Source organism: Pagrus major, chromosome 2, assembly GCF_040436345.1.
Source record: "Pagrus major chromosome 2, Pma_NU_1.0".
Classification (NCBI taxonomy): Eukaryota; Metazoa; Chordata; class Actinopteri; order Spariformes; family Sparidae; genus Pagrus; species Pagrus major.
In genome coordinates, this window is record NC_133216.1 from 22043486 (window position 1) to 22159654 (window position 116169).

Sequence of the window (116169 nt, forward strand, 5' to 3'; positions counted from 1 at the left end):
TGCCTACACAAACTAAATAAACTCTTCGTTTTCATGACTGAATAAACAAACTGACCTTAAAGGATGACACCATTTCATTCTGTTTTAGTTTGTTTATTTGTGGTGGACCCTGCCACCTTTCTAGCTTCAAACAGTGTTGTGGGGACCTTATTATTAAGCTATGGAAAAATTATAATAAAATAATAAATATTTCTGAGTTTGTATTATTACCTCATTGATATTGTAAATATAAAAATTCTGAGTTTTAATTTCTTCTCCAAAACTACATAGCGCCTCTTTAAAAGCATCATCGATTATCGAGCACAATTTGAATTAATATCTAAGCCTTTTTCATCTGCATGTTTGTATTTCTGGCTATAATAACAACAAAAAGCATTAGAAAATAATTATTGTCAAAAATGCAGCAGAGGATACTGGTAGTTTGCATGTTTAGGGGGGATTATTTCTTTTTAGTTGAAAGAAAGTTTAGTCTCATGTCACGACAGACCAGAGCCATTAAAAAAAAAATGTCTGATTTAAAGAAATGTGTCACTGTTTCTAGGCCTTCTTATCAAAGCAACATAGACAAAGATCACTCCTGATGATATACCATAAATTGCAGTTTATTCAAGTTTTATACAATATACATACTGTTATTATCATACATATAGTGGTTTTCCATACAAGTAATATCAGAAGACAATATAACTGGCCGTGTAAGGTTAAATACTCTGACGAACATTTTGTAAAAAAAAAAAGAAATATAAATAGCAATAGTTTCATCATTAAAGAAAAAACTACAGTCCTATAAATACAACATATTCGACAATATACTGTAGCAATATGTACAAAAAATAAGCACTTTTTGGGGCTATGTTGAAAAAGACTCAATAAGAAAGAGAAAAAGGATCAAAGTATGACTCGTGCAATACAAAAATAATTTATTGGTGAAAATTATTTACTCTAATTGCATATATTTGCAAATAAATTTCCCCTTCAGTCACTAAAGTTGGAACAAATCCCCCCTTATTTACATATTTCCACATTATTGCATCACCTGACAGGCTGAGAATAGGAAAAGGAACCACTTATGCTCTACTTGTGATTCTGATATTGACCAACATATACATGCGTTTCTTTCTGAACCAGGTGCTACAACATAACATTTCACATTTGTAAAAACAACATGTGCTCGATTAGTTTTCCCTTCATGACAGACCATTTCCACACATGAAGCACTGTGCTCCAGTTGGGAGTCAGCTCTTCTTTCACACCAAGAGAAATAGATCATATCCACACGATATTGAGGTAGAGAAATCTGCACTTTAGTTATGACCGGGTTAAACAGTGAGCATGACATGCATACTGCGCAACAACATTTGGCACAACACTGATGTGCGGTTAGCTTTGCTAATTATCTAAATTAACTCTAAGTGCTCATTTGGCTCATCAATAAGACAACTATTTGTTCTGTTTTGTTCTTGCTCTCCTTTGTTATCATCCATTTGTTTTGTGTTACTCTGTGAATTAACATATTGAAGCTAATAAGGTGTAAATAAACCTGACAAGAGCATCTTCTCTGCTTTTAACCCGATAACAGAATAAAAACATCTTAAATGTGCAAACTAATTTTGAATCTCATCACTTTAACAAGTCTACAATAATATCACATTAATATTCCTACTTTCAGATAAATCTGAAAAATAATGATCACCCCCTCCTGTTTTCTCTAATGAATGTCTCAAAATGTCATGGACACTTAAAAGAGTCAGGGTAAATAAAGAGAACAGGTTCCAAAGCATTTTCTAAGAAAGACAGTGGCTTAAATAAATCAGTCAATAGTTGCTTAAAGTAACTTAATTTAAAAATTAATTTTGTTCTAAAATGGATATACAGTGCATTTATTTTTTTAGTTTAAAAAGGCACAGACAACGTGTTTCTCCAGGAGAGAAGAGGGCTTGGACCAAGAAAGCAGAGAAATGCAACATCAGTTCTCAGGAAGAACTTAGACGTCCACATCCTGTCTTTTTAATGTAATACTAACTAACGAGTCTTGTGTTATAATGTTTGTCAATTTCCTGTTTGCCAAATTCACATATTCGTGTTGGTTCCTCTATTACTGTGCTCACACACTCTTTATTTCATGGCACTCAAATACCAATCTTAAACCCCATACCATGCATCCTAGTTTATTACTGCAATCCTCTACGGCAGTATTACCCTGTCAAAAGTGTGTAAATATAACAGGCACTTCATTCTTCCATAACGCTTTCATTTGTGAGAAGACATCTGGGATTAAACCTCCGCCTCTGGGTTGTGTGTGGTTCCCAGTGGCAAATAAAAATAGTTATTCCACCCAAAATAAAATAAAGTAAGCCAAGAGGAAGAAGTTATCAAAAATGACAGCACTCATAACCAGAAAAACATTGCAGTGATGCTAACTCACCTGCTAGGAAAGAAATGGACAGAAAACTTCCTAAAGTGGTCCCTTTGCTTAATCTTAGAGAGGTCACATTATTTTATTTTTCAGGTTCATACTTCTATTTGGGGGTCCTAGTAGAATAGGTTTACATACTTTAATTTTCTCATATGGTGCATTGCTGCAGCATTCCTTTTCATACTGTGTCTTGAACGCTCCGTTTTAGCTACAGAGTGGGACATCTCGCCTGTGTTCAATCTTTGGTGAGAGTTGCACATAGGTATTACTTAACGGGCAGGATGTAGCCAATCAGAGGCAGAGTAGGGCGGGTCATGCCAAGCAATGTAGTGTGATCTAAAATAACGCTGCTACATTAGTAGCAACTGTATGTCTGCTGACTGACTGGAGTGTATTTATTTTATAATAAATATATAAAAATATAACACCTGTTACATAGTGACGCACATAAGTCAGGGAAGGCTCGACTCCAAACCAGGCATTTCAGGCAGTGCAGGAGCAGTGTTTTCTGTGAGAGAGTAACCCCCCTTTGGCGTGGACTTTTGGCTTTTTCACTTTGCAGACCTTTCAAATGCACAAAAATGCTCCAAAACACAATCAAGGAAAGGCAAAAACCCCAAAAGCATAACCTTTTTAACAAAAAATTATGGACCAGACCTTTTCTGTAGCCTTTCCCATCCTTTTACCACATTAGACGTCTCTGTTCTCTGAAGTTGTTCTGAGTAAACTAATGATCACCAACAACACAACAGAATGGTCAAAAACAACCTGTCGACTGACCAGTCCATTTTCAATCAAGTGGTCCATGTTGGAGTCCAGTCTGTGTCCTATAATACTGACAGCTCCTCGTCCTCACACAGGAGAGGTTCCACTTCTGGGACGCTGAGCAGTGTGCTGGTTTTAGGAGAGTAGTTCTTCCTGTATATGACGAATTGGGCAGTCACCTGACCAGGTTAAGGCTCATACAGAATTATACAGATTATATCAATGTTATCTTTTCTTCAGGCAACTACTGATTTCTTTCAGAAACACTCTGACCTAAAGGCATGAGTAAAACTCTTTATATCAAGATTAATTATACAACAGAAGATTGTATAAGGAAATTCCAGCCTAAATTATCAGCAGCCACGGTAAACAATCTCAGAGAGCACAGATTATATCTTTTGTTAAAGCAATTGTTTGTGGCATTTTGGGACCTTTGGGCTACAGCCAGTTTAGCATCATATCTAATTTGTTCGATTCGAACAAAAATCAACGTGTAAAAATTACAATTTGAGGTTTAATGGTAGTTTTGTGCTACTCTTATTTGTTGGTTTGGCACAGTCACTTCCTGAAGTTTTTAGTATGAAGTACATACTTGAACGGGCAGACATCAGAGTGGTAATAATCTCTCAAACTATTACTGTAAGTACAGGTTGGTGGCATGCAAACTCAAATTTGTGTCAAACATGTCCACCAGTATTTTAATTAAAGCACTTATTTGACATCAACACAGCAGGTACACATTGCAGAAGGATACGAAGAAGTCCAGTATGAGGACTCCCAGGCTGCCAATGAGCCAGGCCAGATGTTTGATGATGAAGGTCCGTTTAGAGCCCTTCAGTGCAGGCAGGATCACGATGACGCTCAACCCATATGTCCCATTGCCCATCATGGCCAGGGCAAACAACAGATAGGAGGTGCCCTCTGTAGACTGTCGCTGGAACTTAAATGGATAGAGTTTATTTCATTAATAGACAAACAGCAGCACAGGACCTGCACTGGAAGTATTGTAGAGCTGCAACAACTTGTATCGTATTCCCAACTATGATAAATGATTCATCATTTCAGCCAAAAAAGTCACATGTGCTGGGTCCCACTTCTTAAATGGGAGGATTATTATCATTGACATTTTGACAGACTAAATGATTAATGGATTAATCATTGAAATAATCTCAATCTTGTCAATGGGCATCACTTCTTTCTCTTGGCATACATATGTGAAAACCCGCAGTCAGAGAAAAAAGAAAAAGGTGAGGTACTATATCAACCACAAGCCAGGTTTCTGTTTCACTCACAACAATTAATTTGCTTTCTGTGTATTTGCGCTCTATCAAAAAAAAACCTAAAGGGATGATAACCAACAATGAATTCATTCTGCTAACAAGCATTCTATTGTCTGTGGCATGGCAGTGGACAATGGAAAAAAAAACTGTTAGTTAATTCTGAATGTGTCATTCAGCACAAACAGCAGGAAGGATGTGTGTTCTGTCAGTGGAGCTGAAATACACAGGCTAACTGAGTTCATCACCTGCATTATACCCACATCCTCCCAATACTGTGAAACCAAAGAAACATTTTAACCTTGACTGAATAGTGGAGGTTTATAATGTGTTTTGGCTACTTGCCCGGCAATGGACTGGACCCAAAGAACACTGGGTAACCAGAAAATGTGTTTACCATCGTAAAACTGAAGGTAATCAGTGCTATTTTAATTTTTCCACCAAACTGGATGGGTAACCTGTCACTAGAAATGATGTAAAGGTGAAAATGCTTTGGGGTTTCTGCTGAAAAACAAACATGTTTGAACATGCAGGAAATTCCCACGGGGCAAGGCCGACTAAAATGATTTACAATAAGCATGGAGAGTGTGTGTGTGTGTGTGTGTGTGTGTGTGTGTGTGTTTGTGCCCAGAAATACTGGCACTGGCAGGACACTGAGACGATCCCCCATCTGGTGATTAATGGCTGCATTCGATCCAGGATGTTTCCCCAGCACAACAGCACCATTGTCTTCAATGTCTGGTTCTCATTTTGACACAAATAACTGTATATACAAGCAAACAAATCCCACCACCCTCTTCAAACACACAGTCCTTGTTTATGACAGACTTAATAAGTTCAGTTTTCAATGGACCCCTGAGATCACCAATGAGAGCGCCGTCCAGGATCTCCCGTCAGGATTATGGCACTATTCACATGCAAACCATGTGATGAAAAAAGGAAACCAACTCCAACATCGCTAATGAATCAAACCAACAAATTGTCACTTACATTTTTATAAAGCTGGGGGAAACGTGAGCAGAGGTAGAAGACAGATGCCAGGTATCCACATATATAGCCAGTGATTTCCACTGATTTAGAGGTAGTTGGACTCTGGCAAAGATGAGGACACAGAGAGGTGAAAGTGTATAAATATAATACATTACAATCACCATCTCCAGTCAAACGTGAATTAACGTGTATCTAACAAACTTGAAAATATCAGAGGTAAAAACAACGCAAATTTGATTCATGAACTCTTAAATCTAACGCCTGCACGTGTACCCACATACATATGCAAATATGCACAGCACACTGCACACAATCCACCTACCTGGGTGTCTAAAGTTGAACTATTGTCTATGATGAGTTTGGGTAAAGCCAGGAGAACTAAGGTAGCAGCGCCACACCACATGAAGCACAGCCACTTCAACACAGGGCTTTCTAGAGCACACACACACAGAGATACAAAACAGAGAGCTGACAGTGAGGACACACAAATAAATTATCACCCAAAACAAATCCAACTCTTTGCATGAGCTGATAGCCATCTGAGGCTCCCATAAATAGCGTCTATACGTATCTTTTCACACTACACAAGTGCAACGGACATGAATTTATTTTTATCATGATTCATTACAACAGGGCTACCTGCTTTAAGGTATTTGTTTTACTGACGTGCTTGCCTTGAGTAGTGGTCAAAGGAGCGGCTGTAAATACTCCTTCTCCCCACAGTACTGTCGAAGAATAGCTGCGAACAAAGCTCCGCTAATTCGGTTATAAACATGTTTCATTTCATTTCCTACACAGTATCTTAACGTTTCTCAATTCTGTTCCTGGGGGCCCATGCCCTGCATGTTTTAGATATTTCTCTGCTTCAACACACCTGATTTGAATAATTGGCTTGTTGTCAAGCTGTGCTGACGCCTGATAACGATCCATTCATTTGAATCAGGTGTGTTGGAGCAGGGAAACATCTAAAACATGCAGGGCAGGAGGCCCCCAGGAACAGGACTGAAACACTGCTATAACTTCATCAAAATAGAAGTGCCCCATTATTAAGCCATTTAAAAGCTTTAATTATGCAGCAGCAAAATCTGGGCATGTTGGGTTTTCACCAGCAGTAACTTTACACGACTCCAAGAACAACAGAAAGCAAACAAGAGGAAAGAGTCAAATACAGCAGATATCTGAAAGTACAAACAGGGACGCAGGAGAGGAACATAAAAACCGCCCTTCTATCAGGTTCTCTGCATAGACATGAATTTAGTACTGTAACGCAGGCTTGTTTGAGGGAGAGAACGGGGATCATCACGGGTTGACCAAGGTTGCAGGACATCACCACAGCACACTTGGAGGCAGGGCAAGCACCCAAAGTCCATCTCGGGGCGTAACGCGGTGCAACTTGGTAAAACTGGTAATGGAAACCAAATCAGTGTAGCATGGTTTGACTTGGCAAGTGCAAGTGGAAAAGCTCCATTTAACAGCTCTGTGAAGGGGTTTTCACACTGCGTAATCTTATGTGTGTCGTCTTGGATAAGTCTCGGTATGATTATGTATCATTTAGCAGTTATGCACTTTTGGCTTTGGTGATAACCGCTAATAAGTGGAACAGCTGGAACTGTCCCAGTCATCTCTGAAGTCAGCAGGTGGCTGGTCTTTTGACTCCATAATACAGATTTTTCATGTCTGTTTTATTTATCTCATCTATGGGACTAATATTTACATCTTAATGTAAAACTACTACTACACCAGCCTTTGGTGGTGGTGTCCATTCGTAAGCTTTCTCCATTAATGTGAGGATTGGGATCTACCTAATCTCTGGGATATATCTCTGTCGTGTGGTAATGCTTACACAATATTTTTGATAACTTAGCAAGATGATCCAAATAAGAAAATGTGAACATATTCCAGATGTGCAGGTTTTCATTTTTATATATCTCCTGTACAGTTTGTATGGCTGTGTACACATACAGATAGTGATTGAAATTAGATTTCATGATTAACAAAGTTGTAAAGCCAACAGTGTGCTGCATCCAACAAGGCCTAACTTTCACTTCATGCAGTTCAAAAGGAAACAGTAACTGAGTCAACTGCAGGAAATACTTCCTTCCTCATAGTTATGCTTTTCATTTATCTACAGAGTCATGATATGGTTGACTCACACAGCACAGTCATCACTCCCCAGCTCAAGAACAGAAATAATGTCGGGGCTTACTTCTGCTGGAGCTGTTCTTGATTTTATAGTAGAGAAACTGGGAGATGAGGATCAGGTCTGTGAAGATGTAGAACACCACAGTAACTATCTGAGAGAGAGAGAGACATGGAAAAAGGAGTCACAGTTTTGTTACAATATTAGATTTTACAACTTAACTCATCACATTTGTCGGTTATGAGTAAATAAGTTCACACTGTTGAGTGGTTCCCTGTATAGAGACAGGGCTATTAAGGAAAAGCTAGATGAAATGAGAACAATCTTTAAATGATTGTGTCTGGTAACAGTGCTGCAGTGAGGGTAATATTCAATTTGACCAATTCAGGTAAATACTCTTTCAAATTCAAAACCCCTAGAGTCTTGTGCCATTGAAATATTCTCCTCTCTAAACAAAGTGATTACAGCAAACTTAACAGTTTCAAACATGGTGTGAGCGATACAAACACAGATGTGAAAAAAGCCTGCAGCAAAAAGATGGCCTGAATGCAGCCTGTCTGAATTTTATGTATTAAGTCACTAATTTCTGGGATTAGAAAGGAAATGGCTGAGTTCTGAGTTCACAGCACAGACAGACACACTCCAACAGATCAACTGCAAAGAGTGAGTCAGACTAGGCGGTTACACACCAGTCAGCCATGACATTAAAATGTACTAACCAGTGGAGAACACTGATCATCTTGTGACAATGCAATGTTCTGTTCAGAAGCCTTGGGTCCTGGCATTCATGTGGATGCCACTTGACATGAAACACCCCACCCAACATTGCTGCAGAAGTAGTACACCCCCCTTTAGGGCAACGTTGACCTGGCTTACTAATTCCTCAGATCCAAACCTGATCGAGCATCCATGGAATGTCACTTCGAGTCGTTCCATGGATGCCCCAGCGTGTATCAAACTTTACTCTGACCCATTGAGGCACAGGAACGGGACCTTGGGGGTGTCAGGACTATCTTCGTAACGTTCCTCGGGCCATTCTTGAGCAGTTTTTGCAGTGTGTCAGGGTGCATTTTCCTGCCTATTGCCATGACGGGGTGTGCTTGGTCTGCAGCAGTGTTTGGGGTGGGTGTTTCATGTCCAGTGTCATCCACATGATGCCAGGACCCAAGGTTTCCCAGCTGAACATTGCATCACAACCAAGTGATCAATGTCATTCACTTCCCATGCAAGTCCTTTTAATGTTGTGTCTGATCAGTGTACATCTGGGTGAGTATGTGTGTGACTGTTTACCTGAATGGGCAGCTGGCTGGTGAGGTAGCAGCCTGCGAAGCTGGTCAGGTCTCCACTGAAGAGGAAGAAAAGAAAGCCGAAAGACATGGCCTCCTCCACTTTACCGTTCCGATAGGCTTCAATGACCTGCCTAGATAGATAGATAGATAGATAGATAGATAGATAGACAGATAGACAGATAGATAGACAGATAGATAGATAGATAGATAGATAGATAGATAGATAGATAGATAGATAGATAGATAGATGAGTTTGACCTCAAGATGTAGCACTGGTTTAAGAATATTAAAACATCACAATTTTATAGGACTTACGGTAATGTGGAAAGCAGAAAACAGAACATGGATATGAGTCCTATCACCACGCTGCAGTACTCCCACACATTGTCCACACACTCCTCCAGCAGGTACAGGATCCACGGCGTCCCGTTGACACACAGCGGCCTGCTCAGCGCCGGAGCTGTCCAGTTGGCGGCGGACACGTCCACATTCTTACCGGGGAAACGCGCGGAGGCCATGGCGAGATACCGGCTCTGTCAGCCGGCTGCAGGGTCTGGCCTCCTTCCTGCTTCCTGCTTCTAGCGGTGCCTCCAAATTGTAAGTAGACGCGTGTGTTTATTTTGGCAACAAACCCCAAACCTGAAGAAAGCAGGTTTGACACACCTACCTACCTCATTAAACAGATGTGTGATGACTGATCCTGTCATTGGACGAGCCTGCAAGAAAAAGCAATGCATACGTGGGTACTGTGGAGTAGAAATGAACAGCAAAAACTGTTAGAAGTGTTGCAAATTGTTTAGAGTTAACCCCAAAACAATATTTACGTCCATATCTCGGAAAACCTTTCTATTTTAGTGATGTATGCTTAACGTGGATACTCTATTTACTCTAAAATGAACACCAGGCAGGCTAATTTTAGCTTAATTTGCATTAGCTTTACGCACTGTGATTTGTTAAGGCAAATTTGCATAGGACTTGAGGATGACATGCTAACAGACAAAGATGCTAAAGTTAGCTTCAAGCAGCCGCTCACCTGACAGAACAGACTCGGTACAGACTGCAGAGTGTTAGTGGGTCGGCGCAAACTTTCCCCACATCCTCACACGTTTCTCTAAACTGCGTGTTTGGTCTCTGAGGAAGATTACAGATTAGCTCCCGGTGTCATCATCAGCATCCACCGCTGACTGATGACCCCCGGGTGTCAAGGTAACCGGAATGACATCATAACATCCTGTGAGAATTTTCAAAATAATGTAATTACAGGCAAACAGTTCAATACTTGAAACATAGTGATTAACAAATTGATAATAAGGAACTTCACTCTTGATTAGTTTGTCGTAAACAATGTTTTATTATATGTCTCATTTACACGTCGGTCTATATACAGGTATGGGGGACTGAAACTGTCAAAATCAGGAATAAATAAAGAAATGTATACATGGATCATTAGATAAATTAATATGCCATTAAATGCACCAAAAATGAAACAAGACTACTTTTCACAATTGAAAAATGAATGTAGGCATTCATTAGTTTATAAAATGTGACATATTGATATTTCAGCTTCAATTTGCCTCTGTTTTTATTAACTTTATATAAATTCAGCTATTAATTCCCTTTTGCATTTCTCTTTATTCATTTATGATTTGGGCAGTTTCATGACTGTACAAATAGATGCCATGCAGTAGCAGCACAAACAGTTTGGCCACATATAAAATGTAAAATAGAGATTTAAAAGATATTCTTTCAAGTTGTCTGTATGATATTTAGATGTTGCAAATGTTGAAATGACAGAAGTATAATTCTATTTTTCATCAGGAAATACTTGAAGCTACTAGCCAATAGAATATAATTTATGATTACTATTTTACAAGTGTAACTTGATTGAACTTGAACTTAATTGATGTGTACCAGACAGTCCACTAGGAGCAAGGCGTTAAATCATGCGCTTTTATTTTGAAGGCAAAAGTGTCTCTACGACTTCTATGAATTTGACGCGCCGGAAACTGCCCGCATATTATCCAGCTTCACTGCCGATGGATGATGCCTGAGGAAATACTGCCACCTACTGGTCACATGGGGCGATCATCAGTGCAATCTTGGAGCAAAATAAACAAACAAATACAATGAAGTCAGGTCAAAAACACACTTATTGCTTATCTGGAACATCATAAGTCTTTTTGGTGGAGCCCTCATATTGTTTTCTTCATTATTTTTGTTTTACTATAATTATTTATTTTAACAATACTACAACTGCTACAGCAGGTAGTCCTGGTGATAATCATATATTTAAGGCTCAGAGTGAACTTTTTGCAGAGAAATGTAACAAGGCCTTTTATCTTTTCCTCTAAATGGTTGCAGCCAGTAGTCTCATTATGGCACTCATGCAAACATTGAACGGTATGTCTGAGCTGGGAAAAGGGATTAGGGATAACTTTGGTTTGGAATGCAGCCACGAAGTCCCTGAGCCTCAACTCCTCTCTCTCAATCCCCTTTGTGGTACCATGCTTCCTTTTAGAGCTCATTGTACATTCCCAGGATCATTACATCATAATTTCAAGTATTGGTTGGTGGAAACAAGATCGAGGTTGTTCCTCTAACAAAAGGTTTAATTTATCTTAAAGTCAACAGCCCATAGCTTGGTTGACTGCTTTAAAAGGAGAGTGGCAGAAATTTAAAAACAATGAATTGGTCAGGGACAGGATTTTGTGTCAGGTAAATGTTTAACAAAGATGAATAGGCCTACTAATACTACTACTAACCAAATGCAAGATCAAAACATGAAATATCACTGATGTATGATATGGTCCATCCAGAACATTCAGCACTGACTAGAATTAGTTATTTAGAGTAACCTATATCTAAAGCCCTAAAAGCCTCATTCCTAAAAGTACATGACCTAATTTGTAGTGACACCTGATGAATAAGTACTTGGTGTGTAACTAGCTGGGAAAAGGCCAGTAAGATACTTTATGTCACAAATATCATCGTATTTCCTAATTCCGATTGTACTTGAAGGCAGCACCCTAACTTGCCCCTCCCTGCTGCCGCGTGCCAAGTATACAACACACAGCACTACTGTGGTGTTTAATGTATGGTGTCATTTTCAATTAACGCCAAACAAAAAGCATTTATACCTACAAAAATGAACACTTTACAGTGATCATATGCCAAAACATTTAGACACTTAAAATGACATGCCAGTTTGCGCTTCGTTCACAAAAGTCACAGCTTTAATTAGGCTTGTGGCGCCACTACGTGACATGACTGCTCCCTCTATCTCTGTTTAAAATCTGATTTAAAATGCCTGCAAAATCTACAAACAAGCGATTTTTGAAAAACTTCAGTGGGAAATAAAAGACAATTATAGATAACATAAATATAACCTAAAATCTATTTGAAAGTAACAAAGCAGGCTATTTTACTGAATATGGAGACTTAATGCATGATTTCAAAAGACAGTGCGCCCAACCTGTAGCCTCCCAACCACTCCTTAAGTCTGCCTGTACACGCCTTGGAAGAAAATGATGAAGGTGTTACCCAAGATCTTATTTCACTTTCTTTCGGCTGGACCTGTGGCAAGCGACGGGACATCGGACGGGTTACCACTTAACTAAAGGTAGATACCAACAAATGAATAAAGTAGAATAATCTATCAGTGTTGTCACTCACTTGATACTGACTGATGACAGACTGTCAAGATACACGATGTCAGGTAAAAGTCACAGGTATGTTCAAATGTTTTAATGGAAACATAGCAATGAACAATAGGCCTACGCAGGGAAAATGATTAATATATATTTTGATTTTGTTCTCAAGTCCTGATGCTTTTGTTGGAGTTTGATTAGAGGAATCAGGCCATCTGAATTTATGAAATAAGTTGTATCTGTGCATACGACTCAGAAATGTTTATTTCACTTTAATATCAATCTTAGGCGTTGCCATTTTGTAGGCCTAGTTGAACTGGAAAAACAAGGAAGAGACGTTACATAATCATAAGCACTGAACTAAATGTTTGATTCACATTTAGTTTGTCTTATATAGCCTACTGTATATGTAATTGAAGTAGCTCAGCTATATTAGTCAATCATTTATTCTGATAGTATTGAGATCTATAGATCTCCTTTGTCAGACTCAGCAAATGCCATCACAGATTATATAGGTTACAATATACTATACAGACCTACACATTATGAAATGTGATCAGCGCATAGGTTGCAAATTTGAATCCCCAGCGAGGTTGTGAAGGAGACCTAGAAACTGCAGTTTGCTCTGTAAAAGCATTTTGGTGTTTAAATAAGTAAAATAATTTACATTCTAATTATTCAATCCCCAGGTTCTTCATGCAGCAGTTGGTCTTCAGTTGAATTAGGCTCTGATGTCTCTAGAGAGACATCATGGCGACTGCAACATCAGGTGAGTCCCGTCAGTCTTTATTTGTCTTCTCTCTCTGTCCATGTTATATTGTAAATATTAGAAAAGTCCTTTGTCTTTAGATGTTTCTGTATAATCCAGTCTGTAAATCTTGGTTGTCACTCAGCTGACTGCTCATTTCAATCCAACACAACACTAAGTATGAAATCACTATAAACTGTAGCTCAGTGACAGACCATCACAGGGAGGGGATCCAGCTAACGTCAGGCCCACAGTCACAGTTCAGTCAACTGTACATCACATATTATTACTGGTTATTATTATAAGTAATGATTATTACTAGTGTTAGTGAATGACTAATGTGTTCTAATTTATAAATATTCCTGCATTTAAAATAATACTGAGATTTGTGCCAATCCTAAACTAAACCATTGATTGATATCCTGTGTTATTTCAACTTTTTTTTTCTAGTTTAAAAGTCTCTCATGCGTTTATAAAAATTGGATTTTATTGTTGTTACAATTGTGTTCTTTGTCAAAGGGTTCAAAGCCAACATAGTCCAAGTTGGTGTTAACAAAACGTGAAAGTTTGTTGGAATCGCATCACAAGCCTATGTGTTGTTTGAATCTGCAGTCATGAAATTTCTCACTACTACCACCAACAGTCCTTGTGTTAGACACGTCATGTTGTTCAAAGCAGGTGTATTCCGTACAATATTAAATAAAACTAAATAATTATAAAGGAATTTTAAATACGTAGGTGCCAAGTTATGATTATGTCTGTGATAATTACTGTAATGCAAGTTTATCATCACAATAAAAAGTGTAAAAAGGGGGAAAGATACCAATTGCTAATAGCTAATTGATTATTTGGCCTACCAGTCTGAATCAACTACAGTTTTCGCAGCAGCCACGTCTCAGGTCTGTGTGTCAATATGTCAAATTGATCCAAGTGGACTCTATTAGCTTCCATTACCTATTGTGTCATCATCATCATGATATAAAACATGTATTTTTTGAGGCAGACAGAGAATGTGAACTATGAACTGTGCTGTGAAGGAAAAATGATGTGCTGTTGCTCTTTTCCATCACAGCTACTTGTTAATTGGTGGAGCATCATGCTGCAGCTAGAGGTGGTGTTGTCTCTCTGTTTGAGTCTGTTCAGGTCCACCACATTCTGGATCTGGTCTAATTAGCCTTGGGTCTACTTAGGACTGGGTTGGACTCACCTATAGGGTCTTTTTCAGTAGGGTTTTTTTTTTAAAAATTTTGTTTACAGTACGTTGGGTTCTAACAGGTTTTATATGTTTGTTTTAGATCTGTTCCAAAGTTTTCGAAAATTACATTGGTCATTTAAATGACAATATTGTAATGAGAAGGTCTACTATAATGTACATGTAATCACATCAATAAATAAATGAATGCTGTTTCCTTACATTTACAGGTGATCTGCAACCTCTGAAACGCAGCAGCAGCTATGAGTTACTGCCACCTTCCAGTGAGTCAAACTTAACTGTGTTATCCTATTAAAGAATATCCGAGTTTACAATATTTCAAAGGAAAAATTTTAATGTAAGAAACTAAATAGCAGTGAAACTATAAATTAGTAAATGCATGTCTGTGCTTAGTTGCCTTTTCTTAACCTTTGTTCTTCACAGTGTCTGAGCTGAGGGTTGTTCTGCTGGGGAACAGCTGGTCTGAGAGGAGTTCAGTGGGGAACTTCATACTGGGAGTAACTACATTCACCCAAGCACCTAAATGCAGTCTGAAAATCGGTGGACCGCTGGAGCAGAAAAAAATAACTGTGATCAACACAGGAGAACTGCTTCATTTTAACTTCTCTCAGCACGATCTTACACAGTTTACAGATGAATGCATGAAACTCTCCGATCCTGGACCTCATGTGTTCTTGCTGGTTATACAGCCTGAAGACTTCAATGAAGTACAAAAACGAAGGCTTCAATCAATCCTTGAGAACTTCGGTGATCAATCATTTGATCATTCGATGGTTCTGATATCAACACCCAGAGTGAAGAGTTCAGCTTTCATGGAAAAATACATGGAACATCCTCAACTAAAAGATTTGATCAGAATGTGTAAATACAGATATTTGTGGCTGAAGAACCTTGGACATTCAGAGCTGTTAACACGCTTGTCTCAAATCGTAAAGGAGAACGATGGAGATCATGTCAGCTGTGATGTGTTTGTGGACTCAGCATCTTCTTTACCAGGTGATCATCAAAGCCCGCGACAAAAGGAAACAGGGACATCTATCATAGATGCTGTTAAAAGTGCTGGTAAGTGCTGAAACTATTCTAACAATTAAAACTTTGTCGTACAAATCCCCTTTGATTAAATTTAAACATTTATTAACAAGTTAATGATATAATTTTTTTTCCCGGGCTGGATGTGTTTGAAGGAATCACTGCTCAAGTCTCATGGGAAAACCCTTCAACTCGCAGTAAGTAAATTCATTACAATGCTAATTATGTATTTGCATGTAGATTTTTGGTGGCATATTTTCTCCAGAATGAACCCAAATACATCCCAAAAAGTATAAAAAAATAAAATAAAATGCTATGTGTTATGTTATTATCTCCCATCTGTTGAATTCAGTTTTAGCTACTTTGTACTCGGTACAAGACATACTGTACATATATTTTATGAGAAATGTGACACTGTTTTTACATTTCACATTCCTCTACTGAAGGAGGGAATGTCTGTGCACTTCCCTAAAAACTGAAATTTAAACATACACTGAGCAAGCCAAATTTGATACATCACACATTCGAAACCAGACGGTGTCTAATATGAAATACTACTACTGCCAATAAGCCAATTCCTATGCAAACCTAGTTTGCTCTCAGGATAAACAGATATTACATATACTATGAAAAGCTCAGCCAGATGGAATATATTTTTTGTTAACTTAGGTAAGACCTCATGTATATACAGTATTTTCTGTGTCAATGTGAATACACTGTAGCATTGTATCAGATTATTGTACATTTCACAACCACTAAGCTGTTGTTGACTTAATTTTTCACTGGTGAGAAGAAGTACTTACTCATTTTTGGGGATATTTGGGGATCGTTCTTTAGATAAAATCCATTAGCCATGCAAAAATCAAGATGGTTGCCATTTTTCCAAGATGACTGAAATAAATGAAGTCATAATTTTTTTTACCACAGAAAATTTTGATTTCTAACTGTAGAAAGGCTAAGAGGTATGATTGGACCAATTTTAAATGTACAACCGGTTTGATATAAGGCCGGACCTGTAATACCAAATTTTACAATGAGAGAGTCAGCAGCTCCCAGGAGGAACATAATGAGAGCCCATGAATGAGAGTGTAGCAGCACTACAGTCCATCAGGGCAACTGCAACATGTTGTGTTTTCATTTCTCATAACAACAATTCAACTTGACACCCTCCAAATCTCCAAAATGGCAGCCATCTTGCCATTTTGGTTGAACAATTTTTTTGCTTATCTGCTGCCCTAACAAGCCATCAAACAATATAAACAAAACTAACTACTATCACCATTTTAATAAGTCTGCTTGTTGTCAATTTCAATTCACAACAGAGTCCTTACTAAGACTAAGTGTTACTAAGGCTTAAACACGTTTGGTTGAATCCGTCTGCTGTTTCCATAACCGCTAACTATTTTTCTGTGAATTGCTGCTACACTGGTCAGCCTAGCACAAGCAGCAGTGGTGGGTAGGGCATGAGGTTATTGATTAATAGATCCAGAGCTTATTAATGAGGGATTTTCTTCTTTTTTTTTTTTTTTTTTTACTTTTAATGTTGGAAAACCATGTTAAACAAAATATTAATCAATATTAATCATAGCAGAAAATGTGTCTTGAGGGTAACATTAATGTTTCTGACCACCACTACATCTTTTCTAAAATGTAATTTCTTATGTACAGTAAAACAGTTGTATAAGAAAGTAATTTGGTTAACTGTGAATAATATAATGACACATCACAAATTTTAATCAGAAGAGAAAGATCTTTTTATATCTAAACAAACAAAATAAACAAACTCTTGTCATTTTCATGACTGAGTAAACTGAAACAACAACAAACTGACCTTAAAGGACAACTAAATTTCATACTGTTTTAATTTGTTTATATGTGGCGGACCCTGCCACCCTTCTAGCTTCAAACAGTGTTCTGGGACCTTATTTTCCTCTGAGAACAGCTTGTTTATTCAGTTATGGAAAATACATATTTCTGAGTTTCTATTATTACCTCATTAATGTAAATATAAAAATTCTGAGTTTGAATTTCTTCTCCAAACTGCATAGTGCCCCTTTAACAACATATTGGCACTTTGAATTGAACCAAAACATTGGCAAATTCTGTAAGTGACTGAAGAGATCTCCTCACATAGCAGATTTCCACTAAGTCACTGCAGTGCTGCATGTCAGCAAACCCAATTGACACATGCCATAGACATCACCTGTGCATTACTTCACCAAGTTACCTGCCACTCTGTATACAAAAAGGCTATCATACCAAAAATAAATGCAAGGCTAAACAAATGGATAAAAGGCTCACATCAGCCAAGTGTGTTGAGTTCAGCCTCAGAGGGAGGATATTTCATTTTTATCTTTCTCTCTGTTGTATTTCAGCAGCTGGATTCAGGATTGTGCTGCTGGGAAAAAGTGAGGACAAACAGACAAAAGTTGGCAACTTCATTATCGGGGACCAAGCTTTTCATTACCAAATAACTTCCCGAACCAGACAGTGTGTGGCCACGTGTCGAGAATGGAACGGGAAACCACTGACAGTAGTGAAAACTCCACATAACATGTTTAGTCTACCTTCTGACATTATGAAAAGAGAGGTGAAGAGCTGTATGACTCTTTGTCCTCCTGGACCAAATGTTCTCCTGCTTTTAGTGAAGCCATCTAATTTCACTGAGGAGGACAGACAAAAGCTAATGCTCATCCTGAGTTTGTTTGGTCGTGATGCTCTAAAACGCTCGATGGTCATTGTGACACATGAGGGGAATGAAATGAATGTCCATGTGAATGATCTCCTTCAAAAGTGTGGAGGAAGACACTGCAGTATTTCTCAAGATGACCACAGATTGTTAATGAAAAGGATTGAAGAAACAGCAAATGCAATCAGTGAAACTCCCCCCTCTGCTTTAAACCTGGTTCTGTGTGGGAGGAGAGGAGCAGGGAAGACTTCAGCCGCCAAGGCCATTTTAGGTCAGACTTATTCAGTCTCCACCTCATCAGAGTGTGGTCACAGTCAGGGAGAGGTGTGTGGACGTTGGGTTTCCCTGGTTGAGCTGCCTGCCTTGTGTGGAAAACCGCAGGAGGAAGTGATGAAGGAATCGATCAGGTGTATCTCCCGCTTTGATCCTGAGGGTGTCCATGCCTTAATCCTGGTCCTACCTGTGGGTCCCCTCACTGATGATGACAAGGGAGAGTTAGAGACCATTCAGAAAACTTTCAGCTCTCGAGTCAATGACTTCACTATGATTCTCTTCACTGTGGAGTCAGATCCTACAGCTCCAGCTTTTCGTAGCTTTGTGAGTAAGACCAAAGCCATCCAGGACCTCTGTCAAAGTTGTGAAGAAAGATATGTTTTTCTCAACATCAAGGACAAGCAGCAGATCCCAAAGCTGTTGGACATGGTGGAAAATATGAGATCCTCTGAAGACAAACCATCATCCTACACAACAGAAACATTTGCATTTGCCCAAGTAGAAAAGATCAGCACACTACAGACTGAACTGACGGACCTGAAAACAAACTGCAGGGGCATCTGTAAGTAATATAAATAATAATTTAGATGATAATAAATCAAAATATTTTTTCTGTGTTCTTTAAGTAACTCATGATCTTTATATTTCATAGATGATGACGAGGAACAGAGCCCAGAGGGTCTCAGGATTGTGCTGGTAGGGAAGACTGGCAGTGGGAAGAGCTCCTCAGGAAACACCATTCTAAGAAAAGAAGAGTTTGAGGCCGATGTATGCCAAACATCAGTCACTAAACGTTGTCAGAAAGCACATTGTGAGGTGGATGGTCGTCCAGTTGTTCTGGTCGACACTCCTGGTCTGTTCGACACAACATTGTCCAATGATGAGGTTAATGAGGAGATGGTGAAATGCATCAGTCTTTTGGCTCCAGGACCACATGTCTTCCTCTTGGTGATACAAATTGGTAGGTTTACAAAAGAGGAGAAAGATACATTAAATCTCATCAAGGAAGTATTTGGGGAAAATTCAGGAAAGTTCACCATCATTCTTTTAACTGGGGGTGATAACCTAAAGAAGCTATCCATCGATGACTACATCAAAAACAAATGTGATGAATCATTCAAAATTCTGATTGAAAATTGTGGAGGAAGATACCACGTTTTTAACAACAATGATGAAGGAAACCGCACACAAGTCAGTGAGTTGATAACCAAGATTGACGAAATGGTGAAGAGAAATGGCAATAGCTGCTACACTAATGAGATGTTCCAGGAGGCTGAGGCAGCAATAAAGAAACAAATGGAGATAATCCTGAAGGAGAGGGAAGAGGAGATGAGGAGGGAGAGGGAGGAACTTCAAAGAAAGCATGAGGAAGAAATAGAAGCAATGAAAAAAAGAATGGAAGAACAGAGGGCAGAAATTGAAGAGGAGAGAAAACTGAGAGAAAAACAACTTGAAGAAATGAAGGCAAACATCAAGAAAGAACAGGAAGAGAGAAAAAATGAACAGGAAATGAGAAAAGAAGAAGAAAAGAAGAAAAAACAAGAGGATGAAATTCAGAAACAGGATTGGAAGCAAAAAGTTGAAGCTTTGGAGCAAAAAATAAGATCTGAGTCAGAATTAAAGGAAAGCATTTACAGAAAGCTGGGAGAGAGCAGAGAAGAGATGAGAAGAGAACGGGAGAATGAGGTGAACAAACAACAAGAATGGTGGGGAAAACGACGTCAAGAAGATGAACAGAGACGACAAGAAGAACAAGCAAAACTAAGAAAGCTTCAAGAAGAATACGAACAAGAAAGACAAAATTATGAGAAGAAAAGAAAAGAAGAGGACCGAATCAGAAAAGAACAAGAGGAAAGAGAGAAAAAAGACATTGAGGAAGAACAGAGAGCAAGAACTGAAAATGAGAGAAAAGTGAGAGAAAAACAACTTCAAGAAATGGAAGAAAACATTAAGAAGGAGCGAGAAGAGAGAAAGAAAGAACATGAAAGGAGAAATGTAGAAGACATGAAGAGACAACAACAGGAAGAAAGTAAACGACAGAAATGGGAACAAGAAGTTAAAGCTTTGGAGCAAAAAATAAGTTTAGAGTCAGAATCAAAGGAAAGCGTTTACAGAAAACTGGAGGAGAGTAGAGAAGAGATGAGAAAAGAACGAGATGACCTTGAAAAAAAACAAAAAGAATGGTGGGTCAAACGACATCAAGAAGATGAAGAGAGACGACAGGAGGAACAAATGAGACTTCGAAAGCTGCAAGAAGAATATGAGCAAAAAAGAGAAAACTATGAAAAGAAACAAAAGGAAGAGGACCAAATCAGAACAGAAAAAGAGGAAAAAGAGAAAAAAGACATCAAGGAGAACCATAAGAAAGAAGTGGAGCGCATAAAGAAAAAATATGAAGAAGAGGCCAGAAATACAGCTGAAGAGTTCAATGAATTCAGAGAGAAGAAGGAGAAGGATTTTGCAGCTCTGATAGACGAACACATTAAGGAAGTGACGGATCTGAAGCAACAGCAAGACAAAGAAATGCAGAAAAAGCAGGACGAATATGACGGATTGAAAGACCTTTCATCCCATAAAGAAAACAATCTGAAGCAAGAAATGGACAAAGTACAGAACAAACATAAACAAGAATTGACTGACTTGATACTGCAAATTCTGACCCAAAGGAAAGACAACAGGAAAAAAATAAGGACAAAGCAAGACACACACAAAAAAGAGCTGGCTAACCTTGAAAAAGAACTTTCGGACAAAAACCAAAGAAAAGAGAAGAAACAAATGGATGAATTAAAGAAAGAACATGATCAAGAAATGAAAGCATTGGACAAAAAACTTTTGACCCAAAACAAAGCACATCAGAGCTTAGAAAGGGCCAAGTTGTCTGCAAAACACATAGAAGAAAAGTTGGAAATGAAACAAAAGATTGTGACCCAGCAAAAACAAAAACGGAAGGAACGCATTGGTAATTTAAAAGAACGGCATGAACAAATCATGAATGAATTCAAACAGAGCGTTTTAGATGAAAATGACAAAAAAGAGAAAGAAAAAGTGGGTGAACTACAGAAGACACACGACGAAGAGATGATTGTGTTAAAGCAGCTACTGACTGAAGATGTAGACGAAGAAATAGATGAACTGCAAAAAAAACACAAAGAAGAAATGAATGACCTTAAAGGTAAACTCTTGACCACCACAGACAACTCATGGTGTTCAGCTTCATGAGAGATTGTATTTTTGATGTATATGTATTCCTTGGATCTCATTGCTCCAGTAGCAGCCCCATTTCAACAGCAGCCCTGTGATTACCATTTGTAGCTTTATTTACATGGTGTATGTTCACTGTAACAGTGCTGTTTTTAACAATGTCTTGACTCATGTTGAGACAGTCATTTACAAAATGAGCTGTACAATACAACTGAATCTAATGTATTTGTTTTGTACAATTCCAAACTATTTCTTTTTTATCTCAATGCTTTTTAAGGTATTTTTTTATTGTTTGCCTACAAAATATATACATATGACAGGGTAGTCAGTTGAAATATTATCACATCTAGCTGTGTGTGTGTGTGTGTGTGTGTGTGTGTGTGTGTGTAAATAGATACTGGGGCTCTTAGAGGTAAAAAAAAAAAAAAAGCCAAGATTAGACTAAAGTTCCGGGGAAAAAAATTATCTTGTAAATCTTTGGAGAGGCACGACCACTAGGTTGAGAACCACTGGCTACAACAGAATTGATGCAATATTAATAATCTTATGATAAATTATCTAATATATCAGTCACAGGGCCAGTTTACTACGGTTTTATTTTTGATACTTTTAGCTGATAATACTGTACTTTTACTTAAGTTGGATTTTGAATGCAGGACTTTTACCTGTTGTGGAATAATTTTACATTGTTGTATTTCTGTTTTGACTTGACTAAAAGATTTTAATACTTCTTCCACCACTGGGTATGTGTGAGGGAAGCTGAAGCTCATCAAAGTTTAAGATATTTCATTTTTGGTTTTGTCAATTGTTTTGTTTATTGGTCAAATACTGGTTTCTAATGGTTTCTCATTGTACAAGTATATGAATATTTCCTAGCTGACATGTTTGTATATATTTAGTCTTGATGATCAGGACATATATTTTATTTGTAAGTGTAAAGATTTAAATGTGTGCATAGTCTTTAATTAGTATCTGCCATCTTAATTCCTTTTTTAGTACATTGTCTTATATACTTGAAAAGTATTATCTAAATAAACCAAACTAAAACAGTAATGACATGGTCTGTCTCTGCTCAGGAGAGATTATTAACACAGATAAACTGGAAAAACACAGAGCACACAGGATGCTCTTTACAGTTTGTATCAGCAAATACCTGACTTATGATTGATAGATCAAACATCCTTATTAGTGACACTGCAGATGTTATCATCACCAAGTTAAAGCTTAATTATAGAGTTTTCTATGTAACAGAAAATGGACAATGAATGTCGTTTCTATCTACATCTATTTGTTGGCCTTAATGAATTAAGATGAGGACCAGAGTGTGTTGCCTAACCACACAGTGAACGACACTATGGGAACATGTGGAGGGATGGCATGAAGCTAGTTGAGTTCATCTGTGACAGCAAAGTCCTGAATTGTTTTTACACAAAACCACTATCGATGGCAACGGAGCAAACTCCAACTGTTGATGAAGGTCATGAGATGTGGCTGAAAGATTCAAAAACATCCTGGTGGGTAGGCCTGGAGTTGAGAACTGTTGTTAATTGTTATTTAGTGATTGAAGTCATTGAAATTCATATGATAAACAACCATCTAACATTCAGACAATAGTCTCTCTATCTATCTTTTTTGGTGCTGATGTGTCATTTGTTGTTAAGAACTGATGTTAACTAGACCTCTACAGGCTGGCTGTGGGCAACTGTGACAACTATTTTGGTGTGGGCGCCATCTGTGGGCCAACTTGGACTACTTCAGTTCTTCAGTTCCTTAAGTCTATGAGAAGGGACTGCCTGACAGTTGTGGAAAAACAGTCTTGATAAAATATAATTTTCTCCTGTGAGATTCTTACCTTCTCTTCAGTGGGTCTTTTTACAAAGTGTGATATAATTATTTGCCTTCTGTAGACCTCTACTGTACATCTATACAGCACAATCCCATCATTTCAGGACAAACTCAGCACTGATGCCAGAAAGGCTCAACATTGGAACTGGTTAGTAACTTTGAGGTTTACATCTGTAGATCAAAAGACTTTGGTGGTGGTCGGATGTGTGAGATACTGATTAAATTGAACATAGGCTAAATGAATATCCTCCTTCATGGTTATGGTCACTACCCTACTGAAAACTGATACAACAGCCAGAAAATAGCAGTTGATAATAGGATATAAAGACGCAAGTTAGCTGTGCAACAATGCAAATTTCTAACATCGACACAATAGAACTACCTCGTACTTTACATATTTCCCGACTGTACCTGAAGGCAGCACCCTACCCTTGTCCCTCCCTCCATCGACCTGTTGCTGCCGCGCGTCGCGCTCTCGTCTGCCGCACGGTGGCGCGCTTTCCAATGGTGGCCGACGAGGATGACTGTACGGCTTGCTGTGTGGGAGAACTTGAAGCTGTGCAGGGGCAATTTGTGTTGCCATGTACCGCTTTCTGACCGAGGCTTGGAGGCGCTGAACGAAGCACCGCGTACAGCGTCCGGGCGCCCTCGTCCTGCACGGAGCAGGTAAGCTGTCCGTCGCGGTACTGGGTTGAATCCGGGTTTTGTTTTGTCTTGTTGCATATGGCTCTCTTGTCAATACAGGCAGAAAACGCGGTGCTGAATGAGCGAATGCCACCCGCATTCCTTGATGTCGGGAAAGTTGACTGGGTGAGGTGAAATCGGCGGTCAAAGCGCCGACGTGATACCTTCAAATACCTCTCGCTTCAGAAATGTACAGAGGAATTCACAGGAGAGCGCGCAGGTGGATTGGAGAGGCTGTTCCCATTAACACTGGCTGTAATATAACGTGAAATACTTGTTAATTATTGCATATGCTGACAGTGTGTTTGCAGGCAGGGAAAGAAATGTGAAAAAATATAGAAAGGATGTGGAATTAAAGTAGGTTACAGACACACAATGCACTTTAAAATGGATATTTTTAGGATTTGATGGAAACATTGTGGCATCCTAGACTACTTATTTTACACCTGCTGTACTTCCATGTCTCCCTCTCTGTCTGGTCTGTCTCTCCCACTCCCTCCCTCCCTCCCTCTTTCTCTCTCTCACGGTGTTTCGGTGTAAATACAGTGGAATGTGCACCGAGAGCTTGAAAGGCGAGTTCAGTCGCATTACTCGCATGTAGTCCGTGCATTTCTTCTCTTTATGCTCGGCACAAGTCTAAATCCACTGTTGCTCCATCTGTGTGTGGAGACAGAGACAGGGAGAGAGGGGGAGGAGGGGAGGGGAGGGGGGATTCCTCAAGGTCACAGACTTCTGAGATTGGACAGATGTTGATGTCCCAAGATGGAGGGACATAATAAGGAGTATTTTGCGTGAAAGGACTGACTGGATATTTATTCATGCTCCAGCCATCCCAGGGCAGGACAGATAGATGGACACACAGCTCATATTCACTCACTCGCTTCTCTCCAGAATGCAATTACTAAAAATCCAGTATTATTGGATTTTTATGATGTCGTGTAGAGTATAAATTCATGTGCCTTACACTGGATTGCAAGTCCTTCATTTGATTCATCATGTGACTTGGTGGGCAGCACAGTGGGTTTGAACAGTGGTGGAATCAGGGTATTTGAGGGACAGGGGCAAAAAAGATTACAAAAAAAAACATTGAATAAAAAAGGGCACCAGCTCTATGGGACACAAGACACTGTACCATCAACATGATGTTGAAGCTGTTATTTTAAGTTCAAAAAGTTACATAATGTTGCTAAACTGAGTTAATGGGAGGTTATCTAATGGCGTCTTTGCATTTCCACAATGTTTTCCACGATGCACACCTTGCAAGTGGAAGCAGTAATGCATCATAGGTTAAATCAACTATCCGACCCACATAGTCACTCAGGAAGCAGGAAACCTCGATAGTGTGGCGGATGCAAGATGCGAAAACATTTCTAAACTTAGAAACATATTAAACATGTATTGAGGAGGATATTTGAGGGCAGCTCACTATTAAGAATGAGGTCCTCACACTTAATGTGCTGAATTTATTGCTTCAAGCCTGCACTCCAGGTTTATTGGATCCGTATGCTGAAACCAGAACATGCTTCCGTTCAGCTCTCAGGGCAAGACTCTAAGAGTTCGGGCTGCGGAAAGCAGTGGGGAATGATGAATAATGAATGGTTTAGAGAATGCCTGTGAATGTTGGTTGGCGAAGTGTGGCAGTAATGCACTCTTCCAGCCGGCCCTCTCCTCTCTGCTGTGGAAATCCTCTCAGCAGTTGTGAGTCTCACAGCGCCGCAGAGCCAGAGGAACCCCCCTCCCCTTCCACACTTCAGGTTGGATTCACTGGCGTTTGTCACAGTCATACCTCCAGAGACTCAGACACACAGTTACACACGGTGAAGTCAGTTTTAAATCAGCCTATAGAGACCTTTATTTTTTTTCACTGTCTGGGATTCAAATTAGTTCACCTTGGTATCCAGCACGGTGGGTCCCAAAAGATATCTTTGTGTCGCCAATCTGGGTTAAAGCTGAGCGTTTATAAACACAAACTTTTGCCCATATGTTGATCATTTTCTGGTTCATACTTTTATACTGTAACTGTAACTTTCCACAATATGGGACCTTTAATGTGTTACAGACAGAGACAGGGAAGCTTTATCCACTAGATTATTCATATAGCATTTCAGTAATAGCACTACTTAGCATAAAAACTGAATGGGATACGCAAACAGCTGATACCAATAACCGATAATTACCTGCGTCTCATGGCCAATACTGATAAGATAATAATATTAATAAGATAGATAATAATTTTCCTGTTTAAAAAAATATTCCGAGCCATTAGTTTATACGCACCTGACGCAGGAGTTTTTCCTTCCTCTCAGAACCTTTGCAGCACATGTAGTGAAAATTACAATCATGTTCTTCTATATGTTTAATATTAGCGAGCAGTGACACAGTGAGAATAAATCATGTATAGAAATCGGAAATTTTGAAGTATGAAGATGCATCAATAATCAATTCATAATCACATTGTAGCCCTCTGAATCTGAATAAAAACAGCGGCCATCAGTCTGTGTGTGTCTGCACGGTTTGAACTTATCTCTCTGCTGCTCATAACATATCTGCTCCGGCTGCATTAGCCAGTCTGACTTAAGTGTCACGTTAAAGTGCTGCCGTGGTCTGCTTCTAGTTTCTCTTATCAGGTCCACAGTGACCGCTCTCCGGAGAGAAAGTGAGATCCTCACCTCCCCTCCTCCTCGTGCTCAGTCTCTCTCTCTGTCTCCACATTTCCCGTTCTGTCTGTCTTTATCTCTCAGTGTGTTTTACAGTAGCTATTTTCTCGGGCTCCTGTCATACTGTAATTCCCAATTGGTGCTCCGCAGCTGCATAACTGCAGGGCATAAATAATGGAGAACTTTCCCTTTCGCCCCCCTCTCACACACGTGCACACACACACACACATCTATAATACAGTAGACTCCTACAGTATGTTTCATAAGCTGAACCTCGGGGGTCTATCTTTCAAGAAGTCTTAACTGAGTCCTCTGCAGCAGTGTGGATCATTTCCCAAAGAAGTCTTCAGGGAGTCTCTTCTTTGTGACTTATTCATCTTACTTATTCATGATATTCATGGCATGTGTTACATAACTGATTGGCCTAGATATAGGGAATAAATACCAATGTAAACGTACCATTTATATGGACAATAGATTTCTGCTCAGGATGATATCGGAGGACCAATACATTAGATGTCACAGCGTGATATATTTTGACTGTTGGATGTATGGAGGCCTTTTGGCAGATCTGAACTGAAGGGTGTCGAGTAGTTGATTGACAGGAAGTTAATCAAACAACAATTTTTTAAGCAATTAATCGTTTGGGTCGTTAATGTGTCGTTTTGGCAAGCTTCGGTCGCTCAGGAGGCAGAGCAGGTCATCTACTACTCGTAGGGTTGGTGGTTCGGTCACCGGCTCCGGCCTGAAATGGAAGTGTCCTTGGGCAAGACACTGAACCCCAATTGCTTTTCCATTGGTGCGTGAGCAGAAGTGTGAATGGCTTAGCGCAGAGGGTAAGGAAGCGCTGTACCACTCTTGATGAGCAGCCTCTGCTACTGGTACCATTTTACCAATTTTCCAAGCAAAAACAACAAATATTCTCTGGTTTGAGCTTTTCTAGTGCTAAGATTAGCTGTTTTTCTCTGTTTTTATGTCGCTGTAAGCCGAGTATCTTTAGTGTTTGGACAACACAAGACATTAGAAAATGTTACTTTCTGTGGTTATTTAAGAAGTAAGTTATTCTTGTTGTTTTAGACGTCTCCCTGCTCCAACACACCTGATCCAAATGAACGAGTCGTTATCAGGCTTCAGCAGAGCTTCATAACGAGCTGATCATTTGACGCAGGCGTGCTGGAGCAGGGAAACGTCTCAAACAGAGTATAGAGGCCACAGAGTAAGAAGACTTTTTGGAGTTTAACTGCACAGACTAACTCGCACTTTTTAATTAACTATATTTAGATTAAATAGGCCAAATTTCTCAGGATACCCTCCATCTTTCCAGATACCCAGCAACATGTGCCAAAATGTTGCGCTAACACACTCCAGCATATAGTTCTGCATTATTAATTCATTATCCTGCTCTTTTCTCAAAAAGAAAATGTATTTTAGTGGCAGAAAAGTGGGGATTGAGATAAAGGATTAGGTTATTATCACATTCTGTTTTACTTGTTTCACAGATCGTCCCAACTTTTTAGGACACCCTGTCTTGTGATACCACTGCGTAGGTTACCTCAAGACACTCCCCCCTTGTGCTCTGAGCTCCCAGAGTCAGCTAATATCACCGCTAGCTGCACAGCTAACTAAGCTAACTAGCTAATGGCAGCGACAGACAGCAGCAGCGAGAGGTTACTCAGGTGATATGCTGCTCCCTGTCCCAATTCTTACATACTGCACCTTTAATATACAATTGTTAGTGTATAGTGAGCAAAAATAAACAGTGAAAGTCCAGGATGAGGTTGACTTTTCAAAGTGTTCCTGTCTGCTGACTGACAGCCAGTTGGGCATATTTATCTTTATCTTAATGGTGCGAGATGAGAGGAACTTCAAACAGTATTTTGAAAAGCAGCTTTCCAATAGTGTCAGGCTGCCTCTGCCCCATTTTGAAATCCTTGTAATAATTACGTCAAAAGAAAGAAAGAAAGTAATTACTTCTTCCACATTCTGCTTCTGTATATTCAGATATGAAGCAGTAATGGAGAGAAAACAGTGGAATGCGGGACTCTTTTCTCCTCCTGTAGTCCCCTTCTGTCTTTTCCTTTCACCCGGCTACTTTCTGAACTATTTGTGTGTGAGTGTGTGTGTGTGTGTGTGTGTGTGAGAGATGTGTTGCAGGCCGAGCAGGTGCACATTACACAGAAGGACAGGGCCGACTGAGCAGAGAGCGCAAGAGAGAGAGAGACGAGGCAGGGAGGGAGGGGTGGTCTGTCTTATAGGTCATACAAAAGAGCCAGTGTTTTCTCTCTCCGAGCGCCGAGTGAAGACAGTCGTGGCGGTGCAGGAGGAAAGAGAGAGAGGCCCTTGGCTCACATTGTCCTCACATAGCCCCTAACCCTCTCAAGCCCCCACCGCCCACCACCATACACGACGCACCCCCCGTCACCCCTCACCCAGTGGCCCACTCGCAGCTCTCCTGCAACATGTGGGTGCCTGCTAGAGCTTCACATCCAACAGGAGTTCATCAGAAGAAGTGATGTTGTTTGACGGACAACAATAAGAAGATAATGAAACGTGCAGCTCAGATATGCTGTAGTACTTTTACCTAGTACAGGTGAAAACAAAGTACTGCAGCTGTCTGTTACTGTGTGTGTTTGTGTGCGTGTGTGTGCGTGTGTGTGTGTGTGTGTGTGTTTAAAGGCTGCATTCCTGAGCTTGCTGAGCCGTAGCTGGGTGATTAATAGTAACTAGCTGATTGTTTAAGAACCGAAATTCCTCAGGCCCATTTTTTCCTCTGCTTTTACACACACACACACACACACACACACACACACACTGGCGCTCAGTCACTCAGGTGCGCTGTGACATAGGGAGAGCAGGAAGGGATACAGTAAATAAACGCAACAGTCCACCGGTGAGGAGAGAGAGGACGGCGTGTGTGTATGTATCGCGCTGTATGTGCAGAGTGTGTGTGTTTGTGTGCGAGAGTGTTGTGAGGCATTCAGGTAGAATAATGGAAGCTCAGTATGTGAGTTGTCTGCAGGTTACACTGGGAATTCAGGACAGCGAAACATTATCCACCTCTGGCTTTTTCCTCTCTGGTTCTCTGTCAGCTCTCTGCCTTTCACTCTGAGTGTGTGAGTGTGTGTCTAACTCTTTTGCTGGTGTGTCTTTTCTTGATCCTCTCCACCTCTATCCCCTACTTCTTTCTTTCTTTCTTTCTTTCTTTCTTTCTTTCTTTCTTTCTTTCTTTCTTTCTTTCTTTCTTTCGGCCTCTGAAATAATCATAAAGTTCAAAACTTGAAACTAAATATTAAAAATCTTCATAAGGGTAGGATTTGTTGTATGACTGTTGTAATAGACTGCATTAGTTTTAGCTAGGTGTACTTGAAGGGGCACTATCTAGTTTTAATAATAAACCTCTTAATAAACTGTAAATTGGGATTTTATGTCTTTTTGTGTTCAATGGTTCGAGAATATAAAAAGTAGGGATGTTCCTAATGACTAATTTCCCTGATGTTTAAACGGACGCTTAAACATGACTCTAATCCTGCTACCAACCGGAAATCAAATCAAATGTACCGTTACCTTGAATGAAATTTTGAATTTCTCTGCGTTTGAAAGTTGTTGGGAACATCTGGGATAAGTACACAACTTGACAAGATATATAACAAAGGTCTGGTTGTTTTAGACATTTCAATGCAGAAATGTTACATATCATATTGTTAAAATTGAAAATAATCAGCAGATTAATCAGTAATGAAAAATGTTCGTTAGTTGCCACCCTATCATGCACATCAATCATACAGTATAGAGATAGAGATTAGATGTAGATTACACGTTGCAGGGTATTGGTACCTGATACCCCTCCAACACACACATATTGTCCCTTCAACATACACAGACATACAGGAGCTCTGATTGTTGCTCTACACAACCAGGATAATAGGTGTGTGTGTGTGAGAGACTCAGTCTGTGTGTGACAGATAAATCCCTCTGCTCTGTATTTATGCTTGTTTTGTTGTTGTGCTCCCAGCAGCCTGGCTTTGACCAATACAAATTCCTGATGTGGTATCCTGGCAATGGGCGGCTTTCCATGGCCATCAGCGGCTTGGCAGGAGAGATAACGGTCTCCCAAGCGCTGCGCTTTGTGCCGTCCTCTGGTCTGGCTTGGGCTCGCTCCAATGTGACTTTGAGAGAAATGGTGTGAGGACGAGATAGATGGCGTCTGATTGCAGAGGGGAGCGGGTGCGGGGGAGCAGACAATGACACAGATACATACGCTTAGCTGCTCATTCTCTGAAGCAGACGCGCTGGGTGGCTGCTTTGCTCTAAGGAGTGTGTGTGTTTCCGACTTGCAAGATATTTCTGTGAAAGCAGAGGAACATGAAGAGTGGGTGTGTTTAGGTTTCTTGTCATTGTGTGAGACCAGGGACGTAACACACTTTTAGAACAAGCATACAGAAATCGTGCATGAATGTGTTTGTACGTGCGTGTGTGTGTGTGTTCCCCCCGCCCCTCAGGTGCCCCTCGTAGAGTTAATGTTTTAATGTTTAATTGAGCTTCACAGAAACAGGGATAATGGTTAACGTGGTGCCTTTGAATCCCCACAACTCTGACTCCATTCATAACACTTCATGGTGGAGGACTGTTCATTCTCAATGAACCATTAGATTCATTTCTGTCATTATGAACCATTGTATTGTAATAATGACCTTTTCAGCGACATGTCTCCTAGGTTTAATTTGAACCCACCACAGCACAGTGTAACTTCACGCAAACTGAGGCTGCACAGTTAAAGTCAGCTACTCTGTGAACTGGAAACTCCAGGCACACATTCCCAGGGTACATGCATGCGTGTGTGTGTTTGTGCGCGTGTGTTTTTGTATCCTCACATAATAACTTACCGTAACCCGTAGAAAGAGGAAAACAGAAGGAGACAAAAAAAAATTATTAGGATGGATGTAGGAGGAGTGTTTCAACAGATATTTTTTAGATACTACTTCTGATATTTTTGAATGTTATTGACACATGAAGGCTGTTTGAAAGCAAAGCACCACCAGCAGTAGTTGCTGAGAGTTAGGTGAGAAGATAACTCTTGGGAAGCAGGTACAGTATATTAGCACATTTCCCAAAATGTCAAACTACTGCTTTAATATTGAGTTTCTTGGTTGTCCAAATTGTCCAAGTCTGGTTTTTGAGAACGAAAATCCCTAGAAAATCCCTAATTAAACCTCCACAGCTTCTCTTACTGGCTCAAAATTGACTTTCTCAGTCTCAGCTGCTAAATCTATTTCCTGCCAGAATATTCTTTTGTGTACAAAATGAAAATCCCAGCATTTAGTTTTTATTTAGTTAATTTAATCTTCCTCTCTCCCTCTTTCAGGACTCTGCTGTGAAAAGACCTCCTTCTCCAGAATATGCCCTGTCTCCATGGTAACAGGCCTCAGGCAGACCCAGGAAAACATTTGGCCAAAATCGTCCACTGTTGTCCCGCCCACCCGATCCTGGACTGGACTGAAGAGGATTTTGACAAAAGTTCACACAATTAAAGATTCTTAATATATAATTAATCTTCTCTATTATTAACTGCAGTTATTTTACCATTTAGAGTGCATTCACAGGACCCAGGATGCCTAAAATAGTGCCTGAAATTTTATGTTGATGTAATTTTAGAAGGTATTGCTTTCTGCTTTTGGGATCCCAATGACGGCGACTCTGTATACGCTCGGCATGGACGTCTGAAATCAAGAGGAAAACATTATGTCAGGAATATATCCATTCTCAATTAAGGGATCTTAAAGTGGACGGCACCAGTCCCAAACTGGTCTGAAAGGAGTCCTAAACAAGGACCAGGATGCACCAGCTGTTCAGCCAGGTGCTGGGGCAGAGAGATCTGTCCAGAGCGGGGGACTTATTTTCTCTGGAGGACGCAGAGATCGAAGACTGTCTGTCTCAGGCTCTGGACCAGATCAAGGTCATCTCCTGCTCACCGGTCAGTAGGCAGAACCAACACACAGGTTATATTTATCCAAAATATCACAGGGCGAAAGCCACTTTAATTAATTATTCATGTTCTTATCCATAATTCATCTTTTTGTCCTTCAATTTATCATTGCATCCTTAATCTTGCATCCTCTTACTGTCTGCCGTCTGACAGGACTACTTGACCAATGACAACGACCAGGCCGTGGTGGAGATTTGCATAACGCGCATCACCACGGCCATTAGGGAGACGGGCTCCATCGAGCAACACAGCACGGCGTTGGTGGGGCTGTGGGAGTCGTGTCTGGAGCATAATCTCACCCCGCAAGGTGAAAACACAGAGGACACGCCGCATGCTAAGATAGCCTCCGACATCACCAGCTGTATCCTGCAGGTACGCGTGCACACACTCACACACATACAAGACTTTGCTTTGTAATGTTATACTCCAGAGAAAAGTATTTCTCTACTGGATTACCTGAAACACAAACTGCACATACAGAACATACCTGTACACACACCTGTCAATAATACTACACCAGTGCGCTCAGATGGTGTAACAAGTGTGGCACAAGTTTTAAAACAACAGCCAATGTGATATGTAGAGTATTTAACATTATTTATGATGTGATACTTCAGTGCTTCATTTGCAGTGCAGGGTTTTTGTCTTTGTCTTTGTCTTTGTCTTTGTCCTTGACTTGATCCACAAACGTTAACTGAGAAATACAGTCTGAGTTCCCAACCTCGTCGTCCTTTTACAGAAGGACTATTTGCATAAAATTTTTTAAAAACGACTAAACCTTTGTTATATATTGTGTTGACTTGTGTACTTAGGTCATCCTACATTTTCCCAACAATGTTCAGACCCAAAATAACAGTGCGTTTCATTCGGTCGCCTGTCGCTATAACTTCCAGGATAGAGTGAGGGTGGGAGTAAGCATGACCTCGTCCTTGAACATTAGTGCCACCAGAGACTCCGGTCCTCTCTCTTCTGTTCCCCTCTCCTCTCTTTGTAGAAAAAATACAGTTCCCCTCCAGCTCTTAGTCAACATAACAGTAAATTAACAACCGAATATGGAGGTCACCTCCGTGGATTGCTGCTGCAGTCAGGTTGATGAACGGCAACAAAGATTAAATCCACTTTTTAATCACAAAAGTTATAAAGTGATACTGTTGGTCGATTTGGAGCTTATTTAAACTATTTTATAGACTTTTGGGTACTTTAATCCATAACAGTGTATAATATATTTGATAAACGTATCATGTTTTGATAGAACCTTCCAAGACACCACTATACCACTGCTTGTACACTTATCACAAGTTGAATATGTCTATTGCCCCGTTTCCACTGCATAGCACAGCTTGGCTCGGCTCGACTCTACTCACTCTTTAATGGTTTTCCATTGGAAAAGGTTGTGGATATTACCGGGTACCTGTCATTTTTTTGGTAACACCTCAGTCGAGGTTCCAAGTGATCCTAAATGGAGTGAAAGCACTGATTGGTCCAAGAGAATAATTACTAGAATCGTCAGCCGGACACTGACTACACATTGTGACCGAAATGTTTTTATTTATTAACTCGACCCAGATTTTCAAAAGTGGCAGCCTGCAAAACCATGCTGTGTTTTTGCAGACAAATGTAAACATTCCTCTGTTTGGTCGCTGATGTAAGGAAGGAAAATAAATCCTTTATAGTTCATGTGTGTTTGTGTAGCATTGAAGATGACGTCATGGCAGATTTCCTGCTATTTTGTTAAGATGATCAGCTAAGTATCCCTATTGCGTTGACAGGGCATTAGCTGAGTCGAGCTGAGTTGTAAAGTGTAAACATGCTGTATGAGTTTTGAACACTTAAACCAATGACTAATTTTCTCCTGTGATACCTCTTAGTAGCAAAACATATTTTTTTCTTATTTTCTGTCGCATCAATCATCTTGGGAACGGTCACATTTATCTTGTGACCGCTCAGAGTGGTCCTGACCCTCAGGTTATGAACCACTGGTCACAAAAAATAGTGGCAATGCAGTTTGTTTTTCTGTGTCCACATTATTTTTTTGGTAGTATTTTTTTAATCACAGTATTGCTGCAGATAACAGGCAAATCATAAGCTACAAATATCTAATACAGTAAACATCAGCTTGAAAGGCATTCTGGGAAGTAAAAGTAGATGAGAAAGTTTGATACACAAGTATAAATCATAACATCCATCATGCAGCACATCCAAAGTAGAATTTTGCCGTAAGAGCAAATATTATTGCTGAGCGTCTTTAAAATGTCAATCTGAAACTTTTCCCATCAGACCTACACAACAAGAGGGTTTAAAAGCAAAGGGACTCTCTCTCTCTCTCTCTCTCTCTCTCTCTCTCTTACCTTCTCCCTCTCTTCATCTCCTTTGGGAATGGGAATGTGCCTAATACCATCATAATGAGACTGATTCTTGTTGAAAGGCATGCACACACACACTTGTAGAGGTGAGACTAAAAGTCCTGACAGCCCTGACAGCAGCAGCTCCGGGCTCTGATGTCCTAACTCCAGCAGTTATCAGTCGAGCGCTTCTCTCTCTTCACCCCGTCGCTGCTCCTTTCTCTGCCTCTCCCAATCTGTCTCTCTCTTTGATTTCATTCCACGACTTCCCCTGCTTCACTTGTTCCTTCTTACCTTCCCTTACCCTCAAACTATCTTTATCTCCTCTCTGATCTCTTTCTCTGTCTTCCTGTCATTTTGAATCTATGGATGCACAAACACTTTTCTTCCCCTTCCACTGAAACTCCCACAGAGAGGAGGTGAGAAGTGAGCAACAGACTGAGGGAACAAGGGGGTTTTATTTGCATACACACAGATTTCTAGCTTCTGACAGCATCTTCAGTGTTTTTTTTCATAAAATATGGGCTGCTTGATGTTTGACTCTCAATAGTAAGATGGAAAAGAGAGACAGGGTAGAGAAATAAATCTGTACATCCATACATAAGGTAAAAATGTGCTGTATGTATAGATAAAACGTTTGCCTGCCAAATAAGTATAATGTGATGTAGATAGGTAGTTTGATAGATCTCTTGATTGGTGGAATAATAAAGTTTTTGTGGACACTGCCATCATGTGGCAGAATAGAGGTTTGACAGACAGATAGTGAGAGTGAGAACCCTTTTATGCACACATTTTTTTCAATGTTTGTTTTTACTCTTGACATATCAATACATTTTTGTTTTTTTGTCATTATGTGTTGTTTTGGAAAAGTTATGTAAATGTCCACTGCAGTTCACACCATGAATCAACGATGTGAAAAATGAGCCAGACGGGTAAAAACAATATTTATCAACCAAATAAGATGTTAGAAATACTTTGAGCCACATTTTAGGATTTTTCTTATACATCTTTTTTTCTGTTGCTGAAAATACATCCTCCAGTGGACTTTTTGCACCAAAGGGTATATTCTGCCTATTGGAACTATTTTATGATACAATTTACCTTTATTTAGATAATATCTGAGGAATATTGAAATTTAATTAAACTATTTAAGTGTAAATGATGATCATTCTAATAAAACATATAAAATAAGGCAAAATCTATTTTTTACAGTTATTCCAGAGGTCAGGTCATTGAAGTCATGTACATGTTTTGAGTCGATAAGATGAGACATGTATGATAGGTTGATAACATAATTATCGCGACAGGCCTTACTGTAGAATTTTTCAACTGTAAAAAAAATCACCAGTAAATCAAATGTTTGCAAGGCATTCTGGGTATTCTGAAGTAGATGTAGACGGAGGAAGCTTGAGTTTGAAAAGTGGGAACTCAAATAAATGATATCGTCCAAGGAGTGCAGATCAATGATACATCACAGAAGAAATCCAATGGTGGATTTTTGCTTTAGGAGTAAATATAAATTATGTAATCGCTGCCGAGGGTCTGAAACTGTGAGTCTAAACATGGCTCAGTAGCAGTCTCCATTGGCTGTCTTTTTCCTCCAGCTTTCCCTGTCTTTGTCTCACATAAACACATGTGCCTGTTCAAACAGACTCAGTCTGTCCTGTTGAGGGAGCTAGTGTGTTTGAAATCCCCTTCCTCCTTCTAAATTCTCTAAATGTTCACAGGGACAAACTTCTCAGACACTTGCCATTCAGAGCTGCTGCTTTTTGTCTGAGATGAGCAAAAATCTATTTGATGCAGAGCTCACAGTAGTGAGGATATTTTTAGGCCACACTGTCTGGTGCATGGAGTGTAAACATGCAAAGCTCAGACTTCTCTGTTCTGAGACATTGTAGATAGTAAAAAATATTGTACGGCAGGATGTTCTTTATTCCCCCATGGTCACTGCGTATCTGTGCTCTTCACATGTCTTGCATGAATTGACTGACCATGCTATTTTCTGCATGTTTTAACCCTTTAATCACTGTTAAAAGGCAGCAAAATAGCTACTGTTGATATAAAAACGTGTTGCTGTCTCCTTAAACCTCCTCTCGCCTCTTGTCTCCTCAGAACTACAGCTGTCCGTCGGTCATGGTGCTGGCTGTCCCGGTAGCGGTGCGGTTCCTGCAGAGAGGGAACAGGGAGCTGAGCAGGAACATGTCCAGTTATCTCTCCCTGGCTGCTATCGCCAAGGCTGATCTGCTGGCCGAACACACGGAGGCTATAACGCTCAGTGTGCTTGGAGGTAGGACACGCTTACACATGTTCGTACACAACAAGGAGGAATATTTCTGTGTTCACATATTAACACGTCAGCGGACTTGAAAGTTTTACCCTTTCAAATCTGATGCTGTGCAGTACAGTTCCTCTCCTCTCCTTCGTTTGCGCTGCCCCACATTGATACAGATCTTCTCACACACTTCTAAAGTGTGGGTGTGTGTCTTTTGTAGAGACTAAAGAGATCTCTTTGAAATCTTTGCAGGAAAGCTCTGCTTGAGAATAAACATGGAACAGATTCTCTATTAAGATGTTATTTATTTAGCTGTTAATGGTTAACGTTTGGGTTTGGCTTGTAGAAAAAGCACTCGGATGCTCCTCCTGTGAGGGTCGCCAGTAGATCTGGGACCAGCTGGTTCACTGGAGTGGAAAAATGGATTACTGTTGTAATCAGCAGTTGTAGTAGCAAACCACAGTCTTATCCTATCCCAGCGCAGAGTGAATAATGCCATAATGTCTGCCAGTCCATTGAGGATAATAATGATGGTAAATAACAGCTGTTGAGAATCATCATTTCCCTGATGGCCCTCTGATGCAGCATGGAAATTCATACGTAAGAAGGAGTTATTGTGGAAAGAAAAGGATAATAGCTGTCTCATCTTTGTGTGTGTGTGTGTGTGTGCGTGTGTGTGCGTGCGTGTGTGCGTGTGTGTGCGTGCGTGTGTGCGTGCGTGCGTGCGTGCGTGCGTGCGTGCGTGCGTGCGTGTGTGCTACATAAACTTGTTTTGAACCTCTCCACTTCTTGAGCAATACATCTAAAATAGTTTCATTGTTTATTATGATTGTCTTGTCCGGACATGTTTTTCTACGCTGATGCAACTTTTCTTATCTCACAAACATAAATTTTGCAATTCACACAGCAAACAGACCAATTGTGTATTCAGTCCATACACTTTACGTATATATAGATGGATGACATGACAGCTCCCCAAAAATGATCCAAAACATCTGGATTACCCCCTGGTGTCTAGCTACAGTACCAGTCATAAACCCTGACTTGCTCCAAGTTTCTGCACCACACCTATGTATAATCCAGTAGATAGGAAAAAACGTCAGTGTTCACATCACGTGTTTATTACCTGACTTTTATATCATTAGGCGGGCGGGATTTTGAAGGAGTTACAGGCAACAAGGCCAGTGTTTCCACATTTGTGCGCGTGACACCACTGGATGTTTTTAATGAGACCTCGGAGCACGTCCAACCATGTCTGAGGCAACAAAACCAGGAATTTTAGGCCAAAGCATGATGTTTTTCTACCAAGTGTATTTTGTGTGGGCAGGAGGAATTAAATTCCATACTTTAAGAAAAACAAGTGTTTTCCCCCAGTGACCAAATAATATGAAGTTTGATATAAAGGGTGTGAGGAAGTGCATATATCCTCTAAAAGCAGAACTAATGCGCTCTGAAAATCCTTCTCCGGCATTCATCTGATCAGTATTTTCAACAACTTCCTAAACAGGTCGGGTCAGAGAGGGGAACTGAGCTGACCTCTGGTCAGTGCTTAAAGACAGATATTCCCTCAAACCTTTTTTCTGCCCTTTTAACCCTTTTTTCCAACACAGATGCTTTTCAAGCTCATTAGTGTTATGTGGCTGTCTGAGGTGCTGCAGTTAGCAGTGCCTGATGGAGATCTGTTTACCCCTCAGGCTTTCACACACAGCCACACACCCACACACACACATTCACACACAACCACTCCATTAATACGAGCGGTTGCTGTGCAGGGGTTCAGTTAATAGAGAACAGTTTACTTTCTTTATAAGTCAGTTTGCACATTGTGTGAACATGATTTTGCGAGGCTCTGTGTTTATTTGCATGCTGCAGGTGTGTTTTTTCCTCTGTGACACTTTTGGCAACATGCTGAACTAACACCTCACACACACACACACACACACACAGCCCTACAGAACAGCACGTGATGCTAATCGCCTCACGCAGCACCCGAGTGAGGTGCCCACCATGGTGATGCTCCCACCGAGCACATTTTCTGCCAGCAGCTCGGCACATGAAACAGCTTAGCTCTCTGCTGTCTGCTTCATTTTACAACTGTAGTTTAGCCAGCCAGGGTTTGGGCTCGGAGCGTTAAATCGTCGGAAGAGGCTTTGCACCTGTGGTCCATAAAAGTGGGCAAAAATAGAGATGGCAAGTGGAACCTACTGATGGGAAAACAGAAATCAGGTGTTTTTTTCTGATTAGGGTAGCTAGTTTATGATTTGGGGTTAAAACAAGTGCCATTTTTTTCTTTTTCTTGGAGAGTTTGGACTGCTGAAGTACAAAATATCAACATTAGCTTTGCATATTTGCACCGCTGGCCCTCTGTGATACATCTTAATTCGCTCTGCGCTTTGTCAAAGTCGAACTCATTTCATTTGATGGCCTGAAGAAGCAAATGAATATCCAATTCGTGTTTGTCAGCTGCTCAGGGGAGATACGGTCATAATGTTTGTTTCAAAACTTTGACACTCTTTCCAAAAGTTTTATGACACCCCCACAGTCATCACATAATATGACTCTGTGGGACATTAATACACAGTGAAACCTGGCTTTGTTTTTGAGCTGGACGAGGCAGAAACAAAAAGAGTAAAAGAGGGAGAAAGATGAGGAAAAGATGGGAGAGATAAAGAGTTGTATGCAAATACACAGTAAAGCTTCCAGTGGCTGTGATCCAGCTTGACAGGGGGTGATGAACTGATGGTGAGCCTTATTAAAGCTGGAATATAACACACACACACACATATACTGGGAGCGTAGAGAGGATGAAAGTGAACAAGTCTTGCTGGAGGGCTTTATTATAGCGAGTTCAGATTCAGGTTTCCTTGGGCAGTTTTTAATGCAGCTGAGGCAGTTTCAAAACTTTCCCCCCTGCTGAGGCTCATCTACTGTGCGCTCTGAACATTTCAACCTCAGGTTGGGGTTTTAACAAGCCTCCACTTCTCTCCTCCCCGCCGAAAAACCTCAACATAAACACAACACAATGTAAACACAAGACTACAGACAGGCATAAGCATGTCAAGTTTGAACTGTGCGTTCACACACGCACGTAGCTCGTAGAAGCAATAACAGATGACCTCTTTCTTCTGCAGGGCTCTGTTCAGGAAGTGAGCTGATGTAATGGGGTTTGGGTGATATTGATGATGGGGGGTGTGATGGTTTGGTTACACGTGTTTGCATGTGTGCATTTCTCTGTGTTGTCTGTTTGCGTCGGCACATAAATTGGCTGTATTTTCTTGTACTTTGTTGTATTTCTGTCTTATCTGTCAGCTCAGTGTATAGCCAGCTTTATGTGGTTGTGTATATGTGTTTAGTATAGACAGGAAGTGAACAGCAGGACACAGAAAGGAGGTTTTATAGCCTGCTACAGTAACTACTACCTGCACGCAGAAACATGTGGCATTGCTTTGGCCCCAAGAGTTCCTTCCGTCTTTAAGTAAAACCTGATCTTAAGTTAACACTGCAGCTTGGAGTGAGTAATCTGTCAAAGTTTTATGTCTTTTTTGGCTCCCCCGGTGCAAAACGTGTGTAGTTACTGTACTCTGGCTTGTAAGGTGAAGAGACGGCAGCGGGCTCGATGGGAGTCCTGAATGTTAAAGGCGACGTTACCATTTCGTAACAGGTCACAGTTGCAAAAACAGTTGGAGACTGTGCAGAGGTCGTAGCTGCAGGAGAAACCTGTTATATTTCACTAATGGGCCCGTAGCAAGATGTGCCACAGTAAACTGTAAGCATATGTGAGCAGCAAAAAAACGTGTTTGTCTACAGTTGCAGATGTATTATCAGATTTTTACCTCTGACAAGGAGGTTCTGTTTTCACTCATCTTCGTTTTTTGGTTGGTTGGTTTGTCAGCAGGATTACACAAAAACTGCTGAACGGACTTCCATGAAACTTGGATGGAGGATGAGTCTCGGCCCTGAATAAGCACCTTTAGTTTTTGGTGCTAATCCGGATAAAGGGCCAGATCCAGGAATTTTTCTCACTCTTTAACATGGTGAGATAGGACATTTTTCAACAGTTTTGTTGATTTTAGAGGGAATAATGCATGGATCTTGATGGAAAAGATCAGATGTATTTAGGTGGATGGTATATATGAATGACTAGTTATGAGTGGGGACTGTTGGGCCTTGGTAGAGGTATAAACTCCACTAAGTGCCACTCTAGTTTTAATCAAAATATTATATACAGTTTTATGAAAGTATCTTTATGACATAGACCTTAAATTCGGGCTATATATCATATTCTGTGTAAGTCAAACTTATTGCTTATTTAAAGCACTTTGAATCACCTTTATGCCTGGAGGATAAAGGCAATACAAATAAACTTTATATAAACTAGACTCAGCTTGTTACTACTTTGAGATTTATGAGTAGCATTTAAATGGTAGCCTTCATATATTTGAGATACAGTTGCAGATGTATTTTCAGTGCCAAATGTGCATTGTTATTAATATTTTAATAGCTTAGGTACAATATTATTTTTTCAATGTTGTTTTATTATTATAGTTTTCTCAGCTCGAAAGGCACCATAGAATGCATTTTATCATATTTTATCTGCCATCCAAGAGGGAATTTTGCTGTGTTTTTTCAAACATGGGGGCGACAGGAGAGGGCAATTGATTGTGTGGAGTGTGGACGAATGCAAGTCAAAAAGTACTGTATAAGTGCAGCAGACTTTAGCAGACTTTATAGTCAAGGGTCCTCTTTAGGGATTTAAAAATGACACAGGAATATACTATAACTTGTAATGTTTATTCATACCTCACTCTCCATTCATCCATTCATGTTATGCAAAATATATTTATGTACAAAATACATTCAGTTTCACCTTTTCACAAGAACAACAAAAGCCATTTACAGTATAATACAAGACAACTTATTTCATAAAAGATTAGATCGTGTAAACATTGTCCTCAGTTTCTTTTATCAAATTCATAAAAACAATGTCAATCTCACATTACAAATATAACAGTTTCACTCTTATTACTTTATGCAGTATCAAAAAAAAAGAAGACGCACATTTAATACCCTAAAATTAAATGAGAACTACTGACAGAAAAAAATGAACAAAGCAGAACAGGAATTATATAAATCATATTAATGTAAACACAAGTTTTGCAATGTAATATCTTAAAAATGCTTCAGAAGCTTTCACAAATTCAAGAAAGTTATTATAATGAAATTATAAGTCACAAAAAAACATGAAGTTTGAAGCTATTTCTCTAGTTGCAAGTTGGCCATGAAAGCAAGTACAGCAGTTTTCAGTCACACAGGTATTTCATACATCACATGTTAACACATTAGTAAAGTACCTCTGCTTTCAGTTGTAATGGGGATCTGTAAATTCTAATAACTGTACCTACAAGACTGCGAAGATAGAAAAGTGTTAATGTTAAACAGGTTTTTTGCATTGATAATTGATTAACTGCACTTGCCATTGCTTAGAATTTAGTTAGAAAGAGAGAAATGCATTCTTACTGTAAAACATACATCACTCTACAGCTACAAGGCAATCTCTTTTAATTGTCTGTGTCCTCTCGTTTCCCTCTCCTGCATGGCTGTTTACTGGCTCAGAACCAGTTCACACTTATACAATGGACGCTTTGTCTTTCTGGCAGTCTAATTAAGTCTTTGGTAAATGCTTTTTCTACTATAAAATGAGTTTTCTAAGCCGAATGTACATCTGTGTGTGTGTGTGTTTATGGCCGCAGTTCAAAAGGTTATGTTACAAATATAAACTTCGGTCTCTCACAGCATTGACTTTCTCTCAGTTGAACATGTCCTGTAAAGTTCATTGCAGCATTAGTGTTCATAGCGATGGAGATGATGAAGTCTTGATAATAACATCATAATGAAAACATTTCAACTCTAGGGACAAAGATGATGATCAAATCAGCTCTCTCTTCAGTTTAAGCATGAAAGCTTATTACGATGTTGCTGATATTCATTGGTGCTAATGAAGCGTATGAATCTATTAGTTGATGAACTGAGCGCCTCCATGTGGCACCATCTCCGTTACTCCCCACGCCACTATGTTTCCCCTCTGCCCGCAGCCCTGGCCCTCCCGCAAAGCCAGCTGGGAAATCTCCTCTTCTGAAAGCACCCTGTCCCACATATTCACCCCTGACATCTTCCCCGCGAACGCCAGCTTGGTATCGAACCCTCCCTCAAACCCTGGCACCCCGCTCTCGCCTGGAGACAGAGGGCAGCAGCCGTTCCTCTCCTGCCCCAGCTGGAGTGAGCCTCCGTCGGGTAAGACGTGTCCCTCAGCCACTCCGGTTGTGGCAGCCACCTTTTTCCCGCCTGCCCACAGGGACGCCAGGCCTCTCTCAGATGACCAAGCCCCACACAAGTGGATCCACTCTGATGTGCCTCCTGGGTTCACCACACCCCGTGCCTCCACCAGGTGAGCCTCTCCTCCGATGGTGAGGAGCGCTGAGGTTTGACCGAGCAGCAGCTGGATCTCGTATGGGTTGCGACGATTTCCGTAGGAGACCAGCACAGTTTTGTTGGAGACGATGGTCGGCTTCACCCACATGCAGACAGTGAAGGAGGAGAGGGAGAGAGGGACGTCCGGTATGACAGAGGTGTAGATACGACGGGAACGCATGGGGAAGAGGAGCGCCATCTCACAACCTAAACAAGAAGAAGATAGAGTTCATTTATACTGAATAAGAATCGCCATTTCATATTTTCATAGTTGTGAGCAATGTAGGATGTCCATGACATAGACTGAAGACATGTCCTGTCCTTGATATACACTGATCAGCCACAATATTAAAACCAGACAGCTAATAACATTGATAATCTCGTTATAATGCAATGCTCTGCAGGGAAACACTGGGTCCTGGAACTCATGTGGATGTCACTTGACACGCACCACTCACACAAACACTGTTGTCGATCATGTACACCTCATGTCTAAGGCACTCCCCAATGGCAGTGGTCCCCCCGGCTGGTCTGCAATGTTGTTTGGGTGGTTTATGTGTGTCAAGTGGCATCCACATGAGTAAAAGTTTGTTTTCTCAACAGAAAGGCGGGTAACAGACAGCAAAAAGAGGCAAGAACCTGGGTGAGCCAGATGAAATAAAGATGTAGCAAAAGAAACCTGGGCCCGAAATAGAACCTTGGGGGACTCCACATGTAATACATTTTGAGAATGAGGACTACCAGTCTACAGCTACAGCTTGCTAAAGCTATGTAGACTCTGTCTTATATTATCTTTTTGTAGTTTGACTGTGAATGGATACATTTGACCTATGTCACTGATGTGCATGCATACATTTTCTGGACTACGCTGCTGCATAATGTGGGTTAATATCTCTATCCAAAAAGGATAGGAAATGCTTGTTCAGCCATATTGTGCATTCTCCTCAGTACGATCACACAGAGTGCTGTTTTGAAAAGGTATAGTCAGGTGGCAGTATTAGAAATGAAAGTCTGGTTTTAAAACAGAGTTCAGTTCACGGTCAGGTGATGAGATCATGAATCATGGGAGGTGTTTTTTTCTGCACCACCAACACACATACACACCTCCCTCTGTGGGTCATTGGGTTCATTTGGTTTCTTCTGCTTCATTTCATTCTTCTCCCTCTTCTTCTCTCTTTTTAATCACTCAGACACTCTCTTCTGATCTCACCCTCTTATGTGAAACCTACATTTGTTACCTACAGACAGAAACTATGTGTGGTATTTGTGTGTATCCCGTTGAGCGAGGGCTTTCCTGGCAATTTATTCCCTATTACATAATGCAATGTAAATGCATTTTGTGCTTATGAGCTCTGTTGGAGGTATTGTGTACTGTGATATGTATGTGTGTGTGTGTGTGTGTGTGTGTGTGTGTGTGTGTGTGTGTTTGTCATGCGTGTCATGCATGTGTGTACGTGAAAAGCTCTCACTTATTGTCCCAACCTGTATCCATTATCTTTTGTTTTTCTTCACTCTCTTTTGAGTTTTCACGTCACTACATTTAATTTCCATTAGTCTTTTTTCTTCTCAGTCTGCCCCCCCACCCCTCTGGTCGCTCCAGTTAGCAGACACACTCCATCCCTACTAAAACCAGAGCTCCCAAATATTGATGTTACATTTGTCTCAGGTTTCTGCCACTCACAAAATAATGGTGAAAAAAGACATTTTGAACATGCTGAGTGTCTGTCTTCATGATGCTTTCCATCTGGCTCTGCTTTCCCAGGGTGCTTTGGTGCGGCAACTGGCCAATGATTACACCTCCCTCGGCTCTGTATGTAGGGCAGCTTTACATTAAAGGTGTGTGTGCAGCACAGTGTATGTGTGTGTGTGTGTGCGCGTGCATTAAGTGAGTAATATAATGTATCATGTTTGTTTTGCAGGTTTTATTTGATTAATTCTAGGAAATGAAGTTGTCTCACTTACATGAGTGCTTGCTTTGTGGGACTACAGTTGATCCAAATTTACTTACTCACACTTAATCACTAAATCTCTAAAGTTACATTGTTGTTAGTCAGTGTTTAAATTAAGGACGGAGAGAAACCCAGAGTAGTAGCTCTGCTAACTGAAACCACATGCTCTGGTGGCTTGAATCTGAGAAGAATTTATGTTCGCGGCCAATCCAGCAAGAGTTTTATATTATCTTTTTTTTTTCTTTTCGTGCATTTCTGGTATTATCTTTAAACACCAAAAATTCATTAAATATCTTTCAGTGAACATAGCTGAAGGCAAAGGTTTAGATTGATGGATGAAGTCCCACTCTAGCTGAGCTGAGAGTTTGACCCAGGGTTTTGTTTTACTTGTTGGACGATTCACCAAAATGTGTTTTTAATAAATGATAAACAAACAGAAATAATAGGCAATAAGGGAGCATTATACGACTGACCCTGTAGCTGACCACTAGTTCCTCTTTTTACATGTTTGGCTGAACTGTATCAACTGAGACTAATGTTAGTAAGTGACGGGTAAAAGGATATGTTTCTACTTGAGGACAACTTGCCTGGAGACAGACAGAGGAAGTGGAAAAGGTATTTAGGACAAGGTGCATGATTAGTTGTTGGTAGTTGAGAAGCAAAGCCCGACAGAGAGGGGAGTCTCATTATTTTTACTTGAAGCGTGACCTGAATGTGTCAACACAGAAGAAAATTTGAAGGTGGAAGGTTGTTTGGGTGGCGCTGTTGTGAAAGAAGAAGACAAATACAAAGAAACAGAAACAGGTAAAGACAGACACAGAGATTGCTGGTGGTGAGATGGATTTCTTACCTGCGGGTAGGTATCTTTGCCTCGATGACCTCAGCACCTCCTCCAGGCCGACCCTCGTCTGTTGCAGGGCAGCCAGCACCCCGTCTAAAGCCAACTCTCGTGATGTGACCTCTTGCTCCTGGTTCACAGCCCTTCTGCTTTCTGATCCTGTCTTTGGACTCGTCCCCGCTCCTGGGCTGCTGAAGCACCCGGTCTCCAGCTTGGCGAGTCGGGAAGCTTGTATTCGTGCTATTGAGAGGAGCTGCTGTAGCATCGCCTCTAGGTGGTTTGAATTCCCTACAGAATTCCCAGCAGCAGCAGCAGCAGCAGCAGAAGTCTGATCTTTAGGTCTGAGGCGCTCCAGGGTTTCTCTGAGGCGGCCCTCCAGCTGCAAGGCCATCCTTCTTCCTGCTGTCTCCACTGCAACCCCACAGGAGCCACCATACTGGGCCACAAACCTAATCAAAAGAACCAATGTAAAAGATTTTAACCATTCCAGCTGAAGAGTTTCAATCCACCAAGGCCCATTTAGAAATCAGTCTTGGCTCCCAATTCATTCATGAAATCTGGAGGGAAATTGCACCATATTTCAAGGTAAAACAACATATTTGATAACCCATTAGCTCAAGTTAGCAGTCAGCCACTTCCTAGCTAACGTTACCCTTTGACTACATCCAGTGTGTTTCATTTCCAGGCTGAAATAAATGTGTCCAACATGTGCACTGATATTTTAGAATTAATTTACACCTTACATTGTAGCATGTAACAATATCAAAGGGTAATGGTAGCTAGGAAGTGGTTTGATGCTAAAGATAGCTGTTGTCTAATGTAAGCTACTGGGTCATCAAATATGTTTTACCTTGAAATACGGCCTGATGTCCGTCCAGATTTTACTAGCCATTGCCTTATTTGGTGAGCTGGGAGTGAGAACCTGTTGAAAACAAGACATAAAGGCATCACCATGGGCTCTGGGAACATGTCATGGGCCTTTTTCATTATTTACCATCATTTAATAGACCAAATGATTGATCAATTGATTGAGGAAATGATTGGTTAATTATTTATTCTGAAAATAATCAGCCCTCGCCCTGAGAACATCGTTGGATCGAGGATAGGAATACTTGTATTTGCACTTAAAAGTTGTAAATTTTGATCCCCAGTGTAGTAAACCTCCAAATTACCTTTAAAAAGCATGAACTCGGGGTAATATAAAAACCTTTTGAGGGCATATAAAACACTGAAATTCTATTGGGACCTCTTACTATTGTGACCGAGTTGCTTAATTCACATTTTCAGCCGAACGAAAACCCATTTTATTCGCTCAGTCCTCTGATCCCTTTGTCCAACCAACCTGAGCATTTCCCCACGCAGTGACCCCATCTCCACCTTGATGATGTCATCAGCGTACTGAAGCAGCATGTTCTCCCTCATCTGACTGTTCTCCAGCATCGAGAAGATCTTGTCCCATTTGGTCAGATCCGGAGAACTGCAGGGGGCCGAGCTCGGCGTGGCTGGAGAGAGGGATTGTAAAAAGAGAGAGAAAAAAGAGAGAAAGGTTAAGATGATTAAGAGATAAAATGATGGGTTTGTTACATTATGTATGTATGACATTGACAATTCAACATGAAAAGTGTTATTATTAATTAATTATTATTAATGGATTTTGTCACTCCCAGATCTGTTCTTTGTCTTAATGCTCTACATTTTGGAACTGCATTTCCCATAATGCTTTGTGAGATTTAAACAACATGCACAGTATAATGTATTCAGTTAGTTACCTGTCCTCTACAACCACCTAACAAACTTTTTTGTTAGGTGGTTGCCGAATTAGCTATCAGTAGTTCCTCTTTGCACTTCACCCATGGATATACAGACATCTATTACTCGATTACTTTAATACCAACGGAAATTTGAAAATGTGATGATTCTAAGGCAAGTTCTGGAATTATAAGAATGTTTTTTTCCGATGACTTCTTAGTGGATTTATGGATGCTTATTCCTGATAAACATCGGAGAGAATGATAAAGCACTGACGTGTAAATCACACTGAATCCAAACATATATGAATCATATCTGTGTGTTCAGATTAGACTGAGTTATGACACTGACAGAGGGAGAACAAATTTTGACTCAAACCGCGGCTGTCAGGCACGAAGGGGTTTAAAGTGATTTTTCTCTGCCTTACAAAGGTCCGGGATTTAAACAGCTCAAGCTCTCCTCTGCCATCATGCTATATGTCATCATATTTAACTCTTCTCGAATGAGAGTGACGGGAACGGGAATTCGTTTAACCGCCTCACTGTAGTTATTCACCAGATGCTATGGCACGTGTGAGAGCAAACAGGACATATCCATAACTTCTATTACATGTGCTGCGTTGAGCATACTATGGTCTCTGCAGCTTTGACAGGAACTTCCAGGCCATATGGAGAAAGACAGAAAAGGGAACATTTGTTTTGGTCATCTGGAAGAGCAGATGGAGGTGGAGGTAAAAGAAGAAGTGAGGATGTGGAGGAGAGAGACAAGAACGTGAGAAAGAAACAGGACAATTGACCCATAAACCGACGGATCATCTGCTTCCCTTTTAAAAGGACGACCTGCTGAGAGCGGTGAGGGGAGATAACAACAGCAGAGAGAAAGGGGGAGAGTGATAATATGTGTCAGACACACTGTTCAAATTAACGTGAGCCTCTCAAAGTCTGTTTATACCCGCAAACGTCTTCTAGAGGGGCATTATCACAAGACTGCGGGATTTGTTTTGGCTGCCTGTCCTCACGGTTCAAACTAAATTAGGCAGAGGGTTCATGCACTCTGCTCCCTCTGATTTACCAAAGTAAAAGCACAGGTCTGTCAGGGCTTTATGAAGTATTTTGATGGATCTGAAAGTAAGTAGAGGGTAAAAAGACCTTGGATTCTTGAGCCTTTGGGGTACTTTTGACCCACAGAGTTTGAGGTCTTTGAAAGTTGAATGAGCTACTGCACTTGGTTACTTCTTATCGTTATTGTTTTTATACAGTTCTTTAATGAATGAATTACATTTATTTCTGTTTTTTTCAAAAGGACGACCCTGTACACTCATTTTAAAGTACGTTAGAACAATAGAAAACGGACAGATGGAAAAGTACTTTAAAGGGTAGAAGAAGTACAACCCGTACCCTCCTTTGGCCAACAGTCTGAGTTTACTTCTCTGCTACATGTAATTTTTTAGCCTGTCATTCATTTAAGAATGAACGATGTCATGACCTCTCTCTTGTCCTCATTAATTCAAATTCCTCTCAGACATTCAGAGATTACAGCAGGTCAGAAGTAATCATCTGTGTCTTCCTCCAGGCTTTGACCCCTCAAACTGTACTGAACTCACGTGATTCTTCCTCGTCCGGCGAGCCAATTCTGCATTTTTGTGTGTTTCTTTGTCCTTCTCGCTCCCACCTTTTCATGCTTTGGCAGGCAGAAACAATCTGTTCTCCCCTTTTGTAATTTATGTGCTTGTATTTGACTCTTTGCAGTCATCTGTGCAAGCCACTCTCATGTTTAATCACATCCCAGGCTGTACCCAGAGCTAAGTTTGCTGCCTGCGGGGCAATTAAACCTCTCTCAAGCTTTAAAACAACAAGCAAATGTAAAATGCACGCTTGCGAGGGCCCCACTGCACTCACACTTTCTCTTTCATGTACACATCTTACCTGAACATGTTCTTTTCTCTCACAAACAGCTGAGGGAAGAGTTTCATACTGATATGCCTAAATGTTTCTGACTGGTAATCAGTCATTCATGCAGTAATATGTGTTGGACCCTGTTGGCAGCTTGCAAAAGCCCTCTGCTTCTCTGGCTCAGCATGTTCTTTGATGCGGCTCGTTTCACATACAAACTGCCTCTGCCAACAGTCTATATGCTGTATATACAGTGCTGCTTGTTCTCTCTTCTCTGTCTTTCTCTCTGCATGTGTTGTCTTTGATTTCCCTTGTAGAGTTTCTGTGTTTGCTTCTGATCTTATTCTAGTTTAATACACCACTTATTTATGTTGCACTTTCTGCTGCAACAACTGAATATTCCCTCCTGGGCCAATAAAGGATTTTCTTATCTAACCCGAACCCCATGTTATCGTCATGAAACACTACAATAAGAGTCTCTTAAAAAGTAAAATAATAGTGTAAGAACAGTTTTACAGTCATGACTCTGTCATAAGAACTGTCATCAATATCACAAAACATAATCACTAGAAGGAAAAATGTTTGGTTTGGGCCAGTGTTAGATATTATCAAATATTGCGATATTTGCCGTCATGTGTGTCGTTTTTTTCACAATATCGAATATCAGACAGCTTTTCTAGCATCTTTGGGCTTTTATTTTGAAAAGAAAATGCACATGGAGCTGTCTTGGCAGCTTTGGGAGGTTACTACAGGTTAATTTGCGTGATGTAGCGGCATGCACGCAGCACTTTATGATATGTTAAAGTTTTATTATTGTTGTAGTTCTTAAATCATAGAGATAACTACTATTCTGCACTTTTTGTCAGTTTTAAAGGCAAAGCAAGGCAAGTTTTTTTTATATCGCACCATTCAGACACCAGGCATTTCAGAGGGCTTTACAGGAGCATAGGAATGCATTCAAAATAAGACATTATGGGAGCACTATCATTACATCATAGCTGCTCACACAGTACACTTGTATACGTGACCGATGCCTAGTGCATCATGATCAGTCTAAGGAGCATGCCGAATGTTGATTTCCACTCGAGTCAGTGATGACAGAGACTGAACATACAGTACGAGGATGATGCTATAATGTCCTGAGCTCACCCCTCAAACAACCGCACACATAGATCCTACGAGAAATCAAAATATCACGCTCCACAATTAAATTAAATGTGAGTAGCTTCATCAGAGAAATCTTTGACTCCAGCACGCGCACACACACACACACACACACACACACACACACACACAGTTCAACACTTACGTTCTGGTGTGTCTCCCTCTGTGATTTCATTGTAGTAGGGTTCAGCGTAGTTGACCTCATATTCATCCTCCCCGTATGCCAGAACGAGACACACGCACGCCGACAGCATGCACACTGCCTGGGGGAGCCTCCACCGAAACATGCTGCTGCTGCTGAGTGTGTGAGAGAGTGTACGAGGACTAATGAGTGTGTCTGGTAAGTTTCAGGTCCGCTCCTCTGCCTACCTGCTTGTCTGTGTGTCTGTGTGTTTGTGTGTGATGTGAGAGAGAGTCAGGTTGGCTGTGTGTGCGTTTGTCTCTGCTGCTTCTCTCTGTCCGTCTGTCTCACTTTCTACAGCGCTGCAGGTCCACCACTCTGTTTTTCTACCCCTCACTCTCTCATACAGTATTTGTCCCTCCTCCCTAATGACTCCCCACCTCTCTCTCCTTCTCTCCCTCTCTCTCTCTCCCTCTCTCTCCCTCTCTTTCTCCCTCTCTCTCTCTCTCCCCGTCTCTCACTCTTTCTCTCCCCATCTCTCTCATTCTTTCTCGTTAAATGCTGAGCAATCCTTTGGCAGGAAGCCCGGCAGTGTAGAGTACTCCAACCAGAGTGAGGGACTGCTTGGTCTCACACACACACACACACACACACACACACACACACACACACACACACACACACACACACACACACACACACATTTGATAATTTTCAGCACTGTATACTTTTAATATTATTAGAAGATGAATCCTGTCAGTTCTGATAACTCACAACAGTAGGTGCAATATGATGACATATATTGTATAACGATATAAAATAGGTCTTTTGTTTCATATTGTGCTCTATAGCTCATAACAACCGTTTTCGCCATAATTGGCTTTGTGTTCTTCAGCACAGCACAAATGTAGGTGGGAAATTTGCATGAAGGCAACTCAAAGAAACATAGATGAGAGAGAATATGACAGGACAAGAAACAAAAGAATATCAGACTGGTTGTAAACAAGCCAACAGTTTAGTTTAGTTTTTAGATTATCCTGAAAGTGAGTATGTCAAATTTTACAAATACAGTAAACAGTAACTAATATAGTCAATGTACAGGGAAAAAGTCCCCAGACTCCCTTAAAAAATCTGGTCATTTGTGAGTTTTGGAGTTAGGAGAAACTTTATGAACTTTGTGAAACACTACTGATGACAGATTCTTAATTGTTTGGGCCTTCTTAATTCGGCAAAAGTTATTCATCAAGATATTTCAGTCTTCATGCCCGTTCTCCCTGTGAATTACATGTTTATTTGTGGGTAGAGCGGGGAAGTCAGATCCAGTCCAGTCACTCACTTATGTCTTCCTGATCAGTTGAGTTGATATGAGTTTGTGATCTGGCTGATCTTGAGACTGTGATTCTTGCCCCATCTGACAACATGTAAGGTGGGTTTTGCAAGGTGAGATAAATTTCCTCTGGGGTTAAATTTTTACATATTTCACGCATCAAGATATGCAGAATTATCTTTAATCCAGTCTCTGACCTGAACCTCATTATGAACCCAGTTATTAAGCAAAATTATACATTCAAACTCGTGAGGAATGTTCCTCGAGGAAGTGAGGAAATGTTCGAAAATTTCTCAAAATTCCACCCTTGTGAAAACGTTTGGCTCTCTCAAGTAAAGAAATGTAAAAGCAGCGCTCCAGCTTGTGAGCGAGCCGGTGAGTCATGCGTCGTTGGAGGTAGCCTGTGTGTCGTAATCAGATATAACTGCAGCTCCTGCGACTCAGAGAGAAAGAGAGAAAGCGAGAGGGGGAGAGGGGGGAGGAAGCAGGGAACATAAACTTTCCTGATTTTTGCCCCATGCAGAGACGGTGTGTGTGTGTGTGTGTGTGTGTGTGTGTGTGTGTGTGTGTGTGTGTGTGTGTGTGTGTGTGTGTGTGTGTGTGTGTGAGCGTGTTTGGACGTGTGTGTGTGAGCGTGTGTGCGTACGTTGAGGGAAGTTTGAATAGATCCCAGACATCGGGGGTTTCTAAAAGGGTTTATTGTTCTCCTGCTTCGCTCTGTTTATTTATTTATTTGTCAGCCTCACTGTGTGTATGTGCATAGCTGTGTGTATAGACTGTATGCGGTGAGTGTTTTGTGTGTATGTGTTTGTTTGTGTGTATTTTCAGGGGGATGGAAATAATGACTTCCTCATGAGATTTAAGGATTCTCCCGTTCTCCCACTCTCACCCGTCTCCCCCTCCCTCCGTCTCTCCGTCTGTGTCTCTTTCATTGTGTTTTCTGTTTTCTCTCTCTCAAATACCTACTGATACACACACTTGTTCTCTTGTTATCTGGGCGGAACAGCCTTTTCATTCAGACAGCTGCACATAGAGAGACAGAGAGGGAGTTGTTTGAGAAAAAAGAGGACAAAATATTGCTTTAACCTGCTCCCAGTTTATTAAAGCTTTATGCATTTTCTTTTCTAAAAGACGGTGCTGAAGTCAACACCGTCTTCTGCAACACTTGGGATGTACAGCACAGCAAAGTCGGACATATTAACAGTAAACACATAAAAACAGACAAATAAGGAAACGATTTAACTACATAGCCTACTCAACCACAGTAGAAGCACAAAAGTCAAAATAATCCAAAATGATGAAATAAACACCATCGGAGCAAATCAACTATATGAGGCAGGCATGATGCTCCTCCACTGAAACACTCCCAGTGGGATCTGAGGCTGCGTGGAGGACGGAACAAAGTGGAATCAAGGGGCTCGGCTTAGTAATGACACTGAATATGGGTAACGAGCTCCTGCCAAAAAAATCTGTCCCACATTACAAAAAGTTGATTACAGAAAGTTTTATGTCCAAATCTTCTGTAATAAAGGAATTAACAGGATAAATATAATGCAATATCTAACATTTGTACTTGTACATCATTTTACCTTTTTGGAACCATTTTTTTTTTTTGGTTGTGAAGAATTGTGATATAGACTTGTACAACAAGGATGTGTCCGTACGCTACAGCATCACTGTTGGGTGTCCCTACCAGTACAACAGACATAACAGTTTCAACTGTTTTCCGTCCTTGTATTAATCTTCTGTTAAAGTTCTGTCACAGTGATCAACTTTGTTTTTGCCCTCAGGTCCCCGCTGACAACAATAAGAATCATTTCCTGGAAAGAGTGTACCCACACTGTTGGGACATTATCTTCCATTGCCACAATTGGAAAAATAAAAGTTGAGAAATCATTAAATAGAGTGCAAGAGAGGACGGACCTGTCTCTTAACTTTATAAGACAGAAACAAGCAGTGACAATCTGATGAAAGCCTGGACTGTAATCCTTCAATTGATACCACATTGAAGTCTGTAGATCATCATTAGATCAGCGACTGATTCCTGGAATTTTGGCAAAAAAGTCAGTGAAAAATCTTGAGCTGCGTAAGGAAAAACTACTTTTTCTCATTTTGGCCATGTTGTGACAAAGTATGACCTCATGAAATCGGAGACAAAAAGTTGAGAAACATGCTGACTCTGAAGTTTTAACACAACTATGTGTTGTTAAGAGCTAACCTAGACTTGGACCCATACCTGCAATGAAGGTATAAAATTAAGAATGGTATAATGCCTTATCCTAAGAAGAGGCAGACAGATATTATACACCTAAAGATGATAATTGAAAATGACACAACACATGTGGGTATATACACAGTATGTGTGTAGTGTAAATGCTTCCATGTTTTGCCTTACGATCACAACCTGAGGTAGGAATTAAGCCACCTGGAAACACATCATACAAGTTCCTCTGACAGACCAGTAAAGAAATTACTTCAGTGTGTGTGTATGGACACTATGCAGGTTATACATTGTGTGTGCATTCTTGGATAAATGTGACTTACCAGTGTTCTTGAGAAATCAGAGGAATGTATTTTAAATAGACTTTAGTCTTATTAAAATTACACATCAAATGTATAATTTTACCTTGCGGGATGTCAATAAAGAGGTCAATAAAGCTTCTGAAAGGAAAAAACACAGATAAAACTCCATGACTGATGGCATCAAATTAATTAAGAGATTGGCCTGTACTGTGTAGCTTTACAGTGTAACCTTTACATTCAGAGTTTTAACACAGGACAAAAAAACATAAAAAGCAGCCATACATCTACAGAAAAGTAAAAAAAAGTCAATAGTAAGATGGATATTTTTACATTCAATCATCCTCTCACACAAAGAGCAGAAATAGACAACTTTTTCCAACTTTACCCCCTCTTGGTGTTTTCCTGTGGTTTCACTGTTGACCAAGAAACCCTGATCTCAGTGCTATGAAAAGGCAGAGTAAAACACCCATTTGTATTAATAAGAAGGGAAGTTTTGTTAATTGCAACTGTTTTAGGAAGACAGCCGCTTTTGAACCGCCTCAAGTCCCAGTGGTAAGGGAAAACACATATCAACGAAGGATCAGCCTTTGACACAACACCAGAGCGCTCTCCATCGAGTGAATGGCCGTCCGTTCCCTCTTGTTTTACCCCAGTTTCTATCACTCTCCCTCTTCTCCGTCTTTGCCTCCTCCATCAGCAGGGTTCATTTCTCTTTCAGTGTAGAGTTTCCACAGTTATTCCAGTTGTCCCACTGTTACCTGGGGATAGCCACTGGGGAAAACAATGCCTCTTCCTGTTTTGGTTGTGTAATGGCAGACGGCTTCCTTTGTGCCTTAATTTGACCTTCATTTCAAAAGCATAGGGGACCGTTCTATTCGTGGATGGTGTCATTTCTCTACAGCCATTACACTGAGCAATCAGTATTTACTTAAGAATGATCAGTAGAAGCAAAAAAGTTGTCTACTGCCTTTTTAACTGTAGGTGGAGAGGCTTTAATGTTGCAAGATAGAGTACGTTGAGTACGTACCTATTATGCTTTTTCATTTCTTTCCTTTCCCTCAGTGTGTTATATAGGTTCTTGTGCATGTAAAGGATCTTGAAAGTCCTGACAACAGAAGCTCCTCTCTCCTTCAGAAAACACTGCTCCTGAAACACCGCATCAGTAGTCCATTAATTCTACGTCAAGAACTAGTTTGGCACGTAAGAACTGATTTAGCACAGCTGCTCTGTAGTTAGTTAGCGGTGCTAGCTCAGGCATGTGCAAGCCGACCAGTTAGAGCCGACTGGGTATTCAGGAGGGGGGCTCTTAAAGAGACAGGAGCTAAAACAGAGCATTTCAGACAGAGGGGGAATACCGTGCTGCAACACTGGACAGTATGAGAAAAATTATGTTTTTTGAGCACTCAAGCATGTAAACACAAAGTAAGGTAGTAGTAACCCGAAATAAAATGATGAAGCTGAAAATGAGCATAATATGTCTCCTTTCAGTCTGCAGTGCCTCCTTTCTTATAACAGTAAAAGCTACTTATCCTGAGCGTAACTCAGTCCTTCTTGATGTTAAAACATACATTCAGTTAAAAAAAATGTCAAATGAGTCACTTTTGGACTCATTTGGTTTAATGTCCTGCTTTGTTATTTAAGTATGACTTATTGAATTGACTTTACACCAGGGGACTTCATATCATATGACATCAAGCATGCCAATGTGAAGACTACACCTCCAGCTGCGCTTAATTTCTGCTGACTCGGCAGTCAGTGAAAGATATGCTGAGTAATGCGGCTGTCTTCGACTCATCATAGTCTGTAAAACGTCACTCTGAGTTCTTTAGTAATTACATGGGATGAAGAGGAAGTTCATGTCAGAGTGGAGAGGACATTTTGTCTTTCACAGACAGAGAGTCTGGGGGTGAAGTTATGTAGGTGAAAGGGGAGGACGGTCACTGAGTTTAAACTTTGCACAAGAGACTTTCTATGATGTTTATAGATATAGATCTCTATGAAGTGAACATCTGGCTTGCTGTTATGGTTTTCACTTTATGATTTAGAAGTAAAACACTTTTATGCATTTAAGATTTTGAGTCATGTGTACACGTGATGAAAATCCTTACGTCTTTCTTTGAGCTCTGGTGACTGGATCCCCTCAAGCTTGGCAGTAATGTTTCATATGGTCCTGAATACTTTAAATCATTTGCACTGTGTTCCAGAGGGGTGGTGGAGGGTTCAGTCATGAAAAAATGTACAGTATCCCAAAGATATGGGCTCCCTGGGAGAGGCTTGACTCCTGTCTCTCACATTTTGATTTGACAGGTTCTCCCTGCCCTCGCCCACCTGAGTTTGTTTTTGCTGCGTGATATATGACTTTTGGGAGATGTGCACACGAAATGAACGTTGGAAGCTACAGAAAACACGTTTAAGTCGTAAAAATATACAGAAACATCCCTCTGGATATCATTTGTGCTGATCTCTGCATTCTTGTCTTGTATAACTTCAGTTGCTCAAGAGTTTAGAATTCAGGAGTGTGTTTTGGCTGCACATTGTTGGATATGAATAGATGTGGATATGTGAAATGTCCACAATAGATATATTGGATGGATGGCCATGGAAGTTGGCGCAGACATTCATGTCTCCCATACGATGAATCCAAATAACTTGTGGGTTCTCACACTACCAAAGCCAGCCCTCAATCAAAAATAATTTATCAAATCATTTTATTTATGTCCAAATGCCTGCAAAACTGATGACATCCCCGTCAGCTTAGCAAATGTTGGCATGCTAACACTAAACAAAGATGGTGAACATGGGGTCCACCTTATTCCTATTCAGTTTGTGTAGGCATAAAAAAAGCAGTCATCAAAGATATTAAAATGACTTTCCCAAAACCACATAGTGCACCTTTAACATCAGCATAAGGACAGAGTGTGTCGTGTGCTGTGCACATTGAAGCAAGTTATGATTTATGATTTAAGGCTATATAAATGAAATTTGACCGGAAAAGTCAAAGGCTCTTGAACAGGCAGCTGTAGGCCCTTGGTACTTGTGATGGACATTTTTCACGAATTGCTGATTTTTTAAGGACTGAACGATGAGCAGATAAAATACTCGGTAGATTGTTTGATGATGAAAGTAATCATTAGTTGCAGCCCTGGTCTAAGAATGACTTAATTGCTCCATAGCTACCACAACAAACATCTTGATCACTCCCAGCCTGGCAGAAAAGACAACTAACTACATGAGTTTGGATGCTGTTCTTATTGTTCACCTTTGTAAATATTCACTTGACTTTTAAATAACCCTTTTCTAAACCAGCAACCTGAGTTTTATGGAAGTGCGGAACACTTTTTTTTGCTCTTCACTTCTTCTGTATGCACTCAGGGCTTCCTCTTGACAACTTTAAGGGCTAAAATGTCTTTACTTAAAGGTCCAGTGTGTAGGATTTAGGTTGGGTTTATTGGCAGAAATAGAATATGATATTAATTTTTATGTTTTCATTAGTGTAAAATCACCTGAAACTAAGAATCATTGTGGGGTTTTTTCGTGGCCATACCACCAGATGCTATTAAAGACTTGGCCTTTAAGATGTTAAAAAATGAAATGTGCATGTGCAGTTATTAACTTTGATTTAGATGCACTGGTCCCAGCGCTGTTAGTGATACCTTCACTTTATGGTTTTGTCATTGCTGTGGGTTGTAATTGCTTCTTACCACAGCCATGTCCACAGTACAGCAAAGAAAATTATTTTTCTCATGACTCAGACTGTTTAAGTGTCCTCTAAGGGGCTTTATGGAAGTATTTTGCGCGGACATTTTAATATATTCGGGACAAAGACAGAATAGCCAAAAGCTGTATTGAAGTCATTTTTTATTCAAAGTTATGTAAGTGTCTCTCCAGAATTGGTCATTATTTTTTTGTAACTCACCTTGGGATTCTAATGTGACATTTGGGAAACAGCACAGCAAAGAAAGAAAGCCATCACGTCCTCTCCTGCCTCTTCACATAAACTTAACAATAGTTTAACAGATCAGTTAGGTCTCTGTTTTCTTGGAAAAATATCCGAGGAGAAAAACGTCGCCTTTGTGCGCTACAGAACCAAAGGTCATTACAGGAGGTTTTATCGAGATTTGTAAGTCATGATGAGGAGTAGGCTGTATGCTGGAATGAAGATATGAAGGTCAGATAATGCAGCTGTAGGACGATACAGTGGAAGACAAATAAAGTGCCTTCACAAAATAAAATGTGGGTCATTTAGTAGATATTTAATCATCAAAAAGAGTACATCCAGTCCAGCCAGGCTGTATGTCACATGTGCTCCGTGTGTGTTTAGATCAGCTCTATAAATCCTCCTCAGTGTGTTTCGGTACAGACTCTCATCTCCTCATACCTTTTAACATTCCTCTGAACAGGCCTGTAAATGCAGCAACCTTAACTTTATGGTTATTACAAGCTCTCTCCCTTTCTGTACATGTACCGCAACTGTCTCTTTTTATGGTGATTTGTGTTGTGTTTGATGTTGTACAGTACGATCTATGATTAAAGTAAGGCAAGAGGGACATAAAAATAACCACTGGTCATCTTCCAGATATTTATGTGCACTCTTCTCTCTCGTCTCCTCCTACACAGAACAGAACAGTACAGAACAGTCAGTCCTCTCTGTTGATCAGTACCAGTCGTCTGTTCTAACAGTAGGCCTGTGGTTAAAGTGATTTATAGCTGTGGACCATCTGATGTGTAAAAGGCTCCTGCTATTATATTTTATCAAATATGACAAAAGTTCCACATATTATAGACCAGATGTTCATGCATACACTATATACTGTTAATGTGATAAAAACTGATACATATTGTAATTTTGTTTTAAGAAGTCGATGCAAAGGCAGGTATGTTGTTACCCAAATTAAACTTTTGGATGAATTGCCATGAAATTTCATACATACATGAACACGAGTGATTTTTGTTGATTCCCTGACTTTTCTTGTAGGTTCACATTTGTGGTTTTGAGTGAAATGCTTGAACAACCACTGGATGGATTGTCAAGACATTTGGTTCAGACATCCATGTTCCCCTCAGGATTCATCTTTGATGATTGCTTAAAGGGTAACTCCACCAATTTTTACACATCAAAGTGTGTTTACAGGTCTTTGGGAGTACTACTCCATACAGTATGTGAAGAAAGTAGTATAAATCCTTTTGTGGCACGTTTGTGTAGCTCTTTGTGATCTGATAAATTGCCACCAGTGATGTCACTCAGTGGCTAAGTTGCATTGTGGGTAATGTAGGCACCAGTTTTTGAAAAGCAGTCCATTATAGCATTGCACTCCTAAAACACTGTTGGACTCATTATGGATAGTTTAAAAACAAGTGATCAAAATTGATGAATCAGAACCAGAGATATCACCTTTTGTATTTTTCCGTTGGTGCCTACATTACCCACAATGCAACTCAGCCACTGAGTGACATCACTGGAGGCAGTTTATCAGATTACGTGCAGCTTCCTCTGGAAGTAGTAGTACTCCCCAAGACCTGTAAACACTCTGTAATGAGTTACCCTTTAACTTGCTTACCTTGCACCACCAACTAGTCCAAACATCCCTTTTGGATGCCTACAAAACTAATGACATTGACATTGTTAAGTGAATTAGCAAATGTTTTTATGCTATGTTAAACTAAGATGATGAACGCAGTTGACATACCTGCTATACGTCGGCATGTTGGCATTTCTTGTTGATACACTATATGGCAAGAATAAACGTGTGATCAAATGGAAATTGAAAAAAACAATAAATTCAACTAAATGGTTCTAATATAATAGAATAACCTTCATTAACATACCGACTTTTTCTCCTCTAATCTGCTTCTGTTACCTCTTGCAGCACATGTCAGCAGTCCACCATGAATAAATAAAGTTTATCCAGTATAATCTAATTTAATCATCACATGGGACTCAATCTGAAACCTTCTAGGTTGGAGCTGAAATGGCTTGATCTCACAGTGAAGCTGTTTGTTGTATTACAAATGAGGTGTTGATTACTTCATCTATTAAGCATCAGTTTATTTGTTTTTTTTATCTGACCTCATCAGACCATGTTCACTCAGTGTTCCAGCCTTTTCTGCAGATACTGTAAACTTAATAAAAGACTATCAGATTAAATCCACAACAATCAACACCACACAAAAATTGTCCTTTGTTCGTGTGGTTAAACACTGAGTTTACAATATTTTCTTAAATGGACAATATCTTCTTGTCGTCGGTTCACTGTAGGACACAATAGCCATTGTTTGAAATCTTGAAATGTCAACAATAATGAAGCTACCATTTGGAAACAAGAGTCTTTGTTCTGAATTGTGAATGATTTAAAGATGTTGCATACGTGAGTCAGCGGCTGTTGGGTAATGCCGTGGGTTTTGTTGGACTGAGTGTTGATTCTACTCATGCGTCAGCACTGACTTTATTTTTTCCTGCATCAGCATCATTGAAGGAATATTGACAACAAATGGGGAAATTGATCTGAACACAGATGTTGTATCATGACTGGGGGTCATGTCTGCTTTCAATAACAATTACAGGAAATATGCATGATGTTCAACAACAGCTGCGCCACAAACAGCTAAAAGGAAAATTCTGAGTGTTCTTCTCATAACTTCAATCAATTATTTTAGTGGTAATAAAATGGGTCGACCCTTGTGGATGCAGTCTAATACAAGTCCTGCAATAAATTCTCCATCTGGCGAGTCTGAGATGCTGTTGAACTGTATTGCATTATATATAGTGTAGTTTACCCTGCTGACTGTATAAAATATGAATGGAGTTTCTGGTGTCAAGAAGAATCTGATTGTATAGTATAAGCTTATGACAAAATGGCCCCACTTCTCACTTGATTTATTACCTCAGTAAACAGTTTCCTATGACTTTATGGTCTCAATTGCTAGTTTAAGTCTTCTTTAATACAGCATGATGTTCATTTAGTAGATTATGATCCCATTTTGAGTAAAACAGATGATAAAGGAGGGAGCACCTTTTGGGTGTGGCTACCTTGTGATTGACAACTTGGCAACCAAGATGGCGCTGGCCGTATTGCCAAACTCAAGGCTTCAAAACGGTAGCCCACAGACTACTGGGTGATGTAGGGTAAAGTTTATAATACATAGAGTAGAACGAATACATCAAAAGAATGGTCTTCCTTTGACAAGGGAGAACGATTGGAAATTTGGGGGTTCATTTTGGGAAAATGTAATCTCTAATTTCACATATTTTTGCCATTGGTCACCACTGTTCACACTAAATACTGTTTTCTGACCCTTTTCAATACTAAAATGGTGGTTGCCAAGTTTGTATTTTACATTTGTCGATTTTTACTGCGTGGCTGACTACATATTGAAACCATCTCTGTCTCTCTCTGTCTGACAGGTAACCACATGCTGTTACGGGTGTTGCCCTCGGTCTACCCCAGACAACCAGACACCATCCACTGTCACCTGGGCAACCTCACTGCCATGATGTCACAGCTGGAGTCCCCGGAGCAACAGCACCTGATCAGACTCATTCAGATGGTGGCGGAGCAGCATCCACTTGTGAGTGTTCGAGTTGTTTTTATGTGAGAAATAAACACAGTGTACTGTGGGAAAATAAAGCTATTCACTGTCCCATCCACAGACTGTTATTTTGTATAACCACATGAGCCTGAGTGAATTATCCCACTGCCACTTTCCCACAAATCTGAATGCAATTTATATTTCGTCACATATTTCAAAAACTTTTTGTTGGCATCTTAGTCAGTCTTGGATTAACTGTTTCAAGAAGCCTAGAAACACCTAATTAAACAAAAAATATTCAAAATGATGAGGAGGGAGTAATAGTAGACAGTGTGGTAATCTGAAAATAAAGGCACCATCCAACTAAATCAGAACTGTGTCTCTGTGGCACAAGTTTATATTTAACTTGGCATAGGCTGACAAAGCTTTGCTTTAACATCTCTGCCAATGAGTCGAGCTTAATCAGACATTTACCGTTCAAATTTGCTTCATCCTGTAACGATCTCATGACGAAATGTAGAAAAATTACCCTGGAATGTAGCTAGAAGTGAGGAACTGGAGCACATCTCTCAGTAGGAATTCCCTTAATCCTGCATATTTTGGTGCGGAGCGGCTGATGTTCAACATGAGGGGAAAGTACCACATACCAACAAACAGAGCACATGCTGGTAAAACATGGATAGTTTCACTCACATGTGACTCACTGGAGCCACAAAACCAGCCATCTGGAGTTATTCTGATCTCCACCCCCCGCACAGACACACAAAATGTTTCTGTTGTGATTGTGGCTACATTCATCACAATAGTTAGATTCACTTACTGGAAGAGATGTGGTACTATTGAAAAGATTTAATGGAACTTTGAAATTGCATAACATCAACATCTTCTCCCTGAGGACCAGATATTTTTTTAAATGAACATGATTGTTCAGAACAAGTGACTCATAAAATAGCAGCAGGAGGGCCAGCGATGTTGGGCTTTGTTGGACTGATCCAGTCCAGTCTAGTCCGGTCCAGTGTGACCAGTCCAGGTAATGAGGCGGAAGAGGGTCAAGCTTTTTTTTCTCATTAGTTACCAGTCGGTTTAGCTCACTCCAGGGTCACTCCTCTAACCTGCAGCCTTTGTTAAATAATCTATTTTAATGACTGGTTGGTTCGTTCTCAAAACTAAGTAACTTTCTTTCCTCTCTACCTGTGTTTCTTCTCACCTGTACAGATGTTGAGCCCTCAGGTGCCCACACTAGTCAGTTACCTAGGAGACCAGTCCCTAACTGAGGCCCTGCTGGTCGCGCTGGTGGACGTGTCACAGGCCAGCCCTTCCTCACTGGTCAGCTTCCTGCCAGCGCTGAGGATTGTGGGACAACAGTGTCCTGCTCTCCTGGGTCACGTGGCCGAAATCCATGGTGCTGTGGGGATCATCAGTGAGGTACAGACACACAAATTAATAAGTTTGTATTCATCTGCAGCAGTGATTTGTAGTTGTTGCAGAAAGTGGAAGCGTGTATTTCAGTAATACTTCAAAAAAACTTAAATAAAATCACAATCAGTGTTAAAGGGTTTTCTACAAAAAAACAATTTTGTAACTTTTTTCACTGATTTGGGTGAAACTGGAGAAAATAAATATAGATTTGTTGAGTTTCTGATGGCAGCTTTGCCACTAAAGTAACTGCTAACTGCTGCTAAATGCATCTACCCTGAGCTCGGTTAGCTCAAACCCAAACCCAGCAAGTAAATAACCTCTGTACTGTATTCCTTGTTGGCCTTCACCGTCTCGCAGGCTGTAGTGTTCCTTCCTGGTCCCGGCCATCTTCACTTTCTTGAGACGGTCTTCGGACCGCAAGCTCCATGGCAGGTTGTGTAATGCACATTCAGCAATACTGGCTACTGTAAACGCCAATTAAACAAACAAGATATAACATTTAAATAAGTGAGCTTTAGAGGTGCTGGTGAAGGCTAGCCATTTCCCCCTGGTTCCAGTCTTCGTGCGAAGCTAAGCTAACTGTTGGTGGCAGCTCTGTATTGACTTAATACACATTAGAGTGGTATCAGTCTTCTCATCCAACTGCAAGAATGCAAATTACCTCATTCCCAAAATGTCAAGCTATGTCCTTCAAGAAAAATGTTCAAGTAATCGGTTATATAAAGTTTGAAGGAATTAACAAAGAAATGGAATTCCTTGAAATCTGACTGAGTCTTTAAGCATTTTGGCAAAAAAACAAACAAACAAACAAAACAGAAAATCATATGCAGTTGCTCTCTGTAGCAAACGTCAGTGTTGTGGTGTATTGGCTGTTCATAGTAAACACAGTCAGATAAACACATTCATGTAAAAATGGCATCGACTTGACATTATGATACTCCTTATGTCTGCTTGGCAGTAGGTATTCACACACGCACACACACACACACACACACTGAAACATGCAGGAGTGATTATTTTAATGAGTATGGAGAATTTGGCTGCACTCTCACATGACTTGTTCTCTGTTGTCCTGCCAAGTGTAAAACACACACTCTCACACCGGACAGGCCGGGCAGATCCGGAGGTTGTGACTGCTGTCTGACACCAACATCAGTGTTCGTCTGTCCTAAACAAACACATGGCAGCTCTTCAGAGAGCTCTGTCTCTCTACAGCTGAATAGGGATGAAGAAACACAACAAACTGCTGTCTCAGTAGGGGGAGAAAAAAATGGAATATGAAGGAACAGTTAAGGAGCTGAAATGGAAAATCAGCTTCATTACAGAGGAGACAATCTCAACTGAACTGCAACCGAGATTGTCCAAACTTCCTGTCTAGTGTGTCTAAGTATTTGATTCAGCAGATTTCTATAAATACATCTGCTCAAACTATAACTAATGCTTCTAATTATACAGAGTTTTGGAAGACTTACAATATCAGAATTTGTTTTGGCTAAATTGGTCCCATTAGCCTCACTTTGGCCAACCTGTGGGTTAAACACTTGGCTGCCCTGCAGACTTGGCTGCTTGTTTGCCCCTAATAGCACTTCTTCGTTGGAAAAATTGGTGTTTGAGCCATTAACTGACTGTGGACCCCCTCCCTGGAGACCCTCTTACAAAAACACTTGAGCTGCTGATTGCAAGTTAATTAGCCTAGCAACTGGAGCAAACTGCAAGGTGGCATCGCTGCTGACTGATGGGTTGGAAAGGAAAGGAATAATGTCACAAACACACACGTGCACAAAGTGGAGGGTCAGTCATTAAGACTTGTTTGATCAGCTGCCTGACTTCTTTGGTCACGAATGCTAGTGTGCTAACATGCTTAACTGTGGTGAAAATTGTAAAAACATACCTGCTAAACATCAGCATGTTAGCATTGTTATTGTGTGGATGCTAGCATGCTAATGTTAGCTTTTATCTCTCTTTTATTTCAGTGCAGCCTCACAGAGCTGCTGGCGTGGCTGTAGACTGTTAGGCCTTGTTCAGACTGCCGGCTTTTCCAGATTGTATCCAGATTTATTTTTCAGTCCAGAGCACAACAAAACCACATGAAATGCAGTTTTTGCAGATTGGATCTAAGCCACTTTTGGAGGTGGTTTGTAATACGATTCCAATCAGATTTAGACGTGTCTCTTAAATCTTAAATTGGATTTGAAAGTGTCTTTTGTTGTTCTAAGTGCTGTATCGTAGGCAACTGGACTTTTGGGTCACTCCCCTCCAAACTTAATAGGGCCATGTTTGTGTACTTCTTTACTGATCTGGGCACAAATTGTGTAAATACCAGATTTAAATGTTGGTTTTACCCATGTGATCTCAGCAGGTTGAATAAAGGTTTGTGAGTCCCACACATACGGTTTGCTCTGAGAAGCTTGTGTGATTGAGTCACAGAGTGTGCAAAGTGCAGAGGTCCGTTTGGGACCTGCCTGACATATGGGTATGTAGTGCATGAGATAATTGTATGAACTTGTGTTGTGAAGACAAAGTGAGTAATACATGATTGTCCCTGCAACAGTGTGTAATGATAGGTAGGATGAAGTCACACGCTAGTCCGTGTGTAATGTGTGTGTGCATAGTGAAGACAGTGACAGCAGGACAGGGTGAGGGTTCCCACTGTTTTCCTCTGGGTCCATTTAAGGCAGTTTAACATCAATTTGGGGAAATTAACGAAAGGGGGAAATATGGCACGACTGTCTTCAGAAGATACACACACACACACACACAGATAGAGACACACACATAGAGATCACGGAGCTGGAAACCATAATCAAGTTTTCTATTACACCAGGGCAACCTTTCCTCCAAAAGCTCCCTTCCTCCTCAGTCTTTTTGTGGAAGAACCTGCCAACCCAGCTTCAGGACAAACACAAATACACTCACACACATACACACACACACACACACACACACACACACACACACACACACACAGTTCGTCGGACCTCAGTGTCCTGTCTTTCTTCACATTGGAACCATTTGGAAAATAACCCATGTTTTTCTGGGAAATGCCTCCACCGAGGCCTCCTGGTGATGGCAGTGGAGAGTACCTCCTGTGGGTTTGTGTTCATGCCCTACACACACACACACACACACACACACACACACACACACACACACACACACACACAGACACACTAGGATGCATTTGTACTTGATTGTGACAGGATTGCACAATAGGCTCTCTGGCTCTCTTTACCTCCTAAAGGGAGTTAGTCTATATTGTGTTTTCTGGACTCGCTGCTTGTTAGATCAGCATATATCACCATGTTTATTAAAATACTGAGAGAAAGAAGCCCCAATAATGCTGTCCAATCCAGCAGTCCTGTAGTAAATCCTAGCTTTGAGAACTAAAATAGTTTTTATTCGGTGTTGATGCTGCTCAGAAATGTGTTAATGTTATGGTTATTTTAAGGCTTTAGTTTGTGGTGACCTTGTGTTATACCTCATTTGTCTTTCTTTTCCTGTGTTGATTCCAGTATCATAACAGGTCACTCAGTTGTTCTTTAAAACACTAATGTTATCAGCCAAAATGAAGGTTAGATGGTTGCACTGTTACCGTGCACCCTCTTTTTATTGAGTGATTTAATTTAATTTAATGTAATTGAATTGAATTTAATAATTATTTTAGAAATGGAGCAGTGGTTCTCAACCCATGGTCATGGTCTGATTATTAACCAGTATTTTGTGAAACACTGAGTCGCTTTTAACCTCTTCTGGGCTTTAAAACTTATTCAGAGAAGAAATTTAAGAAGGTAAGAATAACTCATAAAAATGTTTGAGCTTCGACAAGGGGTCGCAAGTTCGCTTTGTTTTTTGAGTGTCGCGAGCCAAAAAGGTTGGAAAGTACTTGCACAGACACAGAACATGTTACGCAGTGTTTTTTTTCCAACCCAAAAATGGAGTATTACGAAAGTCCTTTTAGGCCGGTGTTGCCACTCGTCTGCCATCTTGGCAACAAGTTATTTGGGCCTAGTAAGACCAGGCCATCTAAATGAATGGGGAGAGAGAGACAGAACTTATGATAAAATGTGCATGAACAGAATCACCAGTCAAATCTGATTAAATTATCTCCAAAATCAGCTTTAAAACACTTTTTATCATCTCAGGTTATACTACTTCTACACATGCGCACGACACCAGCTTCTGTCACAGCTCGATCCAGAGTGCAGTGACGTAAATGTTAACCTCATGAACTCACCTTTCTCAGTAACCCTGTGCATTCTTGTGATATCCTTATTTTCTATGATTTTCCTGCTTCAGGTGTGATAAAACAAATGATTGGCTTTTGGGGGAAGGGGCGGGATATGTGTCCTGCAACCGCCATCTCTGGCGTTAAGGACTTTTCTATTGAAAATCTTTTAGGTGGTTTGTCTCCTCTCCTACATCATCTTTAGTATTACTTCGGTAAAACCTCATACTGTACGGATGCTTTTGTACGGAGGGAATACTTTCAGTGACTCTGCTGAAAGTCCTCACACTTCCTCTGTTCAGATTTCAAAGCTGAAATCATCTCTCCAGTGATATATAGCCTACTCATTTTCACAAATAATTAATGCGCTCTGGGAAGGAAAGCACACATTCATGCACACAGCAGTATCTCCATGGGGCTTGTTAGAGACCGGGGTTAGTGGTTATGTGCCAGACTGCAGCTCTGAAGGAAGCAGAGCGACCAGCGTGCTGCTGGACAATCAGGGGAAACTAAGAGAGCGAGCAGGTTGGTGAGCAGAGAGAGGATCTGGCCTTTCACTGGGCCGATACACTGTTTTCTTCTCTCGGAGGTTTTGACAGCACACAAACACATGTGGTACTTGGCTATCAGTGTTGTTGGAGATATGTTACCGGATCGATGGAGTTAATAGGCCAAAGATCTGTATGTGTCCTGTTACTTTGGAGGAATATCTGTTACTCTGTTTGGAGAACATTAACAGTCATAATTAAATACAAGAGTTCTTAGTCTTTCTTTAAACTTCCTGTTGTTGTCCTCTTTTTGCAGGGTTTTACAAAAGAATTTGGTCATGAGTTGAACCAGTGATGTGTTCATGGCATCAAATCGAGGCCAAGTGCCTTTTCCAGACAATTAAACATAATCTGTCATGTTTGATGATTAAGGAGGGCGTCATACGACCTGGCAGGCTTTTAATAGTTTTACTGTAAAATGTCTTATTAACAAACTGTATATGATGCAAGTTCTACTCATGCTGTTGTTTTGTAGCGAGTCCTTTAAAAAGTGAAAAACATCTCGACAATAAAAAGCCCCGACAGCCTTTGTACCTGCAGCCTGGACTCCAGGCACGCTCCTGTTTCTCAACCTCACAAACTCCTAAATACCTACTTGGCGTGTTGTAACAGTATAAAGTCGAGTTCTACCTTTTCTGGTAGTTTTAGCGTCCACGTATAAATTTGGCATCCTACAGAGAGTGCTTGTGAAACATGCCCAAACTGTGCAGTAAGCGCATTCTTCTCTCCTCGTTACAAGGTGTGCTCGAGCTCTGTAAACACAGGTTGGCTCTGTCCATCCGTCTTTCTGTCCCTCCATCAATCAATCATTTTGTCTCTCTCAGAAGAGGAGAGGGATGTTTTTAGTTGGGGTTTTTTTCAGTCCAAGCAGTGGAAGGTTTTATAAGCATAGAGACTTCAGTTTTTGTTTTTTTTAAATCCTGGTTTTGTTTCGGACCCACAGATGGGGGTTTTGTTTGCTTTGGTTCAGCTTTAAAACACAGCAAGAGAGCTGTTACTAAATCATGTCACCTTAGTTCATCTGTTATCACAATGACTTAAGTGTTGACTGGTTTACGCCACTTTAAAATGTCTGTTTTTTGTTAAAGGTTAAATTTGAGATTTTGAACAGCTATCCAAGAGAGCTGTGTCTGCATGTTGCAAATGGGCATGCGTGATAGGGTTTGCTTTATATTACCCTAATAACAACTGGTATTCTGGTATTTTGAAATCTTGGCCCTGTATTTACATGTTGTGTACATGAGTCATACATAGCCAAAGTTATGGATTTGGTCCAGTAGATGTTAAATAATAACGTCCTGATGCACAAGTCTGATTCAAGGAGAAGTCTCGCTCCGAGATCTCGTGAGGTGTGTTGTTACAGTTGTTGCCCCAAATGAATTGTCAAAATTAGTTTAATATTCAGCCACGACTTTGGAGATACATTTCTGCTGCTTTTCTAGATAAACTCCTCTTTCCAACTCTGACTGATGTTTCCACCGTCGTCTTCATGCAACAACTTACACCTCGCAGGATTTCAGAGTGAGACTTGTTTTTCTGGTGACAAAAGGGATCCTATTATTTAACAAAAAGGTCTCTCTCTGTAGATAAACTTGCAATGACAACCTCAGCCTGTGAGTAGCAAAAACAAGCACTTTTAGTGGATGTAACTTTGACTGTTGCAGTTGCCCCAAAGGCCACTGCAGCTGTGTTGACTGGCCCCATTTATTACAAGAACCTTAATATGAAGCATGACGGAAAAGTTATCATATTGCAGCTAAACAGTACACTAAAGTAGGTTTCATCTGAGGTGAGAAATAGTCTTTGCATTAACAGATTGGTGATTCAATTGTACAGTAATTTTGTGAGTTTTATGAGCAGTGTGTGTCCAGATGCTGCTCTCTTTCTTCTTTTTCTTTTTTCTTTTTTTTACTTTATTGAGTTAACAAGGCCAACTTTTGTTTTGGTTTTAGATGCTAGTGATTTTTTCTTGTGGTATTAAATGTTGTGTATAGAACATTAAACAATGAGTTAGGGTCCAAAGTGGGTAAGGATAAAACCTTGCAGTTTTAAATTGTGACTATATGATATTGCATATCTCAGGAAAGGGTACTAATGAACCTTCCTTTGAGAATACAACAAATATGCATTACAGAGGGTTTAAGTATTATTTTGTCAAAGGTGAGCAGGTTGTATATGCTCTGGATACAGTTTACATAGAGAGCAGGCAGAGAATGATGAAATATGTTATTACAAAGGCCCAATGGGGGAAAGTAAAGCCATTTTAGAGAAGAAGAAGTTTATAATTTCTCAGTTGCTGAGAGCCAACTGAAAAACTGATGTGTCAGAATAAATAAAATACACTCCTGATTCACCAAAACACATGCAGCGAATGAATCTTACAACACAACACTGGCCTCATTTTCAGTGAGTTTAAGAAACAAATTCCAACATTAGAAATAAACATTAAACTGGATGTTTTGTGTGCAGTAAAACAGCCACGTCTTGTCTTTCTTTCTTATTTCTCTGTTTAGTTCAGCGTGGATTACAACACCAGATATCATTTTAACATCTCGCCTCTCTGTCGTCTCCAGGCTCATGCTCACAGCTCGTTGGTCTACCTGGTGTCCCTTCTGGGCAGCATGGAGCACAGCTTTCACCATACGCTGCTGCTGGAGATCAGAGCTCTGACCGATCGTTACCCGTCTATACTGGGAGGCTGCGGGAAAGACATCTACAGGATAAGCAACTCGTTCACTGCTATAGCCAGACTGCTGGGGAGGAGACTGGAGGAGAGCACGGCCATGCACTGCAGGTAAGAGACACTTTTTGACATGTCGGGTGATATGCTTATTTGCTTACTTTCCAAATTAAAAATTCTAGCATGCAACTCCCCATAAAATTACCCCTTGTCGTTTTTACATTTAAAACGTTTGGTGCTGATCTGATGGCAATGGGAATCCAGACTAGTATCTAATTTAGAGCTACAGTAGTAACTTGATTTGTGATATTTAATTGATACTTAATGTTTTATCATTTCAAAGATCTATAGTCCTGCAACAAGTAGTGACAGACAACTAGAGACTTTTGACTCAAAACAGTACCTTAAAGAAACCTTAAAACCCTAACCTGACTGACTTGATCCAGCATGATCGTCTGTAATCGACTGTTTTGCTTGTGGTTTTGTCGCTGGTTTGAAGTTGGAAATGGGTGATGTCACATTACTTGACCAATCAGGGTAATAGTTGTGTGGTTGTTTGCATGTGCTGCAAGGCTGCTTTCAATAAAATGTAATCAATCGACACACAGTTTCCTGACTGTTCAGCTTTTAATAAATAATGAGATGAGAATAACTGAGATTTTTCCCCCAAAACTTAGATTATTGCATATTTACTCTTTACTTTTTAATGCTTTGCAGAAATACAGAATGCCAGAATATTTTAGTGGCTTTCAAGGGTGTTCATAAATGACAAAGGACTAAGTACTAAGTAGCTAACTACAGTTGTAAACAAAATGATTGAGGTTTAATGAAATCAATATTGAGGATTTTTGCAATTTGCCCACATATCCAACTGATTTGTGGTACTAAAACCTAAAAAATGTGGATTTGTAACAACATACTGTTGTTATTAACCCCCACTCTCTCAATTTCTCTGTCAATCTTTATGTCCAAGTCTGTCCATCAATGACTTCTTTCATATAATTGCTATATTTACAATAAATATAAGTCATGCAGTTCTTCAGAACGCAGTATGCAACGTGAGGACAGCATGTGCTTGTGTGTGTGCGTGTGTGCATATGTTTGCGTGTTGATGTGCATAATTTGACTGGGATTCAATCTGGCTGCAGTGTGGGAATGACACGCACAGTTTTCTCCGAAATCAGAACATCGTGTGCAGGATTGGAGGCTTCCAGAGGCTTTGCTTGGGGTCTTCTGGAAGAAAGATAGAGGGAAGGAGAGATCGAGAGAGGCAGGGTGGTTTTAGCAGGGGGTGAGGACAGAAGAAAATCAACAATGGGGTAGTTTGAAGTCCTCTTTCAGCTAAACAAGTAGACTGTTAATGAAGTTATGAAGGCCACTTGTGGAAAAAGAAGTATGGACAAATAAAGGGAGAGGGAGCGAGGGAGAGAGGGAATAATTAGTTTGAGTTAGAGAGAAAAAGAGAGGAGACAGGCACCATAGTGAGGGACAAAGAAAAACAAAGCCAAAGTGAGAAGGAGGGGGACACACAGGGCGAGAGACACAGAGATAGAGCCAGTAATTGTGAGAAAGTGAGAATTACAGGAAAGCTCGCCAGAAAGGGAGGGAGGGAGGGGGAGGCTACTGAAATCCATCCAAATATGTCTGTCCAGCTTCATCTCACGTGCCCAACACCTGCAATTCAACCCTCTGGCCTGTGTGTGTGTGTGTGTGTGTGTGTGTGTGTGTGTGTGTGTGTGTGTGTGTGTGTGTGTGTGTGTGTGTGTGTGTGTGTGTGTGTGTGTGTGTGTGTGTTTTACAGGGTGGCCGAGGCGTGCCCGCCGTCTCCCTGTGCATCTCATCCAGGAGGGGGAGGAGGAGTAGGGGGAGATGAAAGGTCAGAGCAGCGGCTGCAGGTGAAGATCCAGGCCTTTGAGGAGAAAATGGGAGAGGAGGGGGGAGAGGTGGAGGTGGAGGAAGACTCTCCTGCCCCCCAGCGACGCTACAGCCTGAGCCAAGCTGTCAGGGAGGAGAGGCGAGAGATGAGATTCAACAGGTGGCTTTTTATATGACTCTTCACTTTATGAAGGATCGACTGTTATCACTGTCACTGTGGAGCCGGCTGGATTTGATTGATTTCCAGTAAAGTTAGGAAGAGATGCTTCATTAGGAAGGTCTCACACACACAGCTGCTTCGTACAGTGAAATAGTTTGGAGTAAAGCAGCTGTCCTAATGATAAATCCTGAGCTCCATCAGAGCTGTCTGAAAAATATTTATTTCAGAAAATAAAAGTTTAATTCTGTTTCCTCTGGAGAGTTTCCTCTGTCCTGTCAAGTGTATAACTTCAGCTTTTAGTTTTGCTGCTTAAATGTGCCATCATATGTGCATGGAATCGTTGCGATGTACTGAAAGCAGCCTCTTAAATCATAAAAGCAGAGTGTATATGCGTTGTGAACATGCCCATGTAGGCACATCTGAATATTGCGTCCTTTGAATAGCAGGAAAAATACTGCGGCATTGACTTTAGACCAGCTTCTTGCTGGTCTATGGCACAGTCACTTTCTGCTGTCTCAAGATAGCAATGTGCCGTTAATGTGCCGGACCACACCTCTTTTTAAACCTACACGCCCATGTGTATACAGATGGATACAAAATAACAACTGTGTTGGTCAGAAACTAGCCATGACTCTTGCGCTGTGCTGTGCACTTCTTTAAAATAGACCCCTAAGAGTTAAAGGACTGACTTTGAGCTGGCTAAGAGCATTGATTCCTGTTGCACATGTTTGTGATGCAGAGCTGCTCAGCTGTTTTTGAGTATAAAGAGCCTATATGAGTCATTGTTAGTGTTGACTCACATTGTCAGTTCTGACTGAATGTTATAAAGTGAATAGGACTGTAGACCACTTAAAATAATGGATAGAGTGACTAGTTTTAGGTCTGTTAGCATGTTAGACTCAGTATTACTTTACAAGGTACATCGGACATTTGTGAAACAAATTTAGCTGGCGTGCAGAATCCTTTCACTGTAATTCATAGCTGACTTAAAGTGGGCTATAGGCGGCAGTTTTCTTACAATGAAAAAGATATTGAAGATGGAGACTGCTTACGAAAGATTAGTATCTTTAACAAACTCATGCTTATTCCCACACTACTCCTGTCATGAACTGAAATTCATTTTACCCTTGTGTTTTTCTCTAAGTTGTTACAAAATCACTGTGAACAATGTCCCGTTGAAGCTTTTTGCTTCAGCGGTTTCGCCCACAGAATCCTGGAATTAAACCAAACCCTGGACAATTTGCTGCATGGTGTCAAAAACAGGAAGGAGCCAAAGTTTTAATCTATGATTTTGCAGCACTTTGACTGTTTTTATTTCCTGGTCTCTCTTAGGTCAAAGAGCCTGGCTCTCCACGCTGTGCGCTCGCGCTCCATCAACTCGGACACCGGGGAGGACGGTGAGGGGTTGGAGCCAAGCCCAGACAACATCTTCTCCAACACCTTGGCGAATTCACACTCAGAAAACCAGGAAGCACCTCCTGCTGAGAGGAAACTGACGGCTGACAGCTCCATGCCCGTTGCTGCTGCCCTGAACAGAGGGGTCAAAGAGGCTGAGAGAGGTCACAGCAGGGAGACGGATGGAGAGAAGGAGGAGCAGGAGGAAGCCGATAGACTCTTCATTCATTTAAGAGACAACATGGAGACGATCAGAGACTTCTGTAAAGACATGATGCAGCAGATCCCCACACCAGAGCACTGTGTGATAGAAGGTAAATGTCAATATGAGAAACAGAAGTGAGTGTAATGGATTATAAAAGAGTACACAAGGAGTTTGTGTAACCTGATGAACCTGAACGAGATCACAGTCAGATGTGCTAATCTCTTTGAACACATATCCGTGTATGAATGCAGATAAATACATTTTAAAAAGCCAATAACAAGCTAAATCATAATCAGACAATTGCCGTTGGGTTTTTTTTAAGTATTCACAGACCTGTCCATATTTTCAGCTGCAGACTCCACTGAGGTCTTAATCTGGACTGAAAGATTGAGAGTTTGGTTACTTGAGCCAAACTCTGTGGGGGAAATGTCATGGAGCTAATTTGTTAATGGAAAAATTAATCAAGGTATAGAGACAGAGAATTGTTTTGAGGTGGGCCGGGCCATCGTATTCAGTTACATCTATACAACACGGTCACGTTAAAGTAGAAACAGATGAATGTTATGCATACATATGTAGTATGCATAAAGTACATGTTTACATATGGGTACAGTGTTGTGTGTGTGCAGAGTTGTAGCCGTGCGCGCTGACGAGAAACAGGGGGTCAGGCGGTTCATGAAATGAGAAACCTCTTACATCTCCAAACTAATCTAATCCACTTTCTGTAACGTTGTAATCCACTTTCACATTACCCCTCTCATTCTTCTCATGTTCAGGGGTTTGATTTTTTTTTTCATTCAGGTCTTATGAGCCCTGCTTATATTCCATGTTTCAATTTGATTTGCTTTACTTGAATCAAGAGCTCATTGCCATCTTTCAGCAGGGCCCATCATCACCTTCTCCATATTGAATCAGATTTGTTTGACTTTATCTTGCCCCGTCCCGAAATGATAATTGTTAACTTAATGTGATATAAATCATATAGCTAAGTTCAACCAATATAAACATACAGTAAAAAATGCCAAAATGCATTTGAAAAGCACGTAGACAAACATATTTCACAAAACACATTCCCACAAGAACTGTGGGAGCTCACACACCTGAAGTGTATGTGCAGACATCCACATGCACAAATTCAACACATCACTTCACGCTTACGTACATAAATATGCAACTAGACAGTACAATCCTGTCTGTATTCATTTGTTTGAGCCATCTGCAGCAGTGAACCCCACCTATGAGGACAGGGCTTCATTCATTTGAACATATTAAGAGCAGACAAAGCTAACACACACACACAAGAGGTGATGATATTTTGATTGACATGAGGGGATGTTATTGCTCCGCCTTTGGCCTTAATGTCATTTGAACTAAGAGGCAGCCAAAAGTCACACACACAGAGATGCACACACACCCGTATGCACACATTTTAAACAGGAAACGAGACAAAAAATAACAAACTCCTCCTTTGGCCTCTGGTTAATTCATTAAATCTGAAAATAAATGTAAATATACATTTATTAAACACACACACACATACTGTAGATGCATGTTCATTCCTCATCTCATAATTAGTGCTGCCTTTGCATTAAATCTCTTAATGAGAATCAACCCCAAGGCACTTAGGATATGATGTCACAGGTGGTCTCAGATGGATGATGTCATCATGCTGCTGGCCTTACTTCTCAGGGGATTAGGATTACGCAGAAGAGTGCACATGCACATGTATACTTAATCCAAACACACACACACACACACGCTGACACAAAAAATATACAGCGTCATCGACTGTCTGATACGAACAAACTCTTTGAAAGAAGTGTGTGCTAACGAGTGAAGCCGTACATACAGACATATGTTGTAGTTTAAACATTTCACTCTCTTAGCTTCTCAATTTTAAACGCACATGAATTGAGTTAACTTTTGTGTTGTGTATTTTGAAGATGTTTGAGTCTATCTCAAAGATTTGACAGTGCTGACCAAGAAATCTGATATACATGTAATACTGTTTGTTACAGCTTCCATATATCTCTGTTATTGCTTATCTATTGTTATTGAGGACAGATGAGGAAGATACAGATCCATTATATATTACATAATGTACTGTATAGAGAATGAGTCTCTGACGTGCCAGATTGTTTTTGCAGAATAACAAATTAAAGTTTAGTTTGGTTGTAACTCTCTTTGGACCACTTCCGCCACCTAAAGCGTAGATAGTTTCACTTTTTTATGTGAAACTCGTAACAGATATCCAGCATAGCCTACAAGTTTTTACAAATTTTTAAGGAGAAGATGAGTGTTAACATGATAGTTTGAATTGTTTGAACATTGGAGAAAATGCACATATTCACTGGCATAAAGTTAGAATATAACAATATCACTCACATATCTGGAAATATAAGACTACATCAACTGTTTGCTGCTTTCAGGTGATTTTGTGCCACATTGTTTCTTGGCTATAAGCAGTTGCCAGGCATCAAGTGAAAATTGTAGGTGGAGCTGTTTTTTGTTTGTATATACTGTATAGCCTGCTGTCAAAGACCTTTTTGATAAAATATAATAATATATAATATAAGTATGCAGTTTTTTTGTGCTGCACCTGTACGCAACTGTGGTTTGGACGTGCACATTAACCACCTTCTTAGCTCTGAGTGTTTTCAATGCTCCCATATAAATTTACCAAAATGTCATCCAATTATTGCTTTAAAAGACCTTCCTTCCAGCAAAATCAGACCCAGCTGTGCTGTATAAAATTCATTGTACGTGCTAATCATACAGTTGAAAAAACATACTTTTTATTTTTCTTTGTCTGTAAATCAAAAAAATTAAATAAAAAATGAAGCATTCAAAAATATGACATTCATTATTTTATTTTGATCATCACTCTGATCTATTGGATGATTTCCACATCAAACTCAGTAACTGTTGGCCCTTCACTGCTTTCTTCTCCTTGGCGGAGAGGTGGACGTTCGTGGGAGGTGACGGTAGAAAGAGAAGACGTCTTCTGATGATTACAAGACGCAGTGTCCTTGCATGCTATGAATCACTGTGTAAAAGGTTACACAAGTCCATATGTGCAAGAGAGATGCACAGAGAAAGTGAACTGACTTTGTTTAAGCTTGGGAATTTAAATTTAAGATGAAAAAAATTTGAACATTTGCTAAATATTAATGATTTTGCCATTTTTATGCGTTTTTTGTGTTTGTGACAGATTCAAATCGAGGATGTGTGGCCAAGCTGTCGTTCTCCTGTCCTCTTAAGGGCCATTACTGTCTGTACGCCAAGTCCAGTTTCAACCTGACCAGTCGACAGCCTCATCTGTGGATACACATCATGCTGCTACATCTACAGGTGCACAGAAAACTGGAATGCACATAACATGTAATTGTATCAAAAAACATTTACACAGCCAGCACTGCCCTTGTGAAAAAAAATGGACATATATAAGTATCTTACATTTTTGCACTTACAATGCATAAAAAGTATACTTGTTAGAAGAACTCAGAAGTGCAAGTTGTAAATCTACTAAAATATACCTATAATGAAGTGAAATGAGTGTACACTTTAAGAAAGCATACTGACAGTGTATTGCAAAGGACATGAAAATAGTATACTTTCTAGCATAAGTACATTAAATTACAACTATAAGAATCTGCAATTTAGTATATTTTTCATAATAAATACCACCTGAAATGTGCAGTTGCAACCAAGAGTAGCTTTGTTTTACCAACTCTTTTTTCATACTTCCTGTCTCTGTCTGAACCCTGTCTCTGTTTTGTGTAAATGTATTTGTGTTTTTTTCTCTTTCTCTCTTTTGACCAGAGTAAGTCCAGTGTCCCCCTGTGCTCCAGGGACGAATGTGTTCAGAGACTTGCTTCTCTTTGGGAGAAGACACAGCTGAAAGGAGCTCACAGCTTTCCCATGGCCATGACGCAGCACACCACCCCACACAGAAAGGTACTGGACCACAGTGTGTGTGTGTGTGTGTGTGTGCACGTGTTGCTTCCTCCTAAAAGCTATCTGTCTCCAGCAGAGGGAATGAAGTCATCGGTAGTGAAAAACACTCCCAAGAAAGTGTTAAAGTTCAAAATCCACTTTGTGTAAATATGGAATTTATTAAATGGACATTTTGTATACAAGGCCTCTACTCGCTGCGACTCCTCATCGTATGTGTGTGTGTGTGTGTGTGTGTGTGTGTGCGTGTGTGTGTGTGTGCGTGTGTGTGTGTGTGTGTGTGTGTGTGTGTGTGTAGGTGTGGATGTGGATGTGGATGTGGATGTGGATGTGGGCAGTGTCCTCACTCTCCCACTTCATAGCGTGAAGAGCTAAGTGGTCGCTAGGAAACAATTAGGCCCGCAAAGAAAATACAGCTGTCGTTTGTCTTTCTCTAAACATGCGTTGAGGCGGCTATGAGACGTACCAGCTATGGTTACCATATGGAGCCTGAACAAACTCTGTTATTCATAAACACACACTCACTCTCACACATACACACACACATACACACACACACACACACACACACACACACACAAACTGTACACTGGGCAGGAAGACTCATGCTGTGTTACTCTCAGCGGTTCAAACATACTCGTAAACTTCTGCTTTTACCGTCTTCACTGGATCAGTCACTGATTTACCTGCTCAGTCACCAGTAAAATAACTTTACTGTTGATCTCAAGTTGCCCCAACTGGGCCACTCAGACCTTAAAGGAATAGTTCAGCATTTTAAAACCTACTGAATTGTTTGCCAATGTAATGTCTGTAGGAAACAAAAGAAGCAACCCAGTGGCAGTTAGCCTGGTTCAACCAATAGCCCAAACTAAGTATATCAGGTGATACAGAGTACTGAACCAATACCAGTATTGTAGAAATATTGATAGGTTGGAGGAGTCAACATATGAAATATCTTGCCTGTTTCGTCAAACTTAGGAATGGATGGATGATGATGAATAAATGTTGCTAAACTGAACTTTGAAATCCAAGTAGACACATGAAAAGCTAATTTTGAGGTGAAAATGTAGTTTTTGATACACAATGTCAAAATTATTGACGCTGTTAGCCAACCACAAAAGTCAATATCAAAACCTCAGATATTAAAGGCATACTGCTGCCTTCACATTAATATGTATTTATTGTGAAGCAAAGTAGAGAAGTGGAGAATATTTAGCGTTATCTTTACAGCTGTAAAGTATGGGAGCAGCAGAACTTAAGAAATGTATTTAATGTGGATCAGTGACGTTTGGCAGATACCCAATAGGTTCAGTTTTGACACCGATCCAGCCGACTTGCCAAGAGCACAGTATCATCTAACAGAGTGACAGACTCTTTAACATCTTTTTTTCTGTAGAATGGTTTCAGTCTCATTCTCCAGGGAGCACCGAGAAAACCACAGAAAAACGAAGATGCGATTTAACAGGAAAGAGGATGCAGAAGGTCACGACCTCTCCCTCTATGCATGTGCTCCGCATTTCCTATTTTCTCTCCGTTCCTTTTTAGTCTAACAGCTTCACTCCTGTCACTGTCAGCCAATCAGAAACACATGTAGCGGAGGACGAGGAGAGAAGAGATGCAAAAGGGAGGAAAGCTTAGACATATATGAGACAGAAAAGGTTATCGATTGTGTCTGCACTGACAGGGAGATTTACAGGGAGCCTATTGAGCTTTATGGGGCTTCAGAGATGTAAGAGGGATTTATGTACGGCCTCTGACAATTTAGCTTAATAGTTTTATGACACGGAGATAATAGAAAGCTGGTGTGAGCAGAGATGAGATGGATGGAGGGAAGTAAGAGATTCAAGAGTGAGCAGGGGGTAAGGAGGAAAGGGTTGAGAAAGATATGGTAACAATAAAAAGATAATGGGTTTAAAACACGCAAATAGTAAAAAAGAGTTGCAGAGTCTGTCAGGGGCTGAGATAAAATGAAGATTAATCTTAAATCAGCCCCACTGGAGAGCCACATCTTTACTGTGTTTATCACAGCAGACATAAATCAGTACAGGAATGACAGATAAAAGAAAAGGGCATTACGGGTGGAAAATAGGCAGGATTTCCACAGTGGATGTGGCAAGAGAGAGGAGGAAGAGAAAGAGGAAAAGAGAGAAGACATGGTATGAGATATAATGGCAGACAGAGCAAAGTGGAAGCCTGAGAGTGTAGATACTTGACAAGTATTGCTTCACCTTTTGCCCAGAGTGAGAGCGTTTGTTGATACAACTGTGGTGGAGATAAATTTTGGTGGAGGAAGAGGATGAAGGAGAAAGGCTGAGACTGAGATTAGATAAACACATTTGGGGAAGGAAAATACAAAAAGAGAGCAGGATGGGAAGAGAGGGCTAACAGACGTTATATGAGGATTGTTGCCTCTGTCTGTGCCTGTTTCAAATGGCTTCTAATGTCAGGACCCCTGTTTTTCTCATACACTTATATCCAGACAGAGGATAAATGTCAGGGGAGACAGAAATAAAGTCACTGCCATGTTTATTGCCTTCATCCGTCTCTCCTCTACTCCCCTTTGCAACACTCCCACTTCTCATCCACTCACCTTTCTCCTCACTTACCCTCCCCTCTATACTCCTCTTCCTGCCTCCACCTCCCACTCACTGTCCTTTCTCTCTGTCTCTGGTTAGCATCTCCAAAAAGCCTCTGTGTCCTTTGTCTCCTTTCCTATTACTTCTGGGCGGCTGGCAGCCTGTATCAGCAGCTCTCTCATTACTATGACTTGTTAGTGGATTTTTGTCCACTTTCTTTGTGGTAATTCCTGCAAAATGTCTATTTTATTACATTACATTACAGGAGTTTCTTTATTTATCTGTGTTATTTGCTGTAAGACCCGAATTTCTCTGGGCTGAAATACTGCCAAGATGGCGACGGTTGGAGCTGCCCACTTTGAACCTATGGGTGACGTCACAGAGAATACGTCCATGTTTTATACAGCCAATGCTTCGGGAATCAATCAAGAATTATCTTACCTCTTCTTTGTCTGCTCTCGTTTCCTATCCTTTCCTTTTAACCGTGGGTGATGAGAACTTTCTGTCATTTCAGTGTATTATGGTCCTTTTCTTTATAACAAGCATAAAACAATAAAACAAGTGCTACTAGTTTGCTGATGTCTTGGTAGCTAACTAGCTAGCTTGCCAACATTACATTGTTATTGTTGACTAACAATGTAATGCCCCTTTGAGGGCATATGACACCCGAAATTTAACTAAAGCCAGCAGTGAAGTTGCTGCACTTGGTAGCTCCTCTAATATCAGTGGTAGGAGCACAGGTTGCTAATGTTAGCCTATAAAGCGCCGCAAGTGACCAGGTAACGAAGCAGTGTTTTTATTTGATGACTTGATTGATAGCAGGATATTGTGAAGGAATTGCGAGCTTGCTTTTCCATGCTTTTCTTTCTCCATCATAAAAATGGCAGATGGCATTGTGATAATATCAGGGTTGAAATAGTAACACAAGAGAATTCAACACGGTTGAAGACGCCATATTGGATATGTCCGATTGTGTCTGTTTACATACGTCATTGACGACTACTGATCACTTATGACGGTCTTGAAGGGTTGTCCCATTTCCTATATTTCAACAACTACAGCTTGTAACTCAACCTTTTTACATATTTTGCAGATACATCACAGCTCCCTCTCCACCTTCTGCCCGCAGTCTTCATCAGTTGTGCAGCTACAATCTTGCATCTTGATCAAATTAAAGTGATGGCCTACAAACAGTGATGGAAGGAGAGGGGGCTGTACTCAAAGGGTAAAGGGGGGTTACATGAGGATAGACGGATTATATTCAGAATCACATAATCCAGCCTTTGTCTCTTCATCTCTTTATTGAATCCACCTCTCTGCTCCAGATGAATGTAATATGGGCTTGTGTTTGTCCACATGAGCCTGTTGCCTAGCTGCAAATTTGTCACTCTTAACATCCTTAAAGCTCATTTAAACCACATACAAATCATTTACTCTGTGAATTATAGCCTGTCAGAGGTGTGTTGCATCGTGGTGAGCCTGGCACACACAGACTGTAGTTTGAAGTTTTCTGTTAATGGGCTCAGGAAGCAAATACGTGCCATCTTACTCATTTTATTTAATGATTCATATCTCATTGAGTTAGCCATCAGATTTGGGCTCTTTGTTCACTGATTTGTTCTCGCTCACTAATTGTTGCTCAGCTTCTGACTCACAGTCTCTCTTTCATCGTTTTTTTCGCTTCTGTCTCGCCATGTCTCGGTTGCAGCTTCTTAGAGAAAAGATGATTCCGGTCAGCTTTGCTTTGTAATCAGTTAACAATGTTAAAAATATTTTAATGACCTTGGCATTTGTTTAGTCATGAGTTAGATTGTCTAATCCAGGAAACACACACGTATTGTCTCTGACAGCCAGAACTCAGTGGAATGAAGATGACTGTAAAGTCCAAAATGATTCAATGAGTTCATGTCAGGAGCAGTTCCTCTTTGTCTGCCTTAGGTAGCAACACGGACAGTCTGTCCAGGCACAATTTGACTTTAATGACTTTTATCTGTTTAGCATTGTTTACATAACAATGTATCAAATCACATGAAAACGTGGAAACAATGTGAAAGGGAATAATCAACTGAATCTGCAGCTCCCCGTTGTTTAGCTGTCCGACTGCAACTTTACTGTTTTGATTTACTTGCCTTGGTTTTGCCTACTCATCAGGCAGCTGTTTTAAGCCAATCAGCTCTAAAAATCCACTGTCCACTACCTGCTTAAAGAGTTGGTTGAGGTGGAGCTACTTTTAAAAGTACTCCAGCAATGTATTATCTCACACTTGACAGAGGCCCCTAATATGAGTCACACTGGAAAACCCTGAATCCTTCACTTCCTACAATGCAACATGATAATGTCTTTTAATAGACCCTGTCCACACCTTCATTAAAGTGGGCCTTCTGTTATCCTAAAACTAAAAACTAAGATTATCCTGATAACATGATTAAAGTTGTTTTCTCACACTAAAAGGGACTCAATTTGTAGCAATTCACGTTGGACTGTTGATTTCTTTGTGAAGGACTCAGGTTGGATTTTCCGCGACAGTCTTAAGGATGTGGCTTAATGCACGTTCTCGAGAGCCTCGTCTCAGTGCCTCTTTCCGCTCCGCTAACAGAGAGCAACAGTAGCTAATGTTAGCTTAGAAACGGAGTCCACTAACATAAGATAATGACCGGCTTCCAGCACAACACAAAAGTACCTCAGAGCCCCTTTGAAGGAAGATCTCTCCAGAGCCACATGAAGACTTTATGACATAGTTTTCACAGCAGTGCTCCTGATAACAAATAAACTGAACTTGATATGTACAATTGGTGGAGTGCCCCTTTAACTACATTACTGTTTGGTAGTTAAATCCATACAGATGTATTTTATAAGCTCTGTGAAATTATAACATGCAAAGGAAAACAATATAATTTCCTCTGAAATGTAATGGAGTAAAAATATAAAATGATATGCACGGAAAAAGTCAAGTGTAAGTACAGGCACCTCAGAAGTACTCAAAAGTACTTGAGTGTGGTTATGAAGTAAATGTAGTTACGCAGCTAGTTTTTCTCCTCTGTCACTGTAATCCCTCTCTTGTTTTCTCTATCCAGCCTTTTTTATCCAGTAATCTTAATCAGGATTTCTCACCTACCTCTCACCACCCTCCCACCTAAAGACCACTCTATCCCATGGATCGGCTCCAAATATTAATGTTCATGTAAACCCACAGATGGTCCGTCTCTCTCTCGGCTGCACATGGTCCTGGTTTGTCTGTATCCGCAGGCAAAGCCCTTTGACCTCAATTATTTAAGTTGTAACAACACAGAGAAAGCTCTGATGTATGAATAAATCAAAATGATCTGACACTCCTTTAATAAAACGTGTGCTTGTTCAAAGTCAGTAATGTGTGTGTGTGTGTGTTTAAATTTGTTTTTTAAGTTTCATGGGAATACACACATAAAAACCAGCTTTCACATTTACATCCTCGCTCATTAACATCAAGGACTGAAGGATCACAGGTCTCAAGGTCAAACACAGTTGTGGCTCAGCCATCACGGCTACCTGTTTTTCTTACATTCCTTCAAATCCAGCTCCCTCTGGGCGATTAATGGGAGTCTGACTTTTGCTGTAGTGAGAAATAGTCCTCTCGCTCGCCAATGGATCAACTGAAAATGGGAACGAACTGCAGCAGGGTCAGAGTTCAAGAGAAATGATGAAGCAGAGTCTTCTGCTGGGTTGGTGGTCAGGATATTTAAACTATGATTTCATCAGGGAGAGATTTGAGTAAACTCTGCAAACACACACACATTCACACAAACACACACACACACACACACACAAACACAAACATACACACACACACACACACACACACACAGGAGAATGAGTGCTCATATTGTCATGAAGACTGATGACAGTAATCCATCATCTCTTTAAATGTTCCAGTTTTTCTCCAGACCAGCCGAAGATAAATATGTATTATCTCGTGGGTTTAAGTGTCACTGAAGTGTGTTTGCGTGTTTTTAGAGTGAAGTATAACTCTTACCATGTGCAGGAGGTCTTCAGGGATTTGGAATGGGGCTCTTGGTTTCCAGTGCTTTTTATTCTGACACATACACACCGATGCACGGCTGCGCGGTTCGTAACTGGAATGTCAAGCTCTTAAGTACCTCTTAATGTACAGGATCACTCATCCTGTGTGCTTGTGATTGTATGTGTGTGTTCTGTGTCCTGGTGAAACCTCTCCTGTAAATTACCATTTGTTCTTTGTCTTTAAAGTATTTTGTGTAATAGAAACTAGAAGAACAGCCTGATTCTGTGAATACAATTGGATCAATTTTCTATTCACTGCTGTAAATGTCTGTAAATGTGTTTTGAACTACAGAGGTATACAGTATGAATAAACAGAAGCCAGTCAGCAGACATTTTGACTCGACGGCTCTTCTTTTCATTTGTCCAAGTAAATCATGTATGAGCGACACCGAACTGAAACAGCTAAATGGAATTCTGCCTTCATTCATTTTAACATTTACACTTGTGCTTTTCCTGCTGTGACATGTCAAGCTGTCTTCTGTGAAAAGGGCCTGTTATTAAAACATACCAACTAGAAAGTTAAAATATCGTCACAAAATAAATTTTCGGTTTTCTTTCCTTTTGTCTTCAGGACCTGGACAGTCTCCAGATTCAGCTGGAGGAGGTGCGTTTTTTTGATCTGTTTGGCTACAGTGAGGAAGAGGGAGGCTGGCTCTGCTTCATGTGTAACAACCCTGAGAAGGCCACAGGTACACACACACACACACACACACATACAAACAGAAAAATATGTGACAATGTGTGTTTTGTTGGTAGACCTGAACAAGAAAATAACATTCTTAGTCCAATCAGCTTCATATTAATGTGACGTGATAAACTTAAACTCTGACACCTTCTGAAGATGAGTAAGTTTTTGCTGTAGGTGTTTTTTGTTTTTTTTGCTATACCTTAAATTTAATGGGCAACGATTAAGTCATGAATTCATGATGATGAACACACTGATAGATGAAGTACCCCCCGAAAAAACAGCACAATGAACAAGTAAAGTTGCATTTTAAAAGATTTTTTTATTTATTTATGTTCTACTTTCACCAGCTCTCTCGGGCACAGTTGCGTTTCCCTTGGGTCTGATGGTAAAAGCTCCATGGGATGTTTTCACTCAAAATGCCTTCGAGGGGAATAATCTTTTCCCAGAACAGTCAGGGTAAACGGAGCAAAGAGCGGCTCTTATTTAATAGCTGCCAGTCTGATTTTAGTGTCGTTATGACGGGTCACTGCAATCGGTCACTCACTTCCATCATGGCTCGGTTCTGATTAGTTTACTTTTGTCCTGCTACTCCCTCTTTGATGAGCGCTTCGTCCTGATGAAGTCAGACTTGGAATAATGACTTAATCCTTAAATCACATGTAGATTACTGTGTGTGTGTTTACTGTCTGTCTACTCGACGACTCTACACACAGGAAACTTAAAGGGACAGTTCACTCCAAAATCAAAAATACATATTTTTCCTCTTATTTAGATTGTTTTCGTGTGAGCGGCACAGTTTTTGGAGATGTTGGCCTTCTCTTGAAAATAATGGAACTAGATGGCACTCGGCTTGTGGTGCTCAAAGTGCCAAAAAAAATACATTTAATAAACTCAACACCAAATCATGACCTGGTCACTGAAGATAATCCATAGAATTTATTGTGAGCAGTTTCATCAAGGAACTATTTTCTTCCTACCAAACTACACCCGTCAACTGTATTACTGCACAGAAGGAGGTGTGTATTTGCTCATGGACGAGAGGCTTGTGCTCTCGAAAGCGCGGGATGTAAATATTAATGGCATCCTCCTCCTCGGCTGAGCTGTAACATTTGTTGGCTTAGTTAGCTAGCCTCTGGACAGACTTTTCTACGGCTGATACCTCCAAAACTCAGCAACTCACGCCAAAACAATCTTAGATGACTGAATGGCTCTACAGGTAAGGGGAGAAATGTGTATTTTTGACTATGGAGTGAACTGTCCCTTTAAACCTGTCTAAACAAATGACTCAAATATAATAAAGTGATGTATAAAGCATATTGAAAAGCATAAAAAGATGACCTTCAACTCTTGTATACACCTGTTTTTCACATAGTGGCTCCTCACTCAGGCTTGATTTACTCTGTGAAGCATCTCTCCCCTGCTGCTCACTCGTTTCCTATCTGACAAACAAAGAAAACGTGAGGAAAGTGCGTGTAGATGAGTGATGCTGCAGTAAATTCACCAGAGTTTATAAATCGATGAGTGACAGTTTAGCCTCAGGAGAGCAAATGTGACAGAGTTAGGGATAAAAAGGCTTTAAATCTGCGTGTATCTCTCTGTCAGTCTCACATGGAAGCGGTTATTAGTTATATAAGAGCAGTCAGAGGGGGGCAGTTTATGGCAGATGTCCGGATGAAGAAATATGGAGGTAGAAGAGAGAGCGGGGGCCGGGAGGTGAAAATGAGAGGGACTGGCTTCTGAGAAAGTGAACTTAAAATCAGTGAGGGGTGTTGTCACTGATAAGTAGCTGTAAACCTCCGTCCCAACAAGCAGCACTGTGTTTTCGGGCTCTGCTTTTTTGATGGCCACTAATAAGAAGCCAGCAGGTATTTCTCAGAGAGTTTAAGCCAGAGTCAGGAAGTTGTTTGCCGGTGGAAGGAAACGGGCAGATGGGATTCAGTTAAAGTTTAGTGAGTGCATGTGTGCGTGTGTGTGTGTGTGTGTGTGTGTGTGTGTGTGTGTGTGTGTGTGTGTGTGTGTGTGTGTGTGTGTATTTATGTTGCTTCAGAGGGAGAAAAGTTCAGATTTTAGAGGATTTCCACATCAGTGTGTCGCAGGTTTTATCTGAAAATAATGAGAAAACAACTTTGTTTTATGTGAGTTAAACATAACTACTGTGTATTGTAGAGATAACTTCTCCCAACTGAAACACATTGTTTTCTTTTCTTTTCTTTTATTTTGGAGTTAGCATTGATTGCATCCATCTACTGGTCTTCTCTCTAAATTTTGTTGTTGCATTTCATACGGCGTTCTTGCTAAAAACTGCCACTTAAAGCTGTTGTTAGAGGTAAACCACACCTGTAGCTGCCAGTAGATCCTCATGAGATTGAGCCGTTTGGTTTGCCTGGCAAGATGATTTAGCGAGCTCTCATGATCATGTGATCTCATATATCTCACCTGACAAGGTAACGCTCCTGCCACCAACTTGAATATAATGTTGATAGAAATAGGGAATATGTGCGTACGTGAATGTATTTATGCTGTATTTGGTTTAACTAACAGCTCAGAGTGTGAGTTTTTGTACTGGTTGGAGAAGCTCACTCTTACTCTGAATGTCAGAGTTAGTAATAAACTGTTGGCAGCATTAGAGGAAATGTTCAAGTATGATTAGGGATAATTCCAATAAGATTATTGCCTTATTGTCTGCGTTTATTTTTGATCCTGCCATCAGTTCTGATTTAAGTTTTGTCTTACGTCAGTGTTCATTTCCACTGAGCCAGACTTAGTACAATCCTCTGGGGCTAATAGAGACACAAAACCAACCAAAACACGTCCTTTTCCCAACTGTTGGCATGGAAAACAACAGTATGACCCTATATTAGATTATATTATATTATATATTTTTTTTTTAACTAGCTTCAGGTGGGTAGAAAACAGTTAGAAAGTTGAAGTAATCTGAAAGCCAGGTAAAGACCAACATCCACATGTTTACAAGGACTCAAACAGTGAAATAACTGACAAAAGCTCAAACATGTAACCTGGTTGGTTGTGGACTGGTAGGTTACTGAATCCCTCTCTACAGTTTTGAGCACAATGTGAGCACATGGACTAACACTGCACACTGTCTATATATTTCTCCAGTCATCAGCATTCAAGATCTTTGATGATTTAGTGAGTGATGAATGATCTTCATCTACTCAAGTGGAATTAATGTCAATTCAGTTCATTTATATTGAAGCTGTCAGTAAGCTGCATTCACAGCCTTTCATTTTCTCTGTCTTCCAAGTCGTTGTCTTGTCATCACCCACTTCTTCAAACACACACGTGCGGAGAAGTAAACACACACACACATACACACACGTCAGACGGTACAAAAGCCAAATGAAAGCCATTCTTCCAGCTCTGCTGCTCAGAACAAACCAGTGTAATCACTGAGCCAGCTGAAGGACTGCGAGGAACGGATGATTACCGTTTAGATTCATGCCAGTCTCTTGACATTACAGGAGGATTTAGAGAAGGAGTAGTAGTACTTTCCCACTGGGATAGTATGATAGGAAGCGTGTGTGGTTACCTGTGTTTACTAAAGTAGTTGTGGCCTTGAATGGCCCCTACTGCTCAGCATGTCTGCGTCTGGAAAATACTAAGCGGGTGAGGCTACTTAAATATCAAAAAAACATAATATTTTTCTTACATAACCTGTGTATAAATGTCTAATAGGATAAAATGATGAAATTATGACATTTTCTATCCAAAAGGTCAGACATTTAAAGCACTGTGACATCATAATCATGACAATGTTGTGGCCATTATTCAACACCACAGCTCATGAACAGCAACAGGCATACAATGATGATGCTATACTTCTAGTTTTCTTGATTAATCGATTCATTGTTTGGTCTTTAAAAGGTCAGAAAATGTTTTTAAAAATGTTAATGGGGGTTTCCTGTCCTGTCCTCAAATGTCTGGTTTTGTTTGCACTACCAACGATACTCAGTTTACTGTCATGGAGGAGTAAAGAAACCAGAAAATATTCACGTTGATGAAGCTGGAATCAGAGAATTTTCACTTTTTTTCTTTAGAAAATTACTAATAACCAATTAATTGGTTATCGAAATAGTTGGTGATTACTTTGATAATTGATTAATTAGTTAATCATTGCAGCTCCTTTTATTGGAGCTACTTTGTAACAAACGAAAAGTCTTGATGCCACCAAATTGTAAGGAAAACATGTTTTTTTAATCATTAGTACACTTTTAAACAAAAGTAATTGCATCTAGGCACATGAAACCTGCAGTCACTGTATTTATGTCAGACATTTATATTCACCTTAATTACCCTGTTGTTAAACCATTAATATATTTTCACTGCGAAACCTGGACTCATAGAAACAGGTCACCAATTTAAATGGTGATAAACCCACCACCCATGATGTAAAACTCAAAGCGCAGACCCCCTCTACGCCAAACTCAGGCTCAGAAGCACCTCCTGTAACTGCAGAGCTGAAATCACCATCATTAAAACACATATTAACTGTTCAGGCTGTAGCGAACAAACATGCATGGCCAAGAAGGATGGAAAGTTTTTATTGAGACAGGAAATGAGCCCATTTGCAACGCTACTGAGCATCAAAGACTGTGTATGTGTGTGAATACATGCAGCCAGCACTATACCTGTGCTCTCGAGTGCGTGTGATTTTTTCAGCTGTAAGAAAGAGAGTCAGAGAAATGAACAAAGAGTGAAGGAGTTTCCTATAACACTCATTTTTAACTGAAGCCCTGATGTGTGCGTGTATTACCTGGAACGGCCATATATCCATCCTGTGTTGTATTCAAACAGCCCACTGTGTTAAATAAAGGACCCCTCTGTGACCTTCACCACCTGAGGCCTGACATTTTTGTGTCAGTCACATGAACTCATTGGCCTGAGCCAACACTAACTGCAGCGGCTCATCAGTCAGCTGTCAACACTCAGCTACATAACTTTGAGGAAAAGTGGCTTCGTAACATGTTGTGCAAAATAAATAACGACAGTCCATTATGTACATTTTTAATTACTTTTGATCGGTGCTCCAAACTCTTGAACATATTGTTTTAAACATACGTACAAAAAACAATGGCCTACAAAAAAAAAAAAAAGACCCACGCAGTGTTTATTTAATATTTCCTAATTTACCAAAATGAAGACCCACTCTGATCCAAGCCTCATGGGATGGAGGAGAGGATGACTTCCATGAATTAATATTAGTTGTCTAGGGTCAACAAGGCCTCAGAGTCTGCCTTCATTTTTGGCAGGTCCGCTGTATCTGGTAATATCCTCTAGAGTGTTGTTAAATAATTTGACTCGATCAAATGACATCCAAAGTATCCCTGATAATGTTAAAAAAATCTTGGATAGTTATGAAGATATGGGTAAGAGTGAAAAATGTTTCAATCAGTGAGGCAGGAGCTCAGAGGGAAATTGGAGGCTTGTGCCCTGGACAAAGCTACAAAGCTGTAGATATCTAAAAAAAAATATGAAAAAGACTTTTAGGATACTAAATTTGGCTGAAATCTGTTGGAAGGATGCAAAGACGTTCTCAATCTACAAGTGATTAAATGGCTTTTCCAACCATTAATAATAATATAATAAGACATTTATAAAGATGTTTTTTAGTCATGTATGCCTTTATTTAATGATACGCAGTTGAGAGTCAGACTGGAAATGTAAGGAGATCAAAAAGGAGACATAATAGAAGCGTAAATTTGCAATAGCTGCAGCCAGGTACCTGCAGGCATCCATGTGTTCACGCAAAGCAACCTCTCAAACACTCAGCCTCTGAGGCAAATTTCAGCCTCAAGGTTGGAAAGCTGTGGTTACTGCGGTAGATGCAGATTTGATGGACCAATAGATGGAGATAGAACAAGGATAAAGAAACTCTGCTGAGTTCATTGACGCCTTCCTCAAGAGTTTACAACAACCTGGTTGCAGCTGAACAAAAAACTCTTTCAGAACAACACTGAGTCACTTAATTTACTGTGATGTGATCATAGCCTGTGTTTTATTTGTGACCCATCATGTGGCAGAAAATTTACTAAAAAAGACATTTGGAAGTGACTTCCATGCAGCCAGAAGAGATTTACAGGAAAGTTGTTTTCAGTTTAGATCTTACCACAGTGTCTGTATCCATGGCATCAAATATTGGACACAAGCTCGTAGTAATTTCAAATGGCTCATGTACATGAAATTGTCCACAAATTCAGATGGTTTATGAGATTATGAAGATGTGAACATGTCTTTCACCAAAATGAAAATGTCCATAAAACAAGGCCACGGTGTGAAGTCGAGCCAGAAAACAAACCAGAACTGTCCAACTGAAAGCTGTCCAGCTACATCCAGTATGTTAGGTCAGGTTACAGTAAACGACAGCGATGACTCATCTCATCTCACTGAAACAAATGTAACTTGACATCAGAACCAGCGCAAATTTGGATTTGGAGCCTTTCTCTTTTAGGTGACCTACTTTTTTAAAAAAATTTTCATTATAAATGCAGCACATTCTGTAGCACTACACATATTTACCATGTATGCATGCTGTTCACATTACCAGCTGCCACCAGCCAACATTTCACTTTACAGTGCTTTATATGGTTGTACCATAATAAAAACTTGCTGACTTGGCCTGAGTGGCTCGCTGTGATTACTACAGAGGACACACACACGAGCAGGGAGCTGCTCTCGTGTTTTAATGGTATAGGGAAAAAGGAGAGAAAGGTGAAGTGTTTTCCATTGTGAAGGCCAAAGTGGAGCCAGTGGTTTATGCAACTCCATGATGCTTTATGATCTACTGTTGAGTTTAACTACTGGAATGCCTTTGAAGTGGGCGGTAATGAGCGTGTGTGTGTGTGTTTGGGCATTTACTGTATGTGTGGACATGCCAGAGTAAGGTACGCAGGTTCAACATGTACGCTCTGTCATTCTCTTTTGGTTAATCTGGTGTTGTTGTGCACTTTTACTTTACCTAATCACCAAAGTTACCGCACAGGTAATCAGAAACAAGAGAAAAATTGAATTGTCATTGCATAGTGTGGACTCATACACTCAAACATACACACATTTAAAAACATGCACATATAACCTCGCTCCCTCATGCCTCAACATGTGGATTTGCACACACATTCACTTGTGTCTAAAAGACGGATCCCCTGTTCAGAGAAAGATGGAAAACCCCTAGCAAGGCTCTCCATCACTCCACCATCCATCAGCGAAGACACGCTGGACAGAAATTCTCACCTCCAGGAATTATTGTTGCAAATTCAGGAGATTCCCTGGCTAAAGAGACGTTCATCATGCTGTGCCAAAGTTTAAGTGCCATTACCACAGATGGAGTTTTGAGAGTTGGAGATGTTTGCTGAAATGATTTAAGGCAGCATTTCTCGAGGGTGCTGTTAGATATTCTGGCAACGTCATCAGGCCAGATTGTGGTCATATGGAAATGTTAGCTAATATCTTGTAACTGACACTATAATTTTATGATATTCCTCTGTAAAGCTCTAGATCTCATCTAATAACCACTAAATCTTACGGTACCATGGTCGCACTAAAGCTGGCAGGACTGGATTCAGGTCTGAGGTTTTCTGCCTTTATTATTTTTTTTTTTATGACTCTTGTAATTATTTTTTCTTTAATTCTTCTTCTTTTCTTTCTTTTTTACTTAACTGTAAAGTTATATAGTATTGTGGTAATGTAAGTTTTGAGTGGCCAAGCAGGACCAGGACTAGCAAGCAGCAAATTAACACACACTACCAATAAAGCTTTAAAGACAGCAGTTAGCCTTTAAGGTTTTTACTTGTAGCAACTGTGAATCTGTGAAAACAGTATTGGAGAACAGTGACAGTGACTACAAATCAGAAAAAGATACCATAAACGAAAGTTAGACCGAGGTATTGTAAAAAATGAGTTAGTACAGAAACAAGGAAAACTGAACTAAAGCACAGACTAGCTCGCTAGCTGTCAACTTAGCTGGGCTACATTGTAGCCTACCTCATGTCAGGAAGAAACAAAAGAGCCTATCACCTGTGAAAGATCAATTGTGCTGTAAATAATCTAGTAAACATATAGGCCGACACAAAATCCAAGAGAGAGTAAATTAACAGTTTACTTAAGCTACTTGATGCATTAGCCACACATTAGCTAGTAACCTAGGTCTAGAATAACTAGCTTGGTTAGCATAAAACTCATCCCGGAAAAGCTAAACCACAAATGAACAGTTGTAACAGTGTCAACATGGATATTTAAGGCACAGATAAAACATGGCTGTCGATATTTGCTTGACCTCTGTGGATGTAGCTAACAATACCTTACCATACCATTTTTCTACCAGAGTTAGCGCACATGGGCATTTTTTTAAAAATAGGCTACAAATAAATCACCCAGGTGTCACGTTTCTGTCACTACCGATTGGAGCTGGGGCCGATAACCACACGTGACTACTGCAGAGTCATTTGACCTGGTAATGAGTGGTGATTGTAACCTTGATCACTAAAGAAAAAAATCAGATGTTAGTTATTTTTGTCCAGTGTGTATCAGTTAAACTGTAACTGCTATGTAACTGTGTCTCTGACACTTTTGTGTGTCTGTCTCTGCTTTCCCTCAACTGTTTTTTTTCTGTTCTAAAACATGTTTTTGCAAAGCTAAACATGTTACAAGAAGCACTTTTTCTTTCCGTAATGACTTGGCATTTTTTTACACTTACGAAATTCTGTCACTCAGAAAGGAAACTTGACATTCATTGAAGGGGGGGGCGGCTAACTTGTTTACAACCACATTTTTTCCTATCGTTGGTGGTTAACAAGGCTGAGTGGTACTGTCAACTGTGGTTTAAACCCATAGCTTTCTTTCTGGATACGTCTCACTTTTCTCCTCACACCTCTTCCTGATGTCGATGCCTCAAGCCAAAAACTACAAACACCAAACCACACACATTAATCCACAAATGCACTCATACATTATAAAAGTCAAACAAATAGACAAATACAAACACAAAGGTCTTTTCATTTGTGGACCTGAGGGTGTAATAAGGCTTGTTTGGGGGGACAGCTGTTTCTGGTAATGATTTGGGTTGGACACTTGACTCCTGTCATAGTTTTTTAAGAGCCTGTCACTCCCATGAAGCTCAAAATGTAACACGAGAGCCACTGGTATTTAGAGTCAGATTAAGAAATAAAATGTGTTTTGAGTAATCTCACTGCGCTTGGACAAATCTAAAAAGAATCGTGAAAGCAGCATCGAATGCATTTCTTAGACTGATTATCTGAGCATCCTCAAAATTAATTTGTGATTTAATTAATTGAATTTATTACTTTATATACTTCAGGGTTGCATGTGAAATTACCCTCAGGTATCAATGAAGTCTAACTTAAGTTATTAAATAAATGAAGAGGATCAAGAAATACAATATTTCCCTTTGAAATGTAGTTGAGCAGAAGTGTAAGGAAACAGACAGTGGAAATACTTAAGTAAATGTACTTACTCTCCACCACTGTTTGCGTCTTCGCCTCAATGTTTGACGTCAGCGTGTGTCAGACGAGGGGTTGTGAACTGCAGCAGTTGCCTGAGGCCGACGACAAATCCATGCATCACTTTCCAGGTGTCTGCATCAAAGCAAAGAGACGGCACGAGGCGTGGTGATTTATGCAACAGACAAGTTTATCTCTGCACCCAAAAAAACCTGAAATATTTGTCAGATGATGCAGACAAGCTGGCACCCCACAACTGACAGGAAGTCGATGTGGCCACAGACTGATCATTTACAAATGTTTGACTCAGATGATTGGCGTCCCCGTGACTCATCAGTACAATACAGAAAACATACAGATACCAAACTTTAACACACTTTACCTTCATCCAGTCATGTTCACATACATACGTTTAAACATCTCCCCAACAAAAGCATAACTGTTGTCTCTGAAGTTAAAGGGCCACTTCACTCAAATCCTAAAGAAAAGGAAAAGGTTTCTGCTGCCACATCAGAACAGTGGAGGTGAATTGAATCGTGTTTGTTGAGCTTATATCACTTTGAGATGGGATTTGTATTAATGACAGTGGTGTTGCATTCAGAAACAGGCGGTGTGGGGGGGCACCAAATTGCACAAAATGCCAATTTCTACACAATGTTGCTTTAAAGGAAGGAAAACAGAGGTTTTTTTGTTAATTAGTTTGTTTGTTTTTGTTGAATAAATGCTTTATTACAACTTCACGAAGTAATATGTCTTGACAGACATGAAACTTGATTATAAACTTAAAATATAAATATTTTTAATAACGCTAATTCACACCGTAGTTAAGCAAATCTACAGGGTACCTTCAACTTTCACACCACGTATACCTTGAAACTGGTATGCTGCTGGAACCCAACATACAACTTTTGATGGTTGCCTGTGAGTTGTTTCAGAACGACGCATTAGGGCGCTTTCAGACACAACGCAACACTTCTGGCAACTCTGTACTCTGAAGCCCGTTATTTCCTTTGACTCGCACCACGCCACGATGGAAGTGTTCCCTCTCAATTGCGCAACTTCATTTTCAAACGGAATATTTGTTAACGTTTTATAGTAATTGTACAAGGTTTTGAAAGTTCTGCCTGTTTTTTTTCTCTCATCAAGCCGGCTGTGTTGTGTCTGAAAGAGCCTTTACTCTGTAATTGTTTTAATATTTCAGTGCTGTGAGAAATGAAAATAGAAATCCTTTCACCTCTGTTGTACTAAATTTGGATGAAATGATCCTTTAAAAGAAAGTCGGAGGAGGGAATCATTGTTTCTGTTGCAGCCCTGCATAGCAAGGTGTTCTCTATTATGTTGTATTGTTTTTGGCTGTAAATTAGGATTATTATCATTATCAATCAGTGTACTTTTTTTAAGATAATTACTTCATCATTTCATCCTTAAACTGATAAACACATGATTAAATGCCCATAAAAAGTTCTCACGCCCTGAACTAATGTCTTTATAATGAGACAAAATGTAGTCTGTTTTCTGTCAAAGACTGAAAGGTATTTAATGAAACGATGTGAAACAGAAAAACAGGAAAGCAGCGCCTCCGTCTTCTCTCTTCTTATTGGAGGCTCTGATGACCTTTAAAGGTTTGTCCTGTTTGGCGTCGGGCACCTCCGTGAATCACCTCTCCAACATGCCCACACATTCACACACACTCCAATCAGATTGAGGTAATCTCATTACTGCTTTACTCATCATCTGGATACAAAGAGCATCTCTGTTTGGTGGTCAACATCTGACGTCCTGCTTCACTGGCGCCAAACATGAACCAATGAAAACATCTCTGTGTTCACACATATCAAGCAATTAGTCACGGAAAATTAATCTGAGATCTCTTTGAGTGATCAGGTTTATTAATAAAGCTGGCCGCTTGTATTCAAACAGAACACCCATATACATAAACACACGCACGCACGCACGCACACACACACACACTCCGATTGGTGCTTGATCCAGCTCAGTCCAGGAGGCTGATGGTGGGTGGGTGTTTCTAATCAGACCGGTGCAGACTCGGCTTTGTGGGTGTTCTCCTGTATCTGAGACAAAATGCTTTTGTTGATTCAAACTGAACGACCCATTAATGTTGACTGGAAGTTGTTCGTTTGTATCGCATGATGTCATTAAAATGTAGTTGCACAAGGCCTTTATGGTTATAAAATGACACAACTAAGAATTCAAGAGACGAGTAAAATTAAAGGAAATTCAGAACAGAACAGAACTTTACTACGGGAATGGTTTTACAGTAAATTCATGATGTTACCTCACTTTATTTGGAGAGAGATGTCTAGGGACATAAAGAGGGCAGATCTGCACTGTTCAAACAACAGCTTAAAGGCTCCATACCTGTGCTTTTGTCCTGTATTTATAATATGCAATACCAATTGCATATACTTAAAGATATATGTAACATTAAAATGTATAAAAATAACTTGTCCTTTGCTCTATTTTGTTTTGTTGTTTGTTGGTTCCAACAATGTTCAAACCCAGAGAAATCCGTACGTTTATTTAAGCTAACAGTGCGTTTAATTTGATTGCCTGTCGCTATAACTTCCAGGTAAACATCAGACGTTACGTCAGAGTGAGGAAGGAAGTTGGGGAACATGACAAAACACAACATAGAACTTTAATGCATTACGTTATCTCAGCAGCAATGATGTTATATTAATAGTGAAGACAACAAGGCCAATTATCCTACGCTACTTGATGACATCATCAGACTTTCATTGTCTCGATTGAGAGACGCCTAGTGGCAGAAAGTACACACTGTGCTATGCCACTGAAATCGTTTTCTTTGAGAACGTCAGGAAGTAGTCACATTACAAAAAATCTGTCCACCTCTACTGAAGCTGTTCGTCCTCCAGATCCACCTTTCTTTTGGGTTAAAAAGGAGACATGTTTGTGTCTGATGTGGTGAATCAGAGTGCTGTTGGTCTTTAAGTTCTTTTGTGAAAAGCTATTAGGTCCAGAAAAATTGTAAAAAAAACAAAAAAACAATAGAAATGTTTTTGCCAATAAATTCTAAGAATGAAGGGGGTCTTACGAAATCGTGTTGTGGGCTGGATTTGGCCTCAACTTGAGTCTTAAAACTCACTGGGGATGGATCATTTATCACAGTGACAAATATAACTGATTGGTTGCCAGACATGCTGCATTATTTATTTCACCATCCTTTAAACCATTTTTACCTTTTGGGATAGATTTTCATGGCAACATATAGCTCATGAGCACAGCACCTGATTCTGATATCAGATGTCACACCCTCCCATCAGGTCATGAATTGATGGCAGAACTGTCTTTCTTTTCTTTTTTTTCTTCTTTGTATCCATTTCTTTTCTTTCTTTCTTTCTTTCTTTCTTTCTTTCTTTCTTTTCTTATGTCTTTCACCCTTCCTTCCTTCCTTTCTGTGTTTGTGTGGCCGTTTAGTTGTGAACCAGGAGGGGCAGCCTCTGATCGAGGGGAAGCTGAAGGAGAAGCAGGTCCGCTGGAAGTTCATCAAGCGCTGGAAAACCCGCTACTTCACCCTGGCCGGAAACCAGCTCCTCTTCCGGAGGGGCAAATCAGTACGTAGCCAATGAAAGCGAAGCCTCCTCACACACAAACACACACATGCACATTGTTCCCGGCCTCTCATTTAGAGAACCCTGATTAATATTTCCCCGTTCCGTGTCGTTTGCATCATGATGAAACTCTGTATGAAACAGTGGAAACCTCATCCTGTGATAAGCTCAACCGTCCCCCAGGAGCATCCGGTGAATCCGGCCGTAAGAAACCTTGGCCCCCGGCGAGGTCTGGTGGGGGGCTCCCAAGGCCAAAGCATGATGCTGCAACAACATGAGTCACTCTCACCCACTATAACTCAAAGCAGATATAATTACGCACAAGTAGCGGCGAGGGTGCTTGCTCGTGCAGTACATGTGAGTGAAAGAAAGACAGAGCGCTACGGTGAGGAGGTTTCCCTCTGGGTTGCAGGAACACAATTTTTCCGCCCAACTTCTCCGTGCTTGCTGGTGACTTACTGTAAGCTGAGGTCACTGGACAGAGAATTGTTGTGCAAAGGAAAACTCTGCTTAATCAAAAACATGAAGCGGAAGCAGCGTAATCAAAGATGTGCTGAGGTCAGGGGTATGAAAAAGTTTGCTAAGAAATCAGGTCAAGTTTGATTTTATCCAGCTGACAATAAAAATGATTTTCTGTTCATGAGAAAATCTGGTTTATTTGGGAGTTTTTCTCTGCTTGTGTGTATCCATGCTCCTATCCCGGTTTATAGCAGTCATCTACTAGTAATTAATCGTAACTGAAGTAATTTTCACAGCCAACAGGAGATCGGGTGTCCTCTGGATCTTGGATCTTGGATCTGGATCTGGACAGAGCCATATTTATACTGGGCTCGGGCCGTGGGGGGGTTATTCTCCAGTGGTTGAAATGCAGAAGTAGTTTAGCTCTCTCCTTTTTTTTTGTACTCTGAACAATAGTCTTTGTGCTCCTATCCAGATGGTAATGGATTCCTCTCAGCAGCCACAACTTGGAAAGGTTTTTTTGCCTTTGTTCACGGAGCTCAGTGCGTCTTTGCCAGCGTGTTCTGGAGGTGGTTGGTATGTTGTGAAAGACCTTTTCCCAACTGGGGAGTGAGATTAAGAACCAAAAAATGTGTTGTTTCCTCCACGTTGAGTGATCGAGCCGCTTTGACACACCGAGAGGTTTGAAACATTCTTCAAAACCACACAAAGCTAAGTCTGTATCCCACTCTGGTACTCAGCTTGTCACATTTATTTCAATTAGAATATACCAAATGCTCTAAAGAGAATACCTATTTCTCTATTTCTATTGTAGGTTATTGCTGAGCCCCAGTGTGTCCTCCTTTGAATGCTGTATTTTCTCCTTAATTGAGACCAGACAGAATGATAATAAACTGCAGGCAGGCATGAGCTGATTTGGCAGGACCTCATGCAGGAGAATGAGAATGAATAATGTATTGTGTCTATAAGTTACCAATGCTGTCCTGATACAGTAGCTGGGATGTGTGGATATAAGCTAGAGAACAAGCATGTATACACCTTATCCTGTTTACTTTTGACTGTCTTTCTCTGTGGCATAATTTGGCACAATGTGTTTCATATTAAGTCCATTTAAATGAAGTATTATTTGTCTATTGTTTTTGCTGCTCAAATCCTCTGAATGTTATTTTCCTAGCCTCCAGGCAGACATTAGTTTCCATTTATTTCACCGTTAAAGGGGCCATTTTTAAGATACGGCTGGAATTTTAGTTTAAAACATTCAGAAGATGAACTAGCATAATGAACAGAGACAACAGTGTTGGCATTATGTCAAAGACGTCTGTGTATTGTGGTGCAGAGATGTTTACTGAAGTTAGCATGCTAACCAGCTAGCCCCGGCCCGTAAGAACACTTTGCACAGCAAGAGGCGAGTTTTAGCATAATACATTAACAAAATAAACACTCTGAATTGGCGACACTAATCTTGCAGCCGGGTTGAACGTGTGTGTGAAGCATCCACGTTTCAGATTTTGTTGCTTCTTTGCAGAAACATCCATATTTGAAGCACTGTAATCAATCACAAGCTCAATGCTTTTGCTGATATTGATCATCAGTCTTCTGTAAAAAATAACCTCTGAGTTAAGACAGCATGTTTCTCACCTGAAACTGTTTACTGGAATCATACAGGTCTTTATAGTGATAACTTACATTTCGTCCCAAAAAATACACCTATTACCTTTTTATTATATTCTTTCAAAGACTTCAAAACATATATTATATGAGTCTGGACAGATATGGATGTCAACTGCAGCTTGATTAGTTGGCGGAGGCATGCAACCATGATAATTCTAGTTCTTAGTGAAACTTATTATTGAGTTATTTAAATGCTTGCCACTTAGTAATGGTGCAATCACTGAGGAAGCTCTGAGAAGCTCCAAAATGCAGCATTTATTTTATTTACAAGATGATTTGATTTGTTAGGAAATAAGAGCAGAAGAGACTCGAAAAGCAAACATGCACATCTTGAAAAGGATAATGGGACTTTAACAGCATACAGAATGGTTCGGTTCAGCAGCCAAGTGTAGTTGTACTTGTGATTATCACTGCCAATGATAATAATTTTTTAAAAAATTCTAGCACCCCAAACCTTTTAGTAAAGATATGTATAATTCAGATATGATATGTATATTCAGCGTTTAGCTGAAGTATTATGAGACAATAGCTTTTGGCCTTTCTGGTTAAGATAATATTTTCCATTATATTAAAATCAATGAAATGTCCATTTGGATCAGTACATGACTCCACTGACATGACTCAGACCCTCAGCACAGCCAGCTGGGAGGTAAAACTGTGAACATGTCTACTTCAATTGAATGCTTTTCGACAAACGCACACACACACACACACACACACACAGATAAAGGATGTGGGCTGTTGCCATGAGTCCTGCAGCTAGCTCTGGTTATGTGGTTCTAACCACATAACTAACTCTGGCATAAGAAGACATGGCTGCGGTGCCGTCCACACACCCACACTTACAAACACACACATTCAACATGACACTTGAGGTAAAACATGGACGTGATGAGCAGCAGAGTTCATTTCCTGCCCTGGAGAAGCAGCAGAACAATGAAGTGTAATTGTTCGTCCTGTAAATGGTTTCTTCTGAGGTTGTCCGTACTGGAAACAACACTGATGCAGCATTGTGATGCTGAAATTAGGAGGTTACGACTGACATTGTTGCATTGATATAACGGAGGTATTTAAACGTGGCTGAAGATACATTTCTAGATGCACTTATTTGACTGGATATAAAAAAAATCACATCACACCGCAAAAATCAACTGTACTTGACCATTTCCTTTGTATGCTACTTCATACTTTGACTTGGCTTCACTTTTATAGGGAGTGGTGTAGTTTTTACTGCACTATATATATATGTTTGTTTGTATATATGTTTTTATTTGCTATCGTTTCTTTACTTATCTCAATTTCTGTCCTTCCCACAGAAAGACGAGCTGGATGACATCCCCATTGAGTTGAGCAAGGTGCAGAGTGTCAAGGTGAGTCGTATAATAATATAATATATTATAATAATAGGAGAAATATTGTCATTGAGCCTCACAAACCTGCCCCCAAAACCCTTTGAGCTACACTGCTATACATGTTTTAGCATTATTAGTGTTGTACCTGGTCTCATGACAGCAACACTTTACATTATTGTCATTTTAAAGTCACTTATAATTATGTAATCATGTTACAGTGTGGATGGTCTCAATCCTCGCCAATCAGCTTACATATTGAAAGAAAGCAGATCACAGACACAAATACGATGAGCAGGCTTAACTAGCAACTGTATATTAAGAAGAAAAGCCAGATTGCATCCCAAAAATGCATCAGCATCTCTCACCAGACGACAAATCTTCATGTCTGACTTTTTCATCTGCTTCTCCACCTCTTTCTTATCGTTTCTCTTTTCCATAGGTGGTCGCCAAGAAGCGGCGTGATCGCGGCCTGCCTCGGGCCTTTGAGATCTTCACAGACAGCAAGACATACGTGCTGAAAGCTCAGGATGAGAAACACACCGAGGAGTGGCTGCAGTGCATCAACGTGGCCGTGGCTCAGGCCAGAGAGAGGGAGAACAGAGAGGCTACCACCTACCTGTGAGACTAACACATTCAACTAATGAGGACACTTATCGTATTAAGCTGTGTTTCCACTGCAGGAACTTTCCCCAGGAACTAGGAACATTTGGGTCTTAATTAAGTTCTGGGAACGTTATTTTACCACCCAAAAGTCCCTGCAGGGGGGGTAGTACCTGCTGCATTTTACTTCAGCTATCATTTTTCAAAATCTGCAGCCACAAACCAGTTCATTTGTTGTTCAGCCGGTGTCGACACACCAACATGGCGCTACAGATGAAAGGATACGTTGTTAGATCGTATAGTCATGTACAGAAATGTCGTTGCTGTTTCATCATTAGCAGACTAATTAACCTAGTCTTTGCGGGCCTTTAGACTGTGGTGGAAACGCAGACAATGACGGGCTGAAGGAACCTTTTAGTTCCTTGAAAAGCCGTTCCTGGGACTAAAGGTTCCAGATACTTTGGGTGGAAACATGGCTCTATTGGCAATAAATTCCATGCACATGTGCAAACTCATACATGTGCACAAAAACATGTTTAGCTATACAGAAAAAAACACAAAACATCTACTTCCAGTAGCATAATCCCATCAAGTAAGCAGCGCCTAGCAAAATCGATCAAAAAATGTATTATGCAGTATTTTTAGAAAGAAAAAATACTTAAAATAAACCAGCGATAGCAGACTCACCGCGTGGTGTTTATCCACCGAGGATAACAGATGGTGACATTTTTAAAATACTGCCTTTACCTACTGTTACATCACTGATGTATCTGCGACTGTAGACCCTCATAAATGAATGTTACAGGACAGAAGTGTCACAGACTTCAGAAGATCTTTACCTGACTTTCAACTTGAGCGCAGACTCTGCTGTGAACTTCAACAACCAAACAAAACCAGCATCTGTGGAAACTTGGGATGTCTGAGTCGGACACATGATGATTGAGACGTACTCGAGTCCAGAGTAGTATTTAGCAATAAAGACTTCATCGAAGAACAGACCTCATGAAGACTTGTAGCAATAATGAGACTGAACAGATCTCCCTGAAAGCAGGAAGGACGAAGAAGAGGAGCCTAATGGACAACAGCTGGGGAAGGCATTCAATACTGGAATAGTGTGTGTGTGTGTGTGTGTGTGTGTGTGTGTGTGTGTGTGTGTGTGTGTGTGTGTGTGTGTGTGTGTGTGTGTGTGTGTGTGTGAGAGAGAGAGAGAGAGAGAGAGAGAGAGAGAGAGGTAGAGAGAGATACAGTATGATGTTGTCTTAAAGGAATAGTTCAACCTTTGGAGAAACACTCATTTGGTTTCTTGCCAAGAGTCAAATGAAAAGACTGATACCACTCTCATGCCTGTACGCTAAATTTGAAGCTACAGCCAGACGTCAGTAAGCTTAGCTTAGAATCAAGACTGTAACAGAGAAAAACGGCTAACCTGGCTCTAAAGTTTACTAATCAGCAACTCACTTTTTTTTGTTTGCTTTTAATCTGTGCAAAAGCCAAAGTAAATAAAATGACAAGTTGTGTTTTGATGGGGGTTGTGTGCGGGACTATTTCTTGGCCAATTGCAGTGACTTCCTGTAATCTATACTGGTTGCCTGGCAACCTCATGGTAACTTCAAGACTTCGGGAAGTCCCTGCTTCTGACCAGGAAATAGTCCCACAAATAACTCTCTGTAAATCCCAACTTCTCAACCTTAGGACAGAGCCAGGCTAGCTGTTTCCTCTGTTTCCAACCTTAATGCTAAGCTAAGCTAAACAGCTGGTGGCTCATATTTATGTGACAGAAATGTATTGATCTTCTCACCTAACCTTTGGCACGAACTATTGAAATGATTGCTTTAATATACATATTGTTCTCATGTGGAACATGGATGTACATATTCAATCTAGTGTTTTTTAAATCATTTTGTATCATGTCTTTTCTGTATTTTTGATTTAAACTGTGTTTTTCATAACTAACAAAACGTTTTCTCCTCCGGAGGTCAGTAGGCAACAGCTTGAGTTAATTAGGAATCCAAAATGTTTCATCCAACATATAAGGGAACCTTGTTTGAAGGAAAAAATTGACCCTATTTTCCGTTTCTGCTCTTATACTGAAGTGACTAATGAAGCAACCCCCTAAAGACTGGTCAGTGGTCAGATTTCTGCTCTTTTGCAATCTTGATACTGTATGGATTGGCCTATTTCTGGCCGTCTGCAACAACAATCCAGTATTACACTCCAGTGTCAGCTCAACTGTTGCTTAATAATGGAGTTAGACCACAGATTTCTAAGAAAACACTGCCGTAAATGAGTGGTTTCCTTGCAGATTCAGAAACAGTGCCAGTTCAGTCAGATTGATTTATGATGATTCACAGAAAGGCTGCATCAATCTCCATCTCTGTCATCTTAAAACTTACCAAAGGTTAGAGTTTAAAAGCTTTGTTTTATGGTCTTTTATTCTGACTGTGAGCTTGGAGAAATGGAAGTGAGCATCCGACTGTTAAAACCTGAGCTCCAGCTTGTCTTTACAGCGTTCCACCTGAAGACTCACAGCCTGTGGCACAACATATGTGGAGCCCTATAACTCCCTTATGTTACTCACTAACCAGGATTCAGATGACAAACATGTCTTGATCCAGTTAAGCTCTGAACTGCTTGAACCAGACAAACATTCGTGGTCAGCTGTGGCAAATCAATTATTCTGTACGATGTCTGATTTTGATCTTTATCTGGATCCACATCTGAGCTGTGTGTCTGCCCACAGGTGGACGCATTGCTCTCCTCCTTCGTATCAAACGCTTTTGGTTTTTGTTAAATGCATAAAGCTCAGAATATTTTATAAATGCCTAAGGTGCTGTTAATCTTAACTTGTGTGACTGACAAGCACATTATCTTTGGTCTAAGTTTGTCCCACAGCTAAAACCCTGTTTGCTGTGTACAAGCAGTCATAACGCTGCCTTTCCCACCGGGTCAGGTTACCACAGCTTTTTTCTGTCCCTCTACACACCAGATTTGACCTGCGTCTGCTTCCACATTATATTATTTACGTCATGCCTCTCCGTCACACTTTGATTCCCTTTTCTTTTTTTTTTCTTTTTACATTTATGACCTACTTACAGCTGGCTCTGCACCCCAACGTCAGGGGGATTTCCCGCAGTAACAATGCTTGTCAAAAAACTACAAATGTTTTTTGGCCTTGCTAGTGGTGTTGCTTTAGAGACGGCAATGTCAATCTGTGTGTTAGTTTAGCCCTGATTGAAATAGTTCAGTGACAAGTTCAGTTTCTAGCCTCAGCTGTACTTTGTCTTTAATTGGCAAATGTTAGCATGCTAACACGCTACACTAAGGTGCTAGCAATGGTAAACGTTCTACGTGCTTAACAACCAAATGTTAGCATTGTAATTGTGAAGATGTCTGCCTGCAGAGGTTAGCATGTAGCTCAAAGCACCACTGTTCTGACATACAGTTTCACAGAGCTAGCATGAGCGCTAACATGACTGTGGGCTTCAGAATTAAGCTAACCGTGGCTATCACATTGAACACATATCCGCTGTAATTTGCACCTAAACAAACAGAACCAATTAAAACAGGTTTTTTCCGAAGCATTTTTAATTCAAGACTAAACTTCCTGTCAGATATATTAATTCACATGAACTTTCAAACACTCTTTCTGGCATTTGTCTTGTAGCAAAACCCCACCTACTGTATCTGCGTAGTTAATCTAGCTGGAACAAACAAAATTATTGAACGGTACTACACATACACACACACATACTACGTTAACTCCGCTACCACTCTTAAGTTCAGAAAGTCTTCTCCCCTTCGCTCTAAATGTGCCATAGCTGACTTTACCCTTTTAGTTGTAGTGTTGATTTCATGGTGTTTGAAGTGAATGTCTGATCATATGAATGTCAAAGTTGTCTAATGTAAACACTCTGCTGTAACGCTGCCATGTTGGCCTAGTTTCCAGGCCTGTGGGGCCAGTATTTGAACCAATATGATCAATTCTATCTATCTATCTATCTATCTATCTATCTATCTATCTATCTATCTATCTATCTATCTATCTATCTATCTATCTATCTATCTATCTATCTATCTATCTATCTATCTATCTATCTATCTATCTATCTATGTCTCACACTGGAGAATAGTGAGCTGTTATGTTGACTACTCTAAAGCACAATGAGACTACATTAACAGTATAGAGAGCAGATAAATGGATGGAAACACTAGTGTAGATTTCAACAATCACACACTGTATATGTGAAGATGATCCACACGAGTATTAAAGTTTCTGAATGTATAAAAACATTTTTGAGCATAAATATCCGCCTTGTGTAAAGAATCATAGGATTTTTTTTTTTTTACTTTAGTGTGCTGTTAAATTACATTTGATTTAATGTCTGATTTTTTTTTTAATAAAAGGTCAATATTTATTATTTACAAGCACTATTGTGACACATCATGTCAAGACTGATGTCGCCTCTGTGTCTTCCCTTTCTTCTTCTATTGTTTTTATATTAATACCGCAATAAACAAACGCTGTATTTTATTGACTACTTTAACTGGTATTGTAATGGACTATATAGTTGCCTGTTGCACCTTTTGCATGTCTGACACTGCCTTCTCGTCTTTTTTCTTGACAGAATTGTACAATAAATCTTTACCAGTGAAATCAATTAACCTCTGAGTCTCTTTCCATGCCTGGTTTTGGTCACAAATGAGAGAATTAAAGAAAGAGAATAACAGCTTCCTGGGTCCTCACAGGAAGAAAAGGTGAAATTGATTTGAACAAAGTAGGGATTGCTTCCGGGCATGTCCAGCTTTAGCTCATTTGTCCAGTTGACTTCACTCACTGGGCTGACTCACTGAGCGTTGCCCACAGTGATAGGGATCCTCCATCTAAAAAGCTCGTATCTGTTGCTTCAGTGCTCTCTGCAGAACTCCTCAGAGGTTGAACACAATGATTATAATCACCGGGAGATCACTACATCACATCCAAATGTAATGTGAGAATTTAAATTGGAACAGGAAGATGCTGTGCGAGCACTTTACACACCCGCAGAGACAAAGAGAGAATCACGGAAATTCTTCCATATGCCCGGAGAGTAAACCAAGCATTCCTTCCTCCGTGCGTGTATCTCAGCACTATTCTTGCAATCCAAAGAGCTTTCTGTGATGGGATCTCTTTCTCTCTCTCTCTCTCTCTCTCTCTCTCTCTCTCTCTGCCTGTCGTGGTCGGTCTCATCCAGAAATCAGTTCCACACATCAGCTGAACTGAGGCTGGCAGAGCTGATTACTTGACATTCCCAAAACATTATGCCCCATTTCAAGCACCCAAAAGCACTTAAAGGAACAGATTTGTCATAAAGGGATTGGGGAAAATTAGGTAGACCAGCTAAACCACGGGGTGATTCAGTGTGAAGACCCTTTGGCAGTAATGCATGACTCTTATCATTTCTGTGGTGTTAACATCAGAAAGCACAAGACCTTGAAGAGCTGTTGACCAAGTCATGGCAGAGAGCAGGGTGTGTCGAGACTGAGACAAGACCAAGTCTTTGAGGGGTTGAGACCAATTCAAGACCAAGGCAGAACTGAGTCAAGACCAGTCCGAGTCCCACAATGCATGATACACTTATAATGCCTTCCATAGTGTTTCAACTCTATTGTTTGGGTTGAGTTACTACAAAGATCTCATTACAGTGATCCCCAACATGAAGACATCTGGCATTACAAACATCTTTGTCCTTTGCCCTGTTTGCATTCCCTCACAGTATGTGTGTATAATATGTAAAATCTAATATTTATAATGTATTTGTTAATTCATGTTTTTATATCAACAATATATCCTTTTAAAAGGACGTTGCCTTTTCTGACGATGCTTGTATTTGACAGTCAGATTAGCTTTACAAAATGACTGGTTGGTTATTAATGTGAATTTACAGCATGTCACTGGTTGAGCTGCACACAGCCATTTGGCCAATAGTCTGGCAGCTGCTTATGTCCAAGTAAAAAGCAGGGTTTTTCACAATCATGGATTGTGAATGAAGTCTACTGGCAGCAGAGTAGAATATGTCATAAACAAAGAGCAATTGATTACATACCATTAACATTATTATTATAGTTTATATTATATACCCGAATGATGACATTTCTGAGATAGGTATACTTTTCCAATCAATTCAAATTTATTTACAGTCACAACAGATGAAAAAATGTACAGAGGCGTTGATCGGCTGGGTTCTTCTACTGTTTCTCGTAGAACAGGACATATGCTGTTTTCTGCCGCAGCTGACGGATGGATTTTGCGGTTGACTCTTTTACGATATTGTCATTGTACGTGAGCCAACGGTCTGTCATGTCACCTGATTCCTGCTGTCTGTAAGCACCGTCGCAGATGTAATGGCCTGAAAGAATAGGACATTATTTGTTGTCGGTACGTCTGATTCCTTGACCTCAGGTCTTATTTACGACATGTGTGGCTGCCAAACGCAACTGAACACTTACCAGGACCAGCTGAGGAGCCCAAATGGCTGATGATGCTGACGAGAGAGTAGCGGGTCTGGAAAAAACAGTTACCAACAGTTACAGCACATTTAGTTTGACTGCTGGTTCTGTATATTTGACAGGCTGATTTCTGTATGCCGAATCGTTCCTCTAGGATCAGTGTATATCCAGAAAACAAAGCTGACAGACAGTAAAAGCTGCCTTTTATTTACTGAACGTCATCTTTACCTGTTCGGTGGTGTTGGAGTCAGAGTTAAGCACTAACTCCCTTGTTAAATCCACACGAACGTCCAGCTTCCTCAGATTGTTGGACTGGGTCAGTCTAAATCTCTGCAGCTGGATGATCAACACACTGTTGACAGAAAAGAGGTGGAGAAAGAGGGTCAGCTCCCGAGTTCACAGAGGAAGACAGAAACTGTTTAGCTTAACATTTGACTGCACTGTAATGACGGATAATGTTACTCACTTTGGCAGACTCACAAACGACCACTGCTGCGATGACTCCTGAGTACGACAGGAGTCGCAGCAATACTCCAACTGGTTCTTCTGCAGGAGGGAACGGGAGCAAGAGGCAGGTGTTATTTTAAATTTTCTTATGACAAACAAAATTCAAAGTAAATGAGCAAATGTGCAAACTTACTTTCAGGTAACTCTGCAGAAACTGGCTCACTGAGCCTCGATGTGCCAGGTCCAGGGACAGGTTCACGTAATCCCCGATGCTCTTGGATTGAATGCCACATCTGCACAATAAAGGTACAATTCAAACTAAAAGCATTAAAAACATATCCTGATTGAACAAGTTGGAACAAAATAATGCACGTAGTCAACATCAGGAATTTCCAAACTGTTGGTAATGAAACAGTTTGTGGCTTTGAGTTCATACCCCATGCAGGTCCTGGTACTCAGCATCCGGAAGGCCATATGAGCATTAACAGGGCAGGTGTAGGTCATGTCCATGTCGACAGCTGCTTGATGCAGATTCACGGACAGAGATTTCATCTTAGTCAGCACACAGCTGAGGAACTCATACGCATCCTGCAGAGAAACGCACCGAACAAAGAGCTTCAGAAGGTGCACATTTGACCAAGGGTTGTACTATGCTGTGTGTTGTAAATAAAAAGCACACAAACCTTCTGACTGTCGTCGTCAAACTGTGAGTTCAACTCAGCAATCCTTTTTTTAAAAGCAAACAGGACGCATTTCTTCTCCATCCGGTCGGTGGAGGAATGGCAGAGTTCGACGTTCTCAAACAATCTAGAAAACAACGAAAGTAGGTATGTATGCTGTTAGTTTTTACTGCTTCATGTTGACCTGAAAAGTTAACAGATACCAAAGAGTGATCTGTGTGAGTGTGTGGAGGTGCTTCACCTGATTAGCTCAGACTGAGGGTGAAAATTCCACACCGTGTGCTGGTTGTGGACCTCCTGCATGAAATGAGTCAACGTCAGGAGGCCCTGCAGGGTGGAATTCATGTAGCAAGTCTGCGCCAGGTTGGGGAGCCTTAAACACAACAAGACAGATGAGCAAAGTTAGACTGGAGCTTGTTTGCAAGTATAATAACAATAAAGTGTGTGTATATTAGTCTCTTTAACAGGTCCTTACCCGAGGCAAACAAGCTTCTCTGTGGAGAGGGTTTCTCTGCTGGCTGCCAGATTTCCATAGATTGATTGTGATTTGGCCTGTTGAATCCAGCGGTGACACATTTGGGCGTATGGCCTGTATTTAAGTGCATAAGGGGGGAGGACGTCTTTGATGTACACAACCTTCTGGGACTTCAGGTACCGCTTGGCATAGTCGGTCATGAAGCTAAAGTCTGGGTTGCTTGACTCGACGTTTGAGTAGGCCTGAGTGGACTTAACATTCGTGGACTCCACGTTAGAGTCGATCTCCATGGACTCAACGTTTGTGTCGATCTTTGAAGACTCAATGTTTGAGTCGATCTCTGTGGACTCGACGTTTGAGTCGATCTCCATGGACTCAACGTTTGTGTCGATCTTTGAAGACTCAACGTTTGAGTCAATCTCTGTGGACTCAATGTTCGTGTTGATCCCCGTGGGCTCGACGTTTGAGTCGGTCTTTGTGCTCTCGCCATTGGAGATCTTGTCTGGTTCGCTGTAAGAGTTTGTTGTCACAGATGGATGACTTATCTCTGATTCTTTGCGCATCTCAGCTGGAGACTCTGACTTCTCTTTCTGTTTGGCATAAGTTCAGAAAAACAGTTAAATACAGCAAAATAAACTACATGCCTGATGCGAGAGTTCACACAACATGCAGAATCCACATGTTACTGTAACAGTTTAGTCAGCTGGTACCACTAGTGACATTCAGCTCAGTGGTACATACCTTGTGGCAAAACCGGAAAGGGCGACACCACCAGTGTTTCTCTTTTTTCTTTTCAGTCTGAGTTGCAGAGGAGACTGTAAGATCAGGGCTGGGTGAATCCTCTTGGACACCAGCTTCTCCACCCTCAAACTCTTTGATGGCGTCAACACTGATGATAAAGGAAAACACAGATGTTACACGACTGTCTGATCCAGTCACAGTAATGAAACCAAGAAGGTGAACAATGCATAGTAAAATGAATAATGATATAATATTCAAGATTCAACTTGAATTCAAGGCAAGGCTTCAGTCAGTGGTGGAAAAAGTATTCAGATCATTTAATACATTTAAATCACTAAGATACTATGGTTAAATGTCCCTTCTGTGCAATAAAATAACAAAATAGCCTAAAATGAAAATACTTCAGTAAAAGTACCTCGAAATTATAAACACTTTGACTAGATGCACTTAGTTACTTTCTAAGTGTGACAAAAAAGTGAGTGTGTATCTGTATTTCCTGACAATTTAAATAAAGCAACATACAGAATACCATTAAGAATAGTATGAGTTTACCTCTTCTGTGGGTTGAAGCTTGACTCATCTCCAACTTCCACATCTTGAGATTCTTTCTGTTAAATATACACAAAAACATACATGAATAAATATGACACATAATCAACTGCTTCACAGAGAAATATTATTAAAAACACAAAGATTGTCAAAATTCAGAGCCAATCGATCGTCTCAATGCCCACATAAACAGTTTAAAGACATAAACACATACCTGCTGTTGTTTGCGACATCCGCAAAACATCTCGACCAGTAATTCTCTCAACACTAAGGGGACTTTGTCAAAGTTTGGAAACGCTCTTGTCAATCTGGCTGTGGTCAAGGTGAGTTTGCAAATGACTGAATATCTGCAGTAAGTTCTGGTCTATAGTAATGAAAGCCGGTGAGGAATGTTGCCCAGTCTCCAAAACAACACATGGAATCAAAGCCATGGTTGCTCTTTCAAAGCGATGGAATTGGAATAAATTAGAATCAGTGACGGTGAGAATTTAAAATATATGTTTAAAAAACAAATAAACAACTTTAAAACAGGTGATATTTAGTGAAATACAAAAAAAAAGTACAGAATTCTGATACCAACAGCAGATTGTTGTTGTTGTTGATGTTACAAAAGCACTTCATAGATAATATCCAAATTATACACTATACCTGAAAACAATGTAGTGGCTTGGCTATGACAGTGATACATCAGCTCTGCTGGGGAGTCTAATTTAACTTCCAACTGTTTTTATACCTCAGGACCTTTGAGTCTGTCTAGTCTTTTTAAATTTACTGTAGCGCAAGATAAACACATATTACTTCACAGATGTTTGGCACATAAAGTCATTGAGTATTTTTTTAAGATAAAATATGCAGGTTACCCATGGAAAGGGCAGAAGAAGCATTCATTTTTAAGATTGTGCAAACTCACCAACAAATCTGATTGTTGTGTATAGACCTACTGCAAAAGTCCCTAAAACAGTAGGTTATTTCAGTTCCCCTGAAAATAAATCTTCTTCCTCGCCATGTTAAAGCAACATTGTGTAGGAAATGGCATTTTGTGGGATTTGGCGCCCCCCACAGTTTCTGAATGCAATATCACTGTTGTAAATACAAATCCCAGCTCTGTAACAGTTTCTCAGATGTAATGTAGGTGCTAACTACAGACAAAACTCATTACGTCATAACAATGTTATGTGTTGAAAACTTGTATGTTGAAGTAAACATGTATGTAACGCTGTGATCCTACCCTCTCACTGAAGTTACATAGTGCAGAAACAAGTGATGGGGGGGCCGGAGTGGCTGAGACAGAGACACCATTCAACCTATTACAAGACACTGAACCATCAACATGATTTAGAAGCTGTTATTTTAAGTTAAAAAAGTAACCCCTGACCATCACCTACTTCATGGAGTAGTTACAAAACACATATTACAAAGGGTTAATGCGGATATATAATATGTAATATATTTTAGATCTCGACATTTTAATACTGAAATAAATGAGACAAACTCTGGGTCACTCTTTTCTACCTACTCAGAGATCTGGTAGCCAGCGTCTCTTGCCAGTACCGTACACTTTGGCCCTCCACTCGACATTCGGCAAACATGTTTTGTTTTGATAGAGAGCCCCCTAGCTGCAAACGTTACATATTGTATGTTTAATTTGGCACTTGTGCAGTTATTAAAATAAAAAAATGCGGTCTCATTAATAAGGCTAGTTGTGTGAGCATGTCTGTGAGTGTATTATACTAAATGTGAATGGCTACAGGCAGCCATGAAACCATTTACAGTCCATTCTGTTCTCTGTGGGGCTTCACACTGATCAGAGGAGTGTTAAAGCTGTTAACTCATATTAATGTCACACTAACAGCTCATAAAACAAAAGTGTGAGATAAAGTTAAATACAGTGTCTTACAGCTCCATACTGCTGCTCAGGAACAGGCCCCAAATCCTTCCTGGCACATTGTTGACCACAGGGACAGATTCACTGGAGCACCTCGGGTAAGGTTTTAATATTTGTTTTTAATAATGCTTCATTGTGAGTGCAGCTTCACTTGATCTGATAACATGGTCTCCTCATAAAACCCCAGTGTATCAGAGCGGAGGCAGTAGTCTACGTAGTGGATATCTCAAAACCTGACCAAATCAGTTCAACAGCATCTGTAAGACCGGGCTAATGCTGAGTTAGTTTATCGCTGCGCAGGATTTGTGAGGTGGGATCTCACTCAGACCCACACTGAGCACACTGAATGATGATAAGCCAGCTCTGTTTGTCTCGGTGGTGTTTCTGACCCTTCACCAGCTCAGGAAAGATTTACCAATTAGCCAGGCCAACAGTCAGGTCACACTGTGAATTTAATTTTGTGTGTATGTGCTTTGATGCACATCACACAGTAAAAGAGAGAGTGTGACCCAATCTGTTGGCAGAGTGCACAGGCTTCCTGTTGCACAATGTGTAAAGCATCAGACGTCCTGGCAGTGCTGTCATTGTGCATGTGTGTGTCGTATGTTCATGTCAGTGGGCTTTCTGGTAGATATAATCACTTACTGTGTCAAAGACTGAAACTCTGAGACAGAACAACTGCTTCCTGACAGAAGAGAGATGGAGAGGTGACATGAAGAACGACACGGAGGCAACGACAAATGACGAAAACAAATGTGGTTGATTACTGATTGATCGATTCTTGATTTTAAAGAGCAGTAGCTTTTAGCTCTTTTCTAACAACGTGTCTTTAACTGGAAAATGTTTCAGTTTAATAGATGAAGCCAAATTATACTTTTTACTCCACATTTGTTTGATAACTTTAGTTACTGGTTCAGAGTACCGTTAACTAATTTTATCTGCTATCAGATTTAAAGAAA

The 116169-nt window shown here is 40.3% G+C and overlaps 4 protein-coding genes across 6 annotated transcripts; 2 read left to right on the forward strand and 2 right to left on the reverse strand.

The window, feature by feature from the left end:
* Window positions 1-581: 581 nt before the first annotated feature.
* On the reverse strand, window positions 582-10030 carry LOC141008293 (lysosomal amino acid transporter 1 homolog). 2 transcript variants are annotated; one of them, XM_073480608.1, is made up of 9 exons: window positions 9911-10030; window positions 9549-9593; window positions 9193-9465; window positions 8879-9008; window positions 7655-7742; window positions 5771-5880; window positions 5449-5550; window positions 3936-4121; window positions 582-3360 (listed from the first exon to the last, which is right to left on the reverse strand). In XM_073480608.1, the coding sequence occupies exons 3-9, from the start codon at window positions 9393-9395 to the stop codon at window positions 3244-3246; spliced, it is 936 nt and encodes a 311-aa protein (XP_073336709.1). In that variant the 5' UTR covers window positions 9396-9465; window positions 9549-9593; window positions 9911-10030; the 3' UTR covers window positions 582-3243. The 2 variants fall into 2 exon arrangements, with proteins under 2 accessions (XP_073336709.1, XP_073336700.1); XM_073480599.1 differs by having other exon boundaries at window positions 9193-9593.
* A 2402-nt stretch (window positions 10031-12432) lies between these two features.
* On the forward strand, window positions 12433-21848 carry LOC141008222 (uncharacterized). Of its 2 annotated transcripts, none has more exons than XM_073480484.1 (7): window positions 12433-12496; window positions 13214-13293; window positions 14695-14748; window positions 14909-15547; window positions 15670-15711; window positions 17890-19038; window positions 19129-21848. In XM_073480484.1, the coding sequence occupies exons 2-7, from the start codon at window positions 13275-13277 to the stop codon at window positions 21693-21695; spliced, it is 4470 nt and encodes a 1489-aa protein (XP_073336585.1). In that variant the 5' UTR covers window positions 12433-12496; window positions 13214-13274; the 3' UTR covers window positions 21696-21848. The 2 variants fall into 2 exon arrangements, with proteins under 2 accessions (XP_073336585.1, XP_073336592.1); XM_073480491.1 differs by having other exon boundaries at window positions 12458-12496; window positions 17893-19038.
* Window positions 21849-32696: 10848 nt separating this feature from the next.
* On the forward strand, window positions 32697-104164 carry veph1 (ventricular zone expressed PH domain-containing 1). Its single transcript, XM_073491613.1, has 14 exons — window positions 32697-32834; window positions 33000-33218; window positions 37301-37475; window positions 62894-63057; window positions 64234-64443; window positions 71784-72004; window positions 73692-73925; window positions 75258-75634; window positions 78737-78876; window positions 79348-79482; window positions 86683-86800; window positions 99732-99868; window positions 103312-103365; window positions 103787-104164. Exons 1-14 carry the CDS (start codon window positions 32697-32699, stop codon window positions 103967-103969), a joined length of 2505 nt encoding a protein of 834 aa, XP_073347714.1. The 3' UTR covers window positions 103970-104164.
* ptx3a (pentraxin 3, long a) lies at window positions 42483-51807 on the reverse strand. Its single transcript, XM_073490479.1, has 4 exons — window positions 51666-51807; window positions 48058-48217; window positions 46728-47164; window positions 42483-44135 (listed from the first exon to the last, which is right to left on the reverse strand). Exons 1-4 carry the CDS (start codon window positions 51805-51807, stop codon window positions 43474-43476), a joined length of 1401 nt encoding a protein of 466 aa, XP_073346580.1. The 3' UTR covers window positions 42483-43473.
* Window positions 104165-116169: the final 12005 nt, after the last annotated feature.

Excerpts from the sequence above, each read along its gene's own strand:
- LOC141008293 (XM_073480608.1), bottom strand. The coding sequence starts at position 9,395 with ATGGCCTCCGCGCGTTTCCCCGGTAAGAATGTGGACGTGTCCGCCGCC. Across the intron at positions 9,009-9,192 it reads TTTCTGCTTTCCACATTACC|GCAGGTCATTGAAGCCTATC; the intron begins GTAAGTCCTATA and ends CTATCTATCTAG. Across the intron at positions 5,881-7,654 it reads CAAGAACAGCTCCAGCAGAA|AAAGCCCTGTGTTGAAGTGG; the intron begins GTAAGCCCCGAC and ends TGTGTGCTCTAG.
- LOC141008222 (XM_073480484.1), top strand. Across the intron at positions 14,749-14,908 it reads TGAGTTACTGCCACCTTCCA|TGTCTGAGCTGAGGGTTGTT; the intron begins GTGAGTCAAACT and ends TGTTCTTCACAG. Across the intron at positions 15,712-17,889 it reads GGAAAACCCTTCAACTCGCA|CAGCTGGATTCAGGATTGTG; the intron begins GTAAGTAAATTC and ends GTTGTATTTCAG.
- veph1 (XM_073491613.1), top strand. The coding sequence starts at position 32,697 with ATGCACCAGCTGTTCAGCCAGGTGCTGGGGCAGAGAGATCTGTCCAGA. Across the intron at positions 33,219-37,300 it reads TCACCAGCTGTATCCTGCAG|AACTACAGCTGTCCGTCGGT; the intron begins GTACGCGTGCAC and ends TTGTCTCCTCAG. Across the intron at positions 79,483-86,682 it reads ACACCACCCCACACAGAAAG|GACCTGGACAGTCTCCAGAT; the intron begins GTACTGGACCAC and ends TTTTGTCTTCAG.
- ptx3a (XM_073490479.1), bottom strand. The coding sequence starts at position 51,807 with ATGTTTCGGTGGAGGCTCCCCCAGGCAGTGTGCATGCTGTCGGCGTGC. Across the intron at positions 48,218-51,665 it reads AGAGGGAGACACACCAGAAC|CCACGCCGAGCTCGGCCCCC; the intron begins GTAAGTGTTGAA and ends CCCTCTCTCCAG. Across the intron at positions 44,136-46,727 it reads GCAAAGATACCTACCCGCAG|GTTGTGAGATGGCGCTCCTC; the intron begins GTAAGAAATCCA and ends CTTCTTGTTTAG.